Raw genomic sequence first — 144,179 nt, 5'->3', positions numbered from 1 at the left:
TGAAGGAACAGCTGATCTCTGGGCGATACCTGCCTATGGTATTCCAGCTGAAAGCAGCAGTGAATGAGGATTAGAACCTGCAAGTTATCCATAGGGTTTCATGACACTTTAAATAAAGTGCCTGAAAGACATCAACTTATTAAAGAAAGTGTTTTACTTTATGTTTTACTAGACTCTATGGAGGTGATTTTGACTTTATGTGTTACTGCAAGTAAGCAGTCTGTTTTAATTCTGTCTGGACTTTTATTTCCATTGGAAATGAATAGTAGGAGAGGTGTAAAATGGGCTACCGACTCACTATCGCTTAGACCATAAGACCATAAGACAGAAACAGAATTAGGCCACTCGGCCCATCAAGTCTGCTCTGTCATTCAATCATGGCTGATATTTTTCTCATCCCCATTCTCCTGCCTTTTCCCCATAACCCCTGATCCCCTTATTAACCAAGAATCTTTCTATCTCTTTCTTAAACACACTCAATGACCTGGCCTCCACAGCCTTCTGCGGCAAAGAGTTCCACAGATTCACCACTCTCTGGCTGAAGAAATCCCTCCTCATCTTTGTTTTAAAGGATTGTCCCTTCAGCCTGAGGTTGTGCCCTCTGGTTCTAGTTTTTCCTACGAGTGGCATCAGCCTCTCCACATCCACTCTATCCAGGTCTCACAGTATCCTGTAAGTTTCAATAAGATCCCCCCTCATCCTTCTAAACTCCAACGAATACAGACCCAGAGTCCTCAACCGTTTCTCATTTTACAAGCTCTTCGTTCCAGGGATCATTCTTGTGAACCTCCTCTGGAACCTTTCCAGGGCCAGCATCTTTTCTTAGATATGGAGCCCAAAACTGCTCACAATACTCCAAATGGGGTCTGACCAAAGTCTTATACAGCCTCAGAAGTATATCCATGCTCTTGTATTCTAGCCCTCTCAACCTATTCTAGCTTGTTAGACACAATCACATAAAAGCAGAGTGATCTCTTATGAGTGCTATTTCAGGTCGATGGCATGTCAGAAACCTATCTGCCAACCCACTCTTTACTCCTGATTTGCAGAATGATGCTGTAGTGATGAAAATCAGAGGCACAGTTCTCCTGCTGCTATGTCCCTAGTACCCAGTGTAATAGTGAGCCATTCAGAAAGGACTTGGATTCAGTTTCTCTCTCTACTGAATTAGTTGAACCCAGTTGAGGTGATGGCAGTATTGATGCAATTAGTCGAACCATCCCTGAATTCACTGTTGAATCTCACAAATGACAATTCATGATTTTGGTGAGGCTGCGGAGTGCCTCAGGTAGCAATGAATCTGTACCTTAACATGGATCTTTGCTTTCAGGAGAGAAGGAAGTACAAAGAACAAAGTTGCTATCGTAATTGTTTGTAAGATGCAGTGTTACGCTCAACCATTCAGTGCTGCCACGGTTCAAATTATGTTTGTTTCCAATTCAAATTTTCTTTATCTGATTGTCATAGAATTATAGAATCCCCACAGTGCAGAAGGAGGCCATTTGGCCCATCAAGCCTGCACTGTCAACAATCTCACCCAGGTCCTATCCCTGTAACCCCATATATATACACACCCTCCTAATCCCCCTGACATTAAAGGGCAAGTTAGCATGGCCAATCAATATAACCTGCACATCTTCGGACTGTGGGAGGAAACCAGAGCACCTGGAGAAAACACATGCAGACATGGGGAGAATGTGCAAACTCCACACAGACAGTCACCCAAAGCCGGAATTGAACCTGGGTCCCTGGCGCTGTGAAGCAGCAGTGCTAACCACTGTGCCACCGTACTGCCCCAATGGTATGGTGATGTCAATGTCCATTATTTATAAACTATTGTTGTACTTATCATAATTACTGCAAATCACACAAGCAGAGAAAGTGAATTCTGTCTCCTATACACCACTATCCAGATGGACACAACCATGCAAACCTAGAAACATCAGGGCTAATGAGGAGCATCAGGTCTATAGAATTTAACAATCAATCTAGATAACCTCACATGCCCAAAAGTATATGTAGATAAATATTCTCATGGATATTCTTTTCCTCCATCTCTCAAAATTCACAGTCTGATATATCTTCCACTTTCTCCCCTCCTCTAGGTTAGTGGGACTAACATGGTTCAAAGGAGATGTACTTTCTGGCCAACATTGAACCAAAAACTATGTTTAGGTTTTCATCATAGGATTATGTTCAAATATTTTAAGGGATAAGAAAGCCCACTTTTGTTTTTAATCAAGTAAAGTGTTAATATTGGGTTCTATCAGCTTGTATCCATGTAAATGCTGTTACAGTAATTGTTCTGTAGGCCATACACAAACAAGTGTAGGAGAATCCTTTCTCTACTCCCACATTGTCAACACATAAGGTCATGTGCAGCACAAATTCCATTTTCTAACTTTGCAAGCAGTGATTGAGTCACTGGAGATGATCTTAAACTGGATTAGCAGAAGATAATATTCCATGTTAAAAGATATTGTACACAATCATTATATATATAAACCCCCATGTTACCAAAAGCCTAATTCAATCCAAGTTACCTTAGTTGGCCTATACTTTGTCTGCAATGAAATGCCAACAGCAGTTTGTCTGTGAACAGTTCAAGGTTAGAAGGATTAATATTTAATGGCTGTCTTCCAAATTTATTATATATTATTGGTCTTAGATGCATGCAATTCAATCCAATTGCACGTACCCTGAGGCAAACAATTACAATTAAGGTAAAAGGTTAAAGAAGATATGAAGGAAAGGAGCATTAGGTGAGATAAGGTGTGGTGATTCGGGTACAAATAGTGATCCAGATGCAAATCTCATAATGAAAAATCAAGGATATTTGGATTGGAAAAATCCATGAAGTTTGAGAGAATATTTTAGGATTCTAACATTCATCCCCTTCGCATTTTTAGTGTTGGAGAAAATGTGAAGGAAAAGGAAACTTGAATCTCAACTATGAACAAAAAATAGTTTGGAAACAAAAACTCGGAATGATGAACACCTAGGACAAGAAGCAGGCTCATACTCTAATAGGAGGCCAGTTGACAAGACGGCAACACATGGTGAAAGATAAAGATTGGTTAACATACGTACAAGAACAATAATGAGAAGCTTGCAAAACAGAGTTGGAAGCCAGAAAGATTAGAAGAGATGTAAGCACTGAAATAAAAACAAAAATTATTCTGATGAAAGAAGCATTGGCTGGAATTCTCCGCCCAGCCGCGCCAGCCCATTTATCTGAAACATTGGGCAAGATTTTCTGTTTCTGCCTGCTGCGGGAATGGTAATGGTGGGGAAGCAGAAAATTCGGCCGACCATTTAAAAGTCCGTTGACCTCGGGTGGGAATTTCTAGTCTTGGGGCACACATGGCCAGAAAATCCAACCCATAAACTCTGTTTCTCTCTCTACAGATGCTAACCTATCTGAACGTTTCCAGTGTTTTCTGTTTTTAGTTTAAATTTCCTGAATCCACAATATTTTGCTTTTGTTATCACCTAAAAAAGTGGCCTCACAAAAATGCAACCACTTATTATGTTGTTTGCAGGCACAGTCCAAAGTTGTGGACAATATAAGAATTGGAACTACTGGAGGCGGGAGTGGGTCACTCCAACTCTTAGACACTAGGCTGCATTTTCCTGGGTGTTGGGGCATTATCATGGTCAATCGAAGTCTACAGCCACATGGAGAGCCCGGCGTGTCAAAAATGATCGCTGTGTCTGGAATCCAGGTTTCATTATTTGTACATTACTTTCTCATTTAATGGAATACAGCAGAACAGTTATATAAAACCCAATGGTCAAGTTTGTTTTTCCAAAAATTGTATGAGAGCTGGAAACATGAGTGGAATTATTATCACCAGACTAACAACCCTTTCTTGCGATGGTAATCATGGGGAAATCTAATAACACATTTCAGGCAAAAGCATCACTTTTTCTTGTTGATCAATCTCATCTGACTTCTCACCATATTCTACAATTCTCCTCTGCGTCCAAACACATTCGTCATTGAAACTTAAACAAAGAGGCATTCAGTCCCATTGGCTTCTGTCCCTCCAAAATATTTTCCTGTTCAACCAATGTACCCTTAAACATTTTTCTGTTTCCCTCTTGTGCCAGACATGGCTCAGTGGCAGGATTGTTGCCTGAGTCTGAAAATTATGGGCTTAACTCCCAAACCAGGGACATTAGCAAAAAGTCTAGTCTAACAGTGGGGAATGCTGAACTGTTGGAGGTACATGTATGGAGGGAATGCTGCACTGTCAGAAGTGTGTCATCAGCAGGATCTGAAGATCCCACCAGTATTAACATCCAGATAATTCCAGTTAATTTGTTTGTTAGTCATGTTGGTTGATGGATGAATAGTGGCCTGGACATTGGACAGAAGTACAGTATGGAGGGAATGCTGCACCGTCAGAGGTACAGTATGGAAGCAATGCTGCACTGTCAGAGGCACAGTATAGAGGGAATGTTGCACTGTCAGAGGCACAGTATAGAGGGAATGTTGCACTGTCAGAGGCACAGTATAGAGGGAATGTTGCACTGTCAGAGGCACAGTATGGAAGCAATGCTGCACTGTCAGAGGCACAGTATAGAGGGAATGTTGCACTGTCAGAGGCACAGTATAGAGGGAATGTTGCACTGTCAGAGGCACAGTATAGAGGGAATGTTGCACTGTCAGAGGCACAGTATAGAGGGAATGTTGCACTGTCAGAGGCACAGTATGAAAGGAATGCTGCACTGTCAGAGGCACAGTATGGAAGGAATGCTGCACTATCAGAGGTACAGTATGGAGGGAATGTTGCACTGTCAGAGGTACAGTATGGAAGCAATGCTGCACTGTCAGAGGCACAGTATAGAGGGAATGTTGCGCTGTCAGAGGTAAAGTGTGGAGGGAATGCTGCACTGTCAGAGGCACAGTATGAAAGGAATGCTGCACTGTCAGAGGCACAGTATGGAAGGAATGCTGCACTATCAGAGGTACTGTATGGAGGGAATGTTGCACTGTCAGTGGTACAGTGTGGAGGGAATGCTGCACTGTCAGAGGCACAGTATGGAGGGAATGCTGCACTGTCAGAGGTACAGTATGGAAGGAATGCTGCACTGTCAGAGGTACAGTATGGAAGGAATGCTGCACTGTCAGAGGTACAGTGTGGAGGGAATGCGGCACTGTCAGTGGTACAGTGTGGAGGGAATGCTGCACTGTCAGTGGTACAGTGTGGAGGGAATGCTGCACTGTCAGTGGTACAGTATGGAAGGAATGCTGCACTGTCAGAGGTACAGTGTGGAGGGAATGCGGCACTGTCAGTGGTACAGTGTGGAGGGAATGCTGCACTGTCAGAGGTACAGTGTGGAGGGAATGCTGCACTGTCAGTGGTACAGTGTGGAGGGAATGCTGCACTGTCAGTGGTACAGTATGGAAGGAATGCTGCACTGTCAGAGGTACAGTGTGGAGGGAATGCGGCACTGTCAGTGGTACAGTGTGGAGGGAATGCTGCACTGTCAGAGGTACAGTGTGGAGGGAATGCTGCACTGTCAGTGGTACAGTGTGGAGGGAATGCTGCACTGTCAGTGGTACAGTATGGAAGGAATGCTGCACTGTCAGAGGTACAGTATGGAGGGAATGCGGCACTGTCAGTGGTACAGTATGGAGGGAATGCTGCACTGTCAGAGGTACAGTATGGAGGGAATGCGGCACTGTCAGTGGTACAGTGTGGAGGGAATGCTGCACTGTCAGAGGTACAGTGTGGAGGGAATGCTGCACTGTCAGAGGTACAGTATGGAGGGAATGCGGCACTGTCAGAGGCACAGTATGGAGGGAATGCTGCACTGTCAGAGGTACAGTATGGAAGGAATGCTGCACTGTCAGAGGTACAGTATGGAAGGAATGCTGCACTGTCAGAGGTACAGTATGGAGGGAATGTTGCACTGTCAGAGGTACAGTATGGAGGGAATGCGGCACTGTCAGAGGCACAGTATGGAGGGAATGCTGCACTGTCAGAGGTACAGTGTGGAGGGAATGCGGCACTGTCAGTGGTACAGTGTGGAGGGAATGCGGCACTGTCAGAGGTACAGTATGGAAGGAATGCTGCACTGTCAGAGGTACAGTATGGAGGGAATGCGGCACTGTCAGTGGTACAGTGTGGAGGGAATGCTGCACTGTCAGAGGTACAGTATGGAGGGAATGCGGCACTGTCAGAGGCACAGTATGGAGGGAATGCTGCACTGTCAGAGGTACAGTATGGAAGGAATGCTGCACTGTCAGAGGTACAGTATGGAAGGAATGCTGCACTGTCAGAGGTACAGTATGGAGGGAATGTTGCACTGTCAGAGGTACAGTATGGAGGGAATGCGGCACTGTCAGAGGCACAGTATGGAGGGAATGCTGCACTGTCAGAGGTACAGTATGGAGGGAATGCTGCACTGTCAGAGGTACAGTGTGGAGGGAATGCGGCACTGTCAGTGGTACAGTGTGGAGGGAATGCGGCACTGTCAGAGGTACAGTATGGAAGGAATGCTGCACTGTCAGAGGTACAGTATGGAAGGAATGCGGCACTGTCAGAGGTACAGTATGGAAGGAATGCTGCACTGTCAGAGGTACAGTGTGGAGGGAATGCGGCACTGTCAGTGGTACAGTGTGGAGGGAATGCGGCACTGTCAGTGGTACAGTGTGGAGGGAATGCTGCACTGTCAGTGGTACAGTGTGGAGGGAATGCTGCACTGTCAGAGGTACAGTATGGAAGGAATGCTGCACTGTCAGAGGTACAGTATGGAAGGAATGCTGCACTGTCAGAGGTACAGTGTGGAGGGAATGCGGCACTGTCAGAGGTACAGTATGGAAGGAATGCGGCACTGTCAGTGGTACAGTATGGAGGGAATGCTGCACTGTCAGAGGTACAGTATGGAAGGAATGCTGCACTGTCAGAGGTACAGTATGGAGGGAATGCTGCACTGTCAGAGGCACAGTATGGAGGGAATGCTGCACTGTCAGAGGTACAGTATGGAGGGAATGCTGCACTGTCAGAGGTACAGTATGGAGGGAATGTTGCACTATCAGAGGCACAGTATGAAAGGAATGCTGCACTGTCAGAGGCACAGTATGAAAGGAATGCTGCACTGTCAGAGGCACAGTATGAAAGGAATGCTGCACTGTCAGAGGCACAGTATGAAAGGAATGCTGCACTGTCAGAGGCACAGTATGGAAGGAATGCTGCACTATCAGAGGCACAGTATGGAAGGAATGCTGCACTATCAGAGGTACAGTATGGAGGGAATGCGGCACTGTCAGAGGTACAGTATGGAGGGAATGCGGCACTGTCAGAGGTACAGTATGGAAGGAATGCTGCACTGTCAGAGGTACAGTATGGAGGGAATGCTGCACTGTCAGAGGTACAGTATGGAGGGAATGCTGCACTGTCAGAGGCACAGTATGGAGGGAATGCGGCACTGTCAGTGGTACAGTATGGAGGGAATGTTGCACTGTCAGAGGTACAGTATGGAGGGAATGCGGCACTGTCAGAGGTACAGTATGGAGGGAATGCGGCACTGTCAGAGGTACAGTATGGAGGGAATGCGGCACTGTCAGAGGCACAGTATGGAGGGAATGCGGCACTGTCAGAGGCACAGTATGGAGGGAATGCGGCACTGTCAGAGGCACAGTATGGAGGGAATGCGGCAGTCTTTTGAATAGGTTTCTAAATGAGCCCTTTTGTGTGACTATAAAAGATCTCAGGCACTATTCAAAGAAGAGCAAATGAGTTTTGTCCAATGTCCGGGCCACTATTTATCCATCAACCAACATGACTAACAAACAAATTGACAGGAAGTTTCTGGCTGTTAACACCGGTGGGTCCTGCTTATGGCACACTTCTACCATGGGTTTTCCAGCGGCATGAGGTGCAGTCAATGGAAAATCCTTTGACAGCAGCGGGACCAGAAGATCCCGCCCCGGTTAATAGAGCACTGCCTCCCACCATGAGAAACACACCTCAGTCAGGGAGGCCATTGAATTCCGGGAGACATCAGGAGAATGTAGACAGAATGGTGGAATTGGTAGACATGTAGCAAATGAATATTAACTGAGATGTGATTCAGTTAGTTGGGAAGAATGAAAAAGATGCAGGAACAGAGAAACCTGGTAGTAAATGTACACAAGTCTTTGAAGGTTGCTATCAAGTTGAGGAGGCTAGTAAAATAGAACATGGATTCCTTGACTGTATAAATATAGTGATAGAATACAAAACCATTATTCTAACCATTACAGAACAATGGTTATGACACAGCTGGAGTATTGTGGCCAATGCTGGGCAACATACTTTAGGCAGAATGTCAAGACATTTAAGGGAGCACAATAGGAGATTTACTAGAATGGTACCGGGGACTTCAGTAACATGGAACTCCAGAAATTTAGGTTGCTTTCCTTAGAGCAGCGAATGTTAAGGGAAGAATTGATACAGATGTGCAAAATCATGAATGAGTTGTGATTTATACTTAGCATGCAAGAACAAACCGTTTCCAGTGAAAAAATAAGGTCAATAACTACTAGTCAAAGGTTTAAGGTAATTGGGAAAAGAACCAAAGGTAGCATGAGAGATTTTTATTTTACACAACACATTCTTATGATTGGAAAAGAATTGTGCCAAGGAAACGTGAAGGAGGAAAATGTGAAGGAATGTGGGGAAGCAGCAGTGAAGTGGGATGAGTTGGATTACTTGATCAAACAGCTAGCACAGGCATAATGGGCAGAATGGCCTCCCAAACCATATCAGTCTATTCTTCTATTGCTGTTTAACTAGTGGAGGGGGTGGTTGCTGGAATGTATGGTGGAGCACCTTCAATTCCCGGGAGCCTAGCAAAACCGGAGTCATCTCTCGCAGTTTTTCCATGGTTATCTGTTCATATTTTCTTAGCAATATTGTGGGAGGCATTGCTATGTTCCCTGCAACTCAGATTTCAATTACCTAAATTGTACGTGCTCTGCAACCAACGACACTCGACTTGAAAAAAAATCTCCTCCTTTGTAATAAGATGAATCAGCTATAATATCAGGATACATTGCAGTTCAAACAAGAGCAGAATATTTGAACACCTTTCCTCATTTGCATCATTTTTTGAAGCAAATTTGAATTTTAAAAAGTGCCCATGTAGTGGTTTCTTGGAAATTAGCATTTCATTAACCATGTGCGCTGCACATTAATTATAATTTGTCCCATTGCATAAAATAAAGTTACGTCAAAACAAAGAAAATACCAAATTAGATGTAGCTAAGAATTAATCACTCATGCAAACTTTAAAATTATTTTGATAATTAACATCAGAAAGAAAATAAAAACCAAATATACAGTTGGCTTGCATATGGCACCTCTCCTGAATTCCTGAGAAACTTTGAACATAAAGGATGTGACTGATCAGCTTCTTTCTTGATGAATATCCATACAACTGGCTACATTTCATCAACCTCGAGAGAGGCTAAAGTCATTTCTATCCTTAAGTTGGGAAAACCTGCTGCTGACACAGTTAGTTATAGAAGCAGACACTTGAAGCAGGAGTAGGCCATTTAGCCCTTCGAGCCTGCTCCCCCATTCATTTTGATCATCGAACTCAATATCCTGATTCCCCCCATATCATTTTAGTCCCAAGAGCTATATCTAATTTCATCTTGAAATCAGATGATGTTTTGGCCTCACATTCCACCACCCTCTGGGTGAAGAAATTTCTCCTCACCTCAGTTCTCCCTTATCCTCAAACTATGACCCCTAGTTCTGGACTCCCCCACCATTGGGAACATTCTTTCTGAGTCTACCCTGACTAATCCTGTAAGAGTTTTAAGTTTCTATGAGATCCCCTCTCACTCTTCTAAACTCCAATGAATATAACCCTAACCGACTTAATCAATCCTCACATGAAAGACCTGCCATCCCATGAATCAGCCTGGTAAGCCATTGCTGCACTCTCTCTATAGCAAGGACATCCTTCTTCAGATAAAGACACCAAAGCTGCACAGAATCTTCCAGGTCCACACCTCTGCTGTGCATCTCTTACGAATTGTATGAGTAACTCCTTCTGATGAGGCTTTCCACTAGTGGTGCCAAACCTCCCTACAGACTGAACTGGTTTCAGAGCTAGTCAGAGCTGTGTTGGTCAATTCCCCACACTTCCTCCCTACATTGAGACAGGCTGCCAAAGCACAAATCAGGTGTTGCTCTCAATGACCTTTCAGTAGCATACAATATTGTGTGGTGACATGCTGTTCTTTTGAATGCTGCCAGAATGTTCTGGTAGAAGGTTATAATTTGTGTCCTTTTTAAAAATGTTTAGCAATCAAAGATATAGGCCACAATTTTCCAACTGTTTCTGCTGGTGGGATCTTCCGGTGCTGCTGAAGGTAGCCCCCTTCGCAAGTTTCCCTGCATTGGTGGGTGTGAACAATGGGAAAACCTGTTTACAGAAGATCCCGCCACCGGTCAATGGCGGGCTGCCTCCACCGCCACAAAAAACCACCGTGTTTCATAGTGTTTCAATCGGAGACTAAACATGATCCTCAAGGACACTTGGACTTCTCCAATCCTCTTCAACATCTGTGAGCAACGTGTCTTCCATCACCTCATTTGCCTGCTGGATGATCTGGCCCTTGTTACCCAGGCAATAGGCTTTAAACAATTCAGAAGCATTTGCACCAGGTCCGAGAAGTGATGGAGCAATATTTCAACAACTGGTATCTCCACCAATAACAACAGTCTGCAGTGACTGCTTTCCACCTGAGCAATCAACTGGCTAACAGTGAACTCAAAGGCTAGAATTCTCCAGCCGTTCATGCCCCACTGCCGCTGCAAGCAAAGACGGAGAATTTCAGACCTTTTTCAGCAAACCAGTTAAAACAAAACATATCCTGACTATGTTGGAGTCACCCGAGATGGCAACCTCACATACTGTGAATAGAGTCACAGTAAAGACCAAGATTGGATTAAACATTCAGATTCAGATGCAGGACTGCAGAATTCTAAATCCATTAATGTTGAAATGATCAATCCTCAATGTGTCTAACAAACTTTCAAGAGAATTTATAGCACAAAAGGAAGTCTAAATGAATTACAAGCTTTGCCAAATATGAATAAAGAAATGTTGTTCGTTAAGATGAAGAAATTTATGGAATGCTCTGTGAGAGTGGGGCAAATAATCAGGAAGGAACAGTGTTCCTAAGAGCTGGGGTTTTGATCAGGTGGATGAGTGGATGAGTGAGTGGAGGGGGAGTTGCAATTAGTTAGGGAGCAGTTGAGAGTTAGGAGATGACTTGGAGTTTGGGGAGGAAGGGTGACTGGTACAGAGAGGTCGCAAGGCAACACGAATAAGTGATCGGGATGGAGCAGCGACCAGGAAATTTGTGAACCAACTGGATAGTGGTGGCTTCTAAGAGTTGGGTTTGGTGGGGGAAAGAGGCTTGGCCAGGACAGAGGGCGAATAATTAGAGAAAGGGGGAAGTGAGGAGAGTTGGAATGGGTGAGATGTGTCATTTGTGTTGGGGCAGGGCTGGGGAGTGGTGGGCTTCATCACTTGGGAAAAGAAAAAATGATTGGGATAGTGTGAGCAGAGAGGAAGGTAAGTGTTACATCAGAGAAAGGGGTTGCAGCTCGGAGAGAGAAAAAAATGGCCAGGAAAGAGGGCCTCATTATTGGAGGAGTGGACAGTGGAAGAAGTGGTTTAATAATAGGAGAAATGATTTGACAAGAGTGAGGGGACTGATCAGAGGCCAGCTTCAGTCTTCAGTATAGTGAGGCCAGGAGGCAAACTCCTCAACCTCCCAATTCTCCATTCAGGGAAGAATTTTTAAAGAAATCTTACCTTTTGGTGGCAGCATCTAGCAGCCCCTTTCAGGTCATCCTGAACATAGCTGCCAAAAAATGAATGATGAGGTGATGCCAAAGTTGGGTTTTAAAAGCCTGGAGACTGGAGAAGGAATGACAGATTGCAAAAAAGCAAAGGATGAAAGTGCTAATTTTAAAGTACATGCAAGCTAAATCTTGTACAGTGTGCAAGAAATATGGTATGCAAAATTCACATATATATATATATTTAATATTATAGTATCAAAAAGTCTTCCTACTTATGAACAAATAGACATTAGAGGATTGCATTGGAACCTACTTTTCATGGCTAGGATTTAAAAGATGCCTAATTTAGCATGACTTTGGACTCCTCTGCATAATATTGATAACTAACCACACCAAATCAATCACAGCATGATTGCAGTACAATGCGATGTGAAGAGTAACTTAACTCCTGCTTGCCAGAGTCATGAAAGATGAATCCAGGCACATGAAATTATTAAGTAATGCATCTTAATTGAACAACATAGCATAATCAACACCATCACAAGGTCAAGCATTGATGATTAAACTAAAATGTTTTGGTGCTTGATGCCATCAGAAGAACCTAAGCTATCATAGGATAAGAATAGTTTAAGTGCAACACAATTTCTCAATGTTGCTGGATTTTGTTTAAGAACAAAATAACTGTTACAGCCAATTCACTCAAGATTACAGTACACCCTAGCAATGTTAAGTTTGTAATTTATACTTAACATATCACAAATAGTTTCTATTATTCATTCCACACTTCAGTGATATGAGCATAATATATACAAGCTTTCCTTGGCAGAGGTTAATTGCTGTCTCTTCTGGTAATTCTGTCTTTTTAAGGGTGTTTGGGCTTTGTCTTTGGATGCTTCCACCTCCATCTCAAATGATGTGTGGGTTAGGTGGATTGGCCATGGTAAATTGCCCCTGAGTGTCAGGGGGACTAGCATAAAGTCATAGAGGTTTACAGCATGGAAACAGGCCCTTCGGCTCAACTTGTCCATGCCGCCTTTTTTAAAACCCCTAAGGTAATCCCAATTGCCCGCATTTGGCCCACATCCCTCTATACCCATCGTACCCATGTAACTGTCTAAATGCTTTTTAAAAGATACTACTACCTCTGGCAGCTTTTCCAGACACCACCCTCTGTGTGAAAAAAATTGCCCCTCTGGACACTTTTGTATCTCTCCCCTCTCACCTTAAACCTATGTCCTCTAGTTTTAGACTCCCCTACCTTTGGGAAAAGATATTGACTATCTACCTTGTCTATGCCCCTCATTATTTTATAGACCTCTATAAGGTCACCCCTCAGCCTCCTACGCTCCAGAGAAAAATGTCCCAGTCTATTCAGCCTCTCCTTATAACTCAATCCATCAAGTCCCGGTAGCATCCTAGTAAATCTTTTCTGCACTCTTTCTAGTTTAATAATATCCTTTCTATAATAGGGTAACCAGAATTGCACACAGTATTCCAAGTGTGGCCTTACCAATCTCTTGTACAACTTTAACAAGACATCCCAACTCCTGTATTCAATGTTCTGACCGATGAAACCAAGCATGCCGAATGTCTTCTTCACCACTCTGTCCACTTGTGACTCCACTTTCAAGGAGCTATGAACATGTACCCCGAGATCCCTTTGTTCTGTAACTCTCCCCAACGCCCTACTTTTAACTATGTAAGTCCTGCCCTGATTCAATCTACCAAAATGCATCACCTCGCATTTGTCTAAATTAAACTCCATCTGCCATTCGTCAGCCCACTGGTCCAATTGATCAAGATCCTGTTGCAATTGGAGATAACTTTCTTCACTGTCCACTATGCCACCAATCTCAGTGTCATCTGCAAACTTACTAACCATGCCCCCTATATTCTCATCCAAATCAGGGTAAGTACGTGGGATAACGGGGATAGGGTTTTGGTGGGATTGTTGTCGGTGTAGGCTTAATAGGCCAAATGATCTTCTTCTGCACTATAGGGATACTATGATTCTATGATATTTCTTTATTCAGTGACTTCCTGCAGGCCTTATTGTGCTTTGGTAGCATCCTTACCTCTGAGTCAGAAGCTCCGAGTTCAAGTCTCATGTCAGAACATGATGGCTATGGAAGGTGTATTCATAATGTGGCCAAGCATGTTGATTGTCAGTCTGTAAGTCCTTTCAACATGTCTGGTTGACTGTTCCTGGTCAGCTGTACTGCAGAAGCAATGGCAAATCACTGCTGTACTTAGCCAAGTGTAATCATGGTCTAGTTCCATGGTTGCCACTGCTCTTAGGACATTTTACCTGGAAGAGAATCTCCTATTTCTGATTTTAGCTAACCTTGCATGCATGTAATTCCACATATTGTCCTATAGAATCCTCTCTCTTCGCTTCAGAGACTTAAGCTATTAACTAACTGTTATAATAAACATAGCACAATTATCCTTTCTCACCCTTTCATCTTTCACATTTTAACTCTCCCTTAAGCTTTTGGAACTGATGAAAAGCAATTATTTGGATGGGCAAAGCATGACTTCAAATAACTCAGGCCAGAATTTCCTGTCAAAATAATGGTAAGGCTAATGGTGCACATAATTGTCCATGCACAAAAGCTTCCGCAATGTTTGGGACAGATACACAGTTAAATGTTGTGCCTTTGTTTAAAAGGGATGCAGTGAAAAACCTGGGAACTACAGGCCAGTGAGCCTTACATCTGCAGTGGGTAAGTTGTTAGAAGTTATTCTGAGAGACAGGATCTATAGGCATTTAGAGACACAAGGACTGATTAGGGACAGTCAGCATGGCTTTGTGAGTGGAAAATCATGTCTCACAAATTTGATTGAGTTTTTTGAAGGGGTAACCAAGAAGGTGAATGAGGGCAGTGCAGTCAACGTTGTCTACATGGACTTTAGCAAGGCCTTTGACAAGGTACTGCATGGTAGGTTGTTGCATCAGGTTAAATCTCACCATGGGATCCAGGGTGAGGAAGCCAATTGGATACAAAATTGGCTTGACGACAGAAGACAGTGGGTGGTTGGAGAGCATTATTTTTCAAACTGGAGGTCTGTGACCACGGTGTGCCTCAGGGATCGGTGCTGCATCCACTGCTGTTTATTATTTATAATAATGATTTGGATGAGAATTTATGGGGCATGGTTAGTAACTTTGCAGATGACACCAAGGGCCCTATTTTACCATTGCGTCACGCGGTGAAGTCAGGTGTGAGGCCATTAACGCGACCCACGCCCGCATCCGCGCAGATGGCCACTTTACCGAGATCCAGGAATGGCCGCAATCTGCTTTGCGCCCAAAATGGGCGCAACAGCGATTTAAATGCATTTGCCTGTATTTCAATTGAATTAATGAACTTCCTGCCCAACTTTATCAGCATTTCCCCCTTTACCACTGCGTTCGCCAATCCAGAACCGCGCCGAAATGGACATGCTAAATAAAAGTCTGAATCGGGCGCTTCATTAGTGAGGGTTGGCGAGGAGATAAGTGCATGGCGTCCGACGGCTCTCCGCTACTCACAGATGTCCTGTTGTTGCAGGCATTTTCTGTCTCAGGTCGGTGGCGGCTCTGCAAGTGTGTGGGGGTGTGGGGGGAGTGGGGGGATGTTGCTCTGCACGGTCTCCGATGTTTGTCTTGCAGCACGGACCCGAGTCTCAGCACTGACCTTGGGTCTTGCAGTGCTGCTGGGTCCTGGCACACACAGCTCACTTCAGGCTGAAGGATGGACACAAAGCCCTTGCAGATAGCACTGCTGCAGCCTCTCATCTTTACCAGGAGCTGTGATTGTGGCTGGAGGAATTGGGGGGCATGGGGGGCTGTGATTGTGGGGAGCATGTGGCTGGGGGGATTGGGGAGCATTGGGGGGCTGTGATTTAACGGAGCATGTGGCTGGGGGGATTGGGGGGCATTGGGGGGCTGTGGTTGTCGATGTGCCAGGGGCAAGCACCATTGCATGACTTCCACATTTGTTCATCTCCACCTCCCCCCACCCCGCCCTCCCTCACCCCCCTTTCAGAGTGACGAGATGGCTTTTGCAATGCAACCAATCAGTCTTGCTGTTCTTTTGGTTGCTGCTGGAGCTGAGGAGGAGGAGCTGGAGGAAGAATTGCGGGCACAGGAGGCCCGGGCCTTACCACTTGCAGGACCGGAGGGAGACGGCCATCAGAGGCAGGAGGTGGCCGCCATTCACCACAACCACTTGGGAGAAGGAGGGAGCAGAGGCCACGGCAGTTCCGTGCACGAATGTCCTTCGAGGAGATGTCGGACACCATATGTCACAGACGTCTCCAACTCCGAAAGGATACCGTGCGACACCTGTACAACCTGTTGCAGGACCTGGTGCCTAGGGGCGGGGCGCATCCACTCTCGGTGGCTGTCAGATTGACGGCCGCTCTGAACTTCGATGCGACTGGCTCCTTCCAGAGCCCGACCGGAGATGTCTGTGGCATCTCCCAGTCTGCAGTCCACACCTGTGTCAAGCAGGTCACTGAAGCCCTGTATGCCCGGGTTGGGCAGTACATCAAATTCAACCTGGACCAGGCCCATCAGGAAGCCCGGGCTGCGGGGTTTGTTGCAATTGCAGGGATGCCGAATGTGCAGGGGGCAGTCAGCTGCACACATGTCGCCCTCAGGGCCCCCCTACAGAATCCATGATGATTTGTTAATAGGAAGGGGTTCCACTCCCTGAATGTCCAAATCATGTGTGACCACAATATGACCATCATGCACGTCTGCACCAGACATCCAGGCAGCGTGCATGACAGCTTCATTGTCAGGAGCTCGGACATCCCGGAGGCATTTGAGGAGGAGCCCAGGCTGCGGGGGTGGCTCCTAGGTGATATGGGTTACCCGCTTCGGACCTGCTGATGACACTTGTGCGGAGGCCCGTGACTGAGGCGGAGACCTGCTATAATGAGGCCCAGGTAGCCACCCGCCCGACAGTAGAGAGGTGCATTGGGCTCCTCAAGATGCGATTCCGGTGCCTGGACCAATCTGGAGGGGCCCTCCAGTACAGCCCTCTGATCTCCTCCCGCATACTGGTGGTGTGCTGTGCCTTGCACAATCTGGCTCTGCAGCGAGGTGACCTCTTGGAGGCGGATAAGACATGGGGGCTGACCAGCCGGCCATCACTGGAGAGGATGACCAGCAGGAGGAGGAGGAAGAGGAGGAGGAGGAAGAAGAGGATGAGAACGCCTTGGAACACCAGTCAGGCGGTGGAGGTCTGGCATCTCAGCTGAGGCATGTGAGGGTGGCGAGGGAGGCTCTGATAACCAGGGGATGGTGATTGTGGGTTCCATTCACCCCCCCTCCCCCAGCAAAATGCCTTCCATTTATCCTGCACATTGTCACACCAGAGTGGTGGACCTGGATACTCTGTGTTAGTGAGTTTTTTTCCAGGCAGGAGGGTGATGACGACTCGCTAAGCACCATTCTGATGATGCCCTGGCGGAAAACCAGTCTGACTTCTGCCTGAGCTCCACATGCACCTGGGCCCACGCCTGTCTAGTGGGTAAGGGATCCAAAACCCCCATACAGGGCCCTGGAGTGGGTGGTGAGTTGGGGGATGAGAGACCAATGGCTTCCTTTTCTCAGTGACACTGCATTGAGGGGCCACCCCAACTGATCTCACCGTGAGGCATCTGTCGGGTGATCGTCAATGGGACAGGAATCATATTTGAGACAACCTATTCATAGGTGGTTGTGGAGAAAAAACATTTATTTACGATAAAGGTGTTCAGATAAGGCCAGCTGCCTACCTCGCCCCGTGGCCTGTGATGCGCGTGGCGGGCGTCCTCTGGAGGCCCTGGACCTTGAGGGCCCTGGCCTGCTTCCAGGTGTCTGGGATGTTTCCATGACACCTTCTTCATCTCGCTGCCCCTGAGATACCCCAGTGTCAGGAAGGGGGGAGTCAGAAGGTGTGGCCACAGCCACAGTCTCCTGGCTGGAAGGCCCCGGCATGGGCTCAAGCCCTTCCTCCTACCTTGGGGTCCCTTTTGGCCCCTGAGTCACTCCATGGGACACTGGTGCTTCTGCAGTCCAGAAGCTCTGGTGTCACCTGGCACTGCCAGCCCTGGAGGACCACCTGTGTCCTACCCGTGGAAGTCGACCACTCTGTGATGGCCACTTGATTCGTGGGCCATCTCTCAGTGGCCGCAGCAAGTGCCCTCTGAAACTGGCCGACACTCTGCAAGCCCTCAGCCATGGCTCTCTGAGACTGGGCCACCTTCTCAAGGGTTGCTGCCATCGGCTGCTGAGTCTCAGTGCTGTCCCGCTGGGTCTCCTGCAAGCTCTCGAGCCTCTCAGCCATGGGCCGCAGAATCTCGAGAATCCTGCTCAGTCCCTCCGCTGTGGCCTGCTGTGACTCAGCCATTGCTTGGAGCCTGCCACCCATGGTGAGGATCCCCTGCCCCAGGATTCCTACTACAGACGCCACCCTTGCAGTGTTGGCATTGGAAGCACACATGACAGGCAATAGCTGGTCCACCTGAAAACTTTGGGACTCTTCCCAGCTGCCTCGCAATTTGTCCAGTATGGCTGTCAACCCCTCCCTCATTCCCTGGCTCTGTTGCTGCATCTCCAGCAGCTGAGTGATCTCTGAGGACCAACATGTAGCCTGGGGCCAGCTGAGTCCTCGCCTCCGGCAGGCCCCCGCATGCCAGACGCCTCGGACGTTCCCTCCTCCACCCGATGTACATCAGCAGATGTGTCGTGCTCACCAGATTGTGACCCAGAAGCCTCACCACTAACTGGACCCACCGATGTGTCTGTTTCTACGATGGTGAGTTGGGAGGTACAAGTTGACGGATAAACGGTGCCACCCTCGGAGGTCTCTTCACCCATATCCTCCGAGGACTCGTCCAAGCTATCGGCCTCAGGATGGATGGGAGCTGTAGCTGGGGCCTGTGGTCCAGAAGGCCCCCGGGCATCAGGATCTGTCCCTGAAACACAGGACATGAGGTTAAGTGCAAGGGAGGGAGAGGAATCTGGGATGCCAAACACATGAATCACATGTCTCCCTTGAACATAGAACAATGAACCCAGAAAATTACATCACAGGAACAGGTCCTTCAGCCCTCCAACCCTGTAGCGACCAGGCTGCCCATCTGATTTGGTTTCCCCTATCCTTCTGGGGGCCATATGCCTCTATTCCCATCCCATTCAGATAGCTGTAGAGATGCCCCTTAAATGCTGCAGGCATTTTGACAGAGCATTCCAGCAAGTTCCATGCAGTTTGCTTGTCAGCATTGAGGGGAAAGCAAGTGAGCACTTGCAGCTGTGCTGCTGGGGAGTGGGAGGGGGGGCGGTGGATGAGTGACTCAATGATTAGCGACAGGGGAGAGAAAGGGAGGTGTCACACAGCCATCGGAGTGTAGGTGAGATGGGGCCTTGTGCGGGAGGGTCCGGGGTGGGGGTGAGGGGGATCACTCTGCCTGATATCTGTAGTGTGGAGGGTGGATCTCTCTGCCTGAGATCAGTGGGAGGGGGGGGGGGGTCCGCTGCCACTCTGCCTGAGATCAGTGGGAGGAAGGGGGGGTCCGCTGCCACTCTGCCTGAGATCAGTGGGAGGAAGGGGGGGGTCCGCTGCCACTCTGCCTGAGATCAGTGGGAGGAAGGGGGGGTCCACTGCCACTCTGCCTGAGATCAGTGGGAGGAAGGGGGGGTCCGCTGCCACTCTGCCTGAGATCAGTGGGAGGAAGGGGGGGTCCGCTGCCACTCTGCCTGAGATCAGTGGGAGGAAGGGGGGGGTCCGCTGCCACTCTGCCTGAGATCAGTGGGAGGAAGGGGGGGTCCACTGCCACTCTGCCTGAGATCAGTGGGAGGAAGGGGGGGTCCGCTGCCACTCTGCCTGAGATCAGTGGGAGGAAGGGGGCATCCGCTGCCACTCTGCCTGAGATCGGTGGGAGGAAGGGGGGGTCCGCTGCCACTCTGCCTGAGATCGGTGGAGAAGAAAGGGGGAGGGGGCCGCGATTGTTCTGGATGATGGAAGGTGGGGGGATAGGTGGGTCTGTAATGTCGTGGGAGTGGGGCAATGTCTGTGGGGGATAGGGGGAGACATTATCCGGCCCAGGAGCAATCTGACACGGGCGCGCTTTTTCAATTTTTTTCTAACTGCGCATGCGCAGTTCAGAGCTCCGATTGTTTCTGGCGCGCTAAGCCCCGCCCACAGCGTGATTCAGACTCACAATTCTTTTTCAGGCTGAGGGCGTATGGGGGCGCCTGAAAGCAGATTTCCAAGTCGGATCTGAATTGTGCCCAGATTTAGCACTTAGAATGAAAATAGTAAAATTAGGCCCCAAAATTGGTGGCATAGTGGACAGTGAAGAAGGTTTCCAGGATTGCAACAGGAACTTGATCAATTGGGCCAGTGGGCTGATGAATGATAAATGGAGTTTTACTTAGATAAATGCAAGGTGATGTATTTTGGTAGTTCAAACCAGGGCAGGACTTACTCAGCTAATGGTTGGGCATTGGGAAGAGTTATAGAACAAAGAGATCTGGGTTCATAGCTCCTTGAAAGTGGAGTCACAGATGGACAGTGTGGTGATGAAGGCATTTGGCATGCTTGGTTTCATTGGTCAGAACATTGAATACAGGAGTTGGGACGTCTTGTTGAAGTTGTACAAGACATTGGTAAGGCCATACTTGGAATACTCTGTACAGTTCTGGTCACCCTATTATAGAAAGGATATTATTAAACTAGAAAGAGTGCAGAAAAGATGTACTATGATGCTACCTGTTGATGGTTTGAGTTATAAGGAGAGGCTGGATAGACTGGGACCTTTTTTCCCTGGATCGTAGGAGGCTATGGGATGATCTTATTTGGTCTATAAAATATGAGAGGCATAGATAAGGTAGATAGTCAACATCTTTTCCCAAAGGTAGGGGAGTCCAAAATGTGAGGGTTTAAGGTGAGAGATACAAAACGGTCCAAAGGGGCAATTTTTTCACACAGAGTGTGATGAGTGTCTGGAATGAGTTGCCAGAGGTAGTAGTAGAGGTAGGTACAATTTTGTCTTTTAAAAAGCATTTAGACAGTTGCATGGGTAAGATGAGTATACAGGGATATGGGCCAAACATGGGTAATCTGGACTAATTTAGTGGTTAAAAAAAAAGGACAGCATGGACAAGTTGGGCTGAAGGGCCTGTTTCCATGATGTAAACCTCTACGACTCTAAATACAAATGTCCAAATAAAGACATTCTACTGAGCACACAATTGAGAAACGTTGTGTATGATTGTCAGTGCGATGTCAGACATTTAGGCCATATGTTCCAATGATTGACTGATCAAACCAACAGCATGTTCCTTCAGTAGCTTGTAATAGGCAGAGTACAGGCCATACTCAAACAATTTACACTTATAAAATTGAAAACAAAACATTTACTGTTAGATGTGATTCTATGATTGGGCAGCAATTGCTGAACATCCCTGAGTGTGCTAATAGCTACATTAATAACCAATTTAAGATAATCAAGCTTGTAATGTGGTTCATTTACACTTGCTAGAAGTGACATATATTTACATATATGGACCCAATCTTGACAAACAAACAGAATATATTCAAGACTTGCACTTATTTAGCATTAGCCTGGAGCTAAGGAGCCTTTAGTTCCCTGCTTTTCCATGCCAATGACTCAGCCAGAGTCAACTTGCCAACCAATCTTCTCTGGAATCAATTCTTCTGATTTAACATTCTTGCATTTGTTCGAATGAGTGTAAAATGAAAAATTGCAGCATCCTGTCTCTCTTCACAGCAATACTCAAATAATCCAGAATTTGCTGCCCAAGGTTTGGCACTATACCATTAACTTTGTGAAAATGTTACTCAATGAATGGTAGGACACTAGGAAGTTCTGTGGAACAAGGGGATCTTGGCATGCTTGTCCACAGATCTCTGAAGACGGAAGGGCATGTTAGTAGGGTGGTGAAAAAGGTATATGGAGCCCTTGCCTTTTTCAACCAAGGCATATATTACAAAAAGCAAAGAAGCCATGTTGGAGTTATGTAGAACTTTGGTGAGGCCACAGCTGGAGTACTGTGTGCAGTTCTGGATACCACATTACAGGAAGGATGTGATTGCACTGGAGGGGATGCAGAGGAGATTCACCAGGATGCTGTCTGGGATGGAACATTGAAGTTATGAAGAGATTTTGGGTAAGCTTGGGTTGTTTTCATTGGAGCAGAGGAGACTGAGGGGTGAATCAATTGAGGTGTACAAGATTTTGAGGGACATGGACAGAGTGGATAAGGGGCAGCTGTTCACCTTACTTGAAGGGTCAGTCATGAGGGACATAGGTTCAAGGTTTGGGGTAGGAGGTTTAGGGGGAATGTGAGAAAAAACCTTTTTTTTACTTAGAGGGTGGTGACGGTCTGGAATATGCTGCCTGGGAGGGTGGTAGAGGTCCTGCCGTTTTATGTACTATCTTAACAAAGTGTTACCTATTAAGTATTGCCAAACAACCCCTTGTCACTGAAAATTAACCACTACAAGTGTGGAAGCTCATTACTTCAGGTATTAACTGAGTTGGAGTTTTTTAAAATTTCAAAGTAAAAAAATATATATTAATACAAAATATATATTTCCTTTCTGTCTGCCTGTCTGTCTCTCTTAATTCAGTTTTTCTTTCCATCTCTATTTCCCTTTTTGCACCTTATTTGGCATTAAGTTCATGTGTTTCCTTCTCATTCCTTGCTCAGTTTATTTCCCAGTTATTCAGTTTGTTTAAAGAGATACCCTATTCCTTGTACACACAGGTTCCAGATGCCCTGTTTCCCTCATAGCCAAAGCATCAATGATTTGCCACAAAACAAATACGAAAAGCTAAATGTGCATGGGAAAATCTAATTAATGGCAGATGTCATTAAATTCACTCCTACTGCAAATTATTGCCCACTGTCTCTCACCAAGAAAATTCCACTTCTGACTGACTATTAATGAGCAATAAAGATGATTGATTGAATCAAGGTCTGATGGAATTTTGTTGAATAGTAAAATGACTGATGGCAAATCAACAGCTTGTTTTATAGCTCTCCCAATTTTTATATCTGTTGAGGGTCTATCAATCTTCTTCCATCAAGAAAAACAATACTCAAAAATATACGCCGGAATTCTACCATTCCACCCGCCATGGAATTGGAGTGGGCGAGGGGCAGACAACGGAAATGCCCATTGACGTCGGGTGGGAATTTCCTGTCTCACTCGAGCAAGGCCATGAAATCCCACCCACAGTGATCAGAGAGATGGGTCAGTAGCTTCAGAAGAGTGAGGTGTCTTCTCTTCACTCACTCAGGAAGGATAACAGTATAAACCGTTGTGAAGGGTGGGCTATAAATTTACCTTATTGATAATTTTGCTGGGTTTGTGGCTGATGATCTATTGACTGGTTGTATTGCGCAATAAAGAGATCCCACCTGCATTTCATTCCAGAGATCTATTTTAATCAATGTATCAGAGTCAAGGACAGGTAGACATCTCATATATTGCCATTAAGAAGGTCTTTCACAACAGTCCAGTGGAGCTTTTCGAGTGGGACATTGGGATGACCCTTCAAAAAGTACATATCAAAATAGAGAAAATAATTAAGGTAATTTCCAAAGGTAGAAATCCACGAATTCAATCTTATATGCATCTTTAAATATAAAAGGGTACGAGACATACAATTTGTTTCTTGTGAGATACATCAGGGTACTATTTTAAGCTCCTGCCATGAAACATGGAATAAGGTCCAGCCATAACTTAGCAACGAGCAGGAACATTTGATGATCTATGAAAATGAGATACGAACTGGTCCAAATTATCTTTTCTGAAAAGATCTGTATTGATTTATAATGTTTTGGACAGTGCATATATATTTGCAAATATTTGCAGACTACATATATATTTACAAATCAATATTCATTGCTGTTGAAATTAACTGCGACATATAGATGCACAACTATTCCCTAATACCTCATTTGCATTGACCTATGTCAATGCAAGTTCCTTGGGTAATCATAATAGACAACACAATGACTTAAGATGTATCGACAGGCAAGGAATTTTAAAACATTGATTTTACACAATTTCTGCATTGTGTACAAAACTGGAAGTGTCAACCTACCCATATTGTTTCTATCACAAAGGGGGAATTCGTTCAATGTGGTTAAGAAATTGTTCTGTAATAATGGCTGAATGCAAGAATTTAAATTGACTCTATGATGAATCAAGGATGACTTTTTGAAAGCTACATTGCAAAACTCCTACCATTCGGTCTTTAAATGGTCAACCAATATTCAATTCTCATTCTGTCACATTTAAATCAGTGTGCTTAGCCATAACAAGAATTGCTCAAATATGGTTAAAGGATACAAAATTTGTAACTTTATTGGATATTAAGTACGCAACTTAAAAAGTTGTCAAGTTGGTTAAGTATGTAATTTTCAAATTGATCTATTATTTTGATTAGAAGTTATGACTAAGATTCCATAAAGAATTGTCAAAGTCAATTGCCCAAATTCTAACTTGGTAAGAAAATTGATATTTGAACTACTGAGGTATTGTTGGAGAAGGTAGTGTGGATTTTAAAATGAATGTGAGTCAAATTCCAGACTCCAATATTCAATTACTATATCACCACACCAAGGGAGACCTTTGGTTTTCAAAAGTGATGAAATCAATCTTTATAAGCCACCGTACACAAAAAATGACATGGTATTAGGCTGAAAATGGCAGTGCATCACTCACTGCCGCATTCCCACTTCCATTACGGGTACTAACATTTTTGTCAAGGCCTTTGCACAGGCTTCCCAGGCACCAGCTTAGTTCAAGAAAGAGTTTACTATCTGTATTTAATAACAGCCCTATGATGTACATAGGACCCTATTGTGATGCTGTGAGACACTACTATGTTGTGCAGGCTATGCTCAAGAGCACCAGCAGCAGAGATTAAAAAGGACCACTGCAGTCTGTTCAAAGAAAATTTGTTTTAAAGAGGTTTTTATGTGCCTAGGAGGAACATGGACCTCTACGCCTGCAGTTGCCTCCCATCACTTCTAACCCATTACTTGCAGCTCAGCAGCAACAGGGAAGCCATTGTATTTCCCACGCACCCTGATTGGAGAGCTGAACCAGTGCAAGCAGCTTGCCACTGATCAAACATTAATAAAGCCTGGCACTCAAAATGGTTCAGGCTTCATGCAAGGTCTATCGCATTGGGAACTCAATCACATTGCAATTGCCTACCCAATGCCTGCCTGGTTTTAAAATCAACCCTGACATGACTCCAGGTAGAATTCGACCAGAAAAACCTCTCGCAACAATTTTCCATCTCAAAATTCATGAACAGTAAAAATCTTTGTCCCAAAGATTTTGGAATAATGTGACTAAATTCTTTTGCCATTTGTAACCTTTTAATTTCAGCTTTGTTTGTATTTTGTTTTCCTCGATTACTAACACACTCCAGTCCAAATCATAAGGTATTGGTTTCAGGCCCCAATTTTTTTTTGATTTGATTTATTATTGTCACATGTATTGGGATACAGTGAAAAGTAGTGTTTCTTGCGCACTACACAGACAAAGCATACTGTACATAGAGAAGGAAAGGAGAGGGTGCAGAGTGTAGTGTTACAGTCATCGCTAGGGTTTAGATAAAGCAGAGAATGAGAGTAAAAGATAGAATTAGAGGGTATGCCGGGCACAGCTCACAATAACTTGTCACACTCCAGCGCTATCCAGGCAATATTGTCAAACATTGTCAAAGTCGATGGCAGTTCCATCTGCTCTTTTCTGTGAATGGGAAATGATCCATGGCACTTTTCAAAAACAAGCACAGAGGATTCCCATTTTTTGACCCAGATTCATATTCCAACTCACACTACCAAAAATAGATCAACTACATATTCCTGTCATTAATATTTATAGCATCATACTGTATGAAAAGTGGCTGCTGCATTTGCTTAAAGAACAATCATTTCCTAGAACGTAGGAGGATGAGGGGTGACCTTGTAGAGGTTTATAAAGTCATGAGGGGCATAGATAAGGTGAATAACCAAGGTCTTTTTCCCATGGTAGGGGAGTCCAAAACTAGAGGGCACAGATTTATGGTGAGAGGGAAAAGATTTAAAAGGGACCTGAGGGGCACCTTTTTCACACAGAGGGTGGTGGGTATATGGAATGTGCTGCCAGAGGTGGTGGTAGAGGCGGGTACAATTACAACATTTCAAAGACAGTTGGACAGATACATAGATGAGAAAGGTTTGGAAGGATATGGGCCAAATGTGGGCAAATGGGACTAGCTCGGTTTAGGAAATCTGGTCAGCATGGACGAGTTGGGCCGAAGGGCTATTTCCATGCTGTATATCTCTATGACTCTATGGGTGGGATTTTACGGCCTCGCTCGTTCCAAAACCATAAAATCCTGCCTAAGGTCAATGGATCTTTCCATGCTCCAGCCCTCATCCACTCCGGTTCCCATGGCGGGCAGGCGATAATGACTCTAAATGCTTTAAATATTTCTGTAAAGTATTGCATAACTACATAACATACTTTTAATTTTATGCATAACATAATGCTCACATTAAAGATCGTAGAATTTGAAAATCAATTGGAAATTACATGGCTTGTTTTTGGCTGGGGGTGGGGTAATGTACGAGGCTCTGAGTTTGTGATTTTCCACATTGTTTCAGACATCCCCCATCCACAGCCCTATCTCTCATGCTGCTCAATGCACCACAACACCATTGCTCACCCAGTAAGACACACTGGCATTTAGGAACTAGATCCAATATCCAGTATTCCACCTTACCCTTTCACACCCACCAATGAGACTAAGCTTTTGCTGCCCCACAAACCTCCATCTATTCAACCATGGCAGGCAAATTATCCAAACGCATTGCAACCCAGTAACTGACGTTATTCCTTCTCTCGAGGTGAGGCACAATAAATTGGATGGAGCATGGGGATAAGGACCCTTGCTTCTCCCGACCCGTAAGGAAGAGGTGGCACATATAGGGCTGACTGCAAAAGTGCTTCTTAACCTATGGCATCACTGAGAATATTGAGGACGATTATATGTTCCTGTCTTCTGCTGGTTTTCAACTCCCAGCACATCCTGTGCAGGTGAGAACATTGTGGATGCTGTAAAATGATCTTCCGGAATTCTTTCAAATCAGGAATCATTCCTGTAGATTGGGAAATAGTGTGATGCTCCGCTATTCAACAAAGGTGAGAATGGGAAATCAGGAAATTAAAGACAACTTATCCGAAAAACCACTGTCGAGAAGTTGCCAGAGTCTACAGGGGTGACCTTGTGCACATGATCCCCATTCATGCGAATGCTGGTGGGCGCTCAAGATCCCAAAGTCGCACTTCCTGCTGGCGAGAACTCGATTTTGGATCTTCCTCGCCCCTTGCTAGCAGGGCGTGCACCAGCTTTACATGGATTTGAATTAATTTTAATATAATTAACCCACCCCCTTGCCAGATATTGACCCCCGCTATATATTGACACCACGCCAACGTGACGCCACATTGACGTCAACCTGTTGTGGAGGTCTTCCTGGGGGCACAGCTTTAAGTATAGCCCCCGGGGGAGAGGGACATGACCAAACAGTGACCTGGCAATGCCCACTGCCATTGTCCATTGGAACAGGTTGGCACCATGCCAAGGGGTGGGCCACAGTGGAACCCTCATGGGGGGATTCATATAGATGAATATAGATATAGACAGAGGAGCTGGGGGTGCTGGCGATGGCCATTGGGGAGGGGTGTGGTGTGGAGGTGGGTGCTGGTTCAGACTGTGGGGAGGGAGGGGAAGTAGAAGGGGCTGATGATCATAGGATGGGGTAAAAAAGTGCCGACTCCGATCGAAGGTGGGGTTGGGAGCATCTGAGACCTCCGTGGTGGGCTGGGGAAAAGATTTACTCAGGTTATGGTCGGAGGACCTTCAAAGATGGCGCCCCAGTCTCTGTGCAACTGAGTTTTGCTGGTGTGTTGAGGCCCCTCCCCGCATATGATGGTGTGAAACACACCCATTTGTTTTATTTTTGGCAGAGTGTTGTAAGATCTGGAGAGAAAACCAGTGTGTTGAGAGAAACACAGGGCAGAATTTTCCTGGAAATTGTAGTGGGTGGGACAGAACCATGCAAAGATCCATTGACCTCGGGCAAGATTTTCCAGTCTTGGGGCGAGCGTGGCCGGAAAATCCGACTCATCCAGTTTTCTCACCAGGAACAACACTGCCATTTTTGGTAAGATTTAGCCCTAAATTAAGGACAGGTTGACCAAGAAATTTTTTAGCTGATCAGTGAGAAGCAGCATGCATTTGTAAAGCATAGGTCATGCCTGATGAATCTAATTAAATTTTTGAAGTGACTAATGTAATGACAGGGGAATATATAAGGGTATTATTTATATGGACTTTAGGCATTTGATAAAAGTCCTTCATAACAGATTGTTAGCTAAGGAGAAAGCTCTTGGAATTAAAGAAAAGTGCTGTTTGAATCGACCAGCCAATTGCTGGGATGTATGACCTGCATATCTGTCATCACACCGGCACTGAAATTCATACATGGTGTTGCTCAATTGTGTAGAACATCTTTCCAAACTGACAGCAGCATCCTGCTAGTGGCCATACATCCCAGAGATCGACTGATCAAATCAAGCAGCATGTTTCACCAGTTGCTTGAAATAGGCAGACTGCAGACACTACTCAACCAGCCATACAAAACATCTATTGTTAGATGTGATTCTACAATTGGGCAGCACTTGCTGAACAATACTGAGTATGCTGATAGCTACACCAACAACTAATTTAAGATAATCAGTTGAGCTCATAATGTGGCTCATTAATGTTTGCTAGGAGTGATGTACATTCATACATGGGAACCCGTGCTCTCCAAAGCAAAATAATTATGTCCAAGACTTGTGCCTTTTTAAATTAGCTGGGAACTTGGGGATCCAATGATTCACCATTGCTTTCTCTATGGCAATGTCTCAGCCAATCAGAGTCAGTACGCCAACCCATCAGCCTTCTTTTCCCTTGCAAAGCCTGCTATGATCATAGAATCATAGAATCATAGAAATCATAGAAACCCTACAGTGCAGAAGGAGGCCATTCGGCCCATCGAGTCTGCACCGACCACAATCCCACCCAGGCCCTACCCCCACATATTTACCCGCTAATCCCTCTAACCTACGCATCCCAGGACTCTAAGGGGCAATTTTTAACCTGGCCAATCAACCTAACCCGCACATCTTTGGACTGTGGGAGGAAACCGGAGCACCCGGAGGAAACCCACGCAGACACGAGGAGAATGTGCAAACTCCACACAGACAGTGACCCGAGCCGGGAATCGAACCCGGGACCCTGGAGCTGTGAAGCAGCAGTGCTAACCACTGTGCTACCGTGCCGATCATTGGAAATTTGGCATTCTTACATTTGTCCTGATGAATGCAAGGTGAAAAGCTTTGGAATCGTGTCTCTCTTTTCAGCAATCCTGAAATCTTGGATGGACTTTGGTTTTAAGGGAAGTGGAAAGTTTAATGCCAAAATTTTGTCATGCCCCTGACTTCCTGGTCACACTATTTGATGAAAACAAGGCCATTGATGCATGATGTAAGGGATGGAAGAGGATGCAGGGGAGTAAACATTGCGAACATGTTCAACACATACCCACATCCCTAGATAAGTGACACCTGCTGGTTCATCAGCAGGAGCAACAGACATTTACCATTTGATTTGATTTATTATTGTCACATGCATTGGTATACAATGAAAAGTATTGATTCTTGTGTGCTATACAGACAGAACATACTGTTCATAGAGTACAGAGGGGAGAAGGAAAGGAGAGGGTGCAGAATGTAGTACAGTTTGAAAAGCATAAAACAAAAGCAAGAGATAGAATTGGGGGCAGCTGGCAAGAAGTTGCCATGCTCTGGCACCATCTTGAAAAACATCTTGAAAATCATTGCTGAGATGAAATGCGATGGGTTCCTTGAAATGAGGAAACACAGTGGTAAAAGGCAAAAACTATGGGATGCCCTGAATTAATGCACAAACATAAAGCCCCCCAGGGGGAAAGTTATCAGCAACAGAACATCTTTTGGTGTATATATGAAATTCATTGTGTTGGACCCTGTCAAAACTTTGGAACTGTCTTACTGGAGTCCAATAAGTGAAGGATCAAACAGTTATAGCAGATTTGGTCTCTGACCTGGCAATGTAGAATTGGACAATACGGGACTATTTTCCTTCAAGGCAAGGAATCTATAAATGCATATGGAGTTAGGTCACAGACTGGCCATCATCTCACTGAACAGGCTCGAGGGTCTAATTCTGCTCCTATGTTCCTGGACTGGCCTACATGTGACTCCAGAGCCTCAGCAATGTTGTTGACTCTCAACTGCCCTCCAAGGGCAACTAGGGATGGGCAATAAATGCTGGCCAGCCAGTGACGCTCATATCCCATGAATGAATAAAACAAAAGTTATTTTCTTTGTTTGAAATACCTGAGCGCAAAGGTGAGTTCATAGAAGGCTTGGGCGGCATGCTGGCACAGTGGTTAGCACTGCTGCCTCACAGCGCCAGGGACCCGGGGTCGATTCCCGGCTTGGGTCATTGTCTGTGTGGAGTTTGCACAGTAAGAAGTCTCACAACACCAGGTTAAAGTCCAACAGGTTTATTTGGTAGCACGAGCTTTCAGAGTGTTGCTCCTTCCTCAGGTGAGTGAAGAGTGCACATTCTTCGTCTCTGCATGGGTTTCCTCCGGTTGCTCCAGTTTCTTCCCACAGTCCAAAGATGTGCAGGTTAGATGAATTGGCCATGCTAAGTTCTCCCACAGTGTATCCGAACAGGCGCCAGAGTGTGGCAACTAGGGGATTTTCACAGTAACTTAATTGCAATGTTAATGTAAGCCTATTTGTGACGAACAAATAAACTTTTCATGAAAGTTTTAGAAATAAGCCAAAAGAGTTAAGGGGACATGACGGCATTTGCTGCTGCTTCTTTTTATTGAATTTACATTTAGTACATTTAATAAGCAACAGAAGTTATAAGCAAAATGTCACAAGCATGTAGTTATGATATTGCAGATGTTAAGAATTACAGTTTTAAAGGCACAATACTGTTTTCCAATCATTTATTTGAGTTTTAAAAACATTTTAAAAATGGAAGCATGGACAGACAACATGTGTGTGTTCAAAACTCATCAGACTCCTACTTCTAGAGCTGGCTATGAAGAGTAATTAAAAATATCACCCTTACAGGGATGTCTTTTGAATTCTAAAAGGTGTGGGGATTCTAAAAGGTCTGAAGTAACAGGAAACAGGAAGGGACTCAACATAACTAACTTCCTTGCCTGATGGAACAACATGTCATCAAAATTAACAGCCAGTTGATGTTCTGGAACTGTATAAAGTCTGTTTGAGAGCAGCCATTTTGTGTGCGGAATAACAGGAAGAGCTCTGAGAAACATCATCGGAAATGGTTCTTAGCCAAGGACAATAAGGAAAGAGAAAGCAACTGTTGTTCTGCCACAAGGGGCTGGGTCCATGTTACCAAATATTGTCATAACAAACACATTTGAGGTCCACTGTTTAAAATTACTAGATTGAGGTGGTTGGTGAGACCTTCTTCAGCTGAGGTCCATTGTCCAGAGTGAGATTAAGGGCTTGGTCCTCAATTAGCTGAATAATTAGATTATGGGATGGAATTTCATCTCAGAGGCAGTTAGTGGGAAATTTCCTGGCTCGGCATCCTCAGGCAGGTTGAGGACAGGTGCTAACTGAAACCGTTGACCCCATAAACAGTGTGGATGCAGTTACAGGGGTTATCACATGCAGAGACAAACTGTTTTAAAGGCCTGACCATTGCTCTGGGAGTTGTAATAAAAGCAACCCCCCCGCCCCCCACACATACTTCTCATGCTGGCTCCATACCAACCTTTCACCCACACCTAATGTTCCTCATTCCCTCAATGCCAACATATGCCCCTTCACCTATCCCCATGGCCTCTCATATCCTCCATGTCAACTTATGGAACTTTCATGCCCATTCACCTGTCCAGAACCAATGATCCATAAAGTAACAATGGCATTTATGAAAGAGCTTTAAAACAGTCAATCATTGATAACTTTCTTTACAGAATAACTTATACTATAGCCCTATAAAAGCATCAATCAACCAGACCTTTACAGTATCGATAGCAGAAACTATAAGCACTTGATACCTCTTCATATTCTGAAAATAAACAATGAGCAATTGAGAAATAAATTGAAGAGAGAAAACTGCCAATAAAGCAATATTTTACATTTGGCACAACTGTTTTTACAGAGTAATGGGTGTCCACCCATATCCAACGTTAACAAAATTTGGGGGCACCAAGACTGAAACCAGGGCTTCCAGAATGAGGTTTGGAAAATCCTGCTCTGTGTCTGAGTGTCTTTGAAGTAATTCAAAAGAAAGCAATTCACACTAACTTAAGCATATTGTCCTCGGTGGGATATCTGCAAACAGCCTATCTCCATTCTGATAACTTTGTAGATTGTCAGGTGTAACCACATAAATGTTCAGCCATTTTGAGACCTGCTTGAATCTTTTTAAAACAGTTATTCTGTGGCTTCAGCCCACTCATAAAAAAGGAAGCTGTTTCTTTGATATAAAACAGGGTTTTTTCAGAATATAATCCAGTAAATCTCTGACAGAATCATAGGATAACAGGTACAACTGAATGAAGATGCAGCATCAAATGTGATAAAGGAGAAAGATTGAGATATGAACACTTCCTTGCTAACTGGAAAAACATCAGTTTGTTGACTTGACACAAATCGAGGAATCAAAAAGTCAAAGTTGCAAAGAGTTCTCAGAGCCAAAGCAGCCAGTTGGGGTAATTTTCAGAAAGTTTTTCTTTTATAGGTTATTCCATCACAGTCAGATACAAATAATGCAGTGAGGAGAAGAAACAATGCACACAAGGTAGAATTGAACATGAAGGGAAGATTGAAAGATTAACTGAACTGCAGTGTTAAGGGTAGGCTGATTGATGAGTTTCTCAATGTCATTCAGGATAGGAAAAAAATTGGCATTACTACCAGTCTGATTAGCAGAATAGGAAAAAAATGAAGGTTTGCTATTGAACTCCACAAGATAGTGATTTAAACAGGTGTGAATGTAGGACTTTTTCTTTGATTAAAAAGTTGTAAAATTCTGCTGAATTATCTCTTAAAGGACATAGGTTGCAATTTTGCACCGCTTCCCCCCAAGTGGGCTTGCAAGTCGGGAGCATAATATCAGGTGCCATAGCAGCAGGGCAATGCCCATCATCTACTCATCTTTGCTGGATTTTATCAGCAGCAAAGGAGGAATTGGCAGCCTGCTCACCTGGGGTCAATTCATGCCAAATAACGGTCACTTAAGGGCATCCTCTTGGCACTGCACCTCCTACAATCTCAAGAAGTTTTACATGACTAAGGACAAGCCAACTCAGAGCGGCAGCAGTGTGTACCACATACAAGATGCACTGCAGCAACTCACCAATGCTCTTGCGACAGTAATTTCCAAACCCCCGACTTCTACCACATTGAAGGGCAGCAGATCCATGGAAACACCACCACCTGCAAGTTCCTATCCAAGCCGCTATCTTGATTTGGAACTGTGTCATCATTCCTTCACTGTTACTGGGTCAAAGTCCTGGAACTTCCTTCCTAACTGTAATACTACATTCTGCACTCTCTCATTTCCTTCTCTATGAACAGTATGTTTTGTCTGTATAACGCGCAAGAAACAATACTTTTCACTGTATGTTAATACATGTGACAATAATAAATCAAATCAAATCAAATCTAACTGCACCAACAACATCTGGACTGCAGCAGATCAAGAAGGCAGCTCACCGTCACTTTCTCATGGACAGTTAGGGATGGGCAACAAATGCTGGCCTTTCCAGTGACACCCATATCCCATGAAAGAATAAGATAAACATTTACCTCTTTGTCAATAGTACAAAGAACAAAGAAAATTACAGCACAGGAACAGGCCCTTCGGCCCTCCAGGCCTGCACCGACCATGCTGCCCAACTTAACTAAAACCCCCTACGCTTCCGGGGACCATATCCCTCTATTCCCATCTCATTCATGTACTTGTCAAGATTCCCCTTAAAAGTCACTACCGTATCCGCTTCCACTACCTCCCCCGGCAACGAGTTCCAGGCACCCACCACTCTCTGTGTAAAAAATCTGTCTCGTACATCTCTTTTAAAACTTGCCCCTCGCACCTTAAACCTATGCCCCCGAGTAATTGACTCTTCCACCCTGGGAAAAAGCTTCTGACTATCCATTCTGTCCATGCCTCTCATAATCTTGTAGTTCAGTCAGTTGTGAGAAGTGAGCTAATCAACTGTTAGAGAATATTGGAAAAGAAAGATAATTATATTCTCTCGGCAACACTGTTATTCAAGATTCAATGAGCCATAGCTCATGCTGTGAGTTTATTGTGGGGTAGTGAGGTAAAGGAGGCCCCAAGTCTACCTAAGCCAGAACAGAAATAGAGCCCTGTGCTGTTGGTGTTATTCCAAAGCACACACTAGCAGTCTAGCCAACTGTGCACACTGATATTAACATTAGCTTTCAATTTAATTGACAGCCAGAAAACAAAGGTGTTCATAGGTGACCATTTGCCCCAAGGAATGAATTACATTAGAAAATCTGAGGAAAAAAGGATTTGTATATTCACTTCCCCTCCCGTGTATGTTTCCGCTGAATATTCCATCTGTGTCTTTTTATAACCTCAGTATATTTTGTTTTACATCCTGCAATCAAACAATTATTTAGCATTTCTACTAACACATCACAGAATAACAGGAAACAAGACTTTTCCGAAGTTATGAATTTAAAAAGGTTACACCTGCAATATATTTAGCCTGTTACATTTCATGTAGGTACAATTTGCTTGTTGCAGGTGAATGGGTTTATAAATGCCATGTAGTGCTAAATTTGGTTTGGCTTTATGAGACTTTGCAAAATTACTAGTGGCATGCCTTGGCTGCTGAGCATTATGTGCTGAATCTCTCAGCATTTACAGGTTGACCCTGTTAAACCTGTGTTAATTGACATTTAAATATATCTTGCATCGTGTTTCAATGCAGTCACGTTGCCCATCAATGAACTCAGAACACTGGTGAAGAAATTCATCTTTAACTGACTGACTGCTCCATCATCCAAGCAATAGTGACCTGAAATTTGAGATAAATTTGGCTGTAGATCAATTAAATGATGTTCTAAGTTGTGGGTTCCTCTCTATAACTCAATGGCTAGGGAGGGTGCGGAATCAGCACATACTCAATCCAAACTCTCAGGTTGGATGGAATCCCAGGGTGGGGTGGCCTCAAATAGAGCTAACAATTTTTTGTGGGCCTGGGGGGGGCACAATCCTATCTCTCCTAACCTCACAAAATGTAATAACCTTTAATTCCTTGAGCATTTATTGAGATGCTTCTCGCAATCCATTTATTGGCAAAAGAACCACAATGTGCAGGAAGGAAGGCGAGGATTCCATCTTCAAGGGCTGCCCTTTGCCAATCAGAAAGTGTTCCCCACCCTTAAGATAGAACCCCTCCCATGCTTAAACTCATACCACAATCTCTCCCCCCACCCCCTTCCCCCAACCTGCCATAAACTTCCCTGACCAAGACTCTGGACTTAGCTGGCTCCGGGATTCATCAAACTTCTTTGGCCTCCTCGTGCAGTGCTTAGCACACCGACTCTCATCTCACAGTCTTATGGGGCCCCAAAGCCCTTTACAAATAAAGTGTAGACACTGTTGTAATGTAGGAAATCTAGCAGCAAATTTGTACACAGCAAGAACCCACAAACAACAGTGAGATAAATGACCATTTCAGAAATTGTGGCAGTGGTGAATGTCATGGGCAAAAATGTAGACGGTTTCTGCCCACCATCCCCATCTCATTATACAGCTGCATTGCAAATTGCAAATAATGCCAATAGGACAACAATGTTGTGGCATCAATGTTGCATTTAGGATCCCATGGACGAAGGATGGAGGAGACAGCAGAGAAATTATCTGAGTAAGTAAATAGGATGAATTAGTGTCATCAAAATATACAGATAGAAAAAGGAATAAAGAGACTGAAAGGAAAAGGACGGAAAGAAAATTTCAAAAAATAAAGCAAGAAAAGAACAAGCAGGTGAAGAGGAAATTGTAACCCAGTTTGTGTTTGGAGAATTGCTGTATATGTCCTTGTATTGCTGGATATGAAACCATGCATTCCATCCAGCATGATCAGAAATAGGAGCACATCCAGTGGGTATGTCATGGCATTGCTTTCTTAGGAACTCCTGAATAAAAAAAGACCAAAGACAGCTCCCAGCTGTTTTAAGCATGGGGGAGGTCCGCATGCAAAATATTGTGGATGCCCATGCTATTATCTTCCCACCCACCCCTGAGCTCAGCCCCTTAATACGGGCATTAGGAAGGCACTGATATTGGCCATCTGCCCACCTTATAAGATTCGGAGGGGTCTTGCTAGATTGGATGTAGAGAGGATGTTTCCTCTTGAGGGACAAGCTGGGGCTCACTGTTTAAAAAGAAGGAGGTCGCCCAATTCACCTGCAGGGTTGTGAGTCTTTGGAACTCTCTTGTTGAGAAGGTTGTGGAAGCAGAGTCTTTCAATATTTTTAAAGCTGAGGTGGATAGATTCGTGGTAAACAAGGGGGTGAAAGGTTACTGGAAGTAGGCAGAGTGAAGATTTGAGGTTACTATCCAACCAGCCATTCTTTTAAATGATGGAGCAGGCCCAAGAGGCTGAATGGCCTACTCCTGCTTCTTGTTCCTATGTTCATATTGAAACTGATAATCAAGGGTCAAAAAGGCTTGTTATTAAGCCAATTAACCCTGTTAATACATTGCCCGTGCCACAAAGGGTTTGCTGCCGATAATTGGACAGGAGTCCTCAGCCCAATTATTAAAATAAATTCTTCAAAGGATGGGAAGGAAGGAGATTTCTATCTTGAGGGGCTGCCCTTTGCCCCCTAAGATAGAATTACCCCCCCCCCCCTGCCCCCGGTTCTCCCTGTTAACCTGCAGCCTTAAACTCACTCCCCCACCTCACTCCCTGACCTGCCCAGAACACCCCCGCCCAAGAACCCGGACTTACCTGACTCTGGGATCCATTGGCCTTCTTTGATCTCCTCTTGCAGTCCTGGCAGTGGCCACTAATGCTCTCTTGGATTGAGGAGCCAGATGGCCAATTGGATTGGTAGTTGAAAGGGATGGGACTTCCTCCCCAGTGTAGTAGGTAAAAATACCTCTTGAGACTGGTATGAGTCAAAATAGAGTAGGCTTTATTCTCACAAGCTTGCGGGAGAACTTGATCCCTTGAAAGCGGAAGCCAAAGTTCTCCCTGAACACAGAAAAGTGGGGATATATATACAGCATGGCTTCTAATACTGGTCACAAATCAACCCCAGACCAGCCACGACTCAGAAATACAATTTACAACTGCTGGTCACGAAGCAAGCTTCCAGACCAACTACAAAAAATACATTGATAGCTTCTTGACCATAAACCAGTGTATCTGGCATCCTCAGCTCATGAAGCGCAGGTCTTCTGTTTCCTGTTCTTCCCGAGGTTTCCCTTTGAAGTTCCGATGCTCTTCCAGCTACCTCAGCGGGAGTTCCTCTTCAAACGGCTGATATCGCGCTCCACACCATGGAATCGCTTGTCTTCCGCAAACCACACACAAACTTGTAAGAAAGGTAAGACTTCACAAACACATTCACATTTACATTGACTATCTATTGTTATAAAAATAAAAGTTAACTGGTATTAATGTCAGAAGCAGTACAAACAAGAATAACTTTTATTCATGTCAAAAGCAGTATAAACCTGAAGGAAAGCAGTATAAACCTGAGGAGATTAGCCACAATGAAGGGTTATGCTTGTGATACATTCTAAGTACAAAATTCAACCTTTTAGGTACACAATACATTAACCCTTTCCCTTCTTCACCAGTGAGGGATGGGAGTCCCATTCAGCCCTTGTTTAGCCTACCCACAGCACATTATGACTTCAGGGTGGACCAGCTTTTCTTCCAGGGAGCAAGCCATCTGCACCACCCCTCACCGCCTGTAATATTCATGCCAAGGTCTATCTGAATTGCCTAGAGCCATCCTGACAGTTGCACAACAGAATGATAATAGCATTATTGACCACTGACAGCAACCTCTTTCAACTAGACTCCATTAGATCCAGACATAAGGAAAATTCCGGAGATGGAGAGTTTTGGGAACCTTAGGCCCAAAGTCACCTTTACTGGTCCAAGTATTCTACACTTCCGACATCATACTTCAAATTACTCATAAACCGTACCCCAAAATGTTATTTTCTAAAATGCACTTATTGAATCTGCATTCGAATGAATGAACCTCTTCTGAATGTCAAAACAAACTTTGTCCTCTGATACCAACAGGAGTGAGGCTTGCAAGACTGAATCAACAATTACACCAAGATTGATGAAATATTGAAAAATCATTACAAACAGTTCCCTACCTATGAAGACATTCTTTCTGCCTATCAGACAGATTAATAATATGGTATATGAATTTCAGTGTCAATGTGATGCGTGGTATGTAGACAATATATCCCAAAGACTGGCTGATCGTATTAAACAGCATGTTCCTTCCACTGTTTGCAACTGGCAAATTACCACCTGTACCCAACCAGCCCATGCTTGCAATTCTCCAAACACAATGCTTGCAGTGTGGTGCATTTCTGAGTCCTGGAAGCTACATACAGGAGTATGATGGAATAGTTAACACTCATCTGGATCAATGCAACCACAACAACACAAAAAAAACACCAACCAGAACAAAGCAGTTCACCTGTCAGCACCCCTACCATCCGCAATACAACTGATACACTTTAGCTACAGTTTTACAACGATGCACTGCAGCACTTCTTTCTAAGCACTTAGGGTCTTGCAGGTGGGTCATGTCAGGAGTCATAATAGAGAAATCATCAGGAGGGCCCTGATGCTGACAACCTGTTTTGGGGAGGGGCTGTGGAAACATGCTGTCGGTGAGGGGGGTCCCGACATCTGTGGGGATTGGGAGAGGGTCTCCTCGTGCACTGTGAGACCATGGTGCCCTTGTGAGATGGCATCCCAGCTCTCTAAAGCTGAGTTCACTAGCGTGTTTAGGCCCCCCACAATACCACCACACAACTCACCACACTCCAAGTAAGTGACTGAGTGTGGGATGATTGCGGTACAGAATGTGTTTTGAGACCAGTGCGGATCACTCCATTATTCTCTATTATGACATTTAATCGTTTTTGGGAAAATTCCGTCCAGTATCTTTTTTTCAGCAATGCTTGAATTCCCTAACTGCTAGATTGAAGCTTCATAGCTTCAATGCTCCATTTCTGCCCTCATGTCCTCATCATATCAAATACCGTGTCTTAACTATAATTCACAACTCGCAACACAAAATTCAAAGACATAAATCCATTTGAAGGGTGCAATGTGGTACTTTGATTGTGACTGGCTAAGGAACAGTTATGGAGGCATAAATATGTCTGAACAAATTCTGTTTTTCGTATGAACTCAACAGTTAAGAGACATTTACAAGACTACAGGTGTTACTCCATTTAAACCATGGCCTTTCTCCTTCCAGACTCTTGGAGTGGAATCTTCCCATCCCGTCCGCCACAGGAATCGTAGTGGGCAGGACAGGACCATGCAAAGGTCCGTTGACATTGGGTGGGATTTTCCGGTGCGAATGGCCAGAAAATCCCTCCCTTAGTCATGTGACTCTTTCTTATATCATCATTTGGGTGATATCATTTCTCTTTCAGACCTGAATACCCTAATAATCCCAGAGGATTGGAGAATAGCCAATGTTGTTCCTTTGTTTAAAAAGGGTAACAAGGATAATCCAGGTAATTACAGGCCGGTGAACCTTGCATCAGTGGTAGGGAAATTATTGGAGAGGATTCTTTGAGACAGGATTTATTCCCACTTGGAAATAAGTGGACGTATTAGCGAGAGGCAACATGGTTTTGTGAAGGGGAGGCCATGTGTCACTAACTTGATTGGGTTTTTCGAGGAAGTGACAAAGATGATTGATAAGGGTAGGGCAGTGGATGTTGCCTACATGGACTTCAGTAAGGTCTTTGACAAGGTCTTTAATGGCAGATTGGTGCAAAAGGAGAAGTCGCATGGGATCAGAGGTGAGCTGGCAAGGTGGATACAAAACTGACTCGGTCAGCGAAGTAAGAGTTTTAACAACACCAGGTTAAAGTCCAACAGGTTTATTTGGTAGCAAATGCCATTAGCTTTCGGAGTGCTGCTCCTTCGTCAGATGGAGTGGATATCTGCTCCATCTGACGAAGGAGTAGCGCTCCGAAAGCTAATGGTATTTGCTACCAAATAAACCTGTTGGACTTTAACCTGGTGTTGTTAAAACTCTTACTGTGTTTACCCCAGTCCAATGCCGGCATCTCCACATCGGTCATCGAAGACAGAAGGTAGCAGTGGAAAGGTGTGTTTCTGAATGGAGGGCTGTGACAAGTGGTGTTCCTCAGGGATCTTTGCTGTTTGTAATATATATAAATGATTTGGAGGAAAATGTAACTGGTTTGATTAGTAAGTTTGCGGACGACACAAAGGTTGGTGGATTTGCGGATAGCAATGAGGACCATCAGAGGATACAACAGGATATAGATCGGTTGGAGACTCGGGCGGAGAGATGGAAGATGGAGTTTAATCCGGACAAATGTGAGGTAATGCATTTTGGAAGGTCTAATACAGATAGGAAATATACAGTAAATTGTAGAACCCTGAAGAGTATTGATAGGCAGAGGGATCTGGGTGGTATAGATAGACAAGTCACTGAAAGTGGCAAAGCAGGTGGAGAAGGTAGTCAAGAAGGCATACACCATGCTTGCCTTCATCGGCCGGGGCATTGAGTTTAAAAATTGGCAAGTCATGTTGCAGCTTTATAGAACCTTAGTTAGGCTGCACTTGGAACATAGTGTTGAAGTCTTGTCGCCACACTACCAGAAGGATATGGAGGCTTTGGAGAGGGTACAGAAAAGATTTACTAGGATGTTGTCTGGTATGGAGGGCATTAGATATGAGGAGAGATTGGAGAAACTCGGTTTGTTCTCACTGGAACGACGGAAATTGAGGGACGACCTGATAGAAGTCTACAAGTTTATGAGGGGCATGGACAGAGTGGATAGTCAGAAGATTTTCTCCAGGGTGGAAGAGTCAATTACTCTAGGGGCATAGGTTTAAGGTGCAAGGGGAAAGGTTTAAAGGAGATGTACGAGGCAAATCTTTTACACAGAGGGTGGTGGGTGCCTGGAACTCGCTGTCGGGTGAGATGGTGGAAGCAAATATGATAGTGACTTTCAAGGTGTGTCTGGACAAATACATGAATAGGATGGGAATGGAGGGATAGGTGGAAGGGTAGGGGGTTTTAGTTCAGTTGGACAGCATGGTAGGTGCAGGCTTGGAGGGCCGAAGGGCCTGTTCCTGTGCTGTAACCTTCTTTGTTCTAATACTATGGCCAGAATTCTCTGATCTCATTTGCCTGCCCCTGCTGCCAGCAAGAATGGCGAATTTGGCACTCAGCCAAAACTTCATTCTCTGCAGTGGGACCGGAGAATCCCAGCTGTGGGAAAGGTCAGAAAATTCTGGCCTACATCTGAGTTGTTGCTCATTTCTAGTTATATTTATGTATGTCCTTCCATATGCCCAAATCAGTCTGGCACAGTTTTAAACTCTTAGGATTTTTGCCTGGGCTTTTGAAAACGTCTTTTAAAGTTTATTTATTAGTGTCACAAGTAGGCTTCCATTAACACTGCAATGAAGGTACTGTGAAAATCCCTTAGTCGCCACACTGCGACACACTGCAGGAGAATTTAGCATGGCCAATACACCTAACCAGCATGTCATTTTTGGACTGTGGGAGGAAACCGGAGCACCGGGAGGAAACCCAGGCAGACTTTTGCAGAAATGGAGTTGTCCCACATTAATCAGGTTTTGTCTGATACCTGTTGCAGTCAGTGACCTTCCTTGACCCCCCCACCCCCCTAAGTTTTGTAGAAATTTAAAATTAGTCGCTGGACTTAATAATTGAGTCCATTTGACTGCTTTTCTCCAAATGGAAAATCATTTTGCGCAGCCAAAGGAGCATCTGTACCCGTACTCATTAAAATTAGATTCCCCCAGTGCTGCCTGATTACTGCACCATTCATTTGAAGCATTTTAGCCTTTTTTCAAGATTTGCTCACCTTTCCTCAACTGTCACCAGGTTCTTTGACTCTGCTGCTAGATCGGGAACTTTCCACAGACCACCACGTGCTACGGTGAAGCTGAACAGTTGATTCCTTCACTCAGCCTCCACATCTTCTATGAACCCTTTTGGCAAACTTATCAAAGTCTTCCATTCTGATGCCTTCTTTTCAGGTCAGACTTGCAAACTTTTCTAATAATGATTTTCAGAGATTTCAGGACCCTTCACTGCTGCCATTATGTTGTATATTGGTTATGTTTACTCAGGGATGGTTGCAGAGGAAAAGATATATTTGAATAATCACTGATTTATTGTATGAACATAACCATTTACAGATATACAAGACTAGGTGTTGCTCAGTTTCAGCCGCTTGCCCCTCATATGACTTCTAGTCATATGACTCTCTCTTACATCATCATGTGGGTGATGCTGCTTCTCCAGTACCACACATTAACTTTTCAGCCCTGAACACCCTACTACTACACAAAATGAGCACCTATAAGTTGAATTTCTCATGCATTAATTTAAAATAAATGATGCAGTAGTGTCGGCAAACTGTTTTCATTCAACACGAGGAAATTTATGGAAATTAAGTTACAACAATTATGGCAGGCAACCCTGTCAGCAAGGATGGGAAAAGCTTATTATCAGACAAAGGTCTCACTGAGATCAGTGGTTGCATATTCAGGAAATAAATTAATCTAACTTTGTGTCAGTTTCATAAACACTGCACTCCTGGCCTTGGCCACAGAATGAAACAAAGACAAGTTAACATGACAAATAAAAAAAAGAAGATATATTATGCTCATGAAGGAGACGGTTTTCTATTGGATAAGGGCAAAAAGTTATGCTATGATTGGTGGACTATGTATGCAAATGAAGGATTAGAAAGTTGCTTGTTTCACATTTGCTGTAGTTAACTATAACTGCTGATTATCTGTATGAATCGACATGTTGCTGCACCTGCTGCACAGTCCGTCTTAACCCTTTTCTGGTGGACAAAGAATTGCGAGTAGTCTTCTTGTTAGTACAGTAATATTTATTCACACATACAATTGACAATAATCACCCACACAATCAATACTAAATTATTTTACAGAATACTAAAGTTCAAGTCCAATACTAGACCTTGACTTAACTTTTGCGTGACTGGCAAGTACCCAGGCAGATATCGGCCTTTATCCACGTGTTGATCTCTGTAGTCCTCTGCATAGTCTGGTCCTTTGGTCTGGTCTAATACTCTGGCTCTGGTCTTCCTTCCTTCTTGGGTGTGATGGCTCTCCTCGTGCTGGTCGTTGCAGGTGATTGTCATTCGTTCATTGGGTGAGAGAAAGAGAGAGAGATTCTTCTGTTGCACCCTTTATACCTTATTGATTTTTGCACCTTTTTTGGCCATTGCCAATCAATCAATCAGGACTTGATCAACTTGATTGATAGGGTCCAATCAGGTGTGGCCACACCGATCTCTGGTTGCATACCAAATGGCCATGCCGATGAGTGCTGGAGGCAGGTAGCTCACATTCCTCCCTCCCAAATAAGGGGTTGAGGTGCCCCTATGTCTGGTAAACAACCCAGTTTGACCAGAAAGTGTCCTTTGTCCTGGAGATGTCCTATATCCTGTGTATTCCAGCTCCTGCAGCTGCAGCCTGTTTATCTCTGTCCAATTTATTTTGAGCTGCAGCCTGTCTGTTTCAGTGCTTGTCCAATTATCCCAGCTTGCTCTTGCAAACCGCCATCTTGGGTGGCCCATTTGGCCACAGACAGAACACTTAGCAGTGAATTGCGTTGAATGTGTGTTCTCCTTGCTAGCAAGTAATAAAGCTTGGAAAGATTGAGTCCTCACTGTGCATTGTCAGGTTAATCCTCAACAAATCAACAACAGAATCTCTGTTGGAGCCACCAGATTGTGGTGACAACACTAAGGGGATTGTATTCAGCCAAGTCATTACTTCTGCAAGTTGCAAATGAACAGAAGAAGGGAACTAGTCAGGTTAAGTGCCACACTAGGGATTGGGTTTGATATTCTGGCCACCACTGCCAGAGGCCACTAATACTGTACACTGCTGCAATGTACAGGGATTATGACATCTCTGATGGGGGATGGAGATTCATCACAGTTAGAATAAGTGAGAGATGGCAGTGTAGGGAGTTGGGAAGATAATATGGAAACCAACCTCTGTCGCTGTCACTTTGAGGCTGCAGCAGACAGGGAAACAAATGAGTTGCTGGTGCTTCACTAAGATAAGTGCACTAAAGCACAAAATACTGATCATAAAGCCATCTGAAATCAGAGAGTGGCCAGACTGGCCAAAAACTACACTATTCGGTTCAAAACTGGACCAATAGTCACATTATTTACAAATCAGTATAGCAACATTGAATATTCATTAGTAAAGGTCCACAATGTGCCTTTGACAAATACTAATGTGGTTTTCACTGCAGTATGATTATCAATTGCTCCATGATAGGCTACAAGACAGATCATATTCAACCTCGGATTGGTATAGAGGACGAGCTCTAGTGGAATGGTGACAAGACGGTGAAGCTCAGAGTGGAGTGATTTGATTTGATTTGATTTATTATTGTCACATGTATTAGCATACAGTGAAAAGTATTGTTTCTTGTGCGCTATGCAAACAAAGCATACTGTTCATAGAGAAGGAAACGAGAGAGTGCAGAATGTAGTGTTACAGTCTTAGCTCGGGTGTAGAGAAAGATCAACTTAATGCAAAGTAAATCCATTCAAAAGTCTGACAGCAGCAGGGAAGAAGCTGTTCTTGAGTTGGTTGGTACGTGACCTCAGACTTTTGTATCTTTTTCCCGACAGAAGAAGGTTGAAGAGAGAATGTCCAGGGTGCGTGGGGTCCTTAATTATGCTGGCTGCTTTGCCGAGGCAGCAGGAAGTGTAGACAGAGTCAATGGATGGGAGGCTGGTTTGCGTGATGGATTGGACTACATTCACCTTTTGTAGTTCCTTCGATCTTGGGTAGAGTAGGAGCCACACCAAGCTGTGATACAGCCAGAAAAAATGCTTTCTATGGTGCATCTGTAAAAGTCAGTGAGAGTCGTAGCTAAAATGCCAAATTTCCTTAGTCTACTGAGAAAGTAAATGGTTGGGTTTTGGTGGACTTTCTTAACTATAGTGTCGGCATAGGGGGACCAGAACAGGTTGTTGGTGATCTGGACACCTAAAAACCTGAAGCTCTCGACCCTTTCTACTTCGTCCCCATTGATGTAGACAGGGGCATGTTCTCCTTTACGCTTCCTGAAGTCGATGACAATCTCTTTCGTTTTGTTGACATTGAGGGAGAGATTATTGTTGCTGCACCAGTTCACCAGATTCTCTATCTCATTCCTGTACTCTGTCTCGCCGTTGTTTGAGATCCAACCCACTACGGTGGTGTGGTCAGCAAACTTGAAAATTGAATTGGAGGGGAATTTGGCCATACAGTCATAGATGTATAAGGAGTATAGTAGGGGGCTGAGAACACAGCCTTGTGGGGCACTGGTGTTGAGGATGATCATGGAGGAGGTGTTGTTGACTATCCTTACTGATTGCGGTCTGTGAGTTAGGAAGTTCAGGATCCAGTTGCAGAGGGAGGTGCCAAGGCCCAGGCCACGGAGTTTGGAGATGAGTTTCGTGGGAATAATGGTGTTGAAGGCTGAGCTAGGAGTCTGACATAGGTGTCCTGTTATCTAGGTGTTCCAGGGTTGAGTGCAGGGACAGGGAGATGGCTTCTGCTGTGGACCTGTTGCGGCGGTAGGCAAACTAGTGGATCCAGGTAGTCCGGGAGGCTGGAATTGATTCGTGCCATGACTAGCCTTTCGAAACATTTCATAATGATGGATGTCAGAGCCACCAGCCGATAGTCATTAAGGCACGCTGCTTGGTTTTTCTTAGGTACCGGGATGATGGTCATCTTCTTGAAGCAGATAGGGACCTCAGATTGTTGTAAAGAAAGGTTGAAGATGTCTGCGAATACCCCTGCCAGCTGATCCAGACAGGATCTGAGTGCTCGTCCGGGTACCCCATCCGGGCCAGTCGCTTTCCGTGGGTTGACCCTCCAGAAAGCTGCTCTGACATCTGCAATACAGATACAGGTCCATCCAGGGCTTCCAGGGTGGAGGGCATGCTCTCACTGACCTCTTGCTCAAAAGAGGCATAGAATACATTGAGCTCATCAGGGAGGGATGCGTTGGAGCCGACGATTTTACATGCCTTCATCTTGCAGCCTGTTATGTCTTGCAGACCCTGTCATACTCGGCGGGGATCAGTATGGCTAGCCTGGGACTCTAGCTTGGTCTGGTACTGTCTTTTGGTATCGTTGAAAGATCTCCTTAGATCGTATCTGGCTTTCTTGTATCGGTCAGTGTCGCCTGACTTAAATGCCTCAGATCTGGACTTCAGCAAGCAGTGGATATCCCTGTTCAGGGATATTCATGTTCAGACTCAGAGAGGGAGTGGTTACAGAGGGTGAAGCCAAGAGCCAAGTGGTCTCAGAGGGTAAGGGTCAGAGTGGAGAGGTCGCAGAGAATTTGGTTCAAAGGGGAATGGTCACACAATGTGTGGTCAAGAGCGCAGCAAACACCAATGGCAAGGTTCAGAGTGCTGTGGTCATAGATGTTGTAGTTAAGAGCGGATTGGCGAGGTGGGGAACTACACAGAGTGAAGCTTGGAGTGGAGAAGCCAAAGTGGGTGAGTTTCAAACTGGAGTGCTCATGGAGGGCAAGGTTATGGGGAGTTGTCTCAGAAGGCAAGGGTGAAGTCAGGAGTGGAGTAGTCACAGAGAGTGAGGCTCAGCGAGTGGAGCAGACAGAGAGGGTGAGTCTCAGACAGTGGAGCAGACACAGAGGGTGAGTCTCAGAGAGTGGAACAGTCAGATAAGGTGAAGCTCAGAGAGTGGAGCAGACACAGAGGGTGAGACTCAGAGAGTGAAGCAGTCACAGAGGGTGAGGCTCAGAGTGGAGCAGTCAGATAAGGTGCAGCTCAGAGTGGAACAGTCAGATAAGGTGAGGCTTAATTTGGAACAGACACAGAGGACTATGTGTCTCATTGACTGTATGTCAGTGAATGTCACAAGATAAAAGAATCACGTAATAATGTTCCAGCACAAGCTAGCACATGGGGGGTAGTTTTGTACATAAGTATTTCATAAAATCAACCTATGGCATTAACAAGATCAATTAATCATATAAACTTTAAATTCAGTCAATATAACTATATATATAAACTTTAATTCATCATGTTTATGCATTGCATGTAATATCATTTATCAGATAATTATGATCAGTATTTAATTACTTAATGCTATCAAGGGATAAAATTAAAATTGAATGAAGAATAATGGTAACATTAAAAGGTTTGTAATTATTCATTCAATTAAACCATGAAATACATATATTAGTTAAGTGATACATTTTAGTTGGCAAAGAAAATTAAGTGGCATCTACATAAGCTGATTGATCAGTGGCTGGTGAATGTTTATTTAAGTCTGAAGTTTATTTGTCTCAATTTATGCAATTGTCCAATAAATAGAGGCATGACAGGGTACGTCATGTGAAAACTCTGGGATGCTTCTTATGTCCTAGATAGCCAGATGAGCAGGCTCAAAAAGTCAAAAACTGACGTGCTCAAAAACTCAGGGCATGGTGGCACAGTGGATGGCACTGCTGTCTCACAGTACCATGCACCCGGGTTTGATTCCGGCCTTGGATGACTGTGTGGAGTTTGCACTTCCTCCCCATGTCTGCGTGGGTTTCCTTCGGGTGCTCTGGTTTCCTTCCACACTGCAGGTTAGGTTGATTGGCCATGCTAAATTGCTCCTTAGAGTCAGGGGGATTAGCAGGGAAAATACATGGGGTGACAGGGACCGGGCCTGGAAGGAATTTTGGTCAGATGGGCTGAATAGCCTCCTTCAGCACTGAACGGATTCTATGATAGTTGTTCCAATAAATAGTTTGTCATTCTTCATATCTGGTGGTTGCCAATCACTCACATATGACATGCAGTATAAAATAGGAGTATTAGCAAGTTTTTAATCCTTTTTAATTTGATAACAGTAACTTTGAGAGAGATAATAGCGGCAGCAATGACCTGTTATAAAAACTGATCTGCAAGCATACCGTCCAGAATGACAGCTCATTATTTTTAAGACTGGCACATCAGCAGACTGAATGAACTGATGGATTCATTGTTCATTTCCTCCAGAAAGAACCACAACTCGACTTGACTGGTTTCTACATATCATTGAATATGTCAATGGATTATCGGAGTTGATTGTGTTTGTTATGAAGCTTAGATCTGATTGCACAATTTTTGGTCAGGTATTTTTCCTGCAGAAGTCTAATTCCTGCTGCTATTATTCAAATTTGAAACTGTAGTTTTGTTTTATTTTTGAAGTTGGTTTTTGATTTTGTTCCATCACTGTGGCAACGTGCCATGTAACGTCTCCAATGCTGTTAAGATAAGCAGTAATTGCCATTTCTTCTGAAAGTTTCTGTACACCTTTAAGAAGCATAAGCTGTAATTCTTCCTTGAGTTTGCATCATTTTTATACAGTCTTCAAGCAAAATAGATTCACTATAAAATCATTGATTGCGAAATTGGGTTCTAGAGCACCAGTATTTTTAGCACACAAGTGCTGTTTTGAAACCGAAATGGTGTCCACAACACCTTTGCATACTCACTAGGCTTGTTGACAGTGACTGTAAGCTTTCTCACAGGCCTGCCAATGATCCAAGCATTTCAGTCAAAGCAGCGAGAGTTCAGGAGGTCAGAACAGTGAGAGCTCGGGATACAAAGCAGTGAGGGTTCAGGATAGAGTGGGATTGCTCCTACCGCTGACAGGAGCCAGTCAGTGCCATACTTGGAAAGAAAAATCAAGGGGTCATATCACAAGAAAGCAGATTTTTTTCTTATCTAACTGAGGATATTTCAATTGGGTAACTCAAACATTAATTGAAATAATAAGTATGTAAGGATAGACAGGGCTAGAGGCATTAATTAAAATTTAATTAGTAAAACAATCAATTAGTTCAAAAGTGTTAACGTGTGTGCTAATGAGCGAGGCTTTGAGCTTTAGACATTGCAATGCATCAGGCACGAGAAAGCTTCCTGAACACTTTGTTCCAGGAGGCAGTCACAACTCTAAGACTGCAGACACGGGGAGAACATGCAAACTCCACGCAGCCAGCCAAGGTGGAATCGAACCTGGGTCTCTGGCGCTGTGAGGCAGCAGTGCTATCCATTGTGCCACCGTGCCACCCTGAGCGCAAGCTGCCACTGAACCTGGTGATCTGGGGGCGGTGTGACACCAAATGACACATCTCAGCCTCTTCTGAGATTTGGACCTCAATTGCGTCACATCCATTCCACATGGTGCTTGTAAAATAGCTTCCACCTTTTTAGGTGTTTTATGTAGGCCTTTACTATCAATAACCTGACTCAAATATTGGACTGACATTTGGGAAAAGTCACACTTTTCTTTCTTGATAGGCAGACCATATGCTTGAAGATGTTCTAATGTTGCTTCTAAATTATTCAAATACTCTTGTTCACTGGATCCTGTAATTTTAATATCATCCAGGTAACATTGTACACCAGAGAGACCACTTAAAATCTGACCCATTGACCTTTGAAATAGGGCTGATGCGGATGCTATTCTTTTATAATGAAAAATACTTTCATGAATAACGACTGAAAGCAATGGTTAAGATTCAGTGACTGCATTCATCTGTAAACATGCTCGTGAAAGATCAATCTTGATACATTTCTGCCCAATGTGCTGTGAGTTGTTCACCAGTGAGTGATCCAGAAGCCTGCCTTCTGGATAATTCCACTGAGGTGCAGGTTTCTGCACTGGTGGAGGTTGTGGGTGACAGCTCTTCGATGCTCGCACCTGAGATGTTTCCCTCACAGCTGCTTGGGTCTGTGGCATTGAGAGGGCAAGAAAATGGTCCAAGCAGGTCAACTAATTGATCTACAAGGATGGCATTTGTGCAGGACAGGGGCTTAAATATAGAAGAGACTGACCTGACTTTAGAATACGCCATGGCTGGAATATGTTGTGGGTTCTCATTTCTGTCTCTTGCCCCCATCTTTCCCTCAGCACATGTACAATCCTGCTCCTCATTCGCCAGCTCAAGGGCACTTCCCTCAAAAAGGTTGAATGACACCAATTGGCTGCCCCACTCAAGGCAATTGTGCTCGAGTTTGTCCTGCAATGAGACAAATGGGGAGAGTGTAGGCAGGACTTACTTGTGCCAGGTCAAATGGCAGTGACATCTGGCATGCATGGCTGTGAGGTGGAGAGGAGAAACTGCTGGGATAATGGGCTGGTGGCAGAGAGATAGCAGGACTAGTGTTGGGACCCTGTAAGGTGGCTGGGAGTGAGATCTCTGTGGATATGCGATGGATATGTTAAGCAGTGCAGGTGGACACATGAGATGGCATACTTATCCTGCCTATGTCAAGAAGGTCATTTATCTTCTTCCTGCCCTGGATCACTGTCCTCTTCTGCAGAGAATTGGCTCTCACCGCCTCCCATGAGGGATTGGGAACATTGCTGGCAGGCTATCTGCCTATTCGAGGGTAGCGGGTGTCACGTTGCTGCCCCATCCCATCTAGCATCTTGGCGAAGGCTCTCTCTGAGAATCATGGGGCTGCCATTCCCCCAGATTGGGCTTGGAACCAGTGCTGGGGAATACTGGGGAGACACTTAAAAGGCCCCTCTGATTGCTGTGATGAAGTAATTCCAGGCAAGCAAATCAGAGCAAACAGCCACAGACACGGTGTGAAACTCGTGGAAAATTTATTTTTCATCAAGTGGCTGAATATGCAACAACTTTTCTCACCGACAGCGCTGACGGGATTCTCCCCAGTTTTCTCGTTGAAAACAACATGTTGAAAAGAAAATTCCACCCAAGGAGTGTACAAAAGGCACATCGATTAAATGAGTCGTAAAAAATGTGGCAGCTGGAGTAAAATGTGGAGAAATGTGGAACTGACAACTTCGGCAGGAAGAATCAAAAAGCAGCATGTTCTTTAAATGGATAGAGATTTCAGAACCCTGAGATACAGAGGGAACTGGGTATCCTGGTACATGAATCACAAACAGTTAGTATGCAGAGACAGAAAGTGATTCGGAAGGCAAATGGAATGCTTTGGTTTAATGCAAGGGGAATGGAATATAGAAGTCGTGACGTTTTGCTACAATTGTACGGAATGTTGGTGAGACCACCTCTGGAGAACTCTGTAAGGTTTTTAAGAAAGGATATAATAGTGTCGGAAGCAGTTCAGCGAAAGATTAATTGACTGATTTCTGGGATGAAGGGGTTGTCTTGTGAGGTAAGGTTGGGCAGGTTGAGCCTGTATCTATTGGAGGTTAGAAGAATCATATTGAAACATGTCCGACGCTGAGGGGACATTACGGGGTGGATGCTGAGAGGATGTTTTCTCTTATAGGAGAGACTAGGGAGTGAATTTTCCCATTCCGCCCACCACAGGAATCGTAGCGGGCGAGGGGTGGACCATGGAAAGGTCCGTTGACCTCAGGCAGGATTTTCCAGTTTTGGGGTGAACATGACCAGAGAATTCTGGCCGAGAACCAGGGCACACTGTTTAAAAATAAAGGCGATCCCACTTAAGACAGAGATGAGGAGATTTCTATCAGAGGGTTGTTAGATTATGAAATTCTCTTCCCCACAGGGCCATTGAATATTTTTAAGGCTGAGTGGATAGATCCTTGCCTGACAAAGGAGTCAAAGAGTATAGATGGTAGACAGGAAAGTAGAGTTTCAGCCACAATCGGATCAGTCATGAACTTACCAAATGGTGGAGCAGGCTCAAGGAGCCAAATGGTTACCCCTTGATCCTAATTTGTATTTTTGTATGTTGGTATATTCACAAGAGCATAAGAACATTAGAAACAGGAGCAGGAGTAGATCATGCAGCCTGTGGCAAGCCTGCTCCACAACTGAATTTGATCAAAGCTGATCTCCTGCTTTAACTCCATTTTCCCGCCCACTCCCCAAATCCCTTAATTCTCTGAAACACCAACAATCTGTCTAAAACAACCTTAAAAACATTCAATGATGGAGCATCTATAGCCCTCTGGTGTAGATCATTCCTAAGATTCACAGCACTTGTAAAGAAATTTCTCCTTATCTCAACCCTAAATGAACAACCCTATTTACAAGTTTCACTTCTTCTCAAATATATTCTATTCTTGCTACCAAACTGAATAACCTCACACTTCTCCACATTCTACTCCATCTGTCATCTTGTTGCACACTCAGTTAAGCTGTCTAATTCATTTTGGTGTGCGTACCTTTCTCTGCCTGTCTCCCAGTCAAAGTCACAGATGAGGTGAACTCATCTGTGACGTTGCCCTCATTGGAGCCGACGGCGGCACAGTCTTTTCACCATTCCTCATCTCCAGCTCCACTTGTGCCGATAACTCACTGCGTGCAGATCCCACCTCTATGCCACTCTCAGTTTTTCGCACTGTGCTAGTGTCTACAATCAAGCGCTGATGGCAGAGTTTACATCTGTGAAGGCCTATATAGGCCAGCTGGAGAACCAGTGAGAGCCAGTGTTACCACCTTTCAGAAAGCCTGTGCATTAAATGCCAACCGGGTACCGAATGGGGCAACAGCAGGCCTTTCCTGGGATCAAATATCATGGAGGCAGAGACTCCATCACCCCCACATCCTGAGTGCTGCCAGCCAATAAGAGCCCTTTATAGAGGGGGACCCCTCACAACATTTAAGAAAAGCATTTCGATGAGCACATGAAACACCATAGCATACAAAGCGACAGACCAAATGCTGGAAAATGGGATTAGAATGGTTAGGTGCTTCATGACTGGTGCAGACACGATGGGCTGAATGGTCTCTTGACTCTGTGGGCAGAATTTTCCCAAAAAGTGACAAAGGCTGCAATCTTATGGCCATTCATGTTAGCGGGGTTTTCCCATCCCGCTGCAGTAAATGGAGATTTGGCTGGGCGCCAAATTCTCTGACCTTGCTGCAGCGGGGGTATGGCATGAATGGCTGTTAAGATCGTGCCAAAGTCAGGTTCTGACTGAATTGGCAGCAGGATGGGAAGGCCATGCAAGAGCCTTCCTGACCAAGATTTAATGGGGGAAGAGTTAGGAAGGTGGTGGGTCCCCATTTATCTCCTTCCCAGTTGATGGAATGTTCTCCTGCCATAAAAACCACCTTGTGGGGAGGGCATTAAATTCTGGCTGCTATTACTACATTTTGTGTACCTCCATCCTTGGGGTTCAAGCTGACACACCAGTCAATAGATAGGAGGCTGCGCTTGTGTATCTCAAAGGATAAAAATACAAGGGTTAGGTTGGGATGAGGGAAGGGTAAGAAAGCAAGAGGTGCATGTTCACACCATCTGCAACTCGTAGATGGTGAGACGGTGAGATGAGGAAGACAAGGAAAGAGGATTGCGTGTGAAGAAACCATCATTCTGTATGCTTTCAACCCCAGCACTGGCCACAGCCTCAGTCATGGCTATAGCAATGATAATCTCTTCTATGGAGCTGACTGCCTGTCCACCTCCCAAAAGGTGCTGCTGCCTCTGTGATGTGCTATCAATTACGATAAGAAGACTCCGGTGAGTGAGCAAAATTAACAGGCTTTTATTCACAAAGAACAGGAGCACACCCTTGTAGCTGACCTGGTCTAGACTGAGGCGAGGAGGAGGAACCATCACCTTTATACCCCACTCTGGGGAGAAAGGGAGGAGTCTCAGGTGGAAAGGGAGGAGTCTCGGGCCAGGTGCAGCATGGGTGTGTCCAGGCATATACATGTAGTTACAGTGGTTCACCACACTCTGATTATGGGTGACCTTGATCTGAAAAAGAAAGGGAAGTGTGTCAGTGAATGCAGTGCAATGTGTGTGGGTGATGTGATTGTCACAGTTGAATAGCTGGCAGTGTATGCAAACTGTGGGATGTAACTCAAAGAGTTTGAGCAGCATTAAGTACGTGAGACTGAGGTAAGGCGATGAGAATGTTGATAGGCGAGTGAATGATGCGTAGTAAAAGGAGCATTGTTTGTGGCTTATAGGACCCTTGTGGGGATATGGCATTCACTGACCTTGACCACTCATATGAGGTCATTGAAAACATTGTGGCACCGTATCGAGGTCCTCAGATTTAGACTGCTGGGATCTTTGGCGATGGCTATTTACCCCAATTTCTCCATTAACGTTTGCCTGGTGGAATTTTTGCCCACCTCTGGGAAGTCAACATCTCTCCTCCTGTTCATCTGCTGCCACTAAACCTCCAGTGCTTCAGTAGAGAACCAAGGGGCACATTCTCTGACCTATTGGCAAATATTGATGGCTCTTTCTGCTCATAAATTCTTCTTTAACCAGTTCTAGCAGTTGCTCCAGCCAAATGCACATCAACTTGAAAAAGCGCAGGCTGGCTTTAATTAGTGCATGCTAACTTTAAATGTTGCTAGCCTCGCATGAACTTTAGTCCCCTGCTGAGCTCAATGCACTTGGCACTGGGCTGCTTGCTTCTATCATTTAAATTAAACAGCACTGACATGGGCTGCCTGCATCTTACAAATGCACATTGCAATTCCATTGCCCTATTACCAGCCTTCTCTAATTTTTACCTGAACTCTATACATGAATCACCAGTGATTCTTTCTGGTGCTATTCAACCTCTAACAAGGTTCTGATGGTAACATGGAGCTTGAATAAAGATAATGCAGAGCCACAAAGGGAGTCTGACTGGGGACACACAGACCCCCAAGGGACTTTTTTTTATTATACTTTCATGTGAAATGAGTGTCACTGACAAGGCGAACATTGTTGCCTCTCCCCAATTGCCCTTGAGAAGTTGATAGTTTTGCTATTGTTCGGTTGTCTTGGAAGATATTGAATGCCTTATTCTGGTAAAAGATCTGGCTTGGAGGCAAAGATCTTTCCTTAAAAGTACTTTTAGTTATATAACTAATGATATACAACATTACTGAACATGGAGATAGAGCTATTGCTCCTCTCTTAGTTTCTTCCCATCATCTCTCAATATGAAAATCTCTGACATCGCTCTTCAGCTCATGCTGAGTAACTATTATGAGAGTCCAGTTAGAGTTAACCCTTTATTCTACAGTGCTGAGCCATCTTCTTAAATCATACAGTCTATCTGGTACTGGGACTCCCACAGTTCTGTGAGGGAGAGAGTTCCAGGATTTTGACGCTGCAACCTTGAAGGAACGGCGATATTGTTCTAAGTCAGCATTGCCTGAGGTTAGAGGGAAACTAGCAGGTGGTTGTTTCCCTGTGTGGTGAACCATCGTTGGTTCCCACTGGATAGTACTGAGCCAGGGTCTGGCCAGTACTACAAGTATGTACATATGTTGCTGTTGGGTTAGGGATGGGTTGTGCTACTTGTTGCTGTTGGGGTTAGGGTGGGGTTGTTACACCTTTGTATTGTAGTGTTGTGGTACATCCCAGTCGGGCTCCGCCTCCTGGGAGAGGTATAAAGGTCCCTGCTCTGGCTGGGACCCCTCAGTCTGGGATCGTGTATATAATTGATAGCTGCTTTGTTACAGCAAATAAAAGCCTTTATTTCCTGAGCATCTAGCCTCGTGTTTGATAACGCGCATCAATTTTATTTGCTGTAAATAAACTCTCGTCGAAGAAAACAAAAGAGTATGGAGCAGATACTGAAGCCTGAACGCCTTACACTAGATCCACGTGCGGCGGGCGCCTCCAACACCTTCGACCACTGGCTGAAGTGTTTCGAAGACTACCTGGCAGCCTCCGCAGCGGTCAACACAGATGATGACAGACTCCGGGTCCTCCATGCGAGGGTAAGCGACACTGTCTACCTCGCGATCCGTGCGGCCACCGATTACACAAAGGCCCTCGAGCTTCTGAAGAAGTGTTATATCAAACCGTCCAACGAAATACACGCTCGTTACCTCTTAGCCACTCGACGACGGCAGTCTGGCGAAACGATGGAGGAAGACGCGAACGAGCTCCTACAGCTAGCCAGGGGCTGTAACTGCAAAGCTGTGTCGGCTGAACAGAGTATGAACGACCTCGCCCGAGATGCGTTTGTGGCGGGAGTTGGATCGTCGTACATTCGACTTAAACTACTGGAGAAAGGTAACCTTGACCTTACCCAGGCAATAGAGCTAGCGGAGATGCTGGAGATGGCCTCCAAAAGCCTAGTATTGTATCCTGAAGACCGTATGGAGACAACGTGGCAGGAGCAGTCGCCAATCCCTCCTCGTCCCTCGGGTTCGAAATGTTGCGTAATGGCGTGCTCACACTCGGGCCAGACGACGCCAGCAGCTCCGGGCGGCCCGCGGTGTTACTTCTGTGGGGAGCGAAGCATACTCGGCAACTGTGTCCCGCTAAAGCTGTGTTGTGCTCCGCCTGCAGTAAGAAGGGGCACTATTCAAAAGTGTGCCGATCCAAATCTAGGAACAGCAGTGCGGCCTGCAATTCCTCAGAGCCCGGTTCTTCGTCGTCGAAATCGTCGAGGGTTTCATCCACGTGTGAGGCCAGGACAACGCCATTACGGTCGATGGATTTGGAGATGGGTGACCACCAGGGGTCGCTGAGTTTGGCGCCTTCACCCATGTGCGACCTATGGGAGCGGCCATGTTGGTCGGCACCGACCGCGAACGACCAGCAGGGGTCATCCTCGTCAATTCAGCTGCCTGCAGTGGCACTCATGAACCAACGGTGGTGTCGATCATCCTGGGCCAGGCCAAGCCTCATAGACTTGACAAATCTATGATGGACATTAAGGTAAATGACTACTTGATTTATTGTCTGTTTGACAGCGGGAGCACTGTGAGCTTTATCCACCCAGACGCTGTGAAGCGGTGTGGACTCCGGATTTAACCTGTCAAACAGACAATTTCTATGGCATCGAGGTCCCGGTCTGTCACCGTGCTAGGGAGTTGCGTGGTAACTTTAACGGTGCAAGGCACAGTTTACGAGCGTTTCAAGCTCCTAGTGTGGCCGCACCTTTGCGCGCCAATACTTCTCGGACTAAACTTCATGGTCCACTTGAGGAGTGTAACCCTACAGTACGGTGGGCCACTCCCTTCGCTTTCAGTGGGAGAACAGCAGCCTCCAAATTGCCCAATGCGCCCCGCCTGTAGCCTCTCGACGCTGAAGATCACCACACCCTCCCTGTTCCAGAATCTTGTGCCAGGCTGCAAGCCCATTGCGACTAAGAGTAGGCATTACAGCGCTGAGGATCGGATCTTCATTCGATCTGAGGTTCAGCGGCTCCTCAAAGAAAGGATCATACAACCCAGCGCTAGTCCGTGGAGAGCGCAGGTCGTGGTGGTCAAGAGCGTGAACAAACCCCGGATGGTCATTGACTATAGTCAGACCATTAATCGATACACGCAGCTGGATGCGTATCCCTCCCGCGCTAATCTGACATGGTCAATCAGATTGCGCAGTACCGGGTGTTCTCCACCATAGACCTCAAGTCTGCCTACCACCAACTCCCCATTCGCCCAGAGGACCGACAATACACGGCTTTTGAGGCGGATGGTCGCTTGTATCACTTTCTCAGGGTTCCCTTTGGTGTCACCAATGGGGTCTCGGTCTTCCAGCATGCTATGGACCGAATGGTGGACCAGAACGGGCTGCGGGCTACCTTCCCGTACCTGGATAATGTCACCATCTGCGGCCATGACCAGCAGGACCACGACACGAATCTCCTGAATTTCCTCCGCACTGCATCTCGCCTGAACCTGACCTACAACAGGGAGAAGTGTGTGTTTCGTACGCGCCATTTAGCCATCCTAGGATACGTGGTGGAAAATGGGGTCATTGGCCCTGATCCAGACCGTATGCTGAATTTCCCCTGCCCACTAGTGCAAAAGCACTGAGAAGATGCTTAGGCTTCTTCTCTTATTATGCGCAGTGGGTTCCCAATTACGCGGACAAAGCCCGTCCGCTCATTAAGTCCACTACATTTCCCCTAACGCCAGAGGCCCGATTGGCATTCGATAAATTAAAAGCCGACATCGCGAAAGCTACGATGCACGCTGTTGATGAGTCCATCCCCTTTCAGGTGGAGAGCGATGCATCTGATTTCGCCCTGGCCGCCACACTTAACCAGGCGGGCAGGCCCGTTGCATTTTTTTCCTGCACCCTCCAAGGCCCCGAAATCCGGCATTCAGCGGTGGAAAAGGAGGCCCAGGCCATTGTGGAGGCCGTCAGGCACTGGCGCCATTACTTGGCGGGAAAATGGTTCACCCTGATCACGGACCAGCGTTCCGTGGCGTTCATGTTTAATAACACGCAGAGGGGCAAGATCAAAAATGACAAGATCTTGCGGTGGAGAATTGAACTCTCCACCTATAACTATGACATCATGTATCGTCCAGGGAAACTCAATGAGCCCTCGGATGCCCTCTCGCGTGGAACATGCGCCAGTATACAGGAGGACCGTTTGCAGGCTCTCCATAATGACCTATGCCATCCTGGGGTCACTCGGCTCTACCACTTTATAAAAGCCCGCAATCTGCCCTACTCGGTGGAGGACGTCAGGTCCATCACAAGAAGCTGTCGGGTATGCGCAGAATGCAAACCGCACTTTTACCGACCTGACCGGGCACATTTAGTCAAGGCCACTCATCCCTTTGAGAGACTGAGTGTCGATTTTAAGGGCCCCCTTCCCTCAATAGATCGGAATGTGCACTTCCTCAACATCATTGACGAGTACTCTAGATTCCCTTTTGTTGTCCCCTGCTCTGATACATCCGCTGCCACGGTTATCAAGGCATTCCGTGATCTTTTTACCCTGTTCGGGTACCCCGGCTACATTCACAGCGACAGGGGCTCGTCGTTCATGAGCGATGACTTGAGGCAATACCTGCTCTCATACGGGATTGCCTCTAGTAGGACCACGAGCTACAACCCTAGGGATAACGGACAGGTGGAACGTGAGAATGCTATAGTCTGGAAGGCTGTCTTACTGGCGTTGAAGTCAAAAAGCCTTCCAGTCTCCTGTTGGCAAGAGGTGCTCCCTGATGCGCTCCATTCTATTCGCTCACTCCTGTGTACGGCAACCAATGCTACTCCCCATGAGAGGATGTTTTCATTCCCTCGGAAGTCTTCCTCAGGGACCTCATTACCGTCTTGGTTGACGTACTCAGGACCTGTCCTCCTGCGGCGACATGTAAGGGCCCGCAAGTCTGACCCGTTGGTCGAACAGGTCCATCTCCTCCATGCCAACCCTCAGTATGCCTATGTGGCATACCCTGACGGGCGAGAGGACACGGTCTCGATTCGAGACCTGGCGCCAGCAGGGGACGTAGCAACCCCTGTCGCTCCCATACCCCCTGTTACAAACCCCTTAACTCTTGTTTCCCCCCCGGACACGGCGCGGGCAGCATCGGGACCATTGCTTAACCCTTTTACTCCCGTGTACAGCTTGCCTGAGTCCAGAGGATGGTCGCCACTTCAGGGCGTGTCGGGACTCCATGGATTACCGTCACCTCAGGGTCAACCGGCCTGTGAGTCTGTGGAGGAACAGCTGGACATCGCCTTGGGGAGAACGCCACCGCAAGTGCCTACTCCGGTGTCACCGCCGGTATTGAGGAGGTCACAACGACGGTGCAGTCCCCCTGACCGTCTGAACTTATAGACTGATGACAAATTATTCTGTTTTTGTACCCCGCCAGCCTTTGTTTTCAAAGGAGGGGTGAATGTGGTGAACTATCGTTGGTTCCCACTGGATAGTACTGAGCCAGGGTCTGGCCAGTACTACAAGTATGTACATATGTTGCTGTTGGGTTAGGGATGGGTTGTGCTACTTGTTGCTGTTGGGGTTAGGGTGGAGTAGTTACACCTTTGTATTGTAGTGTTGTGGTACATCCCAGTCGGGCTCCGCCTCCTGGGAGAGGTATAAAGGTCCCTGCTCTGGCTGGAGCCCCTCAGTCTGGGATCGTGTATATAATTGATAGCTGCTTTGTTACAGCAAATAAAAGCCTTTATTTCCTGAGCATCAAGCCTCGTGTATGATAACGCGCAATCACCCTGTGCATCAATGGTGGAGGAAATGGATGTTTAAATTGGTGGATAGGGTGCCGATTAAGTGAAATGCTTTATCCTGGTTGGTTTTGAGCTTCTTGAGTTGGAGCCACATGCATCCAGGAAAATGGAGAGCATTCCATCACACTTCTGACTTGCATCTTCATGAGGGAGTGTCATTTGGAAAATGTCACTCGGGGAAGCACAGGTACAGGGGGAATCTCATGGGGAAAATGTCACTCAGGGAATGCTACAAATGTAGCTTGAGCTCACATGGGTGATTTATCAGGACAACCACAAAGCCACAAGTGGAGTCTCTGTAGGAAAGGCCTGGCTAATAAGAGAAGCATCACAGGGGATGTGCAGACCCACAAGACTGATTTGCTGCACTCTGTAGTTTGCAAAAATCAAAGTGAGCAGCTGAGTTGGCAGCACCAGTTATATGTCAATGATATAATAATGCAAATTAATTCCATTTGTGAAATTTACAGGCAATTGCTGCATTCACTATGTGCCCGGAAGAATGTCAGTGTTACATTTTGGAACACTGTCATGCATCATTTAAGAGCGTTATTGCTATGGTTTTTTGAAAGAGCATTGACATTTCGCTGCTTCAGCTCCCTCCAGTATTTGTTATTGTTATGGGGGTGCTGGGGTCAGGGTGTGATGCTGGTGCCTTACCTCAGGGTGAAAGGATTTCCCCCACATACCTTTTTACCAAGTTACTGCAGTTGAACTTGCAGCAATCAAGGTGCTGAGAATGGAATTCCGACAGTGCTTCTACATTTTAGATGCGGACAATGAGAACATCTGGGGACATAAAGGGTTTTTTTTATTCATGGGATGTGGACATCACTGGCTGGGCCAGCATTTATTGCCCATCCTTAATTGCCCTCGAGAAAGTGGTGGATGACAGCTTTCTTGAATTGCTGCAGTTCACTATTTATGGATTTAAGTATGCACTTATCCAATCCCCCAGTACCTAAATTTACTGGGCCAAGGATTCTTCCTGGGAATTGCCGAATTGTCTTGGCTTTGGTGCTGCCAGTTCACAAAGGAAGCTGCAATATAGATATAAGGGACATTTTTTACAAGAAACTTTAGGCACTAAAGTGAGAAAGGGGTGGCCAATAACTTTGTCAGAGTGTCAATCAGCGTCGGATTGCCACTCCATGCCTAATTACCTGTGCCAAATTTCTTCCATGCCCGTCTTGCCTGATCTTCCAACTCAGGCCAGGTGAGATCCAGAAGTGCAGCCCTCCCCCCCCCCCCTGCAATTGCAATGCTGGGAGAGCTCATAAGTTACAGCGCAGAATGCAAGAAGGACTCAGCAGGTCTGACAGCCCAAGATCACAGAGCTGCAACATTACCATTAACTCTGCCTTTCTCTCTTTGCAAATGCTTCCTGACCTGCCAAGTATTTCCAGTATTTTCTGTTCTGTTCTTTATTTCAGATTTCCAGCACTATGCTTGTGTAAAGAGGTGGAAAATAACCCCATTGTATCTCTGGGAGAGCAACCTGCTGACAACATGAAACACAAGCAAATATTTTCTTGCAGAATTGAAGGTCAATATTGCAGTAAACTTTTACGCCATTGGATTGGGTCATTGATCATTGATGAGCTCATGAAGCAAATGGCAAAGGTATCAGGTGGAATCTGACCAGAAAATGCTTTGTGGAACATCTTCGCTCAGTTTGCAAACATGACCTCAACCTTCCTGTTGCTTGCATTTTAGGGCAGCATGGTTAGCACTGCTGCCTTACAGTGCCAGGGACCCAGCTTGGGTCACTGCCCATGCGGAGTCTGCACGCTCTCCCCGTGTCTGTGTGGGTTTCCTCCCGGTGCTCTTGTTTCCTCCCACAGTTTGAAAGACGTGTTGGTTAGGTGCTTTGGCCATGCTAGATTCTCCCTCAGTGCACCCGAATAGGTGTCGGAGTGTGGCAACTAGGGGATTTTCATAGTAACTTCATTGCAGTGTTGATGTAAGCCTACTTGTGACTAATAAATAATCTGTCCTTTAACTTTAATTCAGCAACTTGCTCTCATGCCCACGTGTCTGTCCTTGGCCTGTTGCAATGCTCCAGTGAAGCCTGGCATGAGCTGGAGGAGCAGCATCTCATCTTCTGTTTGGGCACGGTGCAGCCCTCGGGACCCAACATTGAGTTTGGTAGCTTTAGATTGTGGCCTTTATCCTCCATCTTAAACCCCTTTTTAAAATATCCCACACACGTATTGCCTCAATGGAAATTCTCCTCTAGCTGGGGTCATATCTAACATGAAAGGTGCCAGTTGTGCGGGTAAACCAATCAACTCAGAGTTAGGGCATCGCTGAAGGAGGTCCTGAGGATAGTGTCCTCAGCCCAACCATCTTCAGCTGCTTCATCAATAACCTTCCTCCCATCATAAGGTCACAGTGGCGATGTTTGCTGAGTTGCTCACTTCTATTCGCAACTCCTCAGATAAAGAGGCAGTCTGTGCTACCTTGCAGCAAGACCTGAACACTATTCAGCTTTCATTCATAAGTGGCAAGTAACATTCGTACCACAAAACTGCCAAATACCCTCTCCAACAAAAAATAATTTAGTCTTCACCGCTTGTCATTCAAAGGGCTGAAAATATGTCTTCACATCCACCCCATCTCCATTAAATATTAGGCAGGTGTGCGTCAAAACCTGCAACCGACATGTCATTTTCAAAAAATAATAATAGTGGGCAATTGAGCTTGCTCACAAGACAACTGACCTAATTGTTATGTTGCCCACAGCGTAGTACGGTTGGCATGGCTGAGCAGGCAGTTTCTGGAAAGTCTTTATTTGAACAAAACTGAATGCAAGGTGGGAAGGAAGAGGAATACATCCTTTGGGGGGTTGTGGAGGGCCCAGTGTGCATAAGATGCAACCCCCCCCCAAAGATGTTCCCCCACCACTCCCCTTTTGTCACTTCCTGTCTAGCCCAAAAGCCTACCCCCCACCCCTAACCACTCAGGTCCCCACCCCAGACTCCTGAATCCTTTCCTTTCCAAAACACTGGATTTACATGTCTCTGGGATCCATGTTTTCTTCTTCTAGGGGTGTACTTGCAGTCCCAGTAATGCCCACTATGGTGTTTTGGAGTTGCTAGAACTACCTCCCAATCAGATTGATTGACATCTCTTGCGGGCAAGACTACCTCTGACTGATGGGCAGAAATCCCACTTTCAGGTACTGAAGACCCCGATGTGTGATGTTTGTGTGGAGGCCTTATTTAACGACAGCCCATTCGGGGTTGACTTTTCTTTGTGAGAGGACGGAGGGTGGGTGGTGGGGGCAGGCAAACGGCCAGCATGTCCCCCATCCCCATGAAATTCCACCCAAAGACATTGTCATTGGCAATCCTCCACCATCAACATCCTGAGGGTTACCATTAATCAGAAATTAATTGGGCCAGCCAGAGAAATAGTGCGGTTGCAAGAGCAGCTCAGAGGTTAGGAATTCTGCAATGACTATCATATTTCCTGACTCCCCAAAACTAGTCCACAAGGTGCAAGTAGGAGTATGATAGAATGTCTGGATGAACGCAACTTTAACAATATTCCGGAAACTTGACAAAACAGCCAATTTAGCAGCCACCCACTCTTGCTCTTTAATCATTCACTGCCTCCACCAGATGTGCACAGTGGCAGCAGTGTGTACCACCTACAAGATGCACTGCAGAAACTCAGTTGGACTCCATCAACAGCACTTTGCAAATCACAACCTCTGCCACTGAGTAAAAAAAGACAACAAACGCATGGGGACATCACTACCTGCAACTTCGCTTCCAATACACAGTCCTGACATGGAAATATATTCATAGATTTATCATAGAATGGCTGCAGTGCAGAAGGAGGCCATTTGGCCCATCAAGTCTGCACAGTCTCTCTGACAGAGGAATCCACCCAGGCCCTTTCCCATAACCCCACATATTGACCCTGCTAATCTCCCTAACCTACACTTTGTAAGGCACGACCTCCCTAAGAGGGAGGTCGTGCCTTACAAATTTTGTGGAGTTTTTTGAGGAAGTGACAAAAACGGTTGATGAAGGAAGGGCCGTGGATGTCGTCTGTATGGATTTCAGTAAGGCATTTGACAAAGTCCCACATGGCAGGTTGGTTAAGAAGGTTAAGGCTCATGCGATACAAGGAGAAGTGGCTAGATGGGTGGAGAACTGGCTTGGCCATAGGAGACAGAGGGTAGTGGTCGAAGGGTCTTTTTCCGGCTGGAGGTCTGTGACCAGTGGTGTTCCGCAGGGCTCTGTACTGGGACCTCTGCTATTTGTGATATATATAAATGACTTGGAAGAAGGTGTAACTGGTGTAATCAGCAAGTTTGCGGATGACACGAAGATGGCTGGAATTGCGGATAGCGAAGAGCATTGTCGGACAATACAGCAGGATATAGATAGGCTGGAAAATTGGGCGGAGAGGTGGCAGATGAAGTTTAATCCGGATAAATGCGAAGTGATGCATTTTGGAAGAAATAATGTAGGGAGGAGTTATACAATAAATGGCAGGGTCATCAGGAGTATAGAAACACAGAGGGACCTAGGTGTGCAAGTCCACAAATCCTTGAAGGTGGCAACACAGGTGAAGAAGGTGGTGAAGAAGGCATATGGTATGCTTGCCTTTATAGGACGGGGTATAGAGTATAAAAGCTGGAGTCTGATGATGCAGCTGTATAGAACGCTGGTTAGGCCACATTTGGAGTACTGCGTCCAGTTCTGGTCGCCGCACTACCAGAAGGACGTGGAGGCGTTAGAGAGAGTGCAGAGAAGGTTTACCAGGATGTTGCCTGGTCTTAGCTATGGGGAGAGATTGGGTAAACTGGGCTTGTTCTCCCTGGAAAGACGGAGGATGAGGGGAGATCTAATAGAGGTGTACAAGATTATGAAGGGGATAGATAGGGTGAACGGTGGGAAGCTTTTTCCCAGATCAGAAGTGACGTTCACGAGGGGTCACGGGCTCAAGGTGAGAGGGGCGAAGTATAACTCAGATATTAGAGGGATGTTTTTTACACAGAGGGTGGTGGGGTCCTGGAATGCGCTGCCAAGTAGGGTGGTGGAGGCAGGCACGCTGACATCGTTTAAGACTTACCTGGATAGTCACATGAGCAGCCTGGGAATGGAGGGACACAAACGATTGGTCTAGTTGGACCAAGGAGCGGCACAGGCTTGGAGGGCCGAAGGGCCTGTTTCCTGTGCTGTACTGTTCTTTGTTCTTTGTTCTTTGTACACATCTTGGAACACTAAAGGCAATTTAGCATGGCCAATCCACCTAACCTGCACATCTTTGGATTGTGGGAGGAAAGCAGGGGAACCGGAGGAAACCCATGCAGACACAGGGAGAATGTACAGCCGCCTAATGCCAGAATTAAACCTGGGGCCCTGGCGCTGTGAGGCAGCAGTGCTAACCACTGTGCCTCCATGCTGCCCTTAAGACAACCCATTTGGGGCTGACTTTTCCATGAGGATGTGGGGGAGGGCACACAAGCAGGATGTCCCCCATTTCCTGCTTCTTCATTGTCACTGGGTTCAATTCCTAGAACTCCCTCTGAAACAGCACCACAACTGTGCTCACCCAGTGAGTTTGTAATGGTTCAAGAAAGCAGCTCGCCACCACCTACTCAAAGATCATTAGGAATAGACAATAAATTCTAGCCTTGCTTGCACTCCGTGAATCAATTTAACACAATGCCAAATGGGGAAACCCTCTTTATACTTAACTTGCATGTGAGTTCACCTTAAAAGTTTGCTTTACCACTAGCAGACAGACTTTGTACCCATTTCTTATAACCATCCAGAGCTGATTTGGACCTGTCAATGAATATCAGCTCCTAATTTGTTCCAGAGAATACTGATTTCCACATTTTCACTAATCCGGATAATAGGCTAGGCCAGTTATTCAATGAAATGCAATGGTTAGATGGTTTAATAATTATTGTTTCTGCAAGATCTGACCTTGCACAGAAACTAGGTGATTAATAATCTATAATAGAAATAGTTCATTCCTATCAGAAGACAGGGATATTTATGTGCAGCCAGCCAATACTTACTCATGCAAGCTTGTTTGGATAAAATAATGTGACACAGTGCCAAGTGTTCTGTGTGTGTTGAATAGCCCCATGTCTAAGACTCTGCTGGTGATGTGGGAGCTACACAGGCAGGTATTCTTTGTTGCATCATTGTGCATTCCATTCACAGTGGGATGCTGACATTTTTCAGGTCATCCAGATACCATGTGAAACAGATAGAGAAAGATTTTGATGGGTTTAGCCTGCTTCGAGTTTAGCTTCAGATTTTGCTTGTTAGTTTGAAGGATGTTATTTTCTGGATTTTGACTGATGCAGAAATTTTGGTTGGTGTTGGATGCAATTTCTTAAATTGCAAAATTATAATTTCCAAATCCTTGTTCTACTATCATTTGTTATTTCACTTTAAACAACCAGGGACTGTAAACAAGAATTCCTTTGACTGTCAATTAGGCATTCCTAAACTTAAAGGAAGAGGAACAACTGAACTGCCAGTACAGACCTCCAACTAGTGGATCACTTATCAGTAATTCAGATGCTTACTTGCACAATTTTCCTTCTAAGTTTCAAGTTTATTTAGTAGTGTCATTAACACTGCAATGAAGTTACTGTGAAAATCCCCTAGTCGCCACACTCCAGTGCCTGTTCGGGTACACTGAAGGAGAATCTAGCATGGCCAATGTACCTACCAAGCACGTTTTTTGGAGTACCCACAGGAAACCCACGCAGACACGGGGAGAACGTGCAGACTCCACACAGACAGTGACCCAAGCTGGGAAGCGAACCTGGGTCCCTGGCGCTGTGAGGCAGCCGTGCTAACCACTGTGCAAATTATTGCTTGGAAAATCATAAGGGTCTTGCACTCATATTTCCCAATAGGTATCTGCAGTGCACAGATTTACACACACAGGGGTTTGGATTTTGCATTCAGCAGTGAAGGAACAGAACTCACTGTTCACCTTGTTCATTTCTGCTCATAGAGTTCTTGCGGGCTTTTGAGCATGTACTTACTGTCATCGGACACCTGATTCAGTGCAACACAATCTACAGAGAATCTTTGGCCTTCGTGAGCTGAGCAAGCAACAGCCTGGCTCTTCAACCAGTCAGGTTGACGAATTTTCACGGAACCATGGAGAATTTAAACAGGAATTACTCATAAAATTCAAATCATGTACAGTAAGGGAAATAAGGATTGGGAAAGAAATATAGGATTGAGAGTGAGAGAGAGAGGCATTTTGATTTGATTATTGTCACATATATTGGTATACAGTGAAAAGTATTGTTTCTTGCATGCTGGACAGACCAAGCATACCATTCATAAAGTACATAGGGGAGAAGGAAAGGAGAGAGTGCAGAATGTTGAGTTGCAGTCTTGGCTAAGGTGTCGAGAAAGATCAACTTAATGTAAGGTATGTCCATTCAAAAGTCTGATGGCAGCAGGGAAGAAGCTGTTCTTGAGTCGGTTGGTATGTGTAAGCAACAGACTAATCAAAATACGTAATATTTTATCAAAAGTCATGAACCATAAATAAATTCTGCAAGATAAGGCTCAACCTAAAACTGCATTTTCAGGACTAGAGAGGTTGTTTGGCAGTAATTATCGCTTGTCACACTCCTAAAAGTAATTTACACCTGAACATACCAACCCTAACTTTTTCTGTCATGTTTAATGGGTGGACACAGAAAATTCACACTCATATCTATCAGTGGAGCAGTTATGATTCAGCCAGTGGAGGAGTAAGGTAACTTGGACCATGACTTCTAGATTTTTGTATTCAAACCATACATATGTTCACTCTAGAAATTACTGACTCATTTAAATGTTGTTGGTTCCACTGTTATTTTTAATGCAAATTTTGGGCCATGATGTCCTTACCACAGGATCAATAGTCATTGATACAGTCTACCCTTTCCATGCCTGTCTTTAGTGCCTTTGTTTCACATAAGACACTGTCACATAGCTAGGCCATCCATTGATGTCTGACGTGCAGACAACTTGCACAACAAAAAAATTCTGTAACCAAACATGAAACTTTATTGTCATATTTTTCCTTTATAATCATGAAGGAAATGTACATAATTATGTCAAGAAATATTGAAATTTGAATAAAACATGCAAGTTTTTAAAAAAAATGAACATACAAAACAAAGATTGGGGAGGACGTAAAGTCAGTAACTTGCTGAACTGCTGGTGGGTGATACTCTGGGAGACAATGGAACCTCACCCTGTTACCAGAGAGATACTACTAAAGAGCACAGAAACTAATTGCCATCTCTGGCGGAGACAATGGGACATAATGGGAGATGAGCATCATCTCACCAAGAAATATCCTGCGCAAAATGTCCAGATGGAATTACAGGTTTTGCCTTCCAGGAATATACAAAGACTGGGAGAAAAGTTTGCTGAAAAGTTGTCCCAAGTGTGCTTCGTCAACAAAGACCAAAACTAAAACAGAAACAGGGAAGCTTCTCCGCCAAACTTCAGAGCAAATGTGAGAGGTTACAGGGATAGGGCGGAGGGGAGGGCTAGGGTGGGATGCTCTTTCGGAGAATTGATGGACCGAATGGCCTCTCTGCACTTTAAGGATTCTATGCTTCTATTAACTATCATGCAAAATATGCGCGAAGAATGTTACGGGGAACATGGTAATCACACTTGTATCTGTTCTACTGTAGAAAGACCATAAAACCTGTTTGACTTGAGAGACATGACCTCTTAATTCCAGATGACTGACTGTGGGGCAGACATGTTCACATACAATCTGGTTGAATGCTAACCTGTAATTAGGGATGTTTCTTTGGCTCCCTGTTATCCTGGACACTCATCACATTTTTCTCTTTCACACTCATTCTCAATCCTTTCTTTAAATAACTCCTAACACACAGGTTGTGACTTATATTTGCATTGATTGTGTTATTGCCCAGTAAACATTAACTAGGGATGGGCAATAAATGCTGGCCAGCCAGCGACGCCCATGTCCCACGCATGAATAAAAAATATATAGTGAGTACTACAAGGGTGCAATTAAAAAAAAGTGTATAAAATTATGAAAGGCATAGATAGGGTGAACGGTGGGAAGCTTTTCCCCGGGTCAGTGGTGACGTTCACGAGGGGTCATAGGTTCAAGGTGAAGGGGGGGAGGTTTAACACAGATATCAGAAGGACATATTTTACACAGAGGGTCGTGGGGACCTGGAATGTGTTGCCGGGCAAGGTGGTGGAGGCGGACACACTGGGAAGTTTAAGACTTATCTAGACAGCTATATGAACGGAGTGGGAATGGAGGGATACAAAAGAGTGGTCTAGTTTGGACCAGGGAGCGGCGCGGGCTAATTGTTCTTTGTTTCTCGTTTCAAGGCTTCATTCTATGATCATCTTGCTGGTGCCAGTACAGAGCGAGACTGCGGATAGTTGGGAACCTGGCTCGGGGGCAGGGAATTCAGATGGTGTTCGTAAAGCAGAAGGGGAAATGACTAGGGTTGGGAAGCATTTTCTGATCAGGGCCAGTGTGATCTCCTGGACTCGTTTCGATCGCCTCAGGGGGTCGGAGAGGAATTTCCCAGATTTTTTTCCCCCATATTGGCCCTGGGGTTTTCACTCTGGGTTTTTGCCTCTCCCTGGAGATCACATGGTCTGGAATGGGGGGGTGGGGGTGAGTTAATAGGTTGTGATGAACAAAGCATCGTAGCTGTGAGGGACAGCTCGGTGGATAGGATATTAGGATGTAGATAGGCTGGAAAATTGGGCGGGGATCCTGGATTCAGGATTCAATCCTGGACCGGGGAGCGGCGCGGGCTTGGAGGGCCGAAGGGCCTGTTCCTGTGCTGTATTGTTCTTTGTTCTTTGTTCTTTGTTCACCGGAATCTAGAAACTGACTATTCACCTGCTAAAGTCAGCATCCTTGGAATCTCACATCACAATAGCCGCAACACTTAATCATCTACTCATCACATGTCAAGGACTATTTTGTATTTATTTTGTTCACTTTGGACTCAATTCTCACTTATAATCTATATGAATGTATATGCATGTGTTTTATCATTTTCTTGCCTTTAGTAGTTAATAAACTCACTTCATCTTTAACTAAAAAGGAACTGGTTAAGTTTGGCTCATTTTAGAATAAAAATGCGGGTGGCACAGTATGCTGCCTCACAGCGCCAAGGACCTGGGTTCAATTCCCGGCTTGAGTCATTGCCTGTGCAGAGTCTGCACGTCTTCCATGTGTCTGTGTGGGTTTCCTCCAGGCGCTTCGTCCCACAGTCTGAAAGCCGTGCTGGTTACGTGCATTGACCATGCTAAATTCTCCCTCAGTGTATCTGAACAGGTGAAAAAATGTGGCGACTAGGGGATTTTCACAGTAACTTCATTGCAATGTTAACGTAAGCCGACTTGACAAATAAATAAACTTTAAAAATAAATATTGGGACTGCGAAAAGGTATCTGTCAAGAGAGGGTTTTTTTTTGGATTAACCTTGTGGCAACCTGAAGAGAGGGTTGAATCAAGGAGACAATTCATTCCCCCACACACGGGGTACATCAATTTGGGGGTATCCCGGCTGGACGGGGACAAATTGGGGAACCTCACCTGGGTTAACAAATTTGGGGAACTTTATCTGGAGACCAGTCGTAACAGCTGACATAGGCTGAATCAGTTAGTTGGTTGTTTACAAATGTATCAACCAAGCATCAGAGTCTTCATTAGCCAGGAGCAACATTTTCAGAACGTTCTTTGTGGAAAGGAGGCATCAACTTAACCGGGTATGGAATGTTCCAAAGTACCAAGTTTTCCAAAATTACCAAGTGCAATACATGTCACTACTACATTGTATGGACCATTCCACTGAACACCTCCTGACAGTGCTGCTGTCCACTGGTGAGAATACTCAGGCATGTCAAAAAAGGCAACTTATATTGCAACCACTTCATGTGGTGGTGTAGGGCCCAAGCTTATTTCATATCATATCAATAGTTTAATCTTCTGACACCATGGCTAATGGGAAATTCCAGTCTGCAACTGAAGAACAAACAGATTTGCCCACTGCTGATGAAAAGCAGAAGCCAGAAAAAGAGCAGAAAAGGTTATGGTTTTGAAGAATGCAATTAAAAAAAAGATTCTATTTTATGGAGTCAGACTAAGCTCAAACATTGCATTTAAAGGACTTAAAAACATCAAGAAGAAGTAAAAATAATGAAGACAGGTAAGAATCACTTAGCTAGACCATCTCAGGTTCATCTCCAGTATGAGTCTAGTTCATCCTGTGTTCTGAGCTGTGTTCTCTGTAATAAATACTGTTTAAAGTTGTTGCTTATTGTTGCTCAGTAATCAAGTAAAGTATTTAGAAATCTTAGTACTTCTGTTTATGATTGTATGTTCCATTCAATTTGAGATCTAGGAATACAAATATTTTTCTAAACTTAATGAAGGAAATTCGGCATGTCTGCTATAACTCTCACCAACCTTTACAGGTGCACCATAGAAAGCATCCTTTCTGGATGTATCACAGCTTGGTACTGCTCCAGCTCTGACCAAGGCAACAAGAAAATTACAGAGGGTTGTGAATGTAGCCCAGTCCATCTCGCAAACCACCCTCCCATCTATTGATTCTATCTACACTTCCCGCTGCCTCGGAAAAGCAGCCAGCATAATCAAAGACCCCATGTACCTTGGACAAACTCACTTCCACCTTCTTCCGTCGGGCAAAATATACAAAAGTCTGAGGTTACATACTACCCGACTCAAGAATAGCTTCTTCCCTGCTGCCATTAGACTTTTGAATGGACCTACCTTATATAAGTTGATCTTTCTCTGCAACCTAGCTATGACTGTAACACTACATTCTGCACCCTCTCCCTCCTTTCTCCCCTATGAACTCTATGAATGGTATGTATTGTCTATATAGTGCACAAGAAACAATACTTTTCACTCTATACCAATACATGTGACAATAATAAATCAAACCAAATCAAATTACTATTATTAATAACCCTTTGCATGCCTGAACAGGGTGTCAGAGGTGGCACCCTTCCATCATTTGCCAAAAGATCCCTTGGCTGCATGAATTGAATTTTTAACCAACAAATATTTTAAATTAGACTTCAAGTTTTACAAGAAGTGCAGCAACATTTTTCCTTTCATTCAGCCACTTACCTGTAAATGCATGCATTCTTTAAATTTGACCACATTTTGTGAATGTGGCCAGCACAAGGCTAAAGCAGAGCTCAAAGTTAACATCAATTATTCAGATAAGCTGACCCTGCAAAATTGGGGATTTTCGGCACAATGTGCTTGTTCCAAGTTCGGCCAGCCAGATATCAATACAGCAGGTTCTTGTATCCTGTATTATTTTACAATCAGCCAACACATTGAGTAAATTAAATTCGACAAGAGAAATGTTACAATGTACATTAAGGTGCTTGCATAATAGAGTTTATATATGAAATGACTGAATTATATCCAAAGAGGTGACAAACTGATTGATGAATTGGTGAAAGTAACAGCAACACAGTTCCTCAGGATTAATAATATTTATCATTACTTTATTTTTCCATGGGGGTGTGAACCATTGTCATTTGTTGTCCATTCCTAATTATCCTTGAGAAGGTGGTGGTGTGCTTGAACTGCTGCAATAAATATGGTGTAGCACACCCACAGTGTAGGTAGGAAGGGAGTTCCAGGATTCTAACCCAGTGACAGTGAAGGAACTATGAAGTAGTGTCAAGTCAGGATGGTGTGTGGCTTGGAGGGAACCATGCAATTGAGAGGAGATTCCAATGCATTTGTTGCCCTTGCCCTTTTAGGTATAAAATGTTGTGGATTTGAAAGGTACTGTCAAATATGACTTGGTGACTAACTGCAGAGCAACTTATAGATGGTACAGACTGCTGCTGTGCTGGATGTGGAGGGAAGGAATGTTTAAGATTGTGGATGAGATGCCAATCAAGCAAGCTACTTTGTCTTGGATCATGTTGTGCTTTTTAAATGTTGTTGAAGCTACACACATCCAAGCAAATGGAGAGTATTCCATCACACTCCTGACTTGTAGATAGTGGACCAGCATTGGGGACTCAAGAGGTGAGTTCCGTACTGGAGAATTCACAGCCTCTGAATTGCTCTGAAATGCTCTTGCATTCAAATGGCCAGTTCAGGTAATTTTGCAGTCAATGGTAACCCCCAGGATGATGATGGTGACGGTAATGCCATTCAACATCAAGGATTGATGGATAGATTTGCTTTTGTTGGAGGCAGTCATTATTTGGCACCTGTATGGTGTGAATGTTCCTTGCCATTTATCAGCCCAAGTTTGCTGCATGTGGATATAGATTGCTTCAGTACCTGAGGAGTTGCGAATGGTACTGAACACTATGCAATCATGAGTGAACATCCCCAATTCAGATTTCATGATCACAGCAAGATCATTAATGAAACAGCTGAGGATGGTTGTGTCTGGGACACCACTCCGAGGAATCCCTGTAATGATGCTCGTGGGATTAGATAAATGACATCCATCTGTCCATCAAATCACCCAGTGATCCTTCCATTGGTCTGTCTGTCTGTTCATCACCAACCTCTCCATTCATCAATCGATTCATCTATTTCATAGAGCCATACAATCCCTGCAATGCAGAAGGAGGCCATTCGGCCCATTTATTTTCTACTATTTTCAGGAAATGACTTAAAAAGGTCCAGTTCTGGAGTGTAATGTATTTTAGTTCACTACAGCTATTATACCCTGATATTGTGACAGCAGTCTAACATCTTATAAACTGAGATTGACAGGTTTTTGTTAGGCATTGGTGTTATGGATTACAGAACCAAAGTAAGTAGAGGGAGTTAAGATATAGACTGGACGTGATCAAACTAAATGGTGGAACTAGCTTGAGAGGTTGAATAGCATACGCTTGTTCCTTGCTCTTACGTTCATAGAATACATACATTCTTTCTTTTTCTTTACTTCTAAGAAAGCCTCACAAGGAATCATGATTGCGGCTTGTAACATTTCCAAAGGAAAAGAGGGCACTTTGAGATTTATTCTCTCTTATGATTCAGTCATGCACCCCAAATTCACAATATTCTTTATTTTTCAGAACTAGCTGGTGGATTTTGGAAAGGTCTCTGCTTTCTATATGCACAAAATTGCTAATTTCACAGGCAGACTATTTTGGTGATAATGGTAATAGAAACTTTTCCTTACAGACAACATTTCTAACAATGAGAAGTTAATAATCAGAAAACTGTCAGCCTGCACCTCTGAATATCCACAGTGCACTGCTGGGGGATGAGACTCCCCTTGACAGAACAGTCTCGTAAAGTTAGCCCGAGGCTCAAGTATCCCCACAAATTACATAACAAATTACCAAATCTATCAAGAAACTGAAGCAGGTGATTGTGATTTGCAGCAAAATCCAATGTGTAAAATGTGGTTGACTGTGCCTTTGTTTTTAGCACATGACATCAGTACTGGTTTTATGCACAGTTAAACTGGTGCAGTAATTAACTGTTCAATACTTCGAGAGATTAAAATTGCAAATCAGAAAGATAGAGAGTGTCTCATAAGGGTAAAGAGCTTAAAGTACAGTAATTCGTACTAGCATAAAGAAAGCACTGGAGAAGTTAATATGACTGAAAGCCTTGGACCTGGTAGTAGACTTCCTTGGAGTTTAAACAAGATGGTCGCACAGAGCAAATGCATATGTTTGGATTTTCTAAACTTCCAGAACAGCGCACATAGTAAGATTTTGATAATATCACTACCTTGCTCGGGGTTTTGTATATTGTGGACTAATTACTCATAGAATCTTTACAGTGCAGGAGAAGCCATTCAGCCCAGTGATTCTGCATCAACTCTTCCATAGAGCATCTTATCCAGCCCCTATCCCCATAACCCCACGTATTTACCCCATTAATTCCCCTAACCTACACATCTTGGAACAATAAAGGACAATTTAGTGTCGCCAATAAATCTTACCTGCACATCGTTGGAGTCTGGGAGGAAACCGGAGCACCCGGAGGAAACCCACAAAGACACTGGGAGAACATGTAGACTCCGCACAATCACCCAAGGCTGGAATTGAACCCAGGTCCCTGGTGCTGTGAGGCAGCAATACTAACCACTGTGCCACCGTGCCGCCCAATTTTTTAAAAAATGGCTCACTGAATTAATATTAATCAGCAGCTACTTACTCAATTTTTGTGAACTTTTAAGTTAGCAACTTTTAAAATAGGTCAGTTTGAATTTCTGTTCGACAATAGACAATCAAAATAATTGGCGAACAGGAAGGTAGTTACTTGTGAGAAATTAAACTTAATAAAATTATGAACTCAATGATGGCTCTAAGTATGAATTAAAGAAGTTTTCTGCTTTGAAGGAATTGTTAACATCATTGAGTTGAATAGTTTGAACTTAGGTTTAAACAAACTATACGTTACTTTAATTGATCTGTACCAGAAGGAATCCTTTATTTTCTAATATTATGATAGGATGTGTTCTCAGATTTTGTTCTTAGTGGCTTTAATATCTGTGGGGCTGGGTTAAAATATGTTGACAAGTGAATGTAATGTTACTTTTAGTTTAGTCATCATTGTCCCAGATGACCATAGGCTGTCCTCCTTGAGGAGAAGACTGGTGGTGATTAAACCTCAGGATCACTACATCTCAGGTGAAGAGCAAGGTTGAGAAGATGGGCCTTCATAAATAACCTCAGTTGGTACAGGAATTGAACCCGTGCTGTTGGCATTGCTCCGCATCACAAACCAACCATCTAGCCAACTGAACTAACCAACAGAACTAACTGTATTTATGACGACTCTGTATCACAAGGAAATGTACCATATGTTCACAATGAAATGTAAAATTCTGGGCCTAAGGAAGTAAAAGATAATGTTGTGTCTCAGTTTATGACCCATAAAACAAGGGTTGCAAAGATGACTTACACCTATAGCTAATGAAAGAGGTGAATTTGGACTGTTTCAAAATAAGGCATTGAAAAATGATGAGCAGTTGGGCTAAAAGTTAGAGAATGATTGTCCTTGTTGCCAGTGATTTTACCATCGTTTCAATGGTATACTTTTTCTGAGACATTGATCATCATTACTTGTGAGACAGAAGAAAACAGATTTTGGCTATGCTGTCAGCATTCAAGGAATCCTATGCCCTTGAGGATAAAGTATTTCCAGGCTATCTTCGCTGCTTCTTGTTGGGTATATTTACATTTTACTTAATAATTTATGATTAATTCACAAATACTAGTCATTTGTACCTTGTTAGGTCAAGTAGAATTGATGGAGAGCTTCAAGTTTTTAGGTGTCCAGATCACCAATAATCTGTCCTGGTCCCTCATGCTGACACTATAGTTAAGAAAGCCCACCGCCGCCTCTTTTTTCCCAGAAGACTAAGGAAATTTGGCATGTCAGCTGCAACTTTCACCAACTTTTACTGATGCACCATAGAAAGCATTCTTTCTGGTTGTATCACAGCTTGGTATGACTCCTGCTCTGCTCAAGACCACATGAAATGACAAAGAGTTGTGAATGAAGCCCAGTCCATCACGCAAATGAGCCTCCCATCCATTGACTCTGTCTATACTTCCCGCTGCCTCGGAAAAGCAGCCAGCATAATTAAGGATCCCATGCACCCCAGACATTCTCTCTTCCACCTTCTTCCGTCGGGAAAAAGATACAAAGGTCTGATATCACGTACTAACCGACTCAAGAACAGCTTCTTCCCTGCTGCTGTCAGACTTTTGAATGGATCTACCTCGCACTAAGTTGGTCTTTCTCTACACCCTAGCTATGACTATAACACTACATTCTGCACCCTCTCCTTTCCTTCTCTATGAACGGTATGCTTTGTCTGTGCAGCATGCAAGAAACAATGCTTTTCACTGTATCCTAATACACGTGACAATAATAAATCAAATCAAATCAAAATCACAACAGAGAATCCTAGTGTTAGAAATTACAGGGTTTTAATTAGAAGGTTATTATACTTCAGAACATTCAAATGTGACACCATGGATTGGACAGCAGCAAATATAACCCATTTTTAAGAAAGGAATGAAATAAAGCAAAGGAATGTTAGGTTAGTGTGATAACCCCCAGGGGAATCATGAACTGACCTCCCTGTGGGACCCGTTGAACACAAGCTCCTTGAGGATTGGTAATTAACTCATCAGATGGAGCTTGTATACTGAGCCCTGTATAAAGCAGGCCCCTGAGTGGGTCTGTTATCATATTGTCCAGGTTGGGACTTGTTTGTGTTCACCACAGGCTTGTGGTTTTGTTTTACCCTATTTTGTGCAATAAAGCACTGTTCCTCCACAGCTGACTCCTGGAGTTATGATAGTTAGTTAGCATGACATCAGTAGTAAGAAAATTTCTGGAATCTATTATTAAGGACATAGTTACAAAGCACTTGGACAATCACAATATGCTGAAGCAGATTCAACACAATTTTATGAAAGGGAGATTTTGTTTGACAAATCCATTCAAATTGTTTGAGGGGGTAAATAGAGGATGTTGTTGGAAAAAGCATATTTGGAATTTTAGAAGGCTTTCAGTAAGTTGCCACATAGGAGATCATTACACAATTGTACGACAGAAAAGATGTACAGCAGTAACTTGCCAAGGTTTCTTTGACAGCAACTCCAAATCTGTAATCCCTGCTACCCCAGTGTGCCGGATGTGGTAGATGCTGGGACAGTGAGTAAAGTTAAGGAGGAGTGAGACAGATTTTTAATTGGCAATGGGTTGAAGGGTTATGGGGAGAGGGAAGGAAAATAGGGATGAGGAGCTCAACAGCCATCATCGAATGGCAGAGCAGCCTTGATGGACCAAATGGCCTAATTCTGCTCCTATGTCTTATGAATTTATGAACTTACGAACAAGTGCAGCAGCTACCTGGAAATAGCACCACCTGCCATCCCCTCTCAAAGTCACAGACTATTCTAACTCAGAAGCATACTGCCATTCCTTCATCATCTCTAATTCAAAACTCTGGAACCACCTGCTTAACAACACTGTGGAACTTTCTACAACACACAGATTGTGATAGTTCAAGAAGATGGCTCACCACCCACCTTCATAAAGGCAATTGGGATTAGAAAATAAATGCTGGCATCATCAGCAACATTGATGTACAATGCACAAAATTTAAAAAAAGGCTGAAATGGTTTTGGGTAATATGTTGAATATTGGGTAAGGAACAGACAACAGATAGTAAGAATAAATGTGTCAGCCAGAATTCTCTGGATGTTCACGCCTTGCTATTGCTGGTAGCAAGAATGGAGAATTTGGCGCTCAGCCAAATCTCCATTCACTGCAGCGGGACTGGAGAACCCCAGCTCAGAGCAAGATCGGAGAATCCAGCCCACTATATTTGGGATGGTAGGATGCAGCATGTGGGGTGTTCCAAGGATTAGTGCTTGGGCCTTAATTACTTATAGCCTATAAGAATGGTTCGAATGAGCAAATGGCCACAAAGCATCCCTGTAAAGGTTAAACATCCCAGCTGACACATAGGAGTCCTTGGAATGTGACTGATCAAAATGGAGACTGTTTAATATGGGTAGACATCCAACACATGAGAGATTTTGTCACCTACACATGGAAGCAAAGTCAAGGCATCAGAGAGAGCACCAAATACTCCCAATAAACTCATATACCCAAGATGCCAAGACCACACAGTAGTTAACACTGCTGCCTCACAGTGCCAGGGACCCGGGTTCGATTCCCAGCTTGGGTCACTGTCTTGCGGAGTCTGCACATTCTCCCCGAGTCTGCGTGAGTTTCCTCCAGGTGCTCTGGTTTCCTCGAAAGACGTATTAGTTAGTTGCATTGGCCATGCTAAATTCTCCCTCAGTGTACCCGAACAGGTCCTGGAGTGTGGCTACTAGAGGATTTTCACAGTAAATGTCCTTGCAGTGTTAATGTAAGCCTACTTGTGACACTAATAAAGAAACTTATAAAAACCCACCTGCCTCATATGTGGCAACGTCTGCGGATTTCACATCGGAATTACTTGTCATCTCAGAATCTACCAAGGGGTGTAGAAACTATTCATCCTTGATCCTGAAGCACTGCCAAAGAAGAAAAGATGCGGGACTGACTGCAATATGCCCAAGTTTGCTGACAGTACAAAGCTAGGTAGGAAAGCATTTAAAGAACTCATAATTCTCTATTCCAGAGGGTTGTGGATTTTCACTTGAGTATAGACTGCGAGTGGTAGATCTTTGGACACTAAGGAAATCGAGGGTTCTGAGAATAGGGTAGGAAAGTGGAGTTGGTTATCAAAGATCAGCCATGATGATATTGATTAAAGAGCACATTCAAGGGGTCCTATGGTCTACACATGCTCCTATTTCTTAGGGTTTTATCTTTTTAAATCATAAAATATGGGCCAAATTTTGAAAGTAGAGCTATTCTGTAATTCCTTGTACATTGTTTGTTGTCTGCATCAATTTATTTTTGTTTCTTTTTAGCATTTTGCATGAATCTTTCATTTTGCTTTCATAGGCAACATAATTCTCCTTCATTTGTGATTCCTTATGTTCTGTTCAAATATGTTTATTTGTGAAAAATGATACTTAACTTCATATTCAGTAACCACTGTGTGCAATTTCAAATTATTTACTCAACTCATGATGGAATAAATTATAACTAAATTTCTTCTGAGCATTTTTTTATTGAATTAATGAGTGCAATTGTAACAGAATAAAGCAAAGGTTTAGGTTCACGTGGGTGGTTGCAAAGCCAGAAATCTAAATTAATAGCTCAGATCACCTTGAACCCACCCACGTCCAGTTTTAATGGAGGTGGAATGTTAACCAATCCACTAGCAGCAGGTGGGTTGGTCATGTTAATGTTTAAATGAGGTCATATGCCTTCTTTTTAAGTGTAGCTCTACTTTTATACATAGCGAGTCCAATTTCCCTGGCCTTATGAAACCAACCTCATGATAGGAGGTAAGAATGACTCAATACGTGTGCTTAGTGCCTTTACATTCCAGCTTGTGGGCTGGAAAGAGCAGGAGTGTTTCTTCCAACCCCACAGGCAACACAATAAGCACTCGTTAACAGAAACAAAGTACTGTGGATGTTAGAAATTTGAAATAAAAATGAAAAATGCAGGAAAAATTCAATAGGTCAGGCAGCATCTGTGATGAAAAAAATAATTTGTTACAAGGCAGTAGAGATGTCAATCAACAAGCGCTCTCACTTCCCTGCAAGCTGTACAAACATGCTGAGCTGAGTGCATTAGTTGTCCTTGGAAATCAGCCAAGCATTCATAATGCAGCCAGCTTAGGGGGAAAAATGCCTGCTTCTGTTGCTAGATTTGACAGCCAAATGTACTTGGTTCAGCAGGGATTGTTTATAAAGCTAACAGGGAGTGAGAGTTTGATTAACATCCCTAATACTTTGTAATAAGTTTATTTTTTCTTTGACTTGATTTTGATTTGATTTGATTTATTATTGTCACACAGCTAGGGTGTAGAGAAAGATCAACTTAATGCAAGGTCAGTCCATTCAAAAATCTGATAGCAGCAGGGAAGAAGCTGTTCCTGAGTCAGTTGGTACGTGACCTCAGACTTTTGTATCTTTTTCCCAAAGGTAGAAGGTGGAAGAGAGAATGTCCAGGGTGCGTGAGGTCCTTAATTATGTTGACTGCTTTGCTGAGGCAGCGGGAAGTGTAGATGGAGTCAATGGATGGGAGGCTGGTTTGAGTGATGGATTGGGCTACATTCACGACCTTTTGTAGATCCTTGCAGTCTTGGACAGAGCAGGTGTCAAAACAAGCTGTGATAGAACCAGAAAGAATGCTTTCTATGGTGCATCTGTAAAAGTTGGTGAGAGTCGTAGCTGACATGCCAAATTTCCTTGGTTGTGGTTTATGTGTTTATTTATACATGATTAAGAGGTACAAAGTGAAGAAAAAACTCCTTACATTAATACTATAAATAGTGGTGATTAATTGACTCTTTTAAGATTTGATTTGATTTGAATTATTATTGTCACATGTATTAGCATACAGTGAAAAGTATTGTTTCTTGCACGCAATACAGACAGAGCATACTGTTCATAGAGAAGGAAACGAGACAGTGCAGAATCTAGTGTTATAGTCATAGCTAGGTTATGGCGAAAGATCAACTTAATGCAAGGTAGGTCCATTCTAAAATCTGACAGCAGCAGGGAAGAAGCTGTTCTTGAGTCGGTTGGTACATGACCTCAGACTTTTGTATCTTTTTCCCAAAGGAAGAAGGTGGAAGAGAGAATGTCCGGGGTGCGTGGGGCCCTTAATTATGCTGGCTGTTTTGCTGAGGTAGCGGGAAGTTTAGACAGAGTCAATGGATGGGAGGCTGGATTGCGTGATGGATTGGGCTACATTCACAACCTTTTGTAGTTTCTTGTGGCCTTGGGCAGAGCAGGACCCATACCAAGCTGTAATACAACCAGAAAGAATGCTTCCTATGGTGCATCTGTAAAAGTTGGTAAGAGTCATAACTGACATGCCAAATTTCCTTAGGCTTCTGACAAAGTAAAAGCATTGGTGAGCCAAATTTGTGAGCCAAGCAATTTTATTTCAAAGTGTCAAGCCTCTGCTAATGTTGTTGCCATCAGGATGATTTTGAAGTCTTGTCTTACAAATGCTCATTGAATCTGTAAATCACGATCACTGGGAGGCATGGAAGTGATATTGGAAATGAGAGTATGTCAGATATGAGGGAGCAAGGAACGGGTATGAAAAGTCATGGAAAATGTGAGGGGCATGGAGGGAGCATGGGGGTGAGGGGAGAGTGAGCACATGACAGTCATGATTACAATTGGGCTGATGTCTTATTTGATCTGATTTGATTTATTATTGTCACATCTATTAGTACACAGTGAAAAGTATTGTTTCTTGCGCTCGAGACAGACAAAACATACCATTCATAGAGAAGAAAAGGAGAGAGTGCAGAATATAATGTTACAGTCATAGCTAGGATATAGAGAAAGATCAACTTAGTGTGAGGTAGGTCCATTCAACAGCAGCTGTTCTTGAGTTGGTTGGTACATGACCTCAGACTTTTGTAGCAAATAGAGATGGGTCTTCTAGCCTCAGCTTCACCATCGGCCTACCTCTGTTGCCAGCTCTGGTGTGCCTCTGGAGGTGGTGAGTCTGAGTCCACTCTGTTTCCTCCTGTCCAGAGTGGAAACAGGGTAGGTGGGGGCCTCCTTAACTTAGATTCAATTAGATTAAATCCAGATTCTGGATTTTTCCAAACTGTCGCTTTCCATCTTCTTCACAAAAATCTGGCCCTTTGTTTCTCTTCCTGTACCTATTTTGACTCAAATTCATTTTCTCTCTTTAAATCTTCAAATTGGTTACAACAATATATTATTGGTTTCATCTTTCACCATGGTCCCAGGAGAATTGTTTATCTTGCTGCACTGTTGTTAGCTTTGTTGTGGGGGAATTAAAATGATGGACACAAAATGCTTGCCTGGGAAGGGACATTGACAGGCACTGGCTTTTAGCACAGACAGTTACACAAAAGGTTAAAACATTCAGGATCCAAAATGCTGCAGGAAGCTGGTCAGAGCTTGAGGCACTTTAGATAAGGGCAGACCCAGAACAATGAGTCTGATAATAAGGTCAGCTACACATGGGGACATGAATACATAAATGTAACAAGATCAGCCACTGAATGTATAGATCAAAACCAGTCATTGATAGAGGACATAACTGCATAAATGTATCCATTCAATAACAATGATATGTTAACTGTCCATGTTCGTACCTGTCTGCTTGTAACGATATGTTAACTATCGATGTCAACTTGTAACCATGTGTTAACGGCTAATGCCTGTACTGCCTATTGTCTAAAAGGTATAAAAATGATCAACGACCATTGTGTAGTTGAGAAGGTAGCTGTCAAGTACTGCGGAGTACCAATGCTTTCTCCCAAAGCTTTGACCAAAATAAAACTGTATTGTTGAACCTCCAAGTCTGACTCCGAAGTGGTAAATTTCCCACAACAGCTTCTACTTCTACAAACTTTAAGTTTAAGTTTATTTATTAGTGTCACAAGTAGGCTTACATTAACATGGCAATGAAGTTACTGTGAAAATCTCCTGGTTGCCACACTCCGGTGCCTGTTCAGGTACACTGAGGGAGAATTTAGCATGGCCAATGCACCTAACCAGCACGTCTTTTGGACTGTGGGAGGAAACGGGAGCACCCGGAGGAAACCCACGCAGACACGAGGAGAACGTGCAGACTCTGCACAGGCAGTGACCCAAGCTGGGAATCAAACCTGGGTCCCTGACGCTGTGAGTCAGCAGTGCTAACCATTGTGCCACCGTGCCACCCCACCCTTCACCCCGAAGGGTGAAGGAAAAATGGGACATGCCATGATATGGCCCATTCCATCAAACTCTTGGCCTACATGTTTATGCAGTTAATGTAATTTTTGAATCATATTGTGAGTGGTTGGTGAACCAAAACAACCATTGAGTGAACTTATTTCCTTCAAAGGCGTGATTAGTTTATTTTTATTCTTTTTTAATCAGTTGCTTCTAAGTCAAACTTGATTGAATCAGCTTGTTGTCCTGCCCACAGGACAAACATGACAGGCTTGAATCTTTGTAAATTATCCTCTAAATTACAATTTATTTTCTAGGTTTCTGAGTGATACGTGTTGTTCCCCCAAAGGAGTTGCAACTTATTCTCTTATAAGTGGCTGAGGAGAAGTGTTGACATATGCTGTATTGTTTGTCTCAATTTACTCCAAAAGTGCCTTTGATCTTAGAGCAGATTAGTTTCTGATTTATTCGCAGATGATTCCTTTTATCCAAATAACGAGATTGTTCCATTGTAAAAATTTGTATGTTTGACACAGAACGACAAAGTATTTATATCTCACATTTGGCACCTTGCAAATTAAGTCTTGTGTAATGAAAAGCTTGTTTCTTGGGTTAATTAGTTTAATGCATGAATTATTATCAGATTTGTTACAGCAGTCTTCTATGTTAATGAGGACGTCACAGGAGATATTGTTTGATTTAATATGGAAAAGGGATCATATGAAACACTGGTTTGAAAGTTATGAGGTTAAAAGCTGGATTGTCAAAATGGCAAAGGACCTTTTATGAAACCTAGATTTCGGCAAATATTAGATGATCAGAGACCCAGCATCGGATTTGCATTGGTTAGGTTATGTCAGATGAACACAGATATTTTTTGAGGATGCAGTTAATATGGTAGATAATCATCATAGAAATCATAGAAACCCTACAGTACAGAAAGAGGCCATTCGGCCCATCGAGTCTGCACCGACCACAATCCCACCCAGGCCCTACCACCATATCCCTACAGATTTACCCACTAATCCCTCTAACCTACGCATTTCAGGACACTAAGGGCAATTTTTAGCATGGCCAATCAACCTAACTCACACATCTTTAGACTGTGGGAGGAAACCGGAGCACCTGGAGGAAACCCACGCAGACACAAGGAGAATGTGCAAACTCCACACAGACAGTGACCCAAGCCGGGAATCGAACCCAGGTCCCTGGAGCTGTGAAGCAGCAGTGCTAACCACTGTGCTACCGTGCCGCCCATATAACAGACATAATGGAATGTCTATGGAAGTTATTTAAAAGCACTTCCAGAAGACATTCAATAAAGTTCCACAAAAGAGCATGTTAACAAAATGAGAATGCATGGAATTGGAGGCTATCTACTGACATGAGCAGGGATTTGGTTAGGTAATGGGGGTATAGGGTAGAGGTACTGGATATGACCTCAAACTGGCAGGATGTGATTTTAAGGGTGCAATCTTACTGCCCATTCATACCACGCTCCTGCTGCAGCAAGTCTGGAGAATTTGGCAGCCAACCAAATCTCCATTTACTGCGATGGGATGCGAAAATCCTGCTGACGTGAACAGTGGTAAGATTCTGGCTGAATTGTTTCCCAGGACTCGTTACTGGAGCTTTAGCTTTTCATGGTGATCTGGATAGCATGGTTAGCGATGAAGCAATGAATTTTCCCACTGACCTTGAATAAAACTGCCCCGAAAAATCTAAGGATTTCTTGATGCAGATTTCACTTTTCCTAATGTTACTTAGTTCAAGGGGATCTATGGCATCCAACAATGGTGATGAAATCAAGCAGACTAAACAGCCATTGAAGAATTCACACAGACAGAAAGCCAGAAAGTAAAAAAGGACTAATTATTCTTCAGTTTTTAATCATTTTACAAACAGTGGAATAAATTTCGGGACTTTGCATGGATTAAGGTTGAAGCTGTAAGACCATAAACAGGTCTCAAAAATGTGTCTTTTAATATTATTTTTTTAAATTGTGGAATTACTTAATTATACTGGAGAAGTTATGACTTTCAATAATTATAAAAGTAATTTTTCAGGACCTGAGAGGTTATTTGTCAGGAATGACATTAATATGCTGTTAAAAACTATGCTATACCTGAATCAACAAGGATTAACATTTGAAGGCTTTTTACAGTGAGACTAATCAAATAATTTGAAGTTTGCATCAACTTAAATGACTTCAGGAGATTTCAGCCGGAAATTCCGGGGCGGGTGAGGTTTGGAGAACAGCATTCTCTGTTGGCCTCAGGCAGGATCATACAAACCACAGGTGGACATGCCGGTAAAATTCCACCCTTCCTTTGAAGGAGACTTCAAAAGCACATGTTGTGGAGAAGCAAGGAATCCTTGACAGAGCTTCTGGATTTCTATGTTAAATTGCACATGAATAGTGCCAGTAGTTGCTGTCAGCTTCCCTTTTGTAATGATGGCAGACAATGGCAGTTTTACAATCATTACAATTGCAAAGTCCGGGCATGAGAAGGTGGTGGTGAGACACCATCTTGAACAGCGACTGCCCATCCTGTGCTGAGAAGGAAGGAGTTCCAGGATTTACTCCAATGACAAGAGAGGAAAGGCAATGTCGTTCCAAGTCATGATGGTGGATGGCTTGGAGGGAAACTTGGGTCGTGTTCCCATGTGGCCTTGTCTTTCTAGGTTGTAGAAGCCACGGGTTTGGAAGGTGCTTTTGAATGAGTCTTGACAACTTGCTGCTGAGTTAATTCAGATGTAAAACAAGTGGTTTATAGTTCACTCTCTGGTCCTTCATACTTGGTTTGTTCTCACTGGAACGATGGAGGTTGAGGGGCGACCTGATAGAAGTCCACAAGATTATGAGAGGCATGGACAGAGTGGATAGTCAGAAGCTTTTTCCCAGAGTGGAAGAGTCAATTATTAAGGGGCATAGGTTTAAGGTGTGAAGGGCAAGGTTTAAAGAAGATGTACAAGGCAAATGTTTTACACAGAGGGTGGTGGGTGCCAGTGGAGCCCTGAAATATCACCTGAAATATCATTTATAGGACTTTAGTTTTTTTACTCTCATTTCTCTCAGGTTCTTGGACTGACTCTGTCAGATTCTGGTGCTTTGTCTTCCTTTATTTTAATTAGCACACCAAATAATTTTCTTTTATCTGTCAAAAAACAAAGAACAAAATAAATTACAGCACAGGAACAGGCCCTTCGGCCCTCCAAGCCTGCACCAACCATGCTGCCCATCTGAACTAAAACCCCATCCCCCTTCCAGGGACACCCCTTAAAAGTCACTATTGTATCTGATTCCGCTATCTCCCCTGGCAGTGAGTTCCAGGCACCCACCACCCTTTGTGTAAAAATCTTGCCTCGTACATCCTCTTTAAACCTTTCCCCTCGCACCTTAAACCTATGCCCCCTAGTAATTGACTCTTTCACCTGAGGAAAAAGCTTCTGACTCTCCACTCTCTCCATGCCCCTCATAATCTTGCAGACCTCTATCAGGTCGCCCCTCAGCCTCCGTCATTCCAGTGAGAACAAACCAAGTTTCTCCAACCTCTCCTCAGAGCTAATGCCCTCCATACCAGGCAACATCCTGGTACATCTTTTCTGTACCCTCTCCAAAGCCTCCATAGCCTACTGGTAGTGTAGCGACCAGAATTGAACACCATATTCCAAGTGTGGCCTAACTAAGATTCTATAAAGCTGCAACATGACTTGCCAATTTTTAAATTCAATGCCCTGTCGATGAAGGCAAGCATGCCGTATGCCTTCTTGACTACCTTCTCCACCTGCATTGCCACTTTCAGTGACCTGTGAACCTGTACACCCAGATCCCTCTGTCTATCAATACTCTTAAGGGTTCTGCCATTTACTGTATATTTCCTATCTGTATTAGACCTTCCAAAATGCATTACCTCACATTTGTCCAGATTAAACTCCATCTGCCATCTCTCTGCCCAAGTCTCCAACCAACCTATATCCTGCTGTATCCTCTGATGGTCTTCATCGCTATCCGCAAATCCACCAACCTTTGTATCGTCTGCAAACTTACTAAGCAAACCAATTACATTTTCCTCCAAATCATTTGTATATATTACAAACAGCAAAGGTCCCAGCTCTGATCCCTGAGGAATGCCACTTGTCACTGCCCTCCATTCAGAAACACACCCTTCCACTGCTACCCTCTGTCGTAAGGGACAATTTTCTGACCTCTTCAGACAGTGTGCGGGAAGCCCAAAAATCAGGATTCCCAGTGGGCATGAGACTTTTGGGAATTATGCGACTCACCCTGCCAGCCCAATGGCAGCTGGAAGAAGTGCCGCCAGGCAGCCCATATCACAGAAACAGCCGCAGCGCTGAGACTCACAGGAGATCCTCCATAAAGCATGATGCTCACTGCTCCTGCATGCTCCCTCGTGTCTCATCCTTATCCCACTGGGTGACAGTAACACTCCAGTAAACTTGCTGGGTCTCACCGAAGAGCGTGATGGGAACTCAGATGTGAACCAGTACCAGTGTCACTCAGTGCAGCACAGCTTCCCCCAGAGATTCACATCTCCTACTGAAGGGAACCTTCAATCCTCACCACTTTCAGCACGTCCAAAAGTATTACATAGATGCCGGGAAGGGAGGGCTAATGGGGACAGGAGGCCATGTTGCACGAAGAGGTGACAAGAAGCAAAGGTGTCACCGTACAAGCTGGATGGTGTGGATAGCAGCTGCTGTAATGAATGTCTGTTTGGAGGGTTATGTTGAGTGTTGGTAACCCTCCAGCCACTGCACCAGAAAAGGATGAAGGGACATTAGAGTGCAAAGATATTGCAAACTGCTTCTCTCTGCCTATCTCTCCCTGTCTCTTTCTGTCTGTCTCTCTCTCTCAGTGTGTGTCTCTCTCACTGTCTCTCTCTCTCTCTCCCTTTCCCTCCCTCTCTCTTTATCTCTCTCTCTTCATCTCTCTCTCTGTTTATCTCTCTCTCTGTCTATCTCTCTCTCTATCTCTGTCTGTCTGTCTCTCTCTATCTCTATATCTCTCTATCTCTAGCTCCATCTCTATCTCTCTCTCTCTCCATCTCCCTCTCTCTCTGTCTCTCTATCTCTCTTCTATGTCTCTCTTCCATGTTCTCAGAGGCTGAGGATGGATTTTGGACTGGAGCCATTTCAAATAGCAATGGTTCTGATCATTGGCGCAAGCAGGAGGTTGCGAGAGTGCCAGAGCCACCCAGGATGACCCTGCGCCACAGGAGCTGCTGTAGAGGCTCGAGTACCAGACCCCCCATCAGGCTGAGGAGGAGCAAGAAGAAGCGAGACGGTAAATCCTGGTTCGACAGGAGACATTGGCATTTTCAGGAGCTGCTGGGCTACATGTGCTGCAGAAGAGTGCACCTGCAAAGGGAGACAGTGCGGCACCTGTGCCAAGTGCTCAATAGAAGGAGGAGGACACCCACTTCTGGTGGCTATAAAGGTCAACGTTGCCTCAACTTCTTTGCCACTGGATCTTTCCAGGGCTCAAGCGGGTACCTGTGCAGGATCTCACAGTCATCCGTGCACAGGTGCATCCACCAGGTCACGGATGCCCTTTATGCCCGGGCATCAGATTACATCAGCTTCAACCTGGACCAGGCCCATCAGGATGCCTGGGCTGCAAGATCCAGTGCAATTGTCAGGAAGCCTCAGCTCTAGGGGTGATCAATGGCACACATGTCACCCTACTAGCACTGTGTCGACAGGGAATGCCCTACATCAACAGGAAGGGATTCCACTCCCTAAAATACAGCTGGTGTGCGACCACCAGCTGAATATCATACACATCTGTGCACGTATCCAGGGAGCGTGCACAATGCCTAGATCTTGGTAAACTTGGAGGTACCCGGCACCTTCGTGAGTAACCCTCGGCCAAGGATTTGGCTAGTGGGGGACAAGGGTTACCCACTGAGGTTGTGGCTAACCATGCCCATGCAGAGGCCCAGGACCGAGTGTCCATAACAATAAGACCCACTCTGCCACCAGGAATGTCAGCGAGCAATACATAGGCCTTCTAAAGATGAGGTTCCGATGTCTGGACTAGTCTGGCAGGGCTCTGCAGTATAGCCCAGAGATGGTCGCAAAGATGTGGTTGCTTGCTGTGTGCTTCACAATCTTGCACAGTAGCGAGGTGACATGGTGGAGGTGGAGGAACAGGCGGCTTCTGAGGGAGATGAGGAGGAGTCCGTGAAGATTCGGAGCATGCTGGACAGGCGGTTTGGCCGAGGGATTCCTGCAGACAGAGTGGTACAGTTGTGAAACAGCATGTCTCACTCTAGCTCACATAGCACAAAATAAAAGGTACTCAGGCTTAAGGTGAATGATGTTTTAATGGTGAAAGTGTCCATTCGGTGCCCCCTTCTCCATAATTAATCTTTCTATATTTCACCATGCCAACTCAGTGCTCCTGCAACTCATTAACTTTTCAAGGTCTCCTGCTGCTCCTAGGTGGTCCCCCAGACTGCATGTCGGAAGTGGAGGCAACCTGCTGCATTCCCTGTCCTTGGTGAGCGGCCTATGAAGGGCCTGAAAATGGAGGGGCCATGCCAACTTTCGGGTGTCTCTGGTGACACCATTTCACCGTGTTTTTGCTGATTCCCAGTAGATGTGCCGGTGTCAGGGGTGGGGGTGGGGAGTGGTTTCCGAAGGGCCGGAGGCTGCCAGGCACTCCCTGATGGAAAGCCCCAGGCTTTGCTCCAGTGCTTCCTTCTCCCTTGGGGTGCTCAGTGCCCCTGGTTCAATCCAAGGAATGGAGGGGCGGCTGGAGTGAGATCCAGCTGCCTCACTGTCATCTACCGATGCCAGTCCTGGAGGCCCTCCATGGTCTGAGCAATGTGGGCAATGCCCTCAGCTATGGTCTGATGTGACTGGGCCAAGCCCTTGAACACTTCTGCTCTGTCCACCTGGACCATTGACATGCCCGGAAGATTTCTGGACATGCAGTCTTGGCCTCAGCAACGGACAGCATAGAGTGAGCTAGGTCTTAGACATAGCCATCATGTAGACCTCTTGCCCCAGGCTCTCCACTGTGGCTGCCAACCTTACAGTGTTGGCCTGGGTTGCACTCGTTGCTGGCACCATCTCCTGTGAGAGAAGGCTGGTAGATTCCCCCAGATGGCATTGTAGTTGCGGGGAGACTCCAGGCACCCCCTCCTGATAAGCAAGGCTTTGCTTCAGCATCTGTAGCAGTGCTGGGATGATCTTTCCCAGAGGATCGACATCTATCTTTGGGGCAGCTGGTCAGCTGGTTCCAGCAGTCCTCCAAATGCCGGTTCCCCTGGAAGTTCCTACCTCCATCCGATGTGCAGCAGCGGTTGTATATTGCTCACCAGGAAGCGGCCCAAAGGTCTGACTGCTAACATTTCCCACCAAGGTGAGTGTATTCACACTGGTGGATGGTGCAGGTGAAGGCAGTGCTGAGAATTCACTGTCATCCCAGAGCTGTGCTCCAGGTGCTCTTAAGGGCAGCACAGTAGCACAGGGGGCAGCACGGTGGCACAGTGGTTAGCATTGCTGCCTCACAGTGCCAGGGGTCTGGGTTCGATTCCCGGCTTGGATCACTGTCTGTGTGGAGTTCGCACATTCTCCCCGTGTCTGCGTGGGTCTCCTCCGGGTGCTCCAGTTTCCTCCCACCATCCAGAGATGCGGGTTAGGTGGATTGGCCATGCTAAATTCTCCTTCAGTGTACCCGAACAGGCACCAGAGTGTGGCGACGAGGGAATTTTCACTAACTTCATTGCAGTGTGAATGTAAGTCTACTTGTGACTAATAAATAAACTTTAAAAGGGTTGGACGAGGGGGTGTGACCTCCAGATGGCCCAGCCTCATTGGATTGTGATCCTGGAAGAGAGAGGACATGAGTTAGCTTCTGGTGTAGAGAATGTTAAACTCACATGAGATATGAATGAATGTGTTTTGGACTCTTTGATCGGGACATGCCGACCTCGCAGTTGGCTCCTGGCCCTCTCCTGCGATTTCCAGGGCCATTTCTTTGAAGGGGGTAAGGACCCACTGTGCGGGTATGCCCCTTTTGCAATCTTCCCACTCTCCCTCCTGTTATGTGCGATCTTATCGTTTTGGGAGAGGAAAAGAATATTTTGAGAAGGTGGCCATGTGGGTTTGGGGGCTTAACGTCAGTGCCGTGTGTGGGATCTGGGGCAAGCCTGTGAGGGATCATGATGGGTGTCAGGGCAAGGGATTGAGACTGAATGGGATCATTGGGGTAGGGCAGGGGGAAATGGGTGCTCTGAGGGAGGTGCCAGTAGGCCAGCTGGTTAAAGGCTGAAAGTGCTCATTATAATGCGGCTGCGTTAGGGTGGGGAATGATGCCAGGGGAGGATAATTGGATGCTCACTCTTGCAGCTCTAAGGAGGTCATTCATTTTCTTCCTGCACTGAATGGCTGTCCTCCGGGTCAGACTGCTGCTGCTGACAGCCTCAGTCACCACCTCCCAGGCTTCTGCCATTACATGAGCAAGTTGTCTCCTGGGAAAGACGGTAACCCTCCTCTCCTTGATGGCGTCCAACATCCAGTCCACATCCGCATCCTGGAAGCGCGGAGCTGGTCTCCTTTGGTCATCTTCCCTGGTGATGTGACTGTGGGATATACAGGGAGCACTTTTAAGCTGCTCCCACTTGTTGCTCATTCAGGTGATTCCTGACTCCAGTGAATCAACCTCTGTGGGAGACTCCGGGTGTTCCATGTGGGTGGCGGGCCAGCCTATTTGAATAGACAGGATGGTTTCTGGCCACTGCTGTTAGCGGAAGTGTGAATCACTCCCCCTTTATCGCCAGCAAGAGCACTTAATCTCAAAACAGGAGAATTGCGCCCATACTATTTCTCATTTTGTCCTTAATGAATTCACCAATCACATCTCTGATATCGACCTTTTTACTGAAGACGAATCCAACATATTTCTGTCATTTTTGATCACAATCTACAATTCTCTCCTCTCAAGGGCCCGGATTTTCTGTTTCCGTTTTCTTGGGCGGGTTTGGTGACGGGAGCGGAAAATCTTGCGAGAGACCCCAAATCACGTTTCACGCCAACAGGGTCCCCTTCCCCTGTCAGTGACGTAGCGTGTGTCCCAGCAATCAAAACCGGGACTATCACTGTAATACCTTGACATCTAAATATCAGGCCTCTCTGCCTGAATCATCACCCCATCACACCCCGGATCATGGAAGAAAGACAACCTGAGTATGGGCCTTCCAAGGCTTACAACCGTTGAGCAGACCCCCAGAGGAGCTGAGGTGACTGCATCGTTCAGTTGGGAGAGGGTCATGCCCTGGCACTACCCAGACACTGCCCTGGCACTGCCAGGGGCACTGACCAGGCAATACCAGAAGGGGGCTGAGTGGGAGGGGAAGATCCTGGTGAACCGTCTTGTGCTGGGGCAGTCTATAAAAATGACAGCCCGACCTTCGAGAAACTAAATTGCTCGCAGGGCAGACTCAGTCAGAGCCTGTCCTGCCAGTGTTACCTCGTGGGACACACCCCCCCCCCCCTTTCTGGTTTTTCTAACTTTGCCCCAAACAGAATGGTGGAGAAAGCTGTCATTGTGGCCAAAGACTTCAACACCGCTTTCCCACCCACTTTGCCACTCTCTGGGAAAACTTTGCCCAAGGCGTCCAAGGCCGGGATTCTCCGACCCTTCACAGCCTGCCGCTGCTGCCAGCAAGAGCGGAGAATTTGGCACTCAGCCAAATTTCCATTCCCTGCAGCGGGATCGGAGAATCCCAGCTGTGGGCAGCCCGGAGAATGCGACCCCAAATCTGTTTTAACAATCATGATTTTACTGTAAATTACCTTATAGTGACTGTTGTTTCATTAACATTTCACCTGTTGCTCTCTCTTAGCTTCCCTTATCCTATTCTTAACCTCTTTCATTTTTTCCTCATATTCTGCTCTGGTTTTCTAATTATTACTATTATCGAGGTAGGACTTCTTTGTTCTTAGCTTTTTATTTATTTATGATATCCTGAAAGCATTAATAGTTATCTTTTCTAATGGCAGTGTGTAAAATAACCGTACAATATATAGCATGGAAATAGGCTAATAGGCCCAAAGATCTATGCGGATGTTTATGTTCTACACAAGCTTCCTCCCATTTTACTACATATCATCCTATCATTGTGTCCTGCTTCTGTTCCTTTATTTCTAATGTATTCATCTAGCTTCCCCTTCAATGCATTTATGCTATCTGCTTCAACTATCTCATATGATAATGCATTCCACTTAGAGCACAGAATCCCTACAGCGTAGAAAGAGGTCATTCAGCCCATTAAGCCTGCCCCGACAACCGGTCCCATCCAGACCGTATCCTTGCAACCCCACGTATTTACCCTGCTAATCCCCCTGACACTAAGGGCAATTTACCTTAGTCAATCCACCTCACCTACACATCTTTGGACACTGAGGGACAATTTAGCATGGCCAATCCACCTAACCTGCACATTTATGGACTGTGGGAGGAAACCGGAGCACCCGGAGGAAACCCACGCAGACACGGGTAGAACGTGCAGACTTCACATGGATAGTCACCCAAGGCTGGAATGGAACCTGGGTCCCTGATGCTGTGCCACCCTATATACACTTCTTCTATACTACTGTTTCTTTGAAATGTCCCACTGTTGATCCAAAAGGCCTTTGACAAGGTGCCTCACGGGAGACTGCTGAGTAAAATAAGGGCCCATGGTATTCGAGGCAAGGTACTAACATGGATTGACGATTGGCTGTCAGACAGAAGGCAGAGAGTTGGGATAAAAGGTTCTTTCTCAGAATGGCAACCGGTGACAAGTGGTGTCCCGCAGGGTTCAGTGTTGGGGCCACAGCTGTTCTCTTTATATATTAACGATCTAGATGACGGGACTGGGAGCATTCTGGCCAAGTTTGCCGATGATACAAAGATAGGTGGAGGGGCAGGTAGTATTGAGGAGGTGGGGAGGCTGCAGAAAGATTTAGACAGTTTAGGAGAGTGGTCCAAGAAGTGGCTGATGAAATTCAACGTGGGCAAGTGCGAGGTCGTACACTTTGGAAAAAAGAATAGAGGCATGGACTATTTTCTAAACGGTGACAAAATTCATAATGCTAAAGTGCAAAGGGACTTGGGAGTCCTAGTCCAGGATTCTCTAAAGGTAAACTTGCAGGTTGAGTCCGTAATTAAGAAAGCAAATGTAATGTTGTCATTTATCTCAAGAGGCTTGGAATACAAAAGCAGGGATGTACTTCTGAGGCTTTATAAAGCACTGGTTAGGCCCCATTTGGAGTACTGTGAGCAATTTTGGGCCCCACACCTCAGGAAGGACATACTGGCACTGGAGCGGGTCCAGCGGAGATTCACACGGATGATCCCAGGAATGGTAGGCCTGACATACGATGAACGTCTGAGGATCGTGGGATTATATTCATTGGAGTTTAGGAGGTTGAGGGGAGATCTGATAGAAACTTACAAGATAATGAACGGCTTAGATAGGATGGACGTAGGGAAGTTGTTTCCATTAACAGGGGAGACTAGGACGCGGGGGCACAGCCTTAGAATAAAAGGGAGTCACTTTAGAACAGAGATGAGGAGAAATTTCTTCAGCCAGAGAGTGGTGGGTCTGTGGAATTCATTGCCACAGAGGGCTGTGGAGGCCGAGACGTTGAGCGTCTTCAAGACAGAAATTGATAAATTCTTGATTTCTCGAGGAATTAAGGGCTATGGGGAGAGAGCGGGTAAATGGAGTTGAAATCAACCATGATTGAATGGTGGAGTGGACTCGATGGGCCGAATGGCCTTACTTCCGCTCCTATGTCTTATGGTCTTATGGTCTTACTTTCCATTTTGTCAATTTTCAGTTTCCACTTCACCTCAGCTGGTTCACTACTCATTTATTTAAATTTATCCACACCCCAAACAGATGTTTCAGCTTTTGCATCAACTTTTTCTGCTCTAGTTGGATCTTAAAGCTTGTTGTGGTCACAATTCCCAAGGTATTCACTCACATTTAGTTCCACTCCGCTGATCTATTTCATTAATCATAGCCAGATTTAGCTACACCTCCACCTGTGCATGCCTATGGATGTACAGCTTGGTGAAGGAGCCCTATGCACATTTCAAGAAATCTATTGTTTCTAACCCATTTACTGTTTCTGACCCAGTTGATACGCGGACAGTTAAAATATCGCAAAACAATCATTCTGTTATTCTGACACATCTTTCTAATCTGATTGCAAATTTCTTACTTCACTTCCATCCTGCAATTTGGAGACTACTATGGTCATGGAGGTCTAATGGTGCAGTGGCCAACATCCCTTTCCACTGGGTCAGAAACTCAGCTCTGAGTTGCATTTTCAGGACTTGATAGCCAGGTCGGGTGCATTCATAATGTAACCAAACAGGCTGATGGTCAACCTGTAAATCATTCCAATATGCCCATGGCAGGCAGTAAGAGTGGGAGAGGCTCCTGATCAGCCATCTTCATGCGGAGTGATGTCCCTCAAGCTATAACCTCTGGCTATAATGTAGTGTACAGTAAGAAATCTCACAGCACCAGGTTAAAGTCCAACAGGTTTATTTGGTATCACAAGCTTTCGGAGTGCTATTCCTTCATCAGGTGAGTGAAAGAGCAGCGCTCCGAAAGCTCACAATACCAAATAAACCTGCTGGACTTTAACCTGGTGTTGTAAGAGTTCTTACTGTGCCCACCCCAGTCCAATGCCGGCATCTCCATATTATAACGTAGTGAGCTGTTCCTGGAAAAACAAGATACGAAACAGGTGTAAGCACATGCATGTCTGTCTCATGTGTCTCAAGCCGTGGAAAGAGAATCAAGAAATGTAGTCATAAAATGTACTATACTTTCTTACATTATGATACTAATAATGTACATAATGTACAGAAAACAGTTTTAACTCTGAATTTTGATAATACTTTACTTATATTCCTTTCTTGCTTATGTGGCACGGTGGCACAGTGATTAGCACTGTTGCCTCCGATTCGATTCCCGGCTTGGGTCACCGCCTGTGCGGAGTCTGCATGTTCTCCCCATGTCTGCATGGGTTTCCTCCGGGTGCTCTGGTTTCCTCCCACAGTCCGAAAGAAGTGCTGGTCCGGTGCATTTGCCATGCTAAATTCTCCCTGCAGTGTACCCGAACAGGCAGCGGAGTGTGGCGACTCGGGGATTTTCACAGTAACTTCATTGAAAGCCTACTTGTGACACTAATAAATAAACTTAACTGAAAAACATCAACCCTCTCTTTGCAACACATTTATTTTAACCAGTATTGTCTCTAACCCTCTCTTAATTATATTACAGACACAGTCTCAAATCTGGCTATTCAAAACCTGAACATTTTTATAAGCTATCATGCTTGAACTTTAATTCTTATTAAGTGAGTGAAATGACTGACCAGCTTGAGGTACTGCACTGGCCCAGTGGTGCACTGGCCCAGTGGTGCACTGGACTAGTTGTCAGCTTTGTGCACCACTCTTTTCCTGCACTGCAAGTGCTTCAAGTGGCCCTTGACCTCATCTGATCCGGCTTGGCCTGATCTGCTTGATCTGACCCAACCCAGCTCAAACGCCGCGCACTGACCTGGCCTGAACCACCCAAGCAGTAAACTGACAGGATGTGAAATCCAGCACAGGCTCGGCCCTGAGGTTACTAGTTTAAAGACACTTTAATACCCTTTTATATTCACAGTATTTTACATTCCTGTCCAGTTTGCAATTGGGTTTCTTTTCATGCTACGAAGCTGAGATCTTCCTGTCAAATGTTTGTTTCTATCTCCCCCAGTTTATTTTCCACTCGCTGTGGATTGCAATACCAAGCTTATTGTTATTAGCTGCACACCATTTTCAATGCTCGTGGTTTGTTTAAGTTACCTGTATCTCCTGTAATCTTTTCCCCACTTGATTTTATACCTCTGCTCTGTCTCCTTCTTGCTAATTGGTTTTCTACATGAATATTCTCCTTAGTTTTCTCTCTTTGCTATTTGCTGAACCTGGTTGGTTTTATGTGCCCAGCCCCATCCACCCTCCCCCACCCCCCCACTCACCATCCCACAATACAAAACATGTTTCTCAGTTCAAATAATTTGTTCCCTTCCTAATTAACCAGGTGGCTAATCTACTGCTTCCAGCAGATAGTCTCCTTTCAAGCTTTGATTTTCAAACAGCAGAAAGGGGTTATTCTGAAGATTGTGTCAGGGGAAAGGTCGGCCAGCTTGAAACTTAATAGTTCACAGTCTAAGGAGTGAGCTTTCAAATTAATTTTATGTATGATACTTCTCTTGCCACCGACAGCCATTTAATTACTTTGGCAACTTTTCTGTTCTGCTGTAGCCCATCCTTTCCGAATTGCTCCCAGCCACCCCAGAACTGGAGCCAATGCCCAACTGAGTGGAATCTCTCCTCATGACAATACACCTTTAGCCATGCATTGATTTTCCTAATCTTCTTAGCACATGGTTTTTCCTAATCTTCCTAGCTCATGATTTTGCTAATCTTCTTAGCATATGTTTTCCTAATCTTTCTAGCACATAGCTGGGGAGGTAATCCTGCGATTGCCATCTCTGAAGTCCTGCTCCTAAACTTGTTTCTTAATCTCATATTGCAGGATTTTAGGCCTTTCTCGACCGACATCACTGACTTGCATATGGACCACAGTAACTGGTTGCCCTCCCATTCCTTGAAAATTTATGTGGAGTACACCTTACAAGAGCACCTGGGAAGCAGCCAAGCATCCAGAACTATTATTGTGGACTACAAGAGATCATGTTAGCCGCGGTGATTAACAGATCCCTTTTCACGATTGTATTTCTGCCTGTGTTGCTAAGCCCCCTCTTCTTGAGTCATCTCTTGGCTATGCTCAGCGCCTCCCATTTTCTCTTTTGGAATCTAAAGTTCCAAACCCATTTGGAACATGTATTCTCTGGGTACCGCTGGGGCGGCACAGTGGCACAATGGTTAGCACTGCTGCCTCACAGCGCCAGAGACATGGATTCAATTCGGGCCTTGGGTGACCGTGTAGAGTTTGAACATTCTCCCCATGTCTGCGTGGGTTTCCTCTGGGTGCTCCGGTTACCTCCTACTATCCAAAGATGTGCAGGTTAGATGGATTGGCCATGTTAAATTGCCCCTTAGTGTTCCAAGGTGTGTAGTTTTGGGGATTAAATACATGGGGTTACGGGGATAGGGTCTGGTAAGTTGCTCTGTCAGAGAGTCAGTGCAGACTCGATGTGCCGAATGACCTCCTTCTGCACTGTAGGGATTCTATGATTAATGTTTCCTTCCTGCTTTTCTCTGCTCCTTTGATCGCAACCCATGCCATTGAGAGATGTGAAGCAGTTAGTGCAGGAAGAAGCCCTTTGCTCAGGCAGCAATGAGTATAGGGCTGCCAACATTTTAAATATGGCACCAGCATCAGCTGACACTGACCTTACCACCCATGCTTCCTTCTTCAGTCTGGGATTGTACAGCTCCTCTGCCTCGTGTATCTCCGTTATCTTAGCTACATTGTGATTACCTGCACCCAGCCACCTAATACCTAAACAGAAATGTCACCCACTTCCGTTGCCATCGTCATGACCCACGCTCTTTAAGTGAAAATTCAGCCCACTGAGTAACATGCTTCACTATTTTTCCCCTTACTTAGGGAATGAATTTTCAGAGTTTCTCTTGCTCATCCATGATAACTTCAGTGGGAGAGCCACAGAAATCACAGAAAAACAGAATGAACATGGTTTAACTTGATTTTCTCAAAATTTCAGATATTCTGCTAAAGTAAAATCAGACAACTTGGCAGAAATTCACCCTCGTAAAATATGACGCCAGTCACTTCTGGTCTGTATGTAAACTAAAAGTGGATACTCACTGCTTGTATTGTGAAACATGCTACCATTTCAAACTGGCCTCTCTTCCTTGCTGATTGACCTCTACTGCTTTTGAAAGAAGACCATCTGGTGCATGCAGCAGAATGTCCACCCGGAATCTGACTGCCCACCAGCAGAAGGTCACTGGACTATGGGTATCATTCAATATCATCTAAAGATATAATAGAGGAGTACACTTCCTTTTTTATTGATTCGCAGGAGAACAGCAGAAATGCCTTAGGGATGTCCTGAGATCAAACATTCCCACCGACTCATGAGAGAAGGTTCATTTGAGAAGGCACCGAACACACTGAGAGACTTCTGTGAGAAGGTGCTAAGGTGAAGTCGGAGAAAACATTAAACCTCAAAACAATTCATCTATCCAACCCTACAAGCCATGATATCCTTGAAGGTGGAGAAGACAATGGTCTATTCCTGCTTTTAATGTTATGTTTGTTTGTTCTTCAATGCTGAAAATAAAATCCAGGCAAACATATTTAACATGTTCTAGCAAGTTTCTGTTTTGCCATGCAATGAGGCAGGTGGAAGATACAATCATGATAATGAACCTTCAGTGCAATACCAATATAATATTCATATTCAACTCTGGGACTAAAAGGAAATATGCTATTTAGGCAAATATTTCAATTGCAAATATTTTCACGTTTACATATTATTTCAAATGTTTTAATTTACACAATTCCCTCATGTTAAGGGACTTTTATTAGGTCCTCGAGGCTATTTTAAGTTTCTTCTCAAAACCAAATATTCACAATTATTGTGCAGGAGTGGCAAAAATTCTTAGTTCAACCATTGGTGAAAAATGGGCCCTTTATGTCCACACACAGAAAACAAGTGCTATTTGACGAAGTTCCAAATTACAAAATTTACTTCCTAAAATAAACTCTTCCCGCAGCTTGTGGAAAATACATAAGAACATAAGAAATAGGAGCAGGAGTAGGCCATCTAGCCCCTCGAGCCTGCCCTGCCATTCAATAAGATCATGGCTGATCTGAAGTGAATCAATTCCACTTACCCGCCTGCTCCCCATAACCCTTAATTCCCCTGCCGATCAGAAATCCATCTATCCGTGACTTAAACATATTCAACGAGTGGGCAGAGAATTCCAGAGATTCACCACCCTCTGAGAGAAGAAGTTCCTCCTCAACTCTGTCCTAAACTGACCCCCCTTTATTTTGAGGCTGTGCCCTCTAGTTCTGGTTTCCTTTCTAAGTGGAAAGAATCTCTCCACCTCTACCCTACCCAGCCCCTTCATTATCTCACATGCCTCTATAAGATCACCCCTCAGCCTTCTAAACTCCAATGAGTACAAACCTAATCTGCTCAATCTCTCCTCATAATCTACACCCCTCATCTCCGGTATCAACCTGGTGAACCTTCTCTGCACTCCCTCCAAGGCCAATATATCCTTTCGCAAGTAAGGGGACCAAAACTGCACACAGTATTCCAGCTGCAGCCTCACCAATGCCCTGTACAGATGCAGCAAGACTTCTCTGCTTTTATATTCTATCCCCCTCGCGATAAATGCCAACATCCCATTTGCCTTCTTGATCACCTGTTGTACTTTCAGACTGAGTTTTTGCGACTCATGCACAAGGACCCCCAGGTCCCTTTGCACAGTAGCATGTTGTAATTTTTTTCCATTTAAATAATAATCCAATTTGCTATTATTCCTTCCAAAGTGAATAACCTTGCATTTGCCAACGTTATACTCCATCTGCCAGATCCTCGCCCACTCACTCATCCTATTCAAATCTGCACCACAACGATGGCTGGTGTGGAAATGAAAGCATTGGTATTGGTCTAAACCTTCCGCTTCCACATGGGCGGAATTTTCCGGCCAGTTACGCCAGCAGGATTCTCTGGTCCTGCTGCAGTAAACAGAGATTTGGCTGAGCCCCAAATTCCCCGTACTTGCTTGCAGCAGCACCAGGGAGTGAACAGCTGGAAAATTCCAGCCATTATTTAAGTTGTTGAGAGGTCTGTTCAAAAACAGATGGTTTGGATTTCAGAGCTCAAATAAATTATCAACACCAATCTAGAGAGCCATCGACAACAACTTTAGCTTTCACTTCTTCCACTGCATACTTAAAAACAAATCCAAAAAACATTATCCTGATTTTTGTAAGGCTGAAGGCACAGAATTCAAATTAAGTGCAACAGGTAAACTCTAAAGCATCAAAACAGCTTGCTTCAACATCAAATTATTTCAAGTAAATATGTGAAGAACATGGCGAGAAAAACTGGATAAAGTTGTGTAAGCCTATCCTACTTAATAATATTTGTGTTCTATAAGGATCTATATATACAGCAATGGAATATTCTGGACCTTTTTTGAGTCATTCGTGAGACATGGGCGTCACTAGCTGGGCCAGCATTTATTGCCCATCACTAGTTGCCCTTGAACTGAATGGTTTGCTAAGCCATTTCAGAGGGCAGTTGAGAGTCAACCACGTTGCTGTGGCTGTGGAGTCACATAGGCCAAACCAGGTAAGGACGGCAGATTTCCTTCCCTGAAGAACATTAGTAAACCAGATGGATTTTTCTGACAATCAACAATGGTTTCACAGTCATCAGTAGATTAATTCCAGCTATTTTTTACTGATTTCAAATTCCACCATCTGCCGTGGCTGGATTCGAACCTGGGTCCCCAAAACATTAGCTGAGTTTCTGGAGTAATATTCGAGCGATAATACTACTAGGCCATCACCTCCCCACCTGCTTTACAGAGGGAACATTAATCATGCTTTGAGCTATAATATAGACCAATACCAATGCTTTCATTTCCACACCAGCCATCGTTGTGGTGCACGTGTATATATTTGCAAATTTTACATCAAATTAGTGGATATTAGTGCTCAATTTTCTGCTGCTTTGCACGATAGCTGCTTAAACCAGGATCTGAATAAGGATTGTCCAAAGTTATTTTATCATGGACACTATTAATTCCAATGAATGAAGGATTGATAAATGTACTTGAGTTGCAGCACTGTCCAATTGCCTCTGACGTCAAAGAGATGCTGTCCAGACTTTTGTTTTGAGTTTTTTCCTGAAAACTGTATGAAATATATTTGGATGATCCTCACTCAGATCCTCATTTGTATTGGCCATTGTACAAAGCAGCAGAAAATTAAGCACTGATATCCATTAACCTGGCACAAACATTGCAATATCTTACAGAAGTACCACAATGTTAGCTGCCAATGAAAGCATTCCTGATGAGTATACTTCTGCAGTTGGGATTTCCAAAACCAATCAGTGCAAATTAGAGGGAGCTCAATATATCTTACTTAGCTGTATTTGGTATTAACTTTTTGTGGATTTTTTTGAGTTTGTGTTACTGGCAGGGAGCCATGTCCATTGTTACAAATTTGATTTTGACATAAATATCTTCTCAGGTTCTTCAATGCTAGTCACTTTCATAAGCTGTCTGAGCATTATGCTTCACACGAGTTCATTCATATTGCTGGATACCCACTGTGACCTTAAATGGACATTTGTGTCTTTTCCGCATATATTTCATAGAATTCCTACAGTGCAGAAGGAGGCCATTCAGTCCATTGAGCCTGCACCGACAACAATCCCACCCAGACCCTATCCCTGTAACCCCACATATTTACCCTGCGAATCTCCCTGACACTAAGGGGCAATTTAGCATGGCCAATCAACCTAATCTGCACATCTTTAGGGTGTGGGATGAAACCGGAGCACCCGGAGAAAACCCACACAGCCCAGGGGAGAACATGCAAACTCCACACAGATAATGACCCAAGGCCAAAATTGAACACAGGTCCCTGGCACTGTGAGGAGGCAGTGCTAACCACTGTGCTACCGTGCCACCCAATTTCTTTAAATGTCTTTGAAATTGGACCAAGTGAATGCTTGATGCAAATTACTAATGTGCTTTCTTTCATAATGAATGAGGGCAACATTTTGTTAAGGTATGCTCAGCTCAAGTATCAACCCACAGGCCGAAGCTCTAGGGCACGATCTTACCCTCCGTTCACCCCACTCTCCCCTTGCAGTGAGGTCGGAGATTTTGGTAGCCAGTCAAATCTCTGTTCACTGTGGCGGGATAGGAAACCCCATCGGTGTGAACGGTGGTAAGATTCCAGCCTTGATGTTTGGGCAGCCATTTTTAAATACAGGATTCACAGATGCAGGAATTCTCCCAACTCCACGCACCTGACCTGGGAGTAAAAATCTGGGCTAGAGTATCAATTGTTCAGTTGTTCTTTGTTTGATTATGTGAGTCTTGTTTACTATTGATGTTCAATGTGCTCAATTGCTTAAGCCTGGGCATGGGCTCAGAGAAAAGTAAACAAATTGCAGAAAGAGCTGGAAGCTAAATCTGAAGCCTGGAGTAAAAAAGCACTGTAAATAAAACCTGTTGCACACATAGAAGATAATGTCTTCTTTGCAGTGATCCACAATACAAAATGTACAGCACCCATCATTTTGAGGTATGTATAGTTGGCAAGCAATCTTTCCCGACAATGACACAAAGAATTTCATACCTTTGATGCAAAAATGAAGAAATATTCTGTTCTCCAGGATTGGCTTCCCTCATTTTATTGGCCACCAAAATGTTTTTGTTTGTTTTAACAATATTATCAGCCTTTCAGAGGCCGATAGGTCAAGTCCTAGATCAAGGTGTGCAAGAACGGTAATGCATTTTCCTCGACTATCTTTGACAAAAAGAAATGCTTCAGCGACGCCTTTACATTTTGCACCATAATGAAATAAAATATTCTCTAAGACCTAAGGTTAAACCATTGTTTTTAGTTTTTTTCCCATCTGTAATTATAGAAACATAGAAGCTAGAAGCAGGAGTAGGCCATTCGGCCCTTTGAGCCTGCTCCGCTATTTATTTTCATCATAGCTGATCATCCAATTTAATATCCTGATCCCTCTTCTCTCCCATATCCCTTGATACCTTTAGCCCAAAGAGCTATATCTAATTCCTCCCTCTTGTTGCCTAGATATCCATCTATCGCATGGAACAATTCAAAATATATGTTAAACGTGTTGAGCACATGACCTTCATATTTGAAAACCCACCATGTGCTGTCATCACATGAAGCGATGTGTAAAATATGCCTTCTACATTTTCAGTTGCGCCTTTCGGCCCTTATTATAAGCTGGGAAACTACTCTTTTACTCCTCAGCACAAATTCTCCAGCTCTTTTGCACTCTTGCTAACCCTCAGTGACGTCTCTTTCAGACTGTCAATCCCTTTAAGGCATTTCTTTTTAATAGGTGTTAATTTTCTGTGTGTAAATAAAAACTGTGTGGGGTGTTATTCTGTTAGATCTGAAGATCAAAATATTTTGCTAAATTTATTTTGATTTGATTTATTACTGTCACATGTATTAGCATAAGTGAAAAGTATTGTTTCTTGTGCGCTGTGCAGACAAAGCATACCGTTCAGAGAGAAGGAAACGAGAGAGTGCAGAATGTAGAGTTACAGTCATAGCTAGGGTGCAGAGAAAGATCAACTTAATGCAAGGTAAGTCCATTCAAAAGTCTGACAGCAACAGGGAAGAAGCTGCTCTGGAGTCAGTTGGTATGTGACCTAAGACTTTTGTATCTTTTTCCCGACGGAAGAAGGTGGAAGAGAGACTGTCTGGGGTGCGTGGGGTCCTTGATTATGCTGGCTGTTTTGCTGAGGCAGCGGGAAGTGTAGACAGAGTCAATGGATGGGAGGCTGGTTGCAAATAGCAAAGTTGATAATCAAATTGCAAATGACCTCACGTTCTCTCACTGTTGTCCTTCCTGCAGTTACCCCTGGCTGTAAAATATTATGTAATCCGATACATAAAATAGATTATGTGGTCATTCAAGTGATTATCATTTCTTTTTATAGGTGAGCATAATAATAGCAGCATTCGTTCAGTGAAATTGCATCAAAATATTTCCATTCTCTCATCCTTCAGCAGTCAGACCGACAGTTAAATAATTCAAATGCCCAGAGAAAACCCAATGAATCCGTAGATACAATCAGAAGCCAGATTTCCTATAAGGAATTCAATTTAGTGCCTCTTAATGGTTTTCAACAAAAGCCTTGTTTCTAAAACTTTAGCAAAGACTTTTACAATTCAGCAGGGATCTAGTTGAATAAACATCACAAATTAAAAGATCTATACCCTATCTATGGAGAAGCATCCGCAGGAAGGGAGCCTGATGTATTAATATTCTCCAATGCCTTGATGCATTTGCATCAGGAGTTTAGAATGCTTAATCAAAACCTTCTTACATAAACCTACTGCATCCCTTTAATTACACAATTATTTTCTCAAAGGAATAAATTTAATAGGAATCTTTGCTTGAGAATGGTAAACCAAATGCTCAAGATTACTTTGTTCTCCTTTGATATCTGAGCATTGCCTCATTAAAGACAATCTGAACAATAATCAAGTATTTGCCACATTAAAATCTGTTATCAAGCTCATTTATTTTCCTGGAAATTATGCTTTGTTTCTCTTTATAAGGAAAGATGTGTTTTTTGAATCCAGATTTAGTACTGTTTTCTTTACATAATTTCAAGAAATGATTAATCTGCAACTTAACTGAGCTGTCCCTGTTCAAAATGTCCACTTATTAATTGTCTGCGATTGTTTGAATGGAATTTTGTGATATAAACAAAAAAGCTTATAAGATATAATAAAATACTCAGATACAAACGCTTCTTTTCAAGAACCAAACATCTTAAAGTAACTTTATACATGAATAGAAACAATTCAGATCTAAAGCAATGTATTTTAAGGCTGATTCCACTGTGCAATGCTCCCTGTTGTACTCCCACTGGGGAATGGCACTCACCCGGAGAGCATCCAGGAAAATCTCGGCATGCACTGCATGATTTTCTGTTAATGGACAGAAAATTATAGGCTGCATACCCGCAATTTCCCATGATGCGCACTTTACAAGTGTCACTCCCTGCTGAGAACAGCGAATTGTGGAATCACCATTCTAAGTCACTGATAAGCAAAGAACTGTGAGCTCGAGAAAGTGCCTACATTTACAACAGATCCATTAGCACCTGTACTGAGAAAAGATTAACGTCTTCAGCAAAGAACAATGAACAAAAGGGATAAAATAGGAATTGGAAAGACATATGATACCAAAATGGAGCAGAATATCATGCAGTGCAATCGGCAGAAACTCAGGATAGTGTGGTCAAATATTTATTTGGGGTTATCAGCTAAACGGGTCAGAGGGATAGGGGGTCATCCAGCCACTCAGCTGGTCCCACTGTGACCTTGTCACATTTTTTCTGTGTTGAGGTTCAATAAGGGTTGCATCTTCCATTAAGAATTTAATACTGCGTGACAGGGATCTTATGTAAAGATCAAATCTCGGTGGTTGCAACTCCAAAAAAGGAATGACCAACACATTTAAAGGCCCCTCCGGAAATGCTGAAAATAATAATGGTGAGAACAGCAAAAAAGAATGGACAGTCTTTGGCCAGAATTTTACAGGCACGCCCGTCCTGATTCCGGTGGCAGGCGACGCTGGGAGAACAGCATTCTCCGTTGGCCTTAGGCGGGATTGTGCGAACCTCGGGCGAACGTGCCGGTAAAATTCCATCCCTTGTTTAGTTTGTTGCATAGCTCCTAACACCAAAACAAAACTCTGAATGTTCCTTCACAACAGACATTACCTGAGATGCTGAGGATGAGGCACTGACTGATGGGAATACAACAGTGGACCAAACTCTCCTTTCCACTGGGCGGCACAGTAGCACAGTGGTGAGCACTGCTGCTTCACAGCGCCAGGGACCCGGGTTCGATTCCTGGCTTGGGTCACTGTCAGTGTGGAGTTTGCATGTTCTCCCCGTGTCTGTGTGGGTTTCCACCGGGTACTCCGATTTCCTCCCACATTCTGAAAGACGTGCTGGTTAATTGCATTGACCCGGACAGGCGCTGGACTGTGGCGACTCGGAGAATTTCACAATAACTTCATTGCAGTATTAATGTAAGCCTTTCTTGTTACTAATTAATAAACTTTACTTTACTTTTCACTGTCATGAAGAAATAGCTAAAAACGGAGGGAGCTCTGGAGGAATACAAAGAAAGTAGGAAAGAACGCAAATGAGGAATTAGAAGGGCAAAAAGGGGTCACAAAATGTCCTTGGCAGACAGGATTAAAGAGAATCCCAAGGCATTTTATTCATACGTTAAGAACAAAAGGGTTGTCAGGGAAAAAATCGGACCTCTCAGGGACAGAAGTGGGGAATTATGCTCAGAGCCCAAAGAAGTAGGGGAGATCCTAAATGAATACTTTGCGTCGGTATTCACAAAGGAGAGGGATGTGGTGACTGGGAGTGTCTCGGAGGGGAGTGTTGACCCGTTAGTGAAAATCTCCATTACAAGGGAGGAAGTGTTAGGTTTTTTTAGGGAATATAAAGACTGACAAATCCCGAGGGCCTGATGGAATCTATCCAAGGCTGCTCAGGGAGACGAGAGATGAAATCGCTGGGCCTCTGATGCAAATCTTTGTCTCGTCACTGGACACAGGTGAGGTCCCAGAGGATAGCTAATGTGGTCCCGTTATTTAAGAAGGGTAGGAAGGATAACCCGGGAAATTATAGGCCGGTGAGCTTGACGTCCGTGGTAGGGAAGTTTTTGGAGAGGATTCATAGAGATAGGATGTATGCGCATTTAGAAAGGAATAAACTCATTAACGATAGTCAGCATGGTTTTGTGAGAGGGAGGTCATGCCTCACTAACCTGGTGGAGTTTTTTGAAGAAGTGACTGGAATGGTTGGCGAGGGAAGGGCCGTGGATGTCGTCTATGTGGACTTTAGTAAAGCGTTTGACAAAGTCCCTCATGGTAGGTTGGTGCAAAAGATTGGATCTCATGGGATAAAGCAGGAGGTGGCTCGATGGGTGGAGAACTGGCTTGGTCACAGAAGACAGAGGGTGGTAGTGGAAGGGTCTTTTTCCGGCTGGATGCCTGTGACTAGAGGTGTTCCGCAGGGCTCTGTATTGGGACCTCTACTGTTTGTGATTTAGAGAAACGATCTGGAAGAAGGTGTAACTGGGGTGATCAGTAAGTTTGCGGACGACACGAAAATGGCTGGACTTGCAGATAATGAGGAACATTGTCAGAGGCTACAGAAGGATATTGATAGGCTGGAAATTTGGGCAATGAAATGGCAGATGGAGTTCAATCCAGATAAATGCGAAGTGATGCATTTTGGTAGAACTAACGTAGGGGGGAGCTATACGATAAATGGCAGAACCATAAAGGGTGTAGATACACAGAGGGACCTGGGTGTGCATGTCCACAGATCCTTGAAGGTGACGTCACAGGTGGAGAAGGTAGTGAATAAGGCATATGGCATGCTTGCCTTTATAGGAAGGGGCATAGAGTATAAAAGTTGGGGTCTGATGTTGCACTTGTGTAGAACGTTGGTTCGGCCGCATTTGGAATACTGCGCACAGTTCTGGTCGCCACACTACCGGAAGGACATGGAGGCTTTAGAGAGAGTGCAGAGGAGGTTTACCAGGATGTTGCCTGGTATGGAAGGGCTTAGTTATGAGGAGAGATTGGGTAAACTGGGGTTGTTCTCACTGGAAAGACGGAGGATGAGGGGTGACCTAATAGAGGTGTATAAAATTATGAAAGGCATAGATAGGGTGAACGGTGGGAAGCTTTTTCCCAGGTCGGTGGTGACGTTCACGAGGGGTCATAGGTTCAAGGTGAGCGGGGGGGAGGTTTAACACGGATATCAGAAGGACGTATTTTACACAGAGGGTGGTGGGGGCCTGGAATGCGCTGCCGGGCAAGGTGGTGGAGGCGGACACACTGGGAACATTTAAGACTTATCTAGATAGCCACATGAATGGAGTGGGAATGGAGGGATACAAAAGAATGGTCTAGTTTGGACCAGGGAGCGGTGGGGGCTTGGAGGGCCGAAGGGCCTGTTCCTGTGCTGTATTGTTCTTTGTTCTTTGTTCTTAGTGAGGCAACTGAATCATTGGCAAAGTGTTGCATCCCAAAGGAAATATAGGAATATATTGGAGTGGCACAGTGGTTAGCACTGCTGCCTCACAGCAGGGACCCGGTTCAATTCCGGCCTCAGGTCATTGTCTGTGTGGAGTTTGTACACTCTCTTCGTGTCTGCAAGGATTTGCTCTGGGTGCTCCAGTTCCCTCCCACAGTCCAAAGATATGCGGGTTAGGTTGATTGGCCATATTAAATTGCCCCTAATATCAGAGGGATTAGCAGGATAAATATGTGGGGTTATGGGAATAGGGCCTGGGTGGATTGTGGTCAGTGCAGACTCGATGGGCCAAATGGCCTCCTTCTGCACTGGAGGGATTGTATGATTGGATTGTATGAACACTTGTGCAATTTTTTCATTGTAGGAATTTGAAAAATAGCTTGCCTTTACATCTTTCACCCCAAGAGTACCCAAAACAGGTAGTCAATCTAAGAATAATCTCTCCCCAATCTTCTTTGAAGTTGTCCTGACCAACAGTCCAATCCACAGTGCCCAGAGCTATTTACCCAATATTATCTGTCTGATATATTTCCACTTTCTGACAAAGAATACTTTGTACAATCATCCAATAATTCTCATAGTCTTCTCGGTTACAAAATTATCCTGGTGTTCCTGATACTTGCCTCAATGAACTGGCAGCACTCGTCAATATTACCTCACGAAAACGGATTAAAATTTCAAGATTTAGTGCAAGCACAGAATGGTGAGGAAAGACTGAAGCTGTGGTCTGTCATTCATGGCTCTGCTGTGGGCTGCACGGTGGACACCCACCCCAGAGGCAGCAATCTGAGCAATCAATTGGTCTGCTATGGAAATTCCCTTTTCCACTCTTAACATCACTATCATGGTCAACAGCCATTTGTGGAACAAATCTCAGTGAAAAACAGCTCTGACCATAAAAACTAATTTTATATTTGCCTGCCGCAAATGCATCTGTCCACACCAGTATTGGTAGGAATGATCACCATACAGTCCTTGTTCGGACCAAGACACAGTGAAGATACCCTCCATTGTGCTTGATGCGCGTTATCACACACGAGGCTTGAGATACTCAGGAAATAAAGGCTTTTATTTACTGTTACAACGAAGCTACCATGTATAATACACGATCCCAGACTGAGGGGTCCCAGACAGAGCAGTGACCTTTATACCTCTCCCAGGAGGCGGAGCCCGACTGGGATGTACCATAATAACTATAATACAGGTGTAACAGCCCAACCCTAACCCCAACAGCAACAAGTAGAACAACCCATCCCTAACCCCAACAGCAACATATATACATACTTGTAGTACTGGCCAGACCCTGGCTCAGTACGATCCAGTGGGAACCAACGATGGTTCACCACATTCACCCCTCCTTTGAAGACAAAGGCCAGCGGGGTACAAAAAAAACAGAATAATTTGTCATCAGTCTATAAGTTCAGACGGTCAGGGGGACAGCACCGTCGTTGTGACCTCCTCAACACCGGTGATGACACCGGAGTAGGCACTCGCGGTGGCGTTCTCCCCAAGGCGATGTCCAACGGTTCCTCCACAGTCTCACGGGCCGGTTGACCCCGAGGTGATGATAATCCGTTGAGTTCCGACACGCCCTGAACTGGCGACCATCCCCGGGACTCAGGCACGCTGTACACGGGAGTAAAACGGTTAAGTAATGGTCCCGATGCTGCCCGCGCCGTGTCAGGAGGGGAAACAATAGTTGGGGGGTTTCTAACAGGGGGTATGGGAGTGACAGGGGTTTCTACGTCCCCTGCTGGCGCCAGGTCTCGGATCGAGACCGTGTCCTCTCGCCCGTCAGGGTATGCCACATAGGCATACTGAGGGTTGGCGTGGAGGAGATGGACCTGTTCGACCAACGGGTCGGACTTGTGGGCCCTTACATGTCGCCGCAGGAGGACAGGTCCTGAGTACGTCAATCAAGACGGTAATGAGGTCCCAGAGGAAGACTTCCGAGGGAATGAAAACAGCCTCTCATGGGGAGTAGCGTTGGTTGCCGTACACAGGAGTGAGCGTATGGAATGGAGCGCATCAGGGAGCACCTCTTGCCAACGGGAGACAGGAAGGCTTTTTGACTTCAACGCCAGTAAGACAGCCTTCCAGACTGTAGCATTCTCACGTTCCACCTGTCCGTTACCCTTAGGGTTGTAGCTCGTGGTTCTACTAGAGGCAATCCCGCATGAGAGCAGGTATTGCCTCAAGTCATCGCTCATGAACGACGAGCCCCCATCACTGTGAATGTAGCAGGAGTACCCGAACAGGGTAAAAAAATCACGGAATGCCTTGATAACCGTGGCAGCGGATGTATCAGAGCAGGGAATAACAAAAGGGAATCTCGAGTACTCATCAATGATGTTGAGGAAGTACACATTCCGATCTGTTGAGGGAAGGGGGCCCTTAAAGCCGACACTCAGTCTTTCGAAGGGATGAGTGGCCTTGACTAGTTGTGCCCGGTCAGGTCGGTAAAAGTGCGGTTTGCATTCCGCGCATACCCGACAGCTTCTCGTTATGGACCTGACATCCTCCACCGAGTAGGGCAGATTGCGGGCTTTTACAAAGTGGTAGAGCCGAGTGATCCCAGGATGGCATAGGTCATTATGGAGAGCCTGCAAACGATCCTCCTGTATACTGGCGCATGTTCCACGCGAGAGGGCATCTGAGGGCTCATTGAGTTTCCCTGGACGATACATAATGTCGTAATTATAGGTGGAGAGTTCGATTCTCCACCTCAAGATCTTGTCGTTCTTGATCGTGCCCCGCAGCGTGTTATTGAACATGAACGCCACGGACCGCTGGTCCGTGATCAGGGTGAACCGTTTTCCCGCCAAGTAATGGCGCCAATGCCTGACGGCCTCCACAATGGCCTGGGCCTCCTTTTCCACCGCTGAATGTCGAATTTCGGGGCCTTGGAGGGTGCGGGAAAAAAAGGTGATGGGCCTGCCCGCCTGGTTAAGTGTGGCGGCCAGGGCAAAATCAGATGCATCGCTCTCCACCTGAAAGGGGATGGACTCATCAACAGCGTGCATCGTGGCCTTCGCGATGTCGGCTTTTAGTTTATCAAAGGCCAATCGAGCCTCTGGTGTTAGGGGAAAAGAGGTGGACTTGATGAGCGGACGGGCTTTGTCCGCGTAATTGGGAACCCACTGTGCATAGTAAGAGAAGAAGCCTAAGCATCTTCTCAGTGCTTTTGCACTAGTGGGCAGGGGAAGTTCAAAGAGGGGACGCATACGGTCTGGATCAGGGCCAATGACCCCGTTTTCCACCACGTATCCTAGGATGGCTAAACGGCACGTACGAAATACACACTTCTCCCTGTTGTAGGTCAGATTCAGGTGAGATGCAGTGCGTAGGAACTTAAGGAGATTTGTGTCGTGGTCCTGCTGGTCATGGCCGCAGATGGTGACGTTATCCAGGTACGGGAAGGTAGCCCGCAGCCCGTTCTGGTCCACCATTCGGTCCATAGCACGCTGGAAGACCGAGACCCCATTGGTGACACCAAAAGGAACCCTGAGAAAGTGATACAAGCGACCATCCGCCTCAAAAGCCGTGTATTGTCGGTCCTCTGGGCGAATGGGGAGTTGGTGGTAGGCAGACTTGAGGTCTATGGTGGAGAACACCTGGTACTGCGCAATCTGGTTGACCATGTCAGATATGCGCGGGAGGGGATACGCATCCAGCTGCGTGTATCTATTAATGGTCTGACTATAGTCAATGACCATCCGGGGTTTGTTCCCACTCTTGACCACCACGACCTGCGCTCTCCATGGACTAGCGCTAGATTGTATGATCCCTTCCTTGAGGAGCCGCTGAACTTCAGATCGAATGAAGATCCAATCCTCAGCGCTGTAACGCCTACTCTTAGTCGTGATGGGCTTGCAGCCTGGTACAAGATTCTGGAACAGGGAGGGTGTGGTAATCTTCAGCGTCGAGAGGCTACAGGCGGGGCGCATTGGGCAATTTGGAAGCTGCTGTTCTCCCACTGAAAGTGGAGGGAGTGGCCCACCGTACTGTAGGGTTACACTCTTCAAGTGGACCATGAAATTTAGTCCGAGGAGTATTGGCGCGCAAAGGTGCGGCAACACCAGGAGCTTGAAGCGCTCGTAAACCGTGCCTTGCACCGTTAAATTTACCACGCAACTCCCTAGCACGGTGACAGACCGGGACCTTGATGCCATAGAAATTGTCTGTTTGACAGGTTGGATCTGGAGGCCACACCGCTTCACAGCGTCTGGGTGAATAAAACTCTCAGTGCTGCCGCTGTCAAACAGACAATAAATCAAGTGGTTGTTTACCTGAATGTCCATCATAGACTTGTCGAGTCTGTGAGGCTTGGTCTGGTGCAGGATGATCGACGCCACCATTGGTTTGTGAGCGCCACTGCAGGCAGCTGAGATAGACGAAGATGACCCCTGCTGGTCGTTCGCGGTCGGTGCCGACCAACATGGCCGCTCCCATAGGTCGCACGTGGGTGATGGCGCCAAAATCAGCGACCCCTGGTGGTCACGCATCTCCGACTCCGTCGACTGTAATGGCGTTGTCCTGGCCTCGCACGTGGACGAAACCCTCGACGATGCCGACGACGAAGAACCGGGCTCTGGGGAGTCGCAGGCCGCACTGCTGTTCCTGGAAGTAAGTTTAGATCGGCATACTTTCGAACAGTGCCCCTTCTTACCACAGGCGGAGCACAACACAGCTTTAGCGGGACACCGTTGCCGAGTATGCTTCGCTCCCCCACAGAAGTAACACCGCAGGCCGCCCGGAGCTGCTGCCGTCGTCAGGCCCGAGTGTGGGCACGCCATCACGCAGCTTTTCGAACCCGAGGGACGAGGAGGGATCAGCGACTGCTCCTGCCATGTTGTCTCCACGTGGTCTTCAGGATATAATACTGGGCTTTTGGAGGCCGTCTCCAACGTATCCGCTAGTTCTATCGACTTAGTGAGATCAAGATTACCTTGCTCCAACAGTCTGTGTCGGATATAAGATGATCCGATTCCCGCCACAAACGCATCTCGAGCGAGGTCGTTCATATTCTGGTCTGCCGACACTGCTTTGCAGTTATAGCCCCTGGCTAGCTGTAGGAGCTCGTTCGCGTATTCTTCCGTTGTTTCGCCGGGCTGCCGTCGTCGAGTGGCTAAGAGGTATCGAGCATGCATTTCGTTTGGCGGTTTAATGTAACGCTTCTTAAGAAGCTCGAGGGCCCTTGTGTAATCGGTGGCCACATGGATCGCGAGGTATACGGTGTCGCTTACCCTCGCGTGGAGGACCCGGAGTCTGTGGTGACCACTGCGGAGGCTGCCAAGTAGTCCTCAAAACATTTCAACCAGTGGTCGAAGGTGTTAGAGGCGCCCGCCGCACATGGATCCAGTGTAAGACGTTCAGGTTTTAACATCTGCTCCATACTCTCTGTATCGTTTTCTTTTTTTTTTAACGACGAGAGTTTAATTAACAGTAAATAAAATTGATGCGCGTTATCACACACGAGGCTTGAGATGCTCAGGAAATAAAGGCTTTTATTTACTGTTACAATGAAGCTACTATGTATAGTACACGATCCCAGACTGAGGGGTCCCAGACAGAGCAGTGACCTTTATACCTCTCCCAGGAGGCGGAGCCCGACTGGGATGTACCATAATAACTATAATACAGGTGTAACAGTCCAACCTTAACCCCAACAGCAACAAGTAGAACAACCCATCCCTAACCCCAACAGCAACATATATACATACTTGTAGTACTGGCCAGACCCTGGCTCAGTACTATCTAGTGGGAACCAACGATGGTTCACCACAGTGCTGTGTATCACTAAAACCTTACGAGGGAGGCATGGTGGCACAGTGGTTAGCAATGCTGCCTCATAGCACCAGAGACCTGGGTTCAATTCTGGCCTCAGGTGACTGCACATTCTCCCCGTGGCTGCATGAGTTTCCTCCTGATGCTCTGGCTTCTCCCACACCCCAAAGATGTGCAGGTTAGGTTGATTGGCCATGCTAAATTGCTCTTGGTGTCAGGGGGACTAGCAGGGTAAATATGTGGAGTTAGGGGCCTGGGTGATATTGTTGTTGGTGCAGGCTCAATGAGCCAAATGGCTTTCTTCACCTCCTCTGTGTGTCCTAATCTTTATTTTGCTCTCTTAAAATTTCATAACATGTGATTGGGTTATTAGTACTTTTCATTTCCTCTCTGTCTATGAGAATTCTTTAACGTGATTGGTTGCTTGTACAACTTGATTACATCACTGCATCTCAACACTGGAAATTCCCATTAAACTATGCTACAATCAATTTTATATCAAGAGACTTAAAGTTTTCATCACAGAGATCACTATATCTCTCAACGCAGCTTTATTCAAGGTCAGCAGAAAGTCCCCAGGTTTCAACAATGACTGCAAGATTCAAGCCAAGGTGCAAAACAAAACTAAACCCTTTTTTACTGATGTCTTGCTTCTTTTAATCATGCCATTCTGCTCAAGGAGTCAAAAATTCGCTCAGAAAAATAATGTCAGAGCTTAACTTGATTCAATTTTGCAATGATTTATTGGTTGTTAAGCATTTTTCTTGAGAGAGGAGACAAGACACTGGGTATGATATTGTGGAGGAGGTTAAAATCCTGCCGCCAGTACTGGAGCAACCCTGCTTGGGCCAGTGATGGAAGCTGGGAAGGCATATACCTGTTCATGGCCAATTAAGTAGTTGCTGCTGTGGTTGCCTTACCAAAAAAGAAGGCAGCTCTGCCGCCAAGAGCTGCTAGTCCATCAGAGAGCTGGCAAGTTAGCAAACTCAGCAGTGCCACTGTAAGATTAGGGTGCCACAGTGGTCAGGCGCACTTGAAGAGTGGTAAGCCTTGTTAGTTAATACTCAGGATGTGGAGATGCCGGCGTTGGACTGGGGTAAACACAGTAAGAGTTTTAACAACACCAGGTTAAAGTCCAACAGGTTTATTTGATAGCAAATACCATTAGCTTTCGGAGCGCTGCTCCTTCGTCAGATGGAGTGGAAATCTGCTCTCAAACAGGGCACAGAGACACAAAATCAAGTTACAGAATACTCTTTAGAATGCGAATCTCTACATCCAACCAGGTCTTAAAGATACAGAGAATGTGAGTGGAGGGAGCATTAAGCACAGGTTAAAGAGATGTGTATTGTCTCCAGACAGGACAGCCAGTGAGATTGTGCAAGTCCAGAAGGCAAGCTGTGGGGGTTTCTGATAGTGTGACATAAACCCAACATCCCGGTTTAGGCCGTCCTCATGTGTGCGGAACTTGGCTATCAGTTTCTGCTCAGCGGCTCTGCGCTGTCGTGTGTCGTGAAGGTCGCCTTGGAGAACGCTTACCCGAAGATCAGAGGCCGAATGCCCATGACCGCTGAAGTGCTCCCCACCAGGAAGAGAACAGTCTTGCCTGGTGATTGTCAAGTGGTGTTCATTCATCCGTTGTCGTAGCGTAGACGCGAATAAAGTTCCAGCCACTATGGTCAAATAGAAAGATATTGAATAATTCAGGTTATTTTATTGTTGGTGTTTCTTGTCTTATGTAATTGTTTTCCTAAAAGACTTGGCACTTCAAATGGAGTATTTGCACTTTAGTCTTTTTGCTCTTTCAAGGTCTTGGCCATCGTCCAGAGAATTGGCGGGTAATGTGTCCCACCAACTCCAACAGGCCTGTTGCCATCTCATGCTCTAATTAGTGTACTTTGGAGCGCTGTCAGTCAATGTGATTGGCTGACAGCTCTCCAATCCATCCAGACGTAGCACGGAAGTGGCTGGAAGAGATGGTGTGGTGCAATGTCTGATACGAGGTCCCAGGAACTACAGTGCTGGTAAATAGTAGAGAGTGGAGGGAGGGGAAGGCCGGAGGTCTCTGATCTGTAAGGGGAGGGTGCCCCCAGTCTCAAGATGCCTTTTGATGGAGACATTCACCTCCACCGCCCCATTCCTGCCTGAGATCAAGGGTGAGAACTCTTTGTGTTTCTCATCCTCAGTCACTGGGCATCCATCAGCCTAAAAATTGAGTTTGGGCAGGAAAAGGCCCTTAGGAAGCCATTAAATGACCACTAAGGACCAATTGTGACATTGTGGGCTTTCCATGTGGAACTCAGTCCACCCCACGTTAAAATTCCATCCAATTTGGGCTGGGTTAGTGTGACACTAATAAATAAATTTAAGTTCCATTTTTCAGGACTCTGCTCCCTGACCACATGACCATGAGTAGGTCACAGGTAAATGTGTCCTGGCACTTGGGCTGGCATGTATCCACCTGAGCATGTTTGGGCTCCATGTGGCCCACCCAGATTACCAGTAGTGGAGGTTCACACCTAGCTCGACCTTCCTGTGGAAGTTCATCTTTCATTTTTGATGAGCTAAATTTGTGTAGTGGTTTATCTGTTTGGTAAATGCTCAGTCAGAAATGCTTTGGTCATGATATTCATATTCAAATTGCCTGTAGTCTTTCTGAAATGTGTACCATGTCCCTAAAGAACATGAAACAAAATTGTGTGTAAATTATTCATAGAATGTTATGCTAACAGTGATTTTACGCAGAAGATCCCAAGAACCAAGATGACAACAAGAGTGATATTTACTTAGAGAACAATCAAGTATTTCTTTCGTATTTTGCTTTCAGTTTACATGAGACTTGATACATTAATAACTGCTAGATTATGAATACATTAGATGGCATAGGCTGTCCCATTCTCTAGCTTTAATTATTATGCATAGCTACTGGTGAGAAGTTATATTATCTCTTCCTTGGCAGTTTGGATATAATTGCATGTGCTTCAATGCAGTCCAAAATGTTAAACTGGAGGACACATGATCAGCTTGCAGCTCAGATACCTTCAGTTGTAATTGCTTTAATCTACAATTGCAGCAATTTATCTGATTTTGAAGGAAAAAAAGAATTGGATACATTGGGTGAGATTCTCCGGCCTCCCAGCCACGTGTTTCCCATTGGCAGGAGGTTGCTCGCGGCGGGATATTCCAGTCCCGCCACTGTCAATGGGAATTCCCGTTGACATCATCCTGCGCTGGTGGGAAACCTAGGGGCAGGGGTGCGCTGCCGGCAGGACCGGAGAATCCCACTGGTATGAACGGCCGGAGAATTCTAGCCATTAAGTGTGAAAAGCAACAAAATCAATAATTTATTAATCTAAGTAAAGCATTTTATTAAACTATGTAGAATTTTACAGAAGAGTCAACATCACAAGCGCTTGACATTGATCAGAGTCAGTTGACCACTTTATAACATTATGCTTCAATAGTTATCCACCAGTCGTGTTGCCCAACAGGACATTCCAAGTTGCAGAGACTGAGGACATTGACAATCCGCAAGGAGGGTCACTGGTTATAGTTTAGTGCCATTTATAGTATGATAATCAGTTCAGAAGGTTAGCTCTGCCATCAATTTGCTGATTACAGTCATTTGCCCCTCACAGCCCGGGATGAAGCCAGTCAGACCTCATGTGAATTGATTGACAATAAGGATTATTGGGGTAGCCTCAACTTCAAATGTGGCTGATGTGCCCTTCCATCTGACCTTGTGCAGAATTCTTGTTCTAATTCCTTAACTCTATTGCGAACAGAGGGTATGTGCTCTGTAATTACTGAACAGCAGGGACGATAAGCACAAATAGATGCAAGTGATTTTCATTTGCTTCTTGCTGAATGTTAGTCAAATTAAATTAATTTCCTTTATCTATTCTTCATTCACTTCCCCTTCCCTCCATGCTGGGAAATTGTGAGGATTGTGCTGTGGGCTAGTTGTCTCCTGTTACACGTGTTACATACCTTATGATGTATCAAAATAAGCTGAGAATTCCCCTGCAGCTGCTCTTACTCCGCTGACATAATTTTACTGACAATGTAGGATAAACATTTCCAGGAATTTTGTAGTAGTTCTGAGAAAATTTCCGCCCATGGAATTATTAGGGACGTGGAAAATGCAATTTTCTGATGGAGATACATTCTTTCATCGATTTCAACTGAGGTCATAAACTTTCTCACCATATCTTTCAATCACTTGTTCCTTCCCAAACTCATCTTACTGTCTGTTGAACCTCATTTTTGTTGGTTGTTTCAGTGGGTTTCCCTGGCAACCACAACTCTTAAGCTCGTGAAGGCAAAAATGATCCTGCTAATTGTAGCATGAGAATTGCCTTGATAACTCAAAACAGCTGAATCAAGCAAAAATTGCAACAATGCAATATTTATTATAGTATCTTAAACCTTACCATGTGTTACATTTTCAGCATTACTGCTGGTTTACAAAGATTGCTTGGAAGCCTTGAATTGCTTCTGGAATTGTCATAATTGTTTTCAAAAGCACAGCACTCTACTTTGTAGAATGAACTGTGAAAATCTTCTAAACAGTCCTAGCACTTTATCCACAGGAGCGAGAGGCACTAAATCTTAATGATGCTTAATAATAAGCATTTAGTGCTCAAACACTAGTGGAAAATAGTGAGTTGACTAAGCTCAGGCTGTCATGTCCCATAATTAATGGTTTAATTGCCCATTACTTAACTGAGTGCAAATTCTTCCTTAGCATGATTGAGGCATATCATTACAAAAGAAGGAGAAAGTATTTCTATTTATATAGTGCCTTATCTTGTCTTAAGGATTCCCAAGGTTCCTAACATCCAAAGAATAATTGTGGAAGTTCAGTCCCAGTTGCAGATAACAAAATAGCAATTGAGATGAATTACTGGCGGATAATATTTTGACAGCATTTATTAATGAAGAAATATTTTCCAGGAGGATTTCAATTGTTTACAACTTTTTAAAAATAACAGCCTGATCAACTTATCACAGGTACACTAATGTCAGGAAAAAAAACATTAAAATACTCAAACATAAAGTTCATATGTACTCTAAGTGCTGATGAAAAGCTAAATAGCCCAGGAGTTCTGAGGACAGCTATGCTGTTGGGGCGGCACGGTGGCACAGTGGTTAATAGTACTGAGTCACAGCGCCAGAGACCCAGGTTCAATTCTGGCCTCGGGTGATTGTCTGTGGAGTTTGCGCTTTCTCCCCGTGTCTGCGTGGGTTTCCTCCAGGTGCTCCAGTTCCTCCCACAGCCCTAAGATGTGCAGGTTAGGTGGATTGGCTATGCCAAAGTGTCCCTTAGTGTGTAGGTTTGGGGAATTAACGGGGTAAATATGTGGGGCTACAGGGATAGTACGGAGAGATGCTGTGTTAGCAAGTCGGTGAAAACTTGATGGGCTGAATGGCCTCCTTCTGCACTGCAGGGATTCCACAAATGAAGATCTGAAATCCAGTACATGGTGTGTACAGTGATTTCACCAGTGTTGCACTGAGGGCTGCATATTTCTACTCAATGTTCCTAAGCTAGGGAGAAAATAAATGATCAGCAGTTCCACTGCTGTTAATTGTGGAGTCACTTCTGGAAATACAGAAGAGGCCATTGCAGATTTGGACTTGGCCCTGATTGATACTTCACTCTACCCCATACTACAAACACACACACACACACACACGCATGCAGCAAAACTATACCAGCTTTCATTATCTAATCACACATGACCACATAGAAGAGGTAGGAGAGATTTGTCAATGCACAAGGATCTATTCCAACACAGGTCAAAGTCTCCAAGAAAAGAAAGGGTGGTAATGGGAGAATATTGGAGACAAAAAGGATAACTTGTCTACTGTCGACCCTCATCAATGCAATATTGAAGTTAGATACCTAAATAAACAGCGCTGGCAACAAACTGCACATTATCTGTCTGGTAACATTTGTTGTGAAAGTTTTCTGCATTCTGGACACCTATAAAAATCATCACACAATCATGAGGTTAAAATTTTACCCACCTGGAACAGTGCTAAGGTGACTTATTTCCTCTATTTATGTCCCATATGGAACAAAACAAGCTCAGAATAGCAATGGGTATGCTGATAACTCTGAACAATACATTTAATTTTTACCTTACCTGGGTTCAAGGAATAAATGCGAGAATACTTTTGACAGAAGTTACAATACCACAATAAACAAAAAGTCATGACATTAGGATATTTTTACACTTAATCATTAAATATATTCAAAAAAACAATAGGAGTCTGCATTTATTCATCCCATCCTATCCCCAAGGATGAACTGTTCTAAGCAATAATTCCAAGTGCTTAGGAGACATTTCATTCATTCACATGCAGCTAATCAATGCTTATATCCATAATATTGATTGCTTTAAACGTAGAGCATAGAATGAACAAATGTCATTTTGAATTAATAATGGTTCATGTTGTCTAATAATCACCTCACACCTATGGACAGCTCGAATTTTAATATTATAAAAATGTCATCAGAAACCGTAAAAACAGTATGATTATTTGTGAAAAGTATTTAGAATTTTGGGCAGGAATTAATGCTGCTCCATTTTCAAATAAGACATCCTATGAACTTAAACAAAAGAAAAATTAGATATTTAGATTTTTAGCTGTTGTGTCATTGTGACTGTGACCGGGTAAAAGCTTCATTTTTACCTCAGATGCAGGATGACAGTTAAAAATATTTTTTGATGACACTTTACCTTTCAAATCTATCATTTCCAACCTGCTGCAAAGAATCTGCACCCAGACCATCAACACAAAGAAGTAGCACTCCTGTGTATGGGTGGCACAGTGGCACAGTGGTTAGCACTGCTGCCTCATAGCACCAGGGACATGGGTCACTGTCTGTGACGAGTCTGCACATTCTCCACGTGTCTGCGTGGGTTTCCTCCGGGTGCATTCGTTTCCTCCCGTAGTCCAAAAGACGTGCTGGTTAGGTGCATTGGCCATGCTAAATTCTCCCTCAGTGTAGCTGAACAGATGCCAGAGTGTGGCGACTAGGGGATTTTCATCGTAACTTCATTGCAGTGTTAATGTAAGCCTACTTGTGACAATAATAAAATTTTTGAAAAAGACCCAGTGGAAGCCAGATCTGCTTTATATGCTTTATATGCATGAAACAAGAAGCAGCATACTGACTTATGTCAATGGTGATAGGAGTTTCAGAAGGTATCCCTGAATCACATGCCATATAGAGAAAGGAGTTATGCTCATTGGCTCAGATCTTTTTTTTCAGAAGTACCACAGAAGATGCGCTGGGGAACACCTGGACGACATTGCCCATGAACTTTCAATTTCCATTGGACAATTAGCCTGCAACTGGAATCCTCCACAACTCTGATTCAGAGGTGGAGACTTCAGATGTTTCTCTGAGCAGTGTTGATACCCAGGAACAGTTAATCAGTTTAAACAGAAAATCAGTTTTAACTCCTTGGAAACTGTACTGTTGACGCCCCCACCTGGACCTCCTGACTACACTTTCCAACACTCCTGACTAACCCCCCGACTCACCCACCCACCTCGATCTGCCTGATCACCCCACATCTAGCCTCTAGCTTCCCAAACCTCTGCCCACCAACTACCCCCCAGCACCCTGACCAATGCCCCCAGCTGTCCTTACCCTCCCCAAGCTATCCACCACCCCCTATCTTCCTCTGGCCATTCAGCACCACACCTCCCCACCCCCACATCCCTGACGTATCCTACCCACTTACAATACACATTTACTTTTTCTCCTGTCAAAGCAGCTCGGACGTTTAAACTCACCAGATTACAGCAAGTTAGCACTTCTCCCCAACAATCCTACACTGTACCAAAAGTCTCAAGGCACAGCTACACTGCACATTCCTGAGGAGGCTTGGGTTGGATGTCTGGGAAAGAAATGTGCAGCTCCAGATAAGATAGGTAAAAGGGAGCAGAGTGGCTACTCCACGGAAAATTCAGCCCTTTGTTTATGTGGCACGCAATATGACAAATGCTAATTTTTTTATAAAAGAAAAGTACAGTAAAAAGTGAATAGGAAATTCCATTAATGCCCAACCAGTATGCAAAGTCAACCATCTTAGATGGCTCATCAATGCCAGATCATAGAATCATGGAATCCCTACATGAAGAAGGAGGCCATTTGGCCCATTGAGTCTGTACCGACCACAATCCCACCCAGGCCCTATCCCTATAAACCCACTTATTTATCCTGCTAACCCGTTGACACTAAAGCAAAATTTAGCATGGCCAATCGACCTAATCCACACATCTTTGGAGTGTGGGAGGAAACCGGATCACCCAGAGGAAACCCACGCAGACAGAGGGGAACGTGCAAACTCTACACAGACAGTAACCCGAGGCCAAAATTGAACTCGGGTTCCTGGCGCTGTGAGGCAGCAATGCTAACCACTGAGCTACCGTGCCATCCCTGGGAAGTTGCCATTCATCCTGGGTTAAGTCACAATATTGACCCTCAACTCTTGGAGTGATGTGTATGGATAGTTGATAGGTGATCAGAGTTATTCTCTGCATTCATAGCTGATGGGGCATAGGTTTAAGGTACGAGGGGCAAGGTTTAAAGGAGATGTACGAGGCAGATTTTTTACACAGAAGGTGGTGGGTGCCTGGAACCCGCTGCTGGGGGAGGTAGTGGAAGCAGATACAATAGTGACTTTTAAGTGGCATCTCAACAAATACATGAATAGGATGGGAATGGAGGGATATGGTCCCCGGAAGGGTAGGGGGTTTTAGTTAAGTCGGGCAGCATGGTCAGTGCAGGCTTGGAGAGCCAAAGGGCCTGTTCCTGTGCTGTAATTTTCTGTGTTCTGATGATTCCACTAAGGTTTTCACACTCAGGTTTTCACAGACAGAGGAGGACCTCAGATACAATAAGGGTCATAGCATGAAACTAACGAAAAAGACATACCCTAATTACTTCATCAACAATGGTGACACAAAAGAAAGGGAATCTACAGAGAGTAAAAAAAAGTCAACAAACAATTAGAAAGAAAATAAGAAACTACAAAATTAAAGTATCAAGGATTATACAAATAAACAGTAAAGGCACATAAATAACCAAAGAAAATTCAGGACAAGAATAGGGCCACTGAGGGATACACACAATAACCTCACAGCTAATTATATAAATAATTACTTTGCGTTAGTATTTCTAGGGAAACTAACATTATAGTTTTGTTAGAAGAATCATAGAATGGTTACAGAACAAAGGAGGCCATTTGGCCCATGGTGTCTGTGCCAGCTCTCTGCAAGAGCAACTCACCTAGTCATATTCCACCCTTTTCCCCATACTCCTGACAATATTTTCACATTGGATAATTACTCAATTCCCTTCTGAAGGCTTTGATTGAATGGGTGTCCATCACACTCACAAGCAGAGCTTTCCAGATCCTAAGCATTCACACTACATTGAAAACCTTTTCTTCAAGTCGTCATTGCTTCTTTTGCCACATCAAACTGGTAACCTCTTGACCTGTCTACGAAAGAAGATTTCAAAATGTGATATACAGTCATGTAAGATACAAAGAAGGGAGATAATTGATAAACTAGTCAAACTTCAAGGGGATAAAGTCCCCGTTAGGATGGATTGCATCTGTTCATATTAAAATAAGTTAGGAAAGAGATGACAGAGGCACTATTGCATATTTATAAAATTCATCAGAAAAGAGAATAGTAACACAGGACTGGCAGACAGCTAATATGATTCCTATATATAAAAGGGGCAGAACAAATTCAGGGAACTAAAGACTAACTAGTTTATTGTGGTAGTAGGGAGGATAATATAATCCTTAATCAAATATATAATAAAAAGTATCAAGAAAATGAAAATATAATAAAGAATAGCCAGCCTAGATCCCAAAATTATGCTTGACCAAACTTATTACATTTTTTGAATTTGTGCCAGAAAGAGTGGTTGGGGGTAATGGGAAAGATGTAGCATATTTGAATTTCCAGAAGGCTTTGATGAGATACTGCAGCAGGCTTATGACCAAGAGAATGTGGAGTCACGGGACAAGTTACAGAATGGATAGAAAGCTATTTACAAGACATAACATAGAGAGGATGGGTTACAGATAGTTGCTCAAATTGACAAATGGTGGCCTGTGGTCCTGTTCTAAAGGCCCAATAAATTAGTTCATCTTTGCGGGGATGATAATCTAACAATCAATCATGTCTCCAAATTTGATAGGTACTAATGCCCCAAATTGAAGATTTGTACGCTGATCTAACAGGCGGCAAGACGTTCTCCAAGTTGGATGGGCATCATGCCCATCTTCAGCTTGATTAGATGAGTCCTCCCGGAAACATATGATGTATATTCCATGAATATACTTGCTTGTCCTTTGAGGTCTCATCAGCGTGTGCCATTTTCCAAAAACTTATGGAGAACATCCTTTAAGGGCTATTGAAGCTAGCAGTATACTTCGATACTTTGGAACAGGAACACCTGGCCAACCTAGAAGAACTCTTGCAGAGATTATCCACAGCAGGAGTTTGCTTGAAGAGGGAGAAATCTGTCTCCCAAGTGGCCGAAGTAACCTGTTTAGGCTACTGAGTAGATGGCAAGGAGTTACATCCTGTAGAGGATAAGGTAAAAGGCAATCAAGGAAGTACCAACCCCAAGGAACACCACAGAGTTGAAATCCTTCCTGGGATTAATAAATTGTGAAAAATGTATCCTGAACTTGGCTTCCATGCTGGCCCCCTTGCACACCCTGATATGAAAACACCAGAGATGGTCCTGGGAAGCTCCACAGGGAGAGGTTTTTTCTAAAGTTAAGTGTCAGTTACTGTCATCTGAACTACTGGTCCATTTTTAACCTGAGAAAGAACTTCTTTTGACTTGTGATGCTTCCTCTTACGGATTGGGGCAATGCTTCCATGTCACTGGGAAGATGGGAGGAAAAAGACAATCGTGTTTTACTCCAGGACCCTTTTGGATGCAGAGTGAAGATATTTTCAGATTGAGAAGGAAGGGTTGGTGATCGTATTTGGTGTGGAAAAGTTCCATCAATACATCTATGGTGGATGCTTTGTGAGCTACTAACAATAAACCCTTATTGGATCTTTTCAAAGAGGATATTGTCTCCACTCAAATACAGCACTGGGCCTTGTTATTGGTGACCTATGAATATCCTCTAGAGCACCACCCTGGAACCTGGATAGCCAATGCTGATGCACTGAGTGCCTCCTGTTGCCCAAAAGCTTGGCTTATTTGCCAGCTTTGGAAGAAATTATGATGATTCTGAATTTTTTGAAGATTATGCTGGTGTCCGCAAGGCAGATTAAAGCCTGGGCCCAAAAAGATCCAATCTCATCTAAAATAAAGCACATGATCCCACACAGTGGATTCCAATGATGGCCCTGCAAAGAAATGAAACTCTATCTTATTAAGAAAGGTGAACTTAGTGTTGAGGACGGGATCATTCTCTGGGGGTCCTGAGTAATTGTTCCACCCCCAGAATGACGTCCAATATTAACAGATATAATACAAAATGGCCACCTAGGAGAATCAAAAATGCACATGCTGGCGAGGAGTTATGATTGGTGGCCGGTCTTGGCTCTCACATCACAGACTTGGTAAAGCAAAGTGACCTGTGTCAGGAAAATCAAAAACTCCCTCCCACAGCCTCCCTACGCTCATACGAGTGGCCTGGCAGGCTATGGGTGCGTGTGCATGTGGACTTTGCAGAGCCCTTTAGGGGTTCCATGTTTTTAATCATGGTAGATGCACACTCCAAGTGGTTGGAGATGCATCACATGAGCTCCATGACTTCTCAGGCTATGATCGAGAAATTACGACAAAGCTTCAGCACACATGGACTACCGTAATTCCTGGTTTCCAATAATGGCACAGCCTTTACCAGCAGTAATTTCCAGAACTTTGTGTTCTCTAATAGTCTCTGACACGTCTGAAATGCACTCCATCTTCTGTCATCAAATGGACTGCCAGAAAAGGGTGGTGCAAACCTTCAAAAATGGCATGAAAAAACAACCGGTGGCATCCATGAAGACCAAACTGGCACGATTTTTGTTTGATTATAGGACCACACAGCGCACAACAACAGGTGTTGCTCCAGCAGAACTGTCAATGGGACGATGGCTTTGTACCAGATTAAGTCTGCTATTCCCAAACTTGATGTGGAGATGCCGGCGTTGGACTGGGAAACACAGTAACAGTTTTAACAACACCAGGTTAAAGTCCAACAGGTTTATTTGGTAGCAAATACCATTAGCTTTCAGAGCGCTGCTCCTTCGTCAGATGGAGTGGAAATTTGCTCTCAAACAGGGCGCAGAGACACAAAATCGGAATTCCCAAACTTGACAGGGAAGGTGGAGTCCCAACAAGAAAACCAAAAAAGAAATTACAATACTACAAGGACAGCAAGAACTTTCGCAACGGGTGATCAAGGAAAACTTTGGGGATGGTCCCAATTGGGTCCCTGGGATCAGTATCTTACAAGGTCAAAGTCCAGGGTAAATCCTTCAAGAAGCACTTCAACCATCTCAGAACCAGCGAAACCAAAATAAAGGGTATTTAGTGACAGGAAACTGGCATTTTGCTTAATTACTGCAAAAGTGAAACTAACTCTGGCCAGGATTTTCCAGCCCCAGTTGATGGAGTTAGATGAAGGTTAATCTGGTAATCCAGTGAGATTCTTGCTGCAAACTGATGCTAGAGAAGTGTTGCTAAACAGTGCCAGTACAGGCTAAATAGTCACTTGGAACAGGCCTTGGAAGCACTTTAACAATGTCAGCCTGCAGTTTCCTCTGTGAGGTGAAGTTGCTGTATTTACCACTGGCTGCCCAAAAGAAACATTATTCATAGACTGCAGCAGTAATTTGCCATCCTGATTGCAGCAAAGCTCCAGTGACAAGTTCACGTCTGAGGCCTAGGGGCCAAATGTATTCTCAGCAAAGCCTCACTCCTATTGACGTCACGGATAGAAGTAATGCCCCCTCAGGTTAAGCAGTAGGCCTCTGTTTAGGTTGGTGCTTTACAATACTTTACAATAATTGCAAATATCTGATAGTTTAAAACTTTTAAATACTACTAATCACTGTTCAAAACTTTTATTAACTTTTAGATACTTCCCACAACTGGAAAAAGCTTTTTAAAACATTTAATTACTTTCATCAGCAGTAGTCCAATAAAGAAAAAGTTACTTTTATTATTAGTGTGCTGCAGAGAAACAACTGATAAGAAGTCATGCCCACAGCTTCTTAATGCTATATCAGTATATCATGACAGTTATCACTGGATAGTAAACTACACAGTGTCAGGATCATTCGTGGATAGCAACCTAACCATGAGGATTATTATTGGATAGCTCACCCGACTCTCGCAACTAATCTCTTCCCATGCTCCCCTGGTTCTCAGGGCTCCTCCTTTCCCAGTCCCAAGGTTTTCCAGTCCTGTGAATGTTCAGAAACAGCACTGACATTGGAGTTCAGACACACTGCAAATTTATGACCTAAGTTGGACTGTGGGAGGAAACCAAAGCAGCCGGAGGAAACCCACGCAGACACTGGGCGGCACGGTAGCACAGTGGTTAGCACTGCTGCTTCACAGCACCAGGGACCTGGGTTCGATTTCCAGCTTGGGTCACGGTCTGTGTGGAGTTTGCACATTCTCCTTGTGTCTGCGTGGGTTTCCTCCGGGTGCTCCGGTTTTCTCCCACAGTCCAAAGATGTGCGGGTTAGGTTGATTGGCCATGCAAAAAATTGCCCCTTAGTGTCCTGAGATGCGTAGATTAGAGGGATTAGCGGGTAAAATATGTAGGGATATGGGGGGAGGGCTTGGGTGGGTTTATGGTCGGTGCAGACTCGATGGGCCAAATGGCCTCTTTCTGCACTGTAGGGTTTCTATGATTCTATGATTTCTAAGTTAGATTGCCACAAGTTACGGTTCAGTTGCATCTCTCAATAGCAGTTCACTCCTCCACATTCACTACAATTGAGGAAAGAAAATCCGGATCATGGTGTTCAAAGTGATTTTCAAGACATCTGTTGAAGTATTTGCCAGTGGTCACTCTGAAAGCCAACTTTGTTCTCAGAAACCATTCCTGATGTTGCAGAAATATCATACTGTCGCGAGGGCGTTTTGCTGGTATTGGGAAATGTCCTGCAACGTTCCATTTACTCATCACCTCAATCTTATATGGTGAAACCATCGCCACTATCTGCACCGAAGATCTACGCTTCCACACATAACTTGTTTGGAAATGGAACATCAATGTTGTTGGTCCCTGGTCCCAGTCAATTTTGCCATCAGTTATGGAGGAATTACATTGTCCTTCTCTTCTACTCGCACATCCTCACACACTACAAGGGTTGTTTGACACACAAGCAACCCTTTTGACTCATGAACACCTTTCCTTCTGAATCAGCTGGTATTTCCACAAGTGAGATGCCAAGATGCAATCGGTGAGGAAGTACCACCATTGAGGTCATCGTTGTGGCAACTAAATCCCCAATGGAAGTGTTTGGGTCCGTATCATTGTGACCAGTTTCTTCCGACAAGACAACTTCCCAAGATTTGAAACACAGCAGAGATTATTTTAATTGGATGGACTATGACATTAATCCTTGAAGAAATGATTGCTGAATATAAACATATTTATGATGTTAAGTATTTCCTAGCTTCTAACTCATTTTGTTGCCACCTCACCTCAACCATGCCTTCTCCATAGATTTTCCCGCCTTTCCATGATATTCAGTGCCTCCATATCATGTGTGCTCTTGGTCTTGAGCATTGTGGCTGCTTCCTCATTTCGCTAGGGATTGATGTCAGTAAAACATCAACTGAAGAGTCTTTAAATACAGTATTGTGGACCCTGGATGAGGAAAATAACAACCGAATGTGCTGGAAATACTCAGCAGCCCTGGCAGCCTTTGTGGAGAGAGAAACAATGACTTGAGTTCTCCGGCGTTCACGTCCTGCCGCCGCTGCAAGCTCGGAAGGAGAATTTGGTGCTCAACCAAGTCTCTGTTTACTGCAGCAGGACCAGAGAATCCTGCCGGCATGAACAGCTGGAGAATTCCAGCCAGTATTAACCATTCAGGACAATGACCCTATGTCAGAACAGTCTTTAAATACTTGGGTTCACTGCCCTGAAGTAGGAAGAGCCTCAGATGATAAACACAGCCACATTGCCACTGGAACAAATGGTTGTCTTAACAATTACTAGTGCTGCAGTAGCACTGAATTTTCCTCATTCTACAAACGAGGCATCCTAGCTATATAGGTACTAATAGCGGCCGACCCTGATTTACTCATTGGAACTTCAAAGATTCAGCTTAACTAGAATATGATCTTCTACTGCAGGATAACTATCTGCCCTCGATTACAGCCAGCCTTGCAAATAGCATTCATTTGTTCAAGTAACACAACTTATTTCCATTTGATAAGTTTGAATAATGTAGGTAATGTAATTGTAAGGCAGGATGTAATGATTCAGAACCTGTAACATTAATGACACAGCAAAAAAATGCATAACTTTAATGTCGACAAATTGCTTAAAATATATTTAAGCTCAAGACTTCAGAATAGGACACAGAAATCTCCAGTGAATGCACATGGGTGTTTTTTTATTTTGTAATCACATATAGATAATGGCCGGGATTCTCCCCCAAAAAAAACTAAGTGCCTAACAGGTGGGAAAACAGAAGAATTTTCCACCTGTTTTTTGGGCATACGTAGTTTCACAAATCTCCGGCACTCTGCTTCACTGAGTGCCTCAGAGAGATTCACGTCGGAAAGTGGGGAGCAGGACTTCATCCCGCTGGAGAGGCCAGCAGCATAGTGCTGAGCGGGCCACTGCACATGCGTCAATCTGTCAGTGGGGAAAAGGGCACATGCGCTGTAGACCCCCCCATCACTGGCCTCCCCATTGCTGGCTTCCCTGATTGTTTCCCAACCTTCCCCGATCCCTGGTCTACCCAAACCCACTAGCTGCCAATGGCCAGCCCCAATCTTCTCCCCCCGCCATGGCCAGCCCCAACAGCCCCCATGGCCAGCTCTGAACCACCACCCCCCCATCCCCCCCCCCCCTCCCCCACCACCCCCCCCCCTCATAGCCAGCAGTGACCTCCCTCCCCCCGATGGTCAGCCCCAATTGCTCCCTCCCACTCCCACTGATCCCATTGCAGAGTGTGCCACCCCAGCAGGCCCGGCCCTCTTGGGTCCGCTCCCTTGGCACTGCCCGGTGGAGCAAAGGTAAGATGCACTCTACTCTCGCTCCAGGAGAGACCTCCCGCCGAGGTCACCACCCCTGCCTGGGATGCAATGGCAGCCATGGTGAGTGCCAGCTTAGTGCAGAAGAGGACAGGGCAGCTATGCCACAAGAAGATGAATGATCTTCTGCGCTCAGTCTGGGTAAGAGAGCTTCATGCCATCTTGTTCTGGGTCCCTTTTCACATCCTTCGCAGCTTGACTTTCACCTCTCACCCAAACACTTGGGGCTTTGCCAGGACCTGTAAGGAGGCCCTCCTCCTCGTTCCCCCAGTCACCATGATCCCACCGCGCACTCGCTGCCATTCTCCTCACACTCCAGTTTCCACACAAGACCCACGCCTGCCACAACTCATCACCATCTTAAATGTCAACACTGTCGCCTACACTCTCCCACACTGTTTCATTGCAGGACTAACCCAACCACAAGTGTGAGTAAGCACACCCAGCCGTATTAATGCCGGAGCTCAAAACCCTCACCCAATTCAAGCAGAGAGCATTCGAGCTGCCCGGGGAGGAGGAAGAGAGGACGTGCACCAATGGTGAAGTGGGGGCAACAGACAAATGTGAGAATCCTCAAGACATGCTGTCATTCCTCAGGTCTGAAGTGAGTAATCAATGTTCCCTCCTTTATCCCTTGTGTTGCATTGATGCCATCTTTCTTCTCTTGCAAGCAAAACAGCCTGGACCATCCTCACAGCTACTGGACCCTCTGGACACGAGCAGCTCCAAGGGAAACGTCTCCACCTTCACCACTGAATATGCATCACTGCTGTCACCCACACCCGGCACCAGCGCAGATGCAAACGCCTTGGTGGGATAACTAAGTAAGCAGGCTTCTGGGCCACTCACTTGGGAGCACCTCACAGATGAAGATCCAAACCAGGTGGAAGTAGGGATGTCCCATGGGACTGGCATTCAGAGGGATGCCGGCAGCTAAAAATCTGCTAAGTTTCTCGCCAGTAATGTGCCCCTGGGCCTAGTCATTCCAGAGCTGCTGGAGTTGCAAAGGCAGAGTTGTGAATATCAGGAAGTGATGACTGTAAGGCTGAGTGGAGGAATCCCATTGCCTTCTCTCTGAGGAGATGGTGCTGTCACTCCAGTGCAGTGAGACCAACAGTGCGAGGATGGCATCCACAGTGCAGGACATGCACCCCATGGCAGGCGATGAACACAGCATGGTTCACCTCATGACCTACATGTCTGAGGGCTTCCATTGCATGGTGCAGACACTGGTGGGAATCTGCCAGAGGATGGTGGAGGTTCTGGACTTCATTCTAGTTCCCCCTCTATCCCATAGAGGACCACTGGGCACACCAGGCACCTGAAGGGACGAAGGTCGGCTGGTGAACAACCTGGGCCTTCCACCCAGGAGACCCTGGGGGTATCCAGCCAAACTGAGCCCACTTCCTGTGAGCAACACTCCACCAGCCCCATACACTGATGGGGGCACCACTACAATACCCGTGCTGCCTGACAGCAGGCCAGGGCCACCAAGGACCATCCCCCCCCCACCCCACCCCCACCTCCCCAGGGGTCACCTCCCAAAGTCAACTCAGGCAACAAGCCTGGAAATCAGCAGGCCTCCTCAGCCTCAGCTGTGGATCCTGGGGAAGCTCCTGGACGTAGTGGGAGGGCGAGGAAGATTGAGAAGTGATGGGCACCTAGTTGGCATCAGTGAAATTAGGCATTAGTACAGAGAGGTCACCACTGTATATAGCAGCAAATAATAAATCACTTTGTTCACAGACAGCCTCCACCCTGTCATTTCATGCCGTTAAGCTTGGAGAACCCACGCTCACGCCCAGGGCTGCATTCCTGTGGAGTGTGAGAATGGCTGTGCCATGTCTGTCCCACACTGAGGGCAGAGTCTGAGGAGATGGTGCTGTTACCTCTGCAGGCAACCACACCGACTCCCCCCCAACCCCCGGCCCAACTTCACAAGGTCTTGTTCATGGAAGGGACCCCCCCTCCCCCTCCCTCACCTCCCCACTCTATCCGGACAAGAGCATTTCAATCATGCATCTCTTCCCCGGAGCGGGAGAAGACAAGCTGCTGTTGAGGTTTTGATTGGCTGCCTATCTCGGGTGTAAGATGAAAGTGAAAACCTGGCCAAATACTTAGAGGGTCTGCAGTGCCTGAGATTATCATTCCAGCTTTGATGAACCCCATGATGTTCCCGTTCAGTGGCAGGGCACATGCAGCTCTCTGTTAGGCAGGAGTCAGACATATTGCTGAGGATGAGAAGAGCGATGCAAGTCATTATTTCTCTCCTGTAGAGTCAGGCCAATGGCTTCAGCCCCCTGCCAGTGAAAATGTGCAACCAAACAGTTAGATCACCCATTGTGGGAGACCTCAACACCTGCTACTCCCGCTTGTCCCTGAAATGAGAGGCGATCAGGGCATCCCTCGCTCAACGGCCAATTCTAGCCAATCCCCTGCCCAGAATTCTTCCTCCTCCTCCTCAGTATTGTCAGGCCTACCGCCCTCCTCAACATCCTCCTCATCTGAGGAGATCTGGCTCTCGTCCATCCCCTCCAGGTCTAGGTTGTCTCCCCTCTACAGTGCTAGATTGTGGAGAGGGCAGCAGACCACAATAATGTGGGAGACCCTCTGGGAGCTGTATTGTGGGGCACCTCCCGACTGGCCCAGGCACCAGAACGCATCTTCAACAGTCTGATCGTCTGCTCCACCAATGTGAGCATTGAAGCGTGAGCCTCACTGTATTGAGTCTCTGTTGATGTTTGTGAGTGGCTTCCACAATGGCACCATTAGCCACCTCCTGAGTGGGTACCCCTTGTCCCTGAGGAACCATCCCTCCAGCCGCTGCTCTCTCTCAAAGAAGCTGGGATTTGCGAGCGGCCCAAGATGTAACTTTCCTTGCGGTTCCTGAACAGTTCTGCATGCTGCCGTGGTGACTTAAGAGCCACGTGGGTGCAGTCTATCAGACCTTGCACCTGGAGCGTCCTTGCTAGATGGGTGAAGCCCACGGCCCTGGCATCCTGGTTCCGGTCAAAGTTGATAAACATTTCAGCCTTGGCATGAAGGGCAACAATCACCTCCCAAATACATTTGTGAGAGGCAGACTTGGAAATGCCCCAGATGTTCCCTGTGCTGCCCTGAAACGAACTTCCAACATAAAAGTTCAGAGCGGCTGTAACTTTAAGGGCTACAGGCATTGTGTTTCCTCCAGTTCCATGCAGTGTTAACTCATGTAGTATGTGGCAGAGGTGATCCATTGTCCCCTGGGATAGACGCTGTCTTCTCCAGCACTACAGTTCAGACAACTGAAAATAGGAACATCGATGCCAGAAGATTCTTGGCTGCCACTGTCTCTGCGTTGTTCCTCCCTGTACGGTCCTGCTCCCTGAGCAGCTGCCAGCCACTGGTCCTGGTCATGCACAGCAGCATGTTGTTGTCTCTGCTGTTAGTCAATCCCGGTCAGTAGAAAAACTAACTCAACACGCTCCATGATTCCCCTGAATCGTGCACTGAAAAAGTGAGAACACAGTGAGCGCTGAGGAGTCTAACAGAGCCCTGACCCACATTGCTCCATGTGTCTGTGACTTCCACCCCAGTGCCTTCCATTATCTGTGTGAGTCTCTACTGTCCCCTCTGACACTACAGCCACATCCCCACATAGCTTCCTCTATACTTCAGCAGAATGAATAGCGTTGAGACGCTATTGTCTCCGGGCATCTAACCTGTAAGTTCCATGCCCCCCCCCCTCACCCCCCCCCCCACCCAGCCAAAAAACATATATCCCAACCCTGCACAGCACTAAAGTGCATCAGAAAGAATGGATGATGAAAGAAATGTTTGCATCCTGATGGGGCACCTCGAAAATGGTATTGAACATGGTATTGAACAGTGTGCATGGTGCCAGCTATCACCATCCGACCTTGCCAGGGGCTTTTCCACTGTGCGAGCTGTGTACTGCTATGGCTTGAATTCAAAGATGCGTCTACATTCTTGGGACTTGGTGTTCCAAAGTATTAATCTTTGTCCCCAGACTGGGCAACTAGATCGAGCTCTAGATATTAAGCTGGCATGCTGGACTCCTCAAAGAATCATCAGTGAGTCACTTTGGCAACAACATTCATCTTGACAAGACACAGCTGAACCCTAAGAAATATCCAATTAGTTTTTGAAGCAGTTCCCTGGAGGGCAGCCTCATTCTTTGGGGACTTCAATGCTGTGCAGTTAAGCAGCCTTGCATGAGAGTAATGAAGGCCTTCCCACTGCTGTACCTGACAGTCAGAGATCACAGAGAAGTGGATTTTGACTTCCTGTCCAGTAACCCCCTCTGGCCTCACACCATTGACAGAGTGAGGGTTGTAGGTTTCACTGCATTCGTCGTCCTCCAAGTGAGAGGGTCTTTCTGCCTCATGAGGCAGGGTAGCTCCCCATCACTGATACCTGCACCACTGCCCTTGCAGCCTGGCCTCTCATAAAGCAGGAGCCCAGGACCTCATAGTGGCACCCAGTACTGCCCCTCTGTTGTGGCTTCCCTCCACACAGTTTGCAACTCCCTTCCACACAGTTTGCAGCTCCAACAGGAAGAGCACCCACTCAGCCACTGTTTGAACACTAACACAGCATGGAGGAACTGGGAAGTGATGCCTGCTTGACAGCTAACCCTTAGAGCAAGGGGCGACTCAAATGAAGGGAAGATAAGGCCTCTGCGTGACCTACCTAGACCCCACAACTCCACCCCTAACCCCCAGCTTCATGACAACAATGACCCTTATCCTGACTCCGAGTTGCACTTCTTTACTTCTTTGCATCCACAGCATTCTCCCTAGTGCTCCTTGAGTGTTATATCGCCCAAGAAGTCATGGCTAGCTGAGCGCTCACCTCTGATATCTCAAAGGGCTATAAATGGATGAACTTGGTGGAAACTTGCCAGGGTGAAGAGAGCAGGGAGAGCAGGGTAATTATTCATTTTAGCAATGCAGTGTTTATTTAAGATAGAGCTAATGGATTTTTGTTTATAGATGGAGATTTTTCACTGGGATTTTGATTAACAAAATGGAAGGTGGTTTTAGGTGGCACAGTAGCACAGTGGTTAGCACTGCTGTCTCAAGGCACCAGGGACCCAGGTTCAATTCCAGCCTCGAGTCACTGTCTGTGTGGAGCTTGCACTTACTCTCCGTGGGTTTCCTCTCACAGTCCAAAGATGTGCAGGTTAGGTTGATTGGCCATACTAAATTGACCCTAGTGTCAGGGGATTAGCAAGGTAAGTGTGCGGGTTTACGGGAATGGGGCCTGGGTGGGATTATGGTTGTTACAGACTCATTCTGTACTGCAGTGATTCTGTGATAGGTATGCAGGGTCATGTGATGATGTGGTTAATGGGAGGATCCAAGTCTGTAGGAGTGAAACAACTTTTCAGTTCTGTCTGGGAATTACGTGGTGACAAAAGTTTTCTGTAAGCTGCTGAAACTCATTCTCTCTCTCCGAAAGCTTCAAGCCTATCTACACTCATTATAGCAAGTCTCTTTATGGGTGCTAACTGTATTTAAAGTGGAATTGTAAGTCTATAAGAGAAATGTGGCTTATTTGGAACCAATACATTAGAAATTAGAGTTGTTTCCTTTCATTTTTGAAAATATTGTTCAACTGTTAATAGTTAAGTGGCTTGATTTGAAAGAGATCTGTTTAAACTATGTGATTAAATAAAGTTTGTTTTACTATAAATGATTTCTAATTTGTTTGTGGAATTTTGCCTGGAGCAAAGCATCTGATTCTCACATTTATTCCAAAATAGAAAAATTGTTGGGGTCTAGTCTGGCTTCCTAATGTAATTTGGGCTCCTGGTCCAGGATCTGAACAAGGTAATGACAAGCAGCACTGCCTCATTCAGGGAACTGACATATTGGGACCAATTTTACCATCAAGTTGCACCCATTTTTGGGCGCGAAAACGTGATAAAGTTGGGTGTGAGGTGAGTAGCGTGATCCGTGCCCGCCTCTGTGCCAGTTCCCCCTTTACCAAGGCCCAAAAATGGCCGCGATCGGGACCGTGGCTGAAACGGGCGCGACGGCCATTTAAATACATTTGCGTGCATTTAAATTGACTTAATAGGCTGCACGCCCAACCTTACCAGCACTTCCCCCTTTACCACTGAGTTCACCCATCCAGAATCGGCGCGAAACAGACATGCTTCATCGAAGTCCGATTCAGGTACTCCAGTTAGTGGAGAGGTAGGTGCCTGGTATTTGACGGCTCTCAGCTTGAGATCGGTGGTGGGGGGGGAAGGTGGGTCTGCTGCCACTCTGCCTGAGATCAGTTGAGGGAAAGGGGGTCTGCTACCACTCTGTCTGAGATCATTGGAGGAGAAGGGGATCCGCTGCTGCTCTGCCTGAGATCGGTAGGGGGAAGGGGGAGGGGCCTGCTATCGGTCTGGGTGGCGGGGGGCTGGGGGGATAAGAGGGTCAGTAACGTTGTGGGGGTGGGGCAATGTCTGTGGGGGCAGGGGAAGTCATTAACCGGCCCAGGAGGGATGTGGCAGGGGAGCGTTATTCTATCATTTTTTTTCTGCGCATGCACAGTTGGAGGCACCGATCGGAGCTGCAGGATTTCAGGTGTGTTAAGCCCCGCCCACAGACTTGTACAGCACGATTCGGACTCACTGATATTTTTGCAGGCAGAGTGTGTATGAGGGCGCCGGAGAAGGGGTCTAAAAGTCGGATCTGAAACACTCCCGGTTTCAAGTCTGCCCAACACTTAGAATCAAAATGGTAAAATAGAGCCCATTATGAAGAAGTACAATGTGCACCAGCATCTTAGACATGTGAAATCCAAACTCTTACACCACTCTTGTGTAGTAATTGAAAAAATGTCGTGCTGGAAGTCTGTTGTGTCCACAATACCAGCCATGTTCCCAGATCAAACTATTCAGCCTGGCAAGTTTCCACCAACTTCATTTATGGCCCTTTGAGGAGGCTCTTAAAATTAAGCTTTGTTTAAAAAGGCACAAGAGACTAGTGGGCACCTTTCAAAATGTTTAAATGTAAAACAAAAATACTTAATTTACTCAGAAACTCACTGTAGACCAGTAATACTATTAAATGGTTCTGTATAGTTACTTGTTAAGTAATTTTCTGTTATTTAAAATCAGGTTACTCAGGTGGTTGACTGGACATTGACGAAATATACTTATTTTTTGTAAATCTATTTTCATCTGTATTAATAACATTGCCCTAAGTTACTACTCTTAAATATACCAAAGAATGTTTACTATTGCAAGTGGATAAAAATAAATGGTTGCATCGTAAAACGCTGACCATGTACATTGATTTTATGTTTGCAAGTTGAGTTTGAGCAGAAATTTGACCCGTAACTCCATTTGAAAACCAACACAACTTAGACCACAATTTGCACCTGGATTGTTGATTGCTTCCAAAACAGGAATTCAAGCCCTCTATCAGATGAGATTTACCAGGAGCTTGCCTGGCATGGGGAATTTTAGTTATGAAGACAGATTGGATAGACTGGGGTTGTTTTTCTTGGAGCAGAGGAGACTGAGGGGTGGACATGATCTAGATGTATAAAATCTTGAGGGTCATAGATAGAATAGACAGAAACTTTTCCCTTTGATGGGGGGTTTTACTTCCAGATGGCATAGATTTAAGGTAAGGGGCAGGAGGTTTAGTGGGTGGTGTGCGACAAAACCTTTTCACCCAAAGGGTGGTGGGAGTCTGGAACTCACTGCTTGAAAGTGTGGTGGGGGCAGAGACCCTCATAACATTTTAAAAGTATTTAGATGTGCACTTGCAATGCCAAGGCATACAAGGCTATGGCCATGTGCTGCGAAATGGGATTAGAATAATTGGGTGGTTTGTCTTTGACTGGCGCAGGTGGGTTAAAGGTTCTTTTTCTGTGCTGTATAATTCTATAACTCTAGTACTCCAGCTATATCCCCTTTGAGTGCAAGTTGCTATCGTATGATGTACATATACCTTTAAGTGAGCATATCTTAAACTACTGTCAATACACGCCTCGGAGGATGTGATGTATTAGTCCTATGATTTGTAGACACTCTGAAAGTAACTATAGTCAAGATCAGGCATGTGCCTCATAGTTTCCCTGTGAACATAACCTGTTATATATAGTCTCATGTTTGAAGAAAGAAGCCTAGTTTGGGGGCGTTTAAGAGATCCGTAGATAGGTTCATGGACGAAAAGAAATTGGTTTAGGTTGGAGGGTCACAGTTTTTTTTTTAACTGGTCGGTGCAACATCGTGGGCCGAAGGGCCTGTTCTGCGCTGTAATGTTCTATGTTCTATGTTCTATGTTCTAAGCCAATTTATTGTTTCACCAATTCTTGACTGATCGGTATGTTTACATCAAAAAAAAACAACGTAACCCGGTGGCATGGTAGCATGTTTTTAAAATATTTTACTGTAAAATATACAAGCCTCAACCCTTCACAAATAAAAAAGAAAAGCTGGTGTGAAGGTGAAACAATTATCAAAAGATTCTGCAACTTTCTCGGGATTTTACGTATTATAGTGGGATCCTACCTTGCTCCAGCCAGCAGGCATCAGGTCCTGGTAAGATTGTTTAAATCTGGGAAAACCTAATTTGTAGAAGTCTAAAGACTGCAAAGTTTAAACAGGAAAATAAGTTAAACAGCAGACTGTTAACTCACTTCAAGTAGAACTCGATAGACATGGGAATTCATTATTGCTCAGGCTAAATACTGCAGACAGGGCTGGGACGAAGTATCTATCCAGTAACAGCTCCTAATATCGAGAAAAAATGTCTGTAAGAAATAATTTTTCACTGCTTGCTTTCATTTTTGAAGTCAGCAGCCAAGTTTCCTAACCAAATCACTGCTTTGTGGGCAGAGCTTAGAGCTAAAATGGGGAATAATCAGTAAGAGCTGAAGAACGCCACCATTGCCTATGATCAGCTGAGACAATGGCCACTAAAGGTCCTGACACTCAGGCCAGAATTTTACCGCCTCGCCCATCCCAGAATCAGGGCGGGCGAGGCTCGCAGAACGACATTTTCCGTTGGCCTCAGGCGGAATCTTAGCGTCGGGCAGGTGAGGTGGTAAAATTCCAGCATCAGAGTTAAATTAACTCTTTAAAAAATTGGGAGAAACTTGCATTGCTGCTAAAAGCTTCAGATATCATTATAAATCATTCAATAAGCTAAATGATAATCATAAAATTTACAACACTCAATTGGAAGGCATCAGATCACCTATCTGAGTTTACTTTGTTTACATTGAGCTGTGTTTTCTGCACCTCAATGTTTCCAAACCTGGTAAATAAGAAATTAAAATTAAAACTGCTATAAGAAATGGAGGCCTCCACAGAACAAACGTGTCTACTCTGTTCAAAAATCATCTTAAAAACTAGATATATGATCAATTACGAGCAAAACTCAACTTCGGAACGCACAATCTGGAATTCATGTCTTTCAGGCAACAACCAACAGAGACCAAGTTAATCACTTCATAAGTAGATGCAGAGACAAAACCTGTCATTGCGACTTCATGGCAGCTAAGCTAGCTGGCAGAATAATCAAGCTTGTGATAACATCCAGCCAATGGAAGCATTCAAAAAGACCCCCTGAACCAATCTTAAAGTCACGCTGTGCAAGCAGTACCACAAAACAGATGCAAATACAAAGCCATAGTAATGGGTAGACAGTGTCTACAGGTTATGTCTAATTCATCCCCTAGCCAATTCGGGCAAGCCTTGTAAGTAATGCGGATGGTGCCACCTCATACCTGCACCATAAAATGCCCAACTTTTAATGTATGCAAGGCATGTGACACCAAAGGACATTGGAAATGACAATGCAGTAGGTAAAGATCAAAGCAAGTGGTTCTACACCATGAGACACTACAAACAAAAGCCAGACAGGTACAGCATTCAAACCAACAAAGAGTGTTCACCAAACAATATTAGGACAAGATCCATGAAATGCCTAGCCAAGCTTCTTGCACATCATATACTGATGTGTACATATCCACAGTGGTGGCAATTGATGATTCAACCAATTACTGACAAACGGCTGTACAATGGCTTGGAGATTGCATCCCTAGAATCTACTTCACTCAAGTGTCGCTACAAAAATTCATCCTGGTCACTCCAGCTATTTTAAATGCGGACACTACAGGTGGGATTTTCCAGCCAGACTTATCCCAAGGTCAGAAAGTCCAAGGTCAACAGATCTTTGCATGGTCTGTGCCCCGCCGTCTACGATTCCCGTGGCAGGCGGGACAGGAAAATTCCACCCTACAAGTCCACAACAGGTCCAGTGATCACAGGCCTACCAGTGTGTAAGGACATGAACGTGGTCACCATACATACTATCATCAAGACAATAAGAAAGACCACAGCCCACAAGGAGCAGCATTGAAAAGTGTGTGCTTACACTAGGAGAAAATCACCTAACAGCAACACAGATCATCAGCCAATAGGCTGAGCACCACAATGTAAACTGAATATGTATCTCCATTCTAAACTTACAAGCTTCATACTGCAAAAGAAATACAGAATTACTATTTGACAGACAAGTCCAGACAAACCTCCCCAGTCATCACTCGTTGATACTCTCAGGAGTATGTGATACATTGGCTGAAAAACGGGGGAAGATGAAAGATGCCGATGAGTGGCATACAGGTAACAAATAACCCAACCTGAAAACCATTCAGAGCCCGTCCTGCCAGCAACACATCACGAGACCCACCTCCTGGCTTTTTTTCAAAGTGTTTAAAAATCCATTGGGAAAAGTTGGCAGTCATGATGTGGAGATGCCGGCGTTGGACTGGGGTAAACACAGTAAGAAGTTTAACAACACCAGGTTAAAGTCCAACAGGTTTATTTGGTAGCAAAAGCCACACAAGCTTTCGAGGCTCTGAGCCCCTTCTTCAGGTGAGTGGGAATTCTGTTTGTGAACAGAATTCCCACTCACCTGGAGAAGGGGCTCAGAGCCTCGAAAGCTTGTGTGGCTTTTGCTACCAAATAAACCTGTTGGACTTTAACCTGGTGTTGTTAAACTTCTTAAAAGTTGGCAGCACAGCTGGTGGGCTACACACTGCTTTTCCTGGCCAAGTTGACATCTTGAAAAAAAAGATTGAAATTCCATCCCTTGTGTCTGACTGGTATGTTTACTTTGAAGAGAAGAACACAGTAGTGCAACTGATATCCTGGAAGTCTTGAAATTCTGACAATATGAAATGCTGACACTGCTAATTCAGCAAATAGCTTAAAAGAAACAAGCAGAAAAACAAATGAATAATTAGGTAAATATGCATTCATGGACTTCATTGCCATTGTCATCTGCATGGAAAGTAGTCCTGAAAATTGAGGGAAGGAAACAAATTGAATGACAAACCTTTAGTGGAGATACACCATTTTCTACCCACCTCTCTCATGATGTAATGCTGAGATTCTGGGCTGAATTTTATGGCCTCGCTCAACTCAAAACCATAAAATCCTGCCCGAGGTCAATGGACCTTTCCACAGTCTGACCCGGTAAAATTCCAGCCTCTGTTGCATTTTCCTCAAATGGGACCACTTTCTAAGTGGCATATGTTCCAAAAGTAACTGTGGCCTTTCTTCTGTTAAATACTTCCTTCTCCTGTAGGAACTTAGCAGACTTCCGTGACATATTGTAGCATCAGGACCCCGTTACAACATTCGTATTGCTTCCTGTCTTTTGTATTCAGAAATCGGTATAGTTACTGTGAAGATGCTATTGTTTCATTGATCTTTAATGCATTCGATTCTTGCAGATACTTATGTGGACTGACTTCCAAGTCAATCCTTATTGTGCATCCGACCTTGTTGTGTGATGCCATTTTAACTAGTTCATTACAGTAAGTGACAGGAAACACCATGTAGTTGTCATGAAACTGCCAAACACGTTTAAATCACTGGAGCAACATAAGAACAGAAGTAGGGCATTCAGCACCTTGAATCTGTTCCACCATATAATTAGATCATAATCAATCTGTAAAGGTCGTGGCTAATCTATTTAATGGTAAATCTTGTAAATGTTCACACTTGCTTTCTCCTCCTAGTGAGGTCAGTCAACATAATTCAATGTTCTATTCATGTCCTTGGTGCAGTTTTGCTACAATTAATAACCTAGGCCACCTATTGCCATGTCAATGCTTTTGAAACTTGCCTTCCATGATCAGAAAATAAGACTTCCCTGTTCTGCCCTACAACTGCTTGATTGCCATATTAACAAACAGAGTGTCCTACCAGCTCTCTTTAATGACATGCCGAAGGATTAATATTTGTGATTTTTATTGTTACCACAAAATCTTGTTCCTTTGCACTTTGAATATTATTGTCCGCCAAAAATCATTTTCATAAGCACTGCAAATTTACCTTTTGTATCTTTTGTAGATTTGCAACCTGTCACACACAGTATACCACCAAGATACACCCAGGCTTAGAGCCCCTCATTCTTCCATTGGCTCTTGCAAAGTTTAAACTTTATTTATTGATTTATTAGTGTCACAGATAAGGTTACATCAACACTGCAATGAAGTTACTGTGAAAATCCCCGAGTCACCACACTCCAGCACTGGTTCGAGTACACTGAGGGAGAATTCAGCATGGCCAATGCACCTTACCAGCATGTCTTTTGGGCTGTGCAAGA

Source organism: Mustelus asterias, chromosome 7 (assembly GCF_964213995.1).
Source record: "Mustelus asterias chromosome 7, sMusAst1.hap1.1, whole genome shotgun sequence".
NCBI lineage: Eukaryota > Metazoa > Chordata > Chondrichthyes > Carcharhiniformes > Triakidae > Mustelus > Mustelus asterias.
This window is presented reverse-complemented; position numbering follows the sequence as displayed.